Raw genomic sequence first — 144,179 nt, forward strand, 5'->3', positions numbered from 1 at the left:
GTGTGTGCATGGATTGGTCCGAGTGCATGCGGTTCCCCGGGAGTCAGTGAGTGGGTCATCTAATGGTAAGTAAACAAAAGAAATTTATTTTATTTTACTTTTGCAGGTTTTTCATTTTTTTTAATGTCAGCAATTTTTTTAATGTCCATTTAATGCACCTGTACTTATGTATGTCCCTATGGATATACATACATACATACAGGGACACTCATTGGTTGTATTGTATGTTTATTTTGAATGTTATTAAATTGTTTTTTAGGCTCATTATTGCCCCTGTATGTATGTATGTATGTCTAGATGGACATACATACAGGGATAATATAAGCTTGTTTTGCAAATGTTTGCTTGCCTTGTTTTGATGTATTTTAAATGTAATTTGCTGCTTTGTGTCCAAATGTGGGTGTAATGTAAATTTTATTTACTTCGATATAATTTTTTAGGGTGTTTGCAATAGTTTATTTAAGTGGCTTATTTTTGGAAGTTAAATTTTGTCTGATGGTGGTTTCTTTGAAATAGAATATTTGTCAGAATGGTTTGGTTTTAGGATTTGAATAGGGAATTGTGTAATTGATTTGGATTGGATTGTAATTGATTTGAGATTGGATTAATTGATGGTAATTTATTTCTGTTTACTTGCTTTGTTTTTATTTAATGATTGTTTGGAATAGTTTATTTGCTTTTGAGCAGTGCTTGGCATAGTGTACATGATGCACAGATTATTTGCCACATGTACACATTGTAAAATTCAATGTTTTGATTGCCATTTGTTATATATTGATTTGGATAGAATGCTGTGTTTTCTTTGGAGATGAGATTTATTTTCTTTTGCAAAGTGCAGCACTGCTAGAGCGTGCAGTCTTGAGAGCAGGCTGGGGGGAGGAGGGGGAGAGCGGGCTTGGCTCGTGGCGGGTGGTGGAGAGGGAGAGCAGACTCGGGGGAGGGAGAGCGGACTCGGGAGAGGGAGAGCGGACTCAGGGGTGGGAGAGCGGACTTGGGGGAGGGAGGAGGAGGAGAGCTGCCGACGCCCGCAGGCCACGTGTTGTGCAGGCCTGGTGTAGGATATACTCCGTTACCCACTCCAAAAGTTAAAACAGCGTTTTCTTTTTTAGAGTGGAGGAAGGAGAGAGAGCTTCTCTTTCCAGAGATAGAGATCAGGAATCCCCCTTTAGATTTGCAGCCCTTAAATTTGAAAAAAAGGAAAAACGACCTAGAGGGAAAAGAGGGGGTAGTAGAAGAAGAAGAAGAAATAATAATGGATTAGACCAACATTCTAATATGTTTAATATCAGTACACATAAGTTGACCAATGTTGAAAGGAAAGTCCTCGGTAAGGGCCTAACTTTTGCTCCTGTGTGTAGCCCGAATAGGTTTAATTTATATATTGATGTTCACAGATTTGCGAGGAAACTGGCACTCAGGAAATACTTTGTGAGAGATGCCGTGACAACGCAGATCTGTGCACCAATTGATGGGGCCACACCGGGTGCTACACCTGTTGCTACAAAGCCCACGTTTTAAAAAAAACCATCAACCTTTTATCCAAAGTTTGCACAGGGACACTTACTAAATACATTTGTTGAGATGGTCACAAAGGATCTAGAAGAGTCTAGTCGGACATTCAAAATCTGACATGACAATTTGAGAAAATTGGAAAAGGAAGCATTGGCCCTCCTAGAGGAGAATGAGAACATAGTTATTAAACCTGCTGATAAGGGAGGGGGTATTGTCATCATGGATCGGGTCTTCTATATTAAAGAGTCCCTACAAATCCTAGGTGACACTGATACCTACCTTCCTTTATCTTGTGATCCCTTGAGTCAGTTTAAGCAGGATATGTTGGCTCTTCTAAACAAAGGGCTCACCGAACTAGCCATTACTGCGGACGAATTTGACTTCTTGAGAATTGCATTTCCACGCACTCCACTTTTTTATTTTATCCCTAAAATTCATAAGCACCTCACCCACCCACCGGGTAGACCTATTATTTCAGGGATTAAATCACTCACATCTAATTTATCACAATTTATTGATTTTAACCTTCAACCTTTTGTGTGCACAACTAAATCCTTTTTACGTGACACTATACATGTTTTACAGATACTGCGAGAGGTGGAATGGCGACCAGGGTTTGTGTGGGTGACAGCTGATGTCACTTCTTTGTACACCGTCATCCGACACGACCAGGGTTGCCAGGCCATCTCTCGAGTTCTGGACACCAACACTGACATCACACCAGGTTTGAAATGTTTTCTGTTAGATAGTATATTACACATTCTCACTCATAATTACTTTTGTTTCAATTCACAATTTTATTTACAGACATGTGGGACTGCCATGGGTATGAAATGTGCGCCCAGTTACGCCAATCTCTTCATGAGCACATGGGAGGAAGATTATATTTGGAACAACTGCCCACTGGGTGCAAATTTGGTACTATGGCGTCGCTACATTGATGATGTGGTGTTTATTTGGTCTGGGGGTCTGCAATTGTTAGATGAGTTCATCAAATATTTAAATAATAATGACAGGAATTTAAAATTCGTGTGTCATTTTGATGAGCAGCAGATCGATTTTTTAGATCTGAATCTATACATTGTCGATAACAAAATTCAGACAAAGAGATTCTTTAAACCTGTCCAGGCCAATAACTATCTAATGGCGGATAGCCATCGCAATCCCCAGTGGATCAGGAATATTCCCAAGGGACAGTTCACTCGCCTGAAACGTAACTGCTCCGACTCCCGGACCTTTGTGAATCAGGCAGAAGAATTGAAACAGAAATGTATCCAAAGGAAATATCCGGTAGAGCAATTAAATCAAGTTATGGGCCAGGTGGATTCTATTGATAGGTCCACATTACTGGAGTATCGGAAAAAATCCAGATCCAAGGGGGATAACAATATATCATTTGTCACACAATATAATCAGATGGCACCATGTATTAGACATGTGTTTAAGAAGTATTGGCCTATTCTTTTGAGAGATAATACTCTGGCACAGGTACTGACCCCCACACCGAGTATATTTTTCACTAAGGCTAATAACCTCAAATATTTAGTAGCACCTAGTTGCCCACTGTCTAAAAAGAAGTCTCATTCGTCTCATGCAGTAAATGGCTTTTTCACATGCACAAGATGCACAGCTTGTAAATATGGTAAACCAGGTACTATGTTCAAGTCCAATGTCACTTTGAAAATGTATCATATAAAATCCTTTATTAATTGCCATACTGCTTATGTAATCTATTTGCTGACCTGTCCCTGTGGCTTAAAGTATGTGGGACACACAGGCAGGTCCTTCCAAAGAAGGATATACAAGCATGTGTATAATATTAAAAAGGGTCTAATAACCCACGGTGTGTCAAACCATTTTTTGAATTGCCACAACACAGACCCTACTGGAGTTCCCTTATTCGGCATCCATCTTGGAGAGTGTTCCGAAGTTTGAGGGAAAGAAATTACACATCAGGGAGCCCGTGAGCACCCCCACTGCTGCCGGCGTCTGCCCCACTTGGTCACACATGCTTGTTTATTCCAGTCCTGCTGTAAGTAGGGTTTTGGGTTTTAACCCCTTGATGACCCGCTGCAGCAGGCTCCGTTTGTTTTATTAAATAGTTATTTTTCTTTCAGCTTGATTGTTTTATGTTTGTCTTCTGTTAAGTGTTTCATGTTATTTATCCCATTTTAACATTACGTATTACACTACTATTTTTCTTTGTTTCTGTCCCTATGTCACGGACCCCTGGATTGGAGATCTTCCAGTGATTGGACCATCTGGATTATCTTCCCTTCCATCTGTTTGGACTCTATTAGAGACTTTGGACTCTTATTTGGGCGCTGGCCTGTATATGTTATTTACATTTTATACTTATTACCATATATGTTTTGTCTACCTCCATTTCCAATATGGACCAATAAAGGATTATTTTTTCATTCATTCTGTTGGTGACCCACTCCTTTGGCTGTGCGCCAGTTTCTCCCTTTCTTTTCGTTGATGTGTAGCTGTAATGCTATTTAAAGGAAGTCTGAAATATATCAACAGCTTGTCATCAGCCATCATACATTACAAAAGAGAAGCTACAAAATATATTTGTCATGACTTGTAAAATGTGTAAGTGGCAGGAACAACATAGGATTTCCTTCTGTTCAAGAAATCAGAGACTGCATGAGTTTTCACTGATGAAGCTAGCTATTTGCTTCAAGATGATTAAAGGTCAGGGCTACCGACTGGGGGGGGGGGGGGGTGGGGAGAGGCAGAACAACAGTCCCGGGCCCGCAAGCTATGGGGGCCTGACCAGCTGGCGCTGGAAGTTGGGCCCGGCCAGAGGTCGGCCCAATATCCACATTCGAGTGCCAGGCCCTAGCTCTCCCCCCTGCAACTGGTCTCTCTCTCCTGCTGCTGGGCCCGGCCTCCCGTTTAAGCCTCACCTGCATGTGCCAGAAGCTTGGCCCGCATAGAAGGTGGGCTCAACTTCCAGATCCGCGCAGCACTGGAGCGGAGCAGAAACGCTAGTCCTGGACCCTGGGGAAACTGTCTGTGGCCCTGTTAGAGGTTATTAATTGATGAGCTGTTACGGTCCTTAGTTGTTGTTTCTTGAATAGCTGTTCTTGCAAGATCCTCGTCATTTACATGTGGTCAATGCTGCAGTGGAAAGTATACGCCGTATACCTTCTGTTATTTTCGAACCATTAGGGTATACGCTTTGCTTTACATAGTATAGTATAACACATACATAAAGAAAATAAGATAGGTAGCGCTAACTAAAATGGAATATGGTGATACAATGTAGTAATCAATACATATATATATAATAAAAACAAACCCTTATATATGGATAAATAACCATATATAGGTGGCTGCCACTGATACAATACTGACCTCCAGGTCAGAAACAGATAGAATGAAAGGAAATATGTTATAATGAAAGGAAATATGTATCTAAGGCGCATAACACATGAATGAATAAAGTATAAAAGGATATCATCTGTCTGGTGAGTGGGCATTTCTATCATTGCAGCAGTTTGTCAGTCTGACCTTACATCAATTGTTCATGTGTTATTTTATTATTTATGTGTCCAATACATGTTTTTATTAAATGTTTATATATTTAATTATCACCTGTTGATTATCCCAGCTGTTTGTTTTTTGTGTTGTATGTTTTTGTTTGTCACTTTTTCAAACAGTATTATGCTATGCACTGTGTCTTTATTTTTTTAAGCACCCAGCACTTCACTTGTAGATACTTCGAGATCTGCATTACCTACAGGCTCGGCTGTTTATATCCTTTTATACTTTATTAATTCATGTGTTAGGCGCCTTAGATACATATTTCCTTTCATTATAACACATACATAGTATAACAGAGGGTATACCCTATGGTTCATAAATAACTTAACTTGGATACGTAGCTAAAGCCAGCAATGTGGGGGGATGTGAGGGGCTCACTCCATGGCCAAATCCTCCACCCCCATCCTGTTTCAATTTTCCCGGGACTCGGGCCAGAAGTTGGGCAGGTGTCGCACTTTAAACATCAACTTCCGCCCATGGCACGTGGGCATCTTGACTCTGCATGCAAACTTGCAGCAGCTACAGTTCCCGCCAACGCAACCAAGGTTAAAGCAGGCCGAGGCCCGCTGCTTACCCCCCACCTCCCCCCCCCCAGGTAAAATCCTGTGTGTTTGTGGCTTAAATGGAGTGTGTGTGAGGGAGGGGGGGTTAAGTGTGAAAGAGAGAGGTGAGGTAGTCACAGAGGAGGAGAGTGAGAAAGGAGGGGAAAGAGTGAGAGAGGAGGGGGGGGGAGAGTGAGAGGGAGGGGGTACAAAGTTGGGGAAGTAAGAGAGGGGGGGGGAGGAGTGTGAGAGAAAGGGAGAATGAGAGAAGGGGGAAGAGTGAGAGAGGGGTGTAAGAGAGGGAGGGGAGAGGTGGGGAGAGAGAGGAAGAGTAATAAAGGAGGGAGAGAGTGGGGGGAGAGAAATAAATGGTGGGAAGGAGACGATGAGAGAGGAGGAGCGTGAGAAGACGGATTGTAATAGAGGGGGTGAGAGCAAGGAGATGTGTGAGATGGGGTAGGGTGTCCTCGCAAGGCCGCTGACACGGGGACCCTGATAGAAACTCTAGATTTATTTGGTGTTTTTTTATTTGGGGGGGCTCTTTGAAAAATGTTGAACTTCCAGGTCGCATGGTACGGTATACCCTCTGTTCTTTAAAAACAAGCAGTGTGTAGAAAATGATACTAAATAGAAGCATTACCAATTTCAGTAGGTTGTGGCCCATGTGTACTAAGCAGTCTTCTGCCGTAAGACATCTCCTGACACTGGAAGAGACCTTACAGAATATTGACTTGAATAGGCTGCAGGGTTCCTTCCTACCCCGGAAGGTGTCTCATGACAGAAGACTACTTAGTAAATATGGCCCTTTATGTACATATGCAATCTTGAGTTTACTAAAGTAATAATAATGATGATCATTTTGAATTAAAGACCAGGTGATCCCATTCCCATCATGTAATCCTTATTGGCATAGGACGCATGTTTTTATTAAGAACATTTGGCTTCGATCCATGGCTCCGAAATATGGTATAATTACACCTTGATCAACCCTACATACTGTAGTGTTAAGAGATATTATAACTCAACTAACCAAAGGTCTTCCTTCAGCAAAATATATCATGTCAAGTGTGTAATAATCCAGGTTCTCTATTACACTCAGGCTATGGAATTTAATGATGAATTTGCCCTAAGCTCTAGTTTTTAACACCATTCTATCAGTATAGAAATGATACAGGGAAGTAGCCAGCAATCTGTTTCACAGTAGAAGTCTGTAAGAGATGTGTGCAGAAGTATATTTAATGGAGATCGATTAGGGTGAAATTAAATCCCGGCTTTATTGCGCCTGTTCCTTTAAAAAGGCAAAACATTAAAAAAACAAAATAAAGGCCTTCTCCGCTTTGGAGAATATCTAAACCTTTACTCCAGCCCTTTCTAACTGGGTAGGTAGCTAAGCTGATTACCACCCGAAATAAATATATATATATATATAACAAGAAAGTTTCTTATGTGTTTCTGTTGTTGTAGCTGTAGGGGGAGGCCTCTCTGCTCTCCTGGGTCAGCACACTTGTGTGCTATGGAAATGTCCGTGTACAGGTATAGAGGTCTTGCCCCTTGTCTTTCTGTCAGCATACTGTCCTTCTGTGTGCATTAAGACATCACCTTTTCCTCAGGTCAGCCCAGTTGTGGGCTAAGGAAAATCTCTGCAGTCCTCCTTCTCCTTATGTAAGCCCAAATGTGATCTAATGAATCTCTGTCCTGTGTCTCACATGAGGCTTTTTACAGAGCTCTCATTAGTCCAGGTGAAGACTAGTTAATTGAGTGGCTGCAATCAACTATCTCTCTGCTGGATTCTCAGAACTCTAAGGCTGCTTTATTTAAACTGGGATAAGTCCCTGTTACAAAGTCACACATTGTATTTATGTATCGAGGCAAACGTGGAGCAATTCTGGGTCAAAACAATTGCATCAAAAGTATGAAATAAAAAAAAACTAATAATTTAAATGGGATTTTTTCCTTGATGCTTGTTGTACAGAGTTGCTTGCCTCCTACTTTTACCTCTTTTGCCTCACAATGACAATTACATTTTTAAGTAGTACAAAACATAACAGGCTTTTGGGGTATACCAAATGTGAGAGCCAGTCCTGCCTACACCATGTGGGAGCCAGACCTGCCTACACCATGTGGGAGCCAGTCCTGCCTACACCATGTGGGAGCCAGACCTGCCTACACCATGTGGGAGCCAGTCCTGCCTACGCCATGTGGGAGCCAGACCTGCCTACACCATGTGGGAGCCAGTCCTGCCTACACTATGTGGTAGCCAGTCCTGCCTACACCATGTGGGAGCCAGACCTGCCTACACCATGTGGGAGCCAGTCCTGCCTACGCCATGTGGGAGCCAGACCTGCCTACGCCATGTGGGAGCCAGTCCTGCCTACACCATGTGGGAGCCAGTCCTGCCTACGCCATGTGGGAGCCAGTCCTGCCTACACCATGTGGGAGCCAGTCCTGCCTACACCATGTGGGAGCCAGTCCTGCCTACACCATGTGGGAGCCAGTCCTGCCCCCACCATGTGGGAGACAGTCCTGCCTACACCATGTGGGAGCTAGTCTTGTATACACCATGTGAGAGCTAGTCCTGTGTACACCATGTGGAAGCCAGTCCTGCCTACACCATGTGGGAGCCAGTCCTGTGTACACCATGTGGGAGCCAGTCCTATGTACACCATGTGGGAGCCAGTCCTGTGTACACCATGTGGGAGCCAGTCCTGTGTACACCATGTGGGAGCCAGTCCTGTGTACACCATGTGGGAGCCAGTCCTGTGTACACCATGTGGGAGCCAGTCCTGTGTACACCATGTGGGAGCCAGTCCTGTGTACACCATGTGGGAGCCAGTCCTGTGTACACCATGTGGGAGCCAGTCCTGTGTACACAATGTGGGAGCCAGTCCTGTGTACACCATGTGGGAGCCAGTCCTGTGTACACAATGTGGGAGCCAGTCCTGTGTACACCATGTGGGAGCCAGACCTGCCTACACCATGTGGGAGCCAGTCCTGTGTACACAATGTGGGAGCCAGTCCTGTGTATGCCATGTAGGAATATAGAGGGTGAGCCAGGGCACTGCGGATTTTCAAAAGTTAAATTTAATGTCAGAGCAACACAACGTTTCAACTATCCAAGTGGTCTTTTTCAAGTGACTGACATACCCTTATCCCAAAAGATTCCAATATATACAGTCCCAATCACAGGAGAAAAACGTCAGAAATCATCACCAGCTGTCCCACGTAGATTCTCCGCAGTCTGTTCCCTTGTTCCGCATTACACTGAATGCAAGGGCGCGCAGCACGTGGGTGTCATCATCATGCCGTGGGTGTCATCATCATGGCATTCATCCTCGATCCTGATTGGTCCGGTTACGATCCGGAAATCCCGCAATATTTCATCTTGCGTGACATCATTCTTGCCGGAGAGATGTGGTCCCTGCGATGTGTCCTGTTGTTTACCACTTTGTTGTTAATTCCATCCATCTTCGTGCAGGTGCCAGAGTCCTCTGTCCACCGCACGTCATCTGATCTTCATCCAAAGAGATTTACCGGGGAGTGGTAGTTTCACTGGGATTAACTACAAAGTGGTAAACAACAGGACGCATCACAGGGACCACATCTCTCCGGCAAGAATGACGTCACGCAAGATGAAAGATCACGAGATTCTCGCTCAATGACACACATTTGCGTAATTCTGTATGTGTTTCAAGAAGGTTCCAATGAGACATACACGCATGCGCATATACTAAAAACAGTATGAAAAGAAGAGCAAGCCTACAGTAGCAAGTTGACAGTATTGAATAATAAATAATGCATACCGTATAGAATAAAAGATATAGACTTTTATTTTTGGGGTTTCTTAGCAGAGACATACTGTACACACATGAGCGGAAAAGTATTTAACATTCGGAAGATGAAGCGACGTTGTATTTTTGTATTATTATTCCCTTTATTATCTTGTACAAATACAACACTTAATTTGTACAAAATACTTCTTTCCCATGTACACCATACAGTACGAACTCGTAACGTTAATCTTCAAATTACAATTACACACTTGCAGAACTGTACGGCAATAAAAGACAGGTTGAATTGCTACAGGGTTTTAGATTCTTAAGACAACAACTCGCGATCACCCACTTTTTCTGAACCCGATAAATACCAGAGACAACACGCGTCTTAAGGCGGTATGGTTGGAAGAAATCGCGCGCCATCACATGGGTATTCCGAGGTACTGTGAGGATTCGCCGTTCTGGTCCTTCCGTCCTTTTAACTCTTACTCACCCGTCTGATCCCCATGGCACTCGAGCGGCAACCTAACAGTGGGACCTACGCGATACAGTATGCTCGGCCAAACAAACTTCGACCCCGCTGAGGTCGGAAGAGTCCTGAGCACGCACGCCAACGCCCTGTCAAGTCTTGAAAATAAAAGGGGGGTATTTGAGCGCGCTGTCCCTCCAGTAGCTCTCCCTCGGCTATTCCAGTCTCCCCAGCAGCTCCTCGTCTCCCGTGATCAGCGGGGCATACTCAGCACATATACAGTGGCGTCACATTTTATTCTTACTTTTCCCGCACGGCAGGATGCGTGCGGGCCGCGTGGTGACGGCGGCATGTCCGCGCGCCACTGTGACGTCACTGTCACGTGGCGCGCCCGGCTTCCCCGGCTTCCCCGACACCCCTGAAGTTTGAAGTGAGGGAAGCGGGTGTGCGGGGAAGCAGAGGGGCACAGCAGGAGCAGCCAGGGGGTCGGGAAGGGGGACAAAAATGCGCACGGAGGGGAGGGGGTGCACGGAGAAGATGCGGCTGGCGCGCAGTCTAGACCCGGCGCCAGTCGGAGTAAATCCCCGGCCAATTAGTGGCAAAATAAGAATAAAATGTGTTGCAGCAGTAAACACAAAAATAGGAGCGCATGAAAAAGAGAACCAAGTTTCGATGAGATCCACACATATATATATTTATTTTTAAAGGTATTTCATCTCTTGCAAGTTTAAATATATTCATACAGTACATACATTTTTGTATATAGGAATTTAATGTGTTTTTTTATATACCGAAATTTTTTATATATCGAATTTTAATATTTCATTGGTAGATTATAATTAATATTATTATTAATATACATATAAGGTTTTTGTGGGTCCTGCGAGCTCAGCTCTGACCCCTGTGTTTATTGATGCAAGCTGCGATGGGTTGGATGTATTTGTATCCACCATCTCTTGCAATTATTATTATATTTATATATTCTCCATGGGTTCTATATTTTCGTCCTTTATGAATTGCACAAACATATTCTCTTTATGTTTCTAATGTTTGACAAATTCTCTTTATGTTTCTAGTGTTTATGTTTCTAGTGTTTGTCCAATTGTATGTAGTTTTTTCATTCGTTTTTAGTCTGTTCAATTGTCATGTTTAGTACACTGATTGGAAGGTTGTATCACCTGATTTAGGAGTGGTTGCGATTGGTTGATACATTAATCTATAGAGGTATTTAACCAACACCATGCAACCACATGACCATGCCCTGAAGAAGTGTCATCTGACACGAAACGCGTAGGTGGTGACGTCATACGCAGCGACGTTGCGTCCGTGACGACGGACTTCCGTGCTGCTGCCCCAGGACACCACGAGGACGCTACTAGGGGATTTTTTGAGATACAAGGTCTGTTTTATACCAACCAGGCAACTGAGTGCTCTCTACCCCTTTAACAACTAGGGTGTTCCCTCTTAGTACATTAGGTGTTAGTACCCTGCCCTCTGTGGGTGTCACGGGCGTTATTTGATCTATTAGATTGCTTTTGAATGTAGTGTCATAGACTTTCATTGCAATACAATTTATTGTGGTATTTTCTGTATTTTTTACTATAAAGAATTGTGCATTAATCTTGTTTCTCTGGTTCTCTTTTTCATGCGCTCCTATTTTTGTGTTTACAAGTCTTGAAAATAAATGGGAGTCTAATGACCAAAATTGAGAACCTTCCGGGAGGACTTTAGAACTTTATTCCTCCATCTACAAGGGCCACTCACGGATCCCGTGCAACCGGTCACTAGTACCCCTCTCATGCCTGCTTATCTGTCCAAACCCCGTATTCCCACGCCCAATCGGTATGGGGGAAATCCCCACGAGTGTCGGGGTTTCCTTAACCAATGCTTCATTCAGTTTGAGATGAATTCTTCCCGCTTTTCTTCTTCCCGTTCCAAGGTAGCCTACATAATCTCTCTCATTGATTATGCTCTTGCCTGGGCTTCTCCCATCTGGGAGTGAAGATCCGACCTCGCCCAAAGCATTGGAGCTTTTACCAAGGAGTTCCGCAGGTTGTTCGATACACCAGGTCAAAAGGTATCTGCAGCTTCTGCTCTATTCTTTGTTTCTCAGGGTAACCGTCCAGTTGCTCGTTATGCACTCAAGTTTAGGACTATTGCCGCAGAGACGGATTGGAACGGAGAATCTTTGTCTGCTGCATTCTGGCAGGGATTATTTGAGACTGTGAAAGATGAACTTGCGACTCATGATCGGCCTACCGACCTGGAGGATCTCATTGCGGTCTGCATCAAGGTGAATCATCGCCTCCTGGAGAGGACTGAGAGATGTCTTCATTGCACGGTTTCTCCCAGGATAAACCCCAATCAGGCGGATCAGTTTGAATCTCCTGTCCCAGATTCTTCTGAACCTATGCAATTGGGAGTCACTGCGCTCTCGCGCACAGAGAAGCAATGCCGCATAGATGCTGGACTTTGTCTGTATTGTGGGGGTCCTGGACATTTCGCTTTCTCTTGCCCCAACAAGGCGGTTGTTACGCTGGTGCTGCCCGCAGACCAGACCCGTCCCTTCTACTGAGGTGAGGAACGTATATGGGCACGCACCCGCAGCAAAAGGAGCGTGTCCGGAGTGTGGTGTTTTAGGCGTTGCCAGGCCATGTGATGTTAGCTAGCAATACTCGCCGGTACCGGTGAAGAAGTGCCATCGTGGTAGCCGTATAGCCAAGGTCAGGGATAGGAGAATTCCGGAAGGTCGTTGTCCAAGCAGGGGTCGAGAGCCAGAGTTAGACGTCCGCCAAGCCAAGTCGTAACCTGAGAGAATAAGAGAGAGAATGCCAGAGTAGTAATCCTAGTGGAAACTATGTCGAGCAATGAATGAATGGCAAGACAAGCAATATAAAGCATGGCTGACCAGAAGGAAGAGGAGGCCGGCCTGGAGGAGTGCATGGAGCTGTCCTGGATAGGCTGTCAAAAGGAGGATACAGGTGAGCAGTCTTTAAGCCTAATTGAACCTTGTGTGTGTGTTGGGGGCGGAGTCTCACTGCAGGAGCAGTGAATAAATTAAAAGGATCCTGCGCGCGCTCTGTAACAGAAACGGGCGCGCGCCCGTGAACAGCAGCAGCCGTCACAGCTCGAGCCGCTTGCGGCTCGGCAACCGTTCGCTGGGGATGAGGAGGGAGTCCCCCAATTACCGAGACCGGAGGGAGCCGACGTCGGGAGTGCCCCGCAGTAGCAGGCGGAATACGAGGCGAGGGGAGGCCACGCCGCGGCCGCCGCGACCCCCGGATCCTCACAGCGGGAAACGCAAAGTTCCCATGAGGCCTAGGGGAATGTCATTGGGACCGATCTCTTTCCCCTATAGATACTTCTAATCCCACAAAGATTCTTGTGCCTATCTCCTTGTCTGGTGAGGGATTCTCTGTCTCCACATTGGCCTTTCTTGATTTGGGTGCTGGGGGCAACTTTATTGATCAGAGTTTTGCGGAGCACCACAAGATTCCTTTAGTGTGCAAGAAGAACCCTATCGCCTTGGAGGCCATTGATGGTAGACCACTTCAGCCTGCATTCATCTCGTTGGTGACCCAGATTATTCAGCTAAGGTCTGTAAATAACCATGTGGAAGATATTTCTTTGAATGCCATTCACACTCCCTCTATTGCAATAATCTTGGGCCTACCCTGGTTACAAGTTCATAATCCTCAGATTGATTGGTTGAGCAAAGAACCTATTCAGTGGAGCTCATACTGCGTTCAAAATTGTCTGGAAGGCTCAAATAGCGTTTATCCAACTACCGTATCTGGAGAAAAAGAAATAGTACAATTGCCAGAGGAATACATCGACTTCAAGGATGTCTTCGACAAAGTCAAGTCCGAAATACTTCCTCCACATCGTTCCTACGATTGCTTCCAGGTACGATACCGCCTAGAGGAGCCTCATATTCTTTGTCTTTGCCGGGGTCTAAAGCCATGAAAGAATATATCGCAGAGAATCTTCTGAGGGGCTTCACCCGCAAATCCACATCTCCCGCTGGCGCCGGGTTTTTCTTCGTTTTTCTTCGTTAAGGACCCTGCGGCCTTGCATTGATTATCGTGGACTCAACAAAATTACTATTAAAAATTGCTATCCTCTTCTTCTCATATCCGAACTTTTTGATCGTCTTCAAGGAGCTAAAATCTTCTCCAAATTGGATCTACGAGGTGCGTATAACCTTATCGGAATCCGTCAAGGCGACGAATGGAAAACTGCATTCAATACCTGGGATGGACACTACGAGTACTTGGTCATGCTTTCGGTTTTTGTACTGCCCCAGCCGTGTTCCAAGATTTTGTCAATGAGATATTCAGAGATCTTTTCAATTCCTTTGTAATTGTGTACTTGGACAATATTCTAATTTTTTCTAAGTCTCTTGAGAAACATAAATAAGTCTACACTTACATATAATAAAACTTTAATGAATCCCGATCTAGGCGATATCCTTTTCAGTCAGGCACCACTTGAGATGTCCTGCTGAACGGGAAGCGTGCCCCCAATCCAGAATCTCAGGAATACATTTGGAGTCTACGTACAAAGTATCCTTTGGAACTTCGAGATCACTAGGAATGTGTTCTTGAGACTTGATGATCTTTTCCAGATTTTTTAAAGCAGTGACCGCGAGGATCTTTTGCTTGGGAAGGATGGACTCGGTAGTTTTCTCCGGTCTCTGTTCAGAAGAATACTGTCTGGAGAGGGCATCCGCCTTGACGTTCTTGGTGCCGGGAATGTAGCAAAATTAAATTAAACCTAGAGAAAAATAACGACCAGCGGGCTTGGCGGGAGCCCAAGCAGCGGGCACTCTCCATATACAAAAGATTTTTATGGTCCGTGAGAATCGTGAACGGCTCTTTAGACCCCTCCAGAAGATGCCTCCATTCCTGAAGGAATTTGACGGCCAAAAGTTCCCTATTGCTCACATCATAGTTCCTCTCAGCTGGAGAAAACTTCTTAAAGAAAAACCCACAAGTGTGGAGTTTCTCCTGGGAAGAAAATCTCTGGGATAGGACTGCGCCGGCCCCGCTGTCCGAGGCGTCTACCTCCAGGATAAAAGGAAAATTGGTGTCTGGGTGTCAGAGGATAGGAGCAGAGACAAACGCTTGTTTCAAAGTTATGAAAGCCGTGACTGCCTTGGGTGACCAGGCTGAAGGATCGGCTCCTTTTTGGGTTAGTGATGTGATTGGAGGGATGATGGTGGAAAAATTGCGAATAAATTTCCGGTAATAGTTGGAAAACCCTAGAAACCGCTGAATGGATTTGAGGGAATCGGGTTGTGGCCAGTCCACTACAGCTTTAAGTTTCTCTGGGTCCATGGTTTCCCTTGTTGGAAATAATATACCCAAGAAAAGAGGTGGAAAACTGGTGAAAAAGGCACTTCTCCATCTTGGCAAACAAGCGGATCTCTCGGAGGCGGGAGAGTACGAACTTCGTATGGGAGATATGATCCTGTAGATTCTTAGAAAAAATGAGAATGTCGTCCAGATAAACAATAACAAAAAGGTTAAGGACATCCCAAAAAATGTCATTGATAAAGTCCTGGAAGACCGCCGGAGCGTTGCATAGGCCGAAGGGCATCACGAGATATTCGTAGTGGCCGCTAGGGGTGTTGAAGGCGGTCTTCCATTCGTCCCCTTGCGGATGCGAATGAGATTATATGCCCCGCGGAGGTCTAGCTTGGTAAACAGGTTAGCACATTGAAGTCTGTCGAAGAGTTCAGAGATGAGTGGGAGTGTGTAACGGTTCTTCACCGTGATGCGGTTCAGTCCCCTGTAGTCAATACATGGTCTGAGAGTACCGTCCTTCTTCTTAACAAAGAAGAATCCAGCCCGCGCGGGCGAAGTGGAATGCCGTATGAAGCCCCGCTTCAAGTTCTCGCGAATATTTTCGTCCATGGCTTCCGTCTAGGGCAAAGAAAGGGGGTAGGATTTGGATTTGGGCAAAGTGTATCCAGGTACCAAGTCAATCGGACTATCATGCGATCTGTGAGGGGGTAGTAGCTTGGATTGAGTCTTGCTGAATACATCCAAAAAATCAGCGTACGGGGCAGGTAAGTCTCCCTTGGGATTGGATGTATTAGCCAGCAGTTGAGGCGACGGTACAGCTGGTGGGAATGACTCCTTTGACCTTGACCTCCAGACTATGGGATCTCGAGAAGTCCAATTGATATGCGGATTGTGCTGCAACCAAGGTAAGCCAAGGGTGACCGGTGTTCCAGGAGCATGGATAACATCCAAGGTCAGGATCTCCTTGTGGGAAGAAGAAGAAAGAGTGAGAGGGCAGGTCTCCAAGGAGATGTAAGCCGGGGTGAGTGGACGGTCATCGATCCCTACCAAGGCTATGGGAGATTTCTTCCTAATGAGTGGTATCTGGTTCTGTTCAGAGAAGGTCTGGTCAATGAAATTTCCTCCCGCGCCGGAATCGATAAATGCAGCTGTGGAAGTGCGGAAGGTAGGACCAGAGAGGAAGACAGGAATGGTCAACTTCTTGGGAAGTTCACTTTTGGGAAGGGGCAAGGCAAGTTGGCACCCAGGGAGAGCCCCTTCGTACTCACTGGGCTTGGTTGTTTCCCGGACACAGTGGGCATTCACGGACCAGATGCTCGGAAGATCTGCAGTCGTAACATAACCCAGCGGCTCGGCGAAATTGTCGTACCGGTGCCCGGGGATGTTGGACTCCGAGTTGCATCGGTTCTGGAGCCTCCAGAGCGGGCAGCGGGGAGACGGCAGGTCCTGTGGTTGAAGAGAATCTGGGACAAGGAGCACGGAAGGGCATAAATCGGGGGTGCTGGCGCTGAGCGCGGCGTACCTGAAGGTGCTGATCCACTCGATTGGCTTGGGAGATGAGTTCCTCCAGAAGTCCTGGCCTGGGTTGTGAGGCGAGTGCGTCCTTCACAGAATCCGTTAAGCCCCGCCAGAAGACGGAGACTAAAGCCTCCTGGTCCCATCGTGTCTCAGCTGCTATGGTCCTGAACTCCAAAGCATACTGGGCCACGGAACGACGTCCCTGAGAAAGCTCAAGCAAAGAGTTAGAGGCAGTTTCTTGGCATGCGGGGGTATCGAAGACCTATCGAAAGTCTCGTCTAAAGGCCGCGTAATCGCGGGTGATTTCGGGACATAGTTCCCAAATCGGGAAGGTAGTGTAGAAAGCCAGTGCATCAGAAAAAACAAGTCCTGTTTGGCATAATAAACTGAGGTTTAGGATAAACTCCTTCAATGTAAGCATATAGCATAATGAAGCCCTAATAGGGTTAGGGGACTAGTACCTAATGCCAACGGCACCATAAATAAATAGTACAGACCAACGTCCCATATATCAGAGAAAAAAGGGGTACAGTGACCCACAAAGTGAACTCACTCAGTTTCTCCTGGAGTATCCAATCTCAGAATCTTCATAGGCGTGCAATCTCCCAGGTGATGGCAGGAACAAGTAGAAAAATAAGGCAGTGCACTGCCCAAAGTAACAGAAGGAGGCTCACGGTTTTTAGCAACAAAAAATAGATTTATTACATAAAAAGTGGACAAAAGGGTCCCCCCTAGGCCGCAGCAGGGGTCCACCAACTAGTTTCAGGCAAAAATGCCCTTTATCAAGGTGTACAGAACAACCCAAAAATCCCCAAATTATAATACAGCACTGATAGTGCTATCATGTGTCGTGACGACCAATCAGAAAGCAGCACCTATTAGATGTGTCCCAATTGGCCATTGGGATCACATCAATACACTAAACTTTATTAGACCTCACATGTCTGCAAATACAAGGCAATTAGTATGGGCAAACAGGTAGTGCGCTCTGATTGGTGCACTGACTTCTGGAACAATTGTAACTTTATTAAACTGACATTTAAAAACGTCCATGACAACAAAAAAGGGCTTCTTAAACCTTAGTGCAAAGATAAAAAACAACAAAATATAGAGAACAGACATTTTACATAAGGACTAACATTAATAATAAACTTAAAAAAAAGAATATTAATAACAATTACAGCTTAAAATTAAAAACATAAACATATGTATAAAGTGCTATTAATCAAAATTGTGAGAGAGATAATAATACATTAACTCCCATGGGGAATTTTAACTATGTCCTATATGGCATGAGTATTAAAAATGGACAAAAATAGCACAGATGCACACAGAACATTTGCAAGACCAAGAGGGCACAAAATAGATTCATACATAATTGTTAATTGTTACTTAATCATTTATCCCCTCTTTCCTTTAAGATTACTAAGCACATAGACCAGAAATTAACCCTAAAATAAAAAAAGAGAAGGGGAGAATCCCCTAAGTATGGAATCAATAATGGTCATATGTGATTTAGGTTTATCTAAAGGGAAGGGGGAAAGGTCAACATTTGAATACTCCAAAGAACAATAAATAATTGAATGTGAAAAGATTAGGTATATGTTAATTTCACTAAGCAGGAACATGATGATTTCAAAAGACCAAGAGTCTATTACAGAATATTATTTACTTGAGGAAAATCAATCACCTCAGAAAATGTCTATAACAGAAGATAACATATTTTTATCAAGTTTTTAGGGATTTTCTAGGAAGGTTCCCTAGTAGACATTTGGCAGATATTTCAACACTTAATTAGCAAGATTTTTTAGAAAAAGCATTTAGTTAGCAAGATTTTTGGCAAATTTTATAACCAATCTCTCAAACATTTTTGGCAAATATTTGGCCAATTTTCTAACCATTTATTTAACAAATTCTGCAACAGATTTTACAGTGAATCTCTAGCAGGATTAATAACAGAATTTTTGGCAAAATTTTTAGGACAAATTTTTTTAGCAAAGATTTTTTGCAAGGTTTTTGCAAGATTTTTAACAAAAATTAGAGGAAATTTCCCAGGTCCCAATCTGTATTAAGTCCAAATGGAACCTGGGTTTTCAAAGTAAATATCCAAAAGGCCTCTCTCTGATCAAGCCTCTTGGTACAATTACCACCTCTCTCATGACACAAAACTGACTCAATCCCACAAATTTTGAGTAATCTACTATCTCCCTGTGGGCAGTGGGTACAGTGTAGTGGAACTGGATGATTGAGATCTTTTGTCTTAATGAGCCTCACATGCTCCATAATGCGTATTTTGAGGCTCCATGTAGTCCGGCCTCAAAGGGTTAAACTAAATGACCCCTTTTCAAGAGAATGTAGAAGTATTTTACTGTGTATTATTGTCATGTTGGATGTAGCATTGGGCTTCTCTGTCATCTGTTGTATACTGTACATACAGTATGCCACGCTCAATAGAACTCCTTTTTGACACATATATTTTTTGTGGGGGCTCAGAGGTTCCCAAAAAGAGCTTGCTGGGGTCTTGTGTTCTGTTAACCTATTCTCAGCTGTTTCAGCTGTTGTGGGTTGGTGGCTCCTCCTTCCCAGGTTTTAAGCCCGCCCCTCCCCACTTCCCAAGTTAGTGGGTCATTTCATTCTACTGGATATAGATCCAATATGGTCTTTCTCCCTCCTAATAGAGGTGAATGAGAATTTTAATCCTAATAGAGGTACAGGCATACCCCGCATTAACGTACGTAATGGGACCGGAGCATGTATGTAAAGTGAAAATGTACTTAAAATGAAGCACTCCCTTTTTCCCACTTTTGATGCACGTAATGTACTGCAATTGTCATATACGTGCATAACTGATGTAAATAATGCATGTGTAACAGGCTCTATAGTCTCCCCGCTTGTGCACAGCTTCGGTACAGGTAGGGAGCCGGTATTGCTGTTCAGGACGTGCTGACAGGCGCATGCGTGAGCTGCTGTTTGCCTATTGAGCGAAATGTACTTACTCGTGAGTGTACTTAAAGTGAGTGTCCTTAAAGCGGGGTATGCCTGTATATTAGTATTTTATCTGGTAGTGTTAGGACTTGCGAACAGGGTCTGCCTTGTCGTGGCTCGCAAGTTTGCAATGCTTTGGCCAAAGGGTTAAACTGAATGACTCTTATTCAAGAAAATATAGAAGTATTTTACTGTGTATTATTGTCATGTTGGCTGTAGCATTGGGCTTCTCTGTCGTCTGTTCTATGGTGAAGCTGCAACATTTAGGCGTGTAATATAGTGTGCGTGCGTACGCTACCGTGCGTGCGTCAAACAGAATTGGCTGTGTCCAGGCCTGACGTTCTATACTTCAGCAGCGCGCACAGCGGTGAGCGTTGAGCCGGCAGATCGGAGGAAAGACCTGAAAAGTATATTTTTGCGCTGCTGCCGTTGCACGTCACGCTCTATTATCCAATCACAGTGAAGCTGCAATTACTTTGTATTTTGCGCCCTTTCTGAACTGCTCCAAATAACAATACATTTACAGTTACATCTTTCGTGCCCGAATTTAATAGATGGAGATTTAAAACATTTGGATGATTTGGAAAACAGATTGAGAAAAACTAGCTGAATTGTGCATAGGTTCGCTTAAATGTTTCCATTAAAATTACAACGAATGAATTATTTAAAGTTTTAAAAACGATAATTCACTGCAAATGTTTTTTTTATTTTTTATTAAGCACTACACCCCCCGGGTAACCCCTCCTCCTCCCAGATATCCAGCAGTTAAAGTAAACCATAGTGAGTACGTGCCATTATGCTGTCGCGCACAGCACAGACCTGTACACACAAAAAGTGTGATTTACGTGCACGAGCATTAGCACACGCGCGCGCACGCGCGACAACTATAAAACAAACCTAAAGCTAGGTCCCTAGTGTCAGCTGCAGCGCGCACTATGGTGTGCGCTGCGGGAACAAGATCCGCCCCTCAATATGGCAGGGCCCAGTACCTGCCTGTGCGCACGTGTAGAGATCACGATGGGTGACCACATTTTTTAAAGACAAGTATTTTGTCTTTACTAGTGGCGACGGAGCGCTGGCCAAGTCACTGTGGCGGTTCAACCAATGAGGGCGAACCAGCTGGGTGATGTCATGGCTGCGCCCCGCCCCCAATTGCGATCTTGCCTTTCCCCTCACAGACCACAGATCGTGGCTTGACAAGGTGCACGAGTCGCCAGGCGCTCCGACCCCAGCGAACGTGGAGTGACTGGGGCCGTAGCCTATGGCCTTGGATATATAGGGGGGCGCGCAAGACGGAGTACATGGCGTTGCCCGCGCCTGTCACCCGTGCTATCTGTGAACTGAGATCGCTCACAATGCTGAGGCGTGGCCGTGATGTCACAAGGCTGGTTCGCCCTCATTGGCTGAACTGCTAACGTGACCCGGCCGTCGTGCGACAAAATCAATTTTTTTTGTCTGCTCAAAATTCTGCCGCGCGGTCACTCTTCATCGCGCTCGCGCTCACTATAGTCGGCCCTATTGAGCTGCTGCACTTTGTTCATGCCGCGTGCATGCACGTGCACGAAGTCGCTCGCACTATGGACGCAGTCTAAGGCTTTTCTGCACTCACTGGAGCTGAAACTCTCCCCTTTGACCCACTAGCCAGCTCCTTACCCCTGCAGAACATTGGTTCCGTTCCATGATCTTGTTTATATTGCTGGTTACAACAATATATATTTACATTTTTAACAATGGTATTTTGAATTTGATACCTTCCATTTTGATGACACCTGGTACTGTTATTTTAGACTTTGTTATGATTCATTCTTTGCTACTTTACCGGGGGGAAAAAAGTATTACATATCTACAGTGGTGGACATGTCTTAAAAGATAGGATTGGAGCTGTGGCTGACCTTATTACCTGCACTTAGATTAAGGAAATATATTTTGACCATATTTTACAATTTCTGTAATATATACGCTTGAAAGGCAAAAAATAGAGAGAGGCATTCTAAAACTAATACTAGTATTGCTGACCTGAAGAAGAGAGGAGAACTCTCGAAAGCTTGTCCTATGACATAAATTGTTAGTCCAATAAAAAAGGTATCACCTAATACTGAAGAACTCATTTATTCTGCACTATATATATATATATATATATATATATATATATATATATATATATATATATTTATTTTTCCAATTAGTTTTTACTTTTCAGCAAAAGTTTTTTGTAATGAATTTTGTCATGAAAAAAATAAAATATATATATTTGTCTAGAGAATTCTATTTTGCATTAATTCTATTTCTGACATTTGTGATCCTCCCAAAAGGTAGCTGCACACCTAAAGAACTATAAATTAGGAGATTATCCATGTATTTTATTTCAATGTTTATGTGTAAGTATAGTATGTGTGTGTATTATTGCAAAGTAAATATGCTCTTCTGATTGTAACATAAACTGTACATGGAAGGAAATTCATGAAAATACGTTTTCTTAATCTAATAACAATCAACTATATGTCTCTCTTTTACAAAATAGGCTGAAAACACAGAGACTAAACTTTGTATAACCTTTTAAAGGGATTTCTGATCTTATCTGAAGATTTATCTGTCTCATTATTGACTTTATGCTTCTCATACCTCTCTGAATAATTAGCGTTTTACTTTATAGAGACATTTATCATATAGGACCTTTTCTATTACAAAAATGAACTGTCACAATTATCTTGAAGGGAGTACAAACTACATAGGTAGTTAAATAGATACATTTACATAAGTAGATAAGTGACATTTTCTGTAGGCATTTGCACTACGTATTCAAGCAAAGAGAGACTTGCTTCATTCATATAACTATTCAATTTGAATACTTCCTTTCTAATATTATTAGTTCCTAATGATATAAATGTATTTTGTTTACTGTAGCCATCAAAGCACTAAATGTGTGTGTGTGTGTGTATAAATCTGCACTTCTAATTTAGTTGCTGGAACTTTTTAATATCAATTTAAAAAACAACAAAACCTTTTAAACCCTTAGTTGAAAAAACACAGTTTTGTTTTAATTTATGCTTCTAAATCCAAAACAATAAAACAAAAATCGGATATTGGCAATTTAAAAAAACATTTTCAGAATCATGGTAGATATTATATTTTACAGAAACTAACAAAAATGCATCTTTATCACTCTGAAATGAAATGTCGTTACGGCTAATAGTGATCAGTGATCTAATACTAAGAAGAGGTTTTGTTTTGCTAAAACACCGCAATTCATATTTGTATTTAAAAGCTATACTGTATATTATAATGGTTTTTATTCCTTCAGCACACTCTCACAAATGATCCTATTTAATGTATTATGCTACTATTTTTAGAAGTTATATGACTTAATTAATCAATATGCATTAATCCATCAGCACATACAGTAGCTCTGCGTGTATATTACGTATCCAAAGGGGAAACGAATGACTATATATATATATATATATATATATATATATATATATATATATATATATATATATATATTTCAAATGTTGATTCGCTATCTATATTATCATTTGCCTTTGGTAAAATTACAACGGGTTGCAATGTGTAGCAACCATTTCTGTATAAAAATAGACAGATAATCAGAGTAAAAGGCAATTATATTGTTAATCGCAATATTCTTATTTTAATTAATGGGGTTTGAAGAAAATAGAATTGCGTTTTTATATCATGCAGTTTTTCTAGAACATACAACATATTTATAAAATAGAATGAAATCCAAAAACAGTGCCTGAATTCTTGTAAAAATGACCAGCTTCTCTGTTTAGTTTTATGATCTCTGATCTTAATCTCTCCTTTTGTAGTTTCTCTGTATTTTAAGTTGCTTTGTACAATTAATAAAACATTGCTATATATATATAATATATATATATATGATACCATCAATAATAATATTAATATGATGAATCTATTTATATGCAGTTAGTTGTGTTTCGGTAGCTGTGGGTGGCTACGTTTTTCACCCCACATTAATTCAGAAGTTTCATATGCAATGATGTTTTATTTTCTGTAAAGGCAAAATATCGGTTAAAAAACCCCATGACACTTGTATAAAGATTAACAGTGTTCCTAGATACAGTGGAAACTATCCTTGTTACATTGTTACATCGTTAAGGCTACATTGAAAAAACAAAAAAAGTCAAAGACATCAATAAAACCTAAAGATTTAATAGTGGGGATTATTTGTTTCCCCAGTGATGTTCTGGGAGGTCTGTGAAAAGCATTCCTAAAGATTGCCTGCAAACCGGCTTTTCAGGTAGTTTCCCAGAAAACTCCTGTGCTAGAAGAGGTTTTATGAAGAATAAGATGGATCTGAGAGGGTTGTGACAGCAGGCAGTACAGATTCCTATTGAACATATTCACAGGGGCTCTCAATGTCCGAGACTGTTTATGTTACAACTTTACTTGTACAGAGGGACCTGACATTGCAAACTGTAGGATACAGGCAAAACAGGTGTCTTTCTTAACAGATAACTGGTTCAAGAATTCGTAGGAAAATCAATTTGCATTTAGTGCTAATCAATCTCCTTCTGCACACACACACAAATAAAAATATCACTAGAGAGAGAGAGAGGGAGAGAGATGTAATGTATAACTACAGGAAATACAGTAGTATTTACTGTACACCACGTGTTTTCTATGGACACACACACACACACACACACACACACACACACACACACACACACACACACACACACACACACACACACACACACACACACACACACACACACACACACACACACACACACACACACACACACACACACACACACACACACACACTAAACTAATAAGATCAGTGAAGTGAGAAATCCTGAAATTCTGGAGTCAACGCTGCATTACCCAGAAAGTCACATCAGATTAAACAGAACAAGCTCAAGAAAAGTTTGAACTTTAATTCCAGTTCATGTGTCTCGTCATTTCAAACATTTCATTCTGTGCTCACTCCTAGTTTTTTCTTATTTGATGGTTTCCACCCTCTGCCAGTATTTGTGTTTCTGGATTGAGATATGTTTTTATGATTGCCTCTAATTTCCGAAGGCCCTTTTAATTAGATAAGGCTAAAAGGTTTCCTATACTCGTTTCTTCCATTTGCTTGTTCCTGTCCAAAAGCTCTAACCCAAAGGATGGTGGGATCATGGTGACCCCTTTTGGTCACTGAGAGAAGGACATTCTTTTATTTACAGTATCTTTCTCAGAAATGTTAGACTTATGCTACACAGTATAAACACACTTTTTGCCCTTGTCAATATTATTATTATTATTATTATTATTATGTGCCCAAAGATGCACATAATAAACACTATCTGCAGCTACCAATTGGACCACAATGAACTAATAGTAGTGATAATTGTAAAAGGTTAAAATGAGGGGATTGACATCTTTCAAACAAGTATTTTTCAATATTTTATTGTGGCTTCTTCAAAATATGCTGCGTTACACTAATATGTGTGTACTGCCTATATATTATTGTAATGTATTTGCATTCAGCTCCCTGGCAAGGACAATGTTCATATTGCCCCAATATATAGTTAATCATATTTTACCTACAGTGAGAATAAGCATTTTTTTAATCACAAATTGGTTGTATTGTATTGTATGTATATAAATAAAGACATACAATACATACAATACTTCTTGAACACCACTCTGATACATTGACACGAGTGAGTAAAAATGGTGCAATTTGCATAATGTTTATTGAAGGGGGAAAATAGCCGTATTGTTCCAAGAAAGAGTAAGATACTTTGTGGGCTGTGATACCATTTATTGGACCAACAGATCAATTACAGTATACACCGTTGTCTTGAAGATAAGCCTTCAAGGCTGCAGAGGCCTTTTCATTATTAGATAATGAAGATAACTCTGCAGTCTCTGATGTTTATGCACAAGACAACCTTATAAAATTGATGTTACATGTTAGTCAACTAAAAGGTATCACAGCCCCTGAAGTAGCTTGTTATCTTCAGCTTAGACCTGGCTGCATTATATTTTGGTTACTGTATAGGGGAGGACTGACACAAAAAAGGCTAGACTTTGTCACAAGCTTTAACATACCTTTTAAGCTACTTCGAGCAGCGCGCCCCTGCTTACCTACTGTGCCAGTGTATGTCAATATTGTTATTTTATTGTTGTTGTCTTCACACCTCATTGTACTGTGCTGAAGAATATGTTGGCATGTTATAAATAAATGATACAGAAAAGTTTATAAGGTTGAAAAGAATAGGCCCTTTCAACCCGAAGACAAGATGATTGAGATATAGTTGTTCAAAATCTTTAATAGTGTATATAGAATAAATAAGGAGCTGGCTGGCATTCATACACTCGCACAATATAAGGACTGTGAAAATTATTGACTGCCCCCAACATTTTTGGGGGTTACTATATGTAGCGATTAGTCACTGTAAATAAAAGATAATGCATCATAATCATTTGAAATTTAGCTGAATTGTATATATACATACACATTGGGTTAGGTTAAAAAAGACATATTAGTTGAGTTCTACCATTGTTAAATTGTAATCAGATGAGATACACATCCTATCTTTATACTTCCACAAATATATAATGTATATAACTGCCTTTCCTTTATATGTAGTGCTAATTACGTTTGAAGTACTAAACTGTATAATCATGCAAGCAAAACAAAGGATAAATAAATACAGGTACCATACGCAAAGGGCATACTTTAAGTTATTTTAAAGGGGAATGTTTTCAACCCATCCCCATCACAGCCAGAGGTTCCAGTAATGCACTGAGCAGCGTCTTTGTGTCTACTTGGGTAGCAATGAGATTCATCATTACAATGTGAAAATCAGACGGCAGTTAATTCAGTTTTTGTTGCAAAAGCTTTTGATGATATATCTGTATAAAATTACAAGAGCCAGGTTAAGTTATAATGCAAATTTTTGTAAATCCCAAATGTGGACATTTTTAAGAGGCCTCAAAGATGTTGTTTTTAAAACAATACTTCTCTACAATTGAAATTGTACAGTTTATGGAGAAGTGAAACTCTAATGTAGAGCTACAAAGATCCTGACTCAAGTCACATGGGACACAGGATAATAAATTCCTTTTTAGTAGAAATCGGGATATATGTCCAGTTATTGAAATGTACCTCCGGATCAAGTTATGAGTATGTATGTCTTTATTTGTATAGCGCCATTAATTTACATAGCGCTTCACAGCAGTAATAGTTACAGTCATATAAATAATACGATATAAATAACACAAAGGGAAGAAGTGCTTCAGAACACTATGCTGAGCTAGACGCCCAAATGGAGCCCCGCAGCAAGGCTGGGACAGCAGGTGGGGTCATGTAAAGCACAGCCGCTCTAGATCCAGGTAAGAAACAAATTACGTAACCTCCACAGGCAGTGAGCCCAGATTCTGAAGGTCAATGCAGTACTCCCGGATCCCGGCTGATTGAAGCAACGAATGGATCAATCCCTGTGTGCATCCCGTGAGAGGAAATCCGGACCAAAACGAAAAGAGCAACGTGGAGCACAGCGGTAAGAAAAGGGAACTGGAGGCAGGATCAACAGTACAAAAAAATAAAAGTTTCATTAGCACATAGTGCCCGTACAAAAACTGAGGCTAAGTTTAGCCAGTTTTTGTACGGGCATTATGTGTTAGTGAAACTTTTATATTTTTTACTTTTGATCCTGCCTCCCGTTCTCTTTTCTCACCGCTGTGCTCCACGTTGCTCTTTTCATTTTGTTCTGCAATTGAAAACTGCTGGGAAATGTACAATGATGTACATGATTATATCTTTAATACAAACTTATTCCATGTCATGTTCTCAGAAAAATTCAAGAAATTGTATACTAATGTATATGACTTAAAAAGTATGCCCTACAAAAGCCATAGGATTATTTATTATTATTTATTTTACTATCGCGAGGAATCTTCCATTAAAGTCGACGAGAGTTACTTTGAAAAAAATGCCCTGATCGGCACTATCGCAGTTTAATGAATAAGCCCCATGGAGAATTCATTACTAAAGTTTCCCAGGCTGCAAAACTGGGGCAGAACCAGGAATCCACCAGATTTATCAATGGAAAATCTACAATGGCTTTTAACGAGATTAATTTTCTTTGATGAATGTGGTGCTACATTTTTTTGCATGGTATTCCCCTAGTTCTGCAGAAAATGGTGTCATTTTCATCTTGCGTCTTTTTGCGTCAATGTATCATGTTCTTTGTACTGTGCGTGTCTGCTTGCGAGTTAGAGAGTGACGGTAGGAAGAGTTAGGAAGGAGTTGCATGACTCATAGATTATAGTGAGATGTATCAAACTCTGCATCTCCCTGTGTCATTTCTTTATCTTGTATTTACATTGAAAAAATCTGCCAGGTGTGAGGGGAGGTAAACTTTTCTGCTGAGCAATTTGCATCAAATGTAGGAAACACTTTTTTTTTTTTTTAAATATTTGCCGCAAACAGAAAGGGGAGTAATGCATCAAAGCAAACGTCTATTCTCATTTTCTTTAAAGCAGCAGTCCAAGCGGCTAGGGCCGAACAGGTGATCTCACAGGAGAAACAGAGGCTCCTCTGCCCCCCTTACCCCTGCTCAATAACCTTATTGAGCACCCCCTTAACTCTGAAGTAGCTCTCAGCACCTCCCCTCTACCGCTCACCATCTTGGGGCCAAGGCTTATGTTTGTGCCCCGGTCCTGGCCCCATACAAGCTGGAAGAGGGCCTGTTGGCAAGAAAATTAGAATGCAGGTAATACCTGCAGGGAGTCATTATCAAAGTCTCCTAACTACAAAAACCAGGGGAAAACGGGTGCAACGACATTGCACCAGATCTATCAAGAGCAAAAAAATCCAAGTGGTTTCAATGAAAAAGTTTTTACTTAATACCTTTTTATGCAGTTTTTTGCCCTGGTTTTTCAGCCCGGGAGACCCCTATGTGATGAAATAAAATATATTGGAACGGAATATGAAGTCAAACAACCATTATAAGGTCAATGGCAATCAAGAAATGCAGATTTATTTCAATATACATGCAACCTGTTTATGCAATCATATCATTTAAAAGAAGACAGAGAGTTATTTTTGCTAACAAAAAAGCCTCTCCAGGAGAGAAAACGGTTATAAGATTTCAAGTTGATGTATTTGATGACAGCATGTATTATGTTTGCTTGAAATCTCCTTCTTAAGCATGAAGAATAGCATGTCATGGCAGCTAGTCAGGTAAACTAATGTTCTATCACCAAGTAACTGATACCTTTGTAAAGAAAGAGACTAATCCAATCCCTAATTCATGGCACTGACAGGATATTTATTCACCTCACTATCACACCCTTTCTTTCTTTTTTTCATTTACTTAACAATTTAGTTTTGTCTTTCTTGTTGATTTTTTTTTTTTTTTTACTTTTAAAAGTCAAATGCTTGTGGCTGGCATAAGGGTAGAACAGGTTATACAGGGCCAGCAACGTGTCTGCTGTGAGCAGTCGAAGAGGCGCCCCCAGTTGAGGCCCGTATGAAATAGGAGTCCATAACAGAGAAGAGTGATTTCTCTTTATTGGAATCTGGAAATGACACAGTCTGTGAACACGTGAGCCAATCCGCGTTCACCCACAGAGTGTCTTTAGAGGGGCAGATCAGATAAATGTGCATGCTGAACTGTAAACCATGTTTGCTAAACACTAGAGATGTGCAAATGTGCCCCATTTAGGGAATGTTTTTGCAATTTTTTCAAGTAAGTCTGACAGGAATTATTTCACTGAATGCACAAATCCTTCTCAAAATACTTTTCCTGTTAACACTTTCTGAAACATGCACACCACCTCGCTCCACTACCCTCCTAACTCCCATTCCCTCCAACGCATCCCAATTGTAAGAAAGGAGGCTGACAGAGGTGGTGTCCTATATATATATATATATATATATATATATATATATATACGAGGTGAACAGGAAAATCCAGGTAACAAAGAGACAGCACACCGCAGTATAATGAATAAATAAAGTGTATTAACAACACAGGGCAGCCCTTTATTTACACTTTATTTATTCATTATACTGCGGTGTGCTGTCTCTTTGTTACCTGGATTTTCCTGGTCACCTCGTGTATGCTTCTATATGGGACGAGCATCTGCCTTCACTGAGAAACTGTGAGTGCAAACTATTTTTTCATTGACTATATATATATATATATATATATATGTATATATATGTATATGTATATATATGAACAAAAAACAAACAAAAGTGCAAGCTCCATAGTATGTAACTTAGTAAAAAATAAGGTACATTTATTTAAAAAATCAGCAACCCATAAGAATGTGCACTTACAGGATTTCAAACAGAACTATTCGTGGGAGAGAAATCTCTATTGTGGTCATCTGCGATGCTAGGGGGAGTCCCAGGTTTGCAGAGTGGATGTAAACAGCCCAGGTTCACCATGAACTCCTATCCCAAATTGGCAGCAAGATACAAAGGCATCCAATGTCTGCACGTCCTTTGCTCCCTCTCATACAATGGTTGCTAGCACCTTGAGAAAGGTCCCGCACGTAGGAACGAAACGTTGGATATGATGTCTTGATAAATGCAAAGATTTTTGACTACCTTTTGGAGTGCTGCCTCTTGGTATTCGTCTCAAACACGGTATCGTATTGCCTATTTATTCTATATAGGATTTGCACCCATCATCTTGATTTTCCTGACGGAGTGCCTATTGGCTATATATACACACATACAGCCTAGGGCACTGAGGAACAGAATTAGGCGTTCTCCCTGTCTGATCCCCACAGGATTCACATTGAATGGGCAGAAGACTTGCTCAGGCTCCCTGGCCTGTCCTTTCAGGACAGCTTTATATAATGCAAGATCTATGGAATAAGGAATAAGACAGCTTTTATAACCAATCTTATTGAATCATCAGGCTAGATGAAAATTCAGCCCCTAATTTAGAAGCTGATGTCGCGGACAGGTATTTGGTGATCTAATGCTTAAGACGGGACTATAGGGGAGGAGGTGTGTCAGTCTCTTTTAAAATGACTTCAATCATTAGGGCCCTCCTAATTGTGTACATGGATGTGATCAGATCATTACTCTATTTGGTTCTCAGTTTTGGCCCCTTCAAATAGGTCTTCCCTATGGAGAAAGTAAGTATACAGTTGTGGAGATATGGTGCTCAGAAGTACAGGGACCTATATACTTGATGATAAAAGGAGAATGGAGTCTATACTGGGAAATAATCAATACAAGTACTAAACCTATAATGGGGCTCTATTCACCCTGAAGGTAGGGGTAGGTGCACGGAGACACCCCCCCTTGCCTCCTTGGGCTGGCCCCAGGTAAACGTACTCACAACTTAGTGCCTCCAGTAACTCTCTCCGTCAGCGTGCTGCTGTGTCCGGTCAGGGAAATCCAATGCAGTGTGTGTGCAGTGCACAGCCAAAAAGGGATAAGGAGCAGGTCTGGCAAAAAAATCTTTAATATGAGGCCATAAAATAGAGGGTTGCAAACCTTCTACGCGTTTTGTGCGCTACCGGCACTTTATCAAGTGATAAAGTGCCGGTAGTGCACGAAACGCGTAGAAGGTTTGCAACCCTCTATTTTATGGCCTCATATTAAAGATTTTTTTGCCAGACCTGCTCCTTATCCCTTTTTGGCTGTGCGCTGCACACACACTGCATTGGATTTCCCTATGGATAAGACAAGGTATCGCCCTTTAAAGGGATTGACTCCCCAGAGCCTGATGGCTAACCTAGATCTCTCTGACATAATGGGTGCTTGTGAGAGTGGGGGTTACTGTTCCTACCGTATACACACAGTACAATACTTTTACACATGTACCCCCTTCCTGTAGTGCTGCAGTTCTGAAACGAAAAGAAAAAAATGAAAATGAGTGCATTAAAGGCATTGAGTATTTCACAATATTGGACTATAACTACTGTCAAACTATATACAGTATGTATAACTACAGTATAACTATAACAAGTTATGGATTTGAGCACTGTGTTATAGTACCTGCCAGTATTGGAGGGAGTGGGGGGATTTCCTGCACTTTATCTTTATTGCACTAACTACTGTATATACTGTATAACTATAACTATACTACTGTAGGTTAGAAAGCACACACATGTCTAATACAAATCTACTGTACAGTGTACATCCTGTGCATTAAAGTACATTAAAGGCATTGAGTATTTCACAATATTTCACTTTATCTATATTGCACTAACTATATACTGTATAATATATATATATATACACAGTGGTTGACAAATCACCAAAAATTCTACTCGCCACATAGTACCAAACGTGTGCTGCTTGGGCCAATATTTACTCGCCCGGGGGTTAAATCCACTCGCCCGGGGCGAGCAAATGTATAGGTTTGTCGAACACTGTGTATATATATATATATATATATATATATATATAACAAAAAGATAAAGAACAATAGGCACTCCATCGGGTAAATCAATATGGTGGGTGCAAATCCTGTATGGTACAAATAGGCAATACGATACCGTGTGAGGATGAATATTGTATGGTATTGTATGTCTTTATTTATATAGCGCCATTAATGTACATAGCGCTTCACAGTAGTAATACATGTGGTAATCGAATAAATAACAGATCATGGGAATAAGTGCTTTAAACATAAAAGTAACATTAAGGAAGAGGAGTCCCTGCCCCGAGGAGCTTACAGTCGAATATCAGAGGCAGCCCTCCAAATGGTTGTCAAAAGAATATTGTATTAACAAGACATCATTTCCAAACGATATATACATATCAAGTGTATATATATAGTGTATATCAAGTGTATATATACATCTTTCAATGTAAAGTTTGAGAAAACACAGAATTTTTGATAACTTGATATGTATATAGGATATAATAGATTTGTTTAACTAAGATGTTCCATTTTGTGCTTACAGTTACATATTAGACTTTGCTGTTTTTCTTAGAAGTATAATAGGATCCAGCTTTATCATTGAAATGTAAAGTTTTGCCATCCTTTTTGACCAATATACTGTATTGAGCTTTTTTTTTAGCTTCATAATGCCCTTTTTATGTATTACACCTGCTGTGTTTGGCTATGAGTCCTATGATCATAGATATTGTAAACTTACCCATGATTATTTTATTATAATGCTTTTTTGATTTGTTTACTACATATATATATATTTTTTTCTCTCTGGTATTTCAGACATAAATAGCATTTTATATAAACCATGATTAGTTAATCACTTTTGTAGAGCATGTATTATGCTCACAATGATCAATATCTTATCTTAATGATTAAGTTTAATGGGATCCCTTTTGACTTGCATTGCTAATGCAGCAGGTGTAACTACAACTAATTGCAACTACCGTCAGCTGTATTTAATATAGCCCCACAGGAGGGGCTATATTAGAGTGCTCACCATACTCATTGAGAAAGGGCTTTTAGAGCCCGAAACGCGTGGAAGGTTTGTCCTGTCCTTTTATGTTTGTTTTTTTGTTTTTTATGTAGTTTAATAAACAATTTTAACTTTTCTACTTACCTGATGAGCTGATGGTGCTTCTTTTTTGGACTTTGCTGTCTTGTACAAATCCTTCTCCTGTTCACACTTTCGATCCATGCCTGTGCCTGGTCCACTCTTTTGATCTTGTTGGTGTCCCTTATCATAGGATACACGCTGTAATGACAAGGAATAATTTTACAGGTACAGTAAAACCACACTTTTACCTACTTTGTCACAGTAAGACACCTACTTTACACATCCATATTTCCATCCCAATTTGCGTATCATCTGCATGATGCTGGTCTCAGATGCTCTTATGTTGTGGGTTTTCTCCAGAGCAGTCTTGATGCTTGCTGAGCACCTCTCATCATTCTCTACACTTATTTGGTCCACCAGAAGCATTGTCGTGTAAAGGAAGTGTAAAGGAAAACAGAACAATGTGTTACAGTAGGCCCCAAATTTTCTATAAAATAAATTTAATACTGACTAACCTTAAAACTTGCCAAACAAATCAAGCATCCCAATACCCTGCACGGATGGTACTGTCCCACACTCCTACCACCCATTGGTGACAAAGCACTGCCATCTACAGCACTTATTCCCTCTTATAACCCTCTTATAACCTCTTAGATTATACAGTAAGCTCTTCGGGGCAGGGATTTCCTTTCCTATTATCTGATTTTGCTGCACTTATTGCTTATTTGCTGCACTTATTGTATTATTATAATTCCCTGTACTGTATTCTTTGTGAAGCGCTGAGTACACTTTTGGCAATATATAAATAAAGACATACAGTACAGTACAATTCAATATGCAATGCAGTCCTTCTGCTACAGCATGATTTTTGAGGGGGGAAGGTGCAACTTTGCCAGTCCGAGTGTGCAGGATAATACACTGCACAGTAGTTCAAAGACATCATTTGAATGGTTTTAAAATAAAGGTTCACTGCAGAACATGCTGTCAATAACCCCCCCCCCAAATGTTTTAGACTATGCCACCTCATACAGTACATGTACAGTATATAGTCTAAATAAAAAGTAAGTGATGTTAAGAATTAAAAAATTCATAAAATATTAAAAACATGCATACAAGATGTTATTAGAGTAATAGGACTATTTTTTCTCTCTAAAATAATTGCTAGGAAAAAAGTACTGTAAAACACACTAAAGCATTTTACCAGTAATAGTGTAATTACACTACATACTGTACAGTAAAGAAAACAAAAATTCTTACTCTGTAGTGACTGTGGGATTCCGCTTTACACTTTTTGCCTTCCACGGGCATGGTAACAGACTGCGCTTTTTGTTAAATCGAGGCCCGAAACAAGGAACCAGCATTGGATCTGTAAAATTCGTGTCCATTCTTGTACATATCCTGTATTTTCATGCTGAGATCCTTTGAAATCTTTTTCCCTGGGATCGCTGCTTTTAGAACAAAAATCAAGCACAGAGGATTGTATATTCAATGTGTATTCAATGTGCATTGAATCAACAACATGGATGGTGTATTTATACTTTCATTGAATAGGCTTCAGCCTCGCTCGACAGGTTTAGTACACAGTACGCTCATTATTAACACCTGCAGCTCGTGTCCATGCTCGCGAAAAAAATTCAAATATACAGTGTATAAAAGGTGACACAAATTGCATAGCCTCACAAGCTGATCTCTATCGGAATTTGCTATTGTACAGCTACTGCATTGTGCATTCTTCCATCTGCATCCATGGATCAACCCCGATTCTACAGATGCAGGAACTTGCTTGCTTATGCCGTGCCGACCACGAGAAAGCGAAAGGCGGAAGCTGTTTCAAAGCCAAAGCGAAAGGAGAATAAAGAAAACCTTTTGAAGACTCCAAAGGCTAAGAACCTTGGGCCATATTATGTGAAGAAAAAAATGGCTGCCATATACTTAAAGCAAAGGCTTTGCTCACCCAAAATTGAGCCGGCAACCACCCACAACGCTGCTCTGTTGGGAACTCCCAGCTCACCTGCTCCAGCACCCATCCCCGACGCTGCTCTGCTGGGAACCCCCTGCTCACCTACTCCGGCAGCACCCATCCCCGACGCTGCTCTGCTGGGAACACCCAGCTCACCTGCTCCAGCACCCATCCATGCAGATTTCAACAGCACTCCTGGCACTAGATCCAGCTGGTTCGCCCGCATGCTGAATGGTTTAAGTTTTGTCGAAATCCCTGTCAACTCAACGGTGCAAAAGATTGATCTTCTTTTGGAGACTATGTTGAATATGGATAGGCGTATGGATTAGATGGAGAGGAACATCGCAGGGATCTATTCTTTGCTTGCAGTCCCTGCCCCTGTATGTCCGACGCAGGAGCAGAAGGGTGGCCTGGGGGCGCCTTATTCTACCTTCACGGTTCCAACACCAAGCACACAACGGTACCCTCCACGCTCACCCCCTTTGCCTGCAGAATACATGCATGCCCTTCTGGTGGATGAGATGACAACCCTGGTAAGGCCACGACAAAAGATGACAACCCCGGTAAGGCCACAACAAGAGATGACAACCCTGATAAGCCTATGACAGGAGGAAAGCATCCTCCCAGACCACCTAACCTCGCCCACTGCCAGAAGCACACCCGCTCCAGCACCCAGGATTGTTACACTCCCAGACATCATCTTAAGAGAACTGCCCCAGAGCATCCGGGAGAAGTACAAGATCAGAAGTGCTGGTCTAGTCCAGAAATATGCCCTGTTCATCTTTAAACACCACATCAGTTTTGAGATGTACAGGGAGTGGACCCACAATGTAAATTATGAAGGGAATAAAACCAAAGGAATTTGCTCTGCCGGCAAATTTAAGGAACACAATTTTTGAAGATCGTGCCGCGTCATTTTATTGTTAGCACTCATGTTATGAGAACCGCGAGAGACACCATCAATAGCATTTTGAGGCATTCAAGGGCTGTTCCCTGGAAGCCAGCCAATTTCCGAACGACTTTTCTGTTTAATTGTTGTGTAGTGTATTGTAGTTCAAAATTTATAGAAAAATGTTTTTAACAAAAAAAAAACCAGTTGATTGTTTTAAATTGTTTCATTGTTTAATATTTTTAATGCCCCAATCCATAACTTGTTATAGTTAGTTATACAGTATAGTTACTGTATACCGGAATGTAGTAAGGTACTGTAGTACAGTAAGTTAAATACTGTATGATACAGGTAAGTATGGCACTCCAAAAAAAGAAATATATATATATATATACACACACACACACACACACACACACACACACACACACACACACACACACACACACACACACACACACACACACACACACACACACACACACACACACACACACACACACACACACACAGTGTTATAGTTATACAGTATATAGTTAGTGCAATATAGATAAAATGAAATATTGTGAAATACTCAATGCCTTTAATGCACTAATTTTTCTTTTCAGAGCTGCAGCACTACAGGAAGGAGGGGGAGACATGTGTAAAAGTATTGTACTGTGTGTTTACTGTAGTAACAGTCAGTAATTTACACTAACCCCACCTCTCTCAATGACAAAAGAACTACAGACTGCAATGCAGCCATGACGAAGAAGATAAAGACGAGTTTGTAAATTTGGAAGAAGAGGCAACCTACTGTATTTTTATATTATTCATTTTTCCATGATTATCCTGCACAAATAAAATTGTTCCTTCTTTAAATTCATGAGAATCATTTGAACTTTGTGTGTGTGGGGGGGGGGGGGAGGGGGGTAAGGGGGAGAGGTGTGTATGCAGGATTATTTCAAAGAAATCTTTTGAACAGGTCATCAGAATGTCTAGAACCCCACACCCCAAAATAAAAATTACAGTATGCCACCCACCTCATAAAGTACCGTATACATGACTGTAGTGCAGAATTAAAAAGCTAGTGATTGATTCTAAGAATAGCAAAAATTGTTATGCAAGCCCATGTCGAGAAACAAAATAAAAAAAGGGGTCTATTTCTTTTTTCAGACTTGAAATTCCCATTGAATTAGGAGTAATTCTCGCCCAATGACACACACATTCTCGTCATTCTGTATGCATTTCAAGAAGGTTCCAATGAGACACACATGCATGCGCCTAAATGTGATGACACGCATATGCGTTTCAGCAAGGTTCCAATGAGACACACACACGCATATGCGTTTCAAGAAGGTTCCAATGAGACATACACGCATGCGCCTAAATGTGATGACACACATATGCATTTCAACAAGGTTCCAATGACACACACACGCATGTGCCTAAATGTGATGACACGCATATGCGTTTTGAAAGTATTGAATAATAAATAATACATATAGTATAAAAGATAAACACTTATATTTTTGGGGTTTCTTAGCAGAGTTAATTACACATGCAAGCATACTGTGTAAGGTTTTCTATAAAGCTCACAATTATTCTATCCTAATCAATAAAAATTGCACTGTCACTCTAAATGTTTTGACTAATTGGATTTTAGACGCAAGCAACATTTTAAAAAAAGCGATATTAGAGGTCCATCGAAATCCCTCCTTTTGCCTTTTTCAGCTTGATGTCAATGTTTATTTTCTGGGAGAAAAAAAAATGATGCTATTATTTCCGGTATTGCGCATGCGTCAAGTCATGTCATTGGGAATTAAAGCAGCAGTTCAAGCAATATCCTACAGTACATGTGCGTCTGTACGATGAGAACAAACTTCTGATAGGCTTTGGCTCTTGAGCCCCGCCATCTCCCTAGCTGTCCACCAATTGTATCTATTGTAGTAACTGTTCAGTCAATCATATTGCAGGACGACATTTTCAATAATTGTGCAAGAATTGAATTAAATAACCCTGAGCAAAGTGATTGATTACAGGAGAACGGACCGATCTGCAGCTTACTGTAGCTAATCACTTATCTGTATGCATATTGTGTTGATGCACATACACTACTGTAATGTATTGGTGTTTTTTTTAAATAATATTTTTTTTTAAAAGGCATCTTGAACTCCAGCTTTAAACTGAATACTGTACTGTACATTGTATTTACCTTCATTATGAATTTTGCCAAGTGCCAAATTTATAGTTGACAGGTGATAGCTGGCCTGCTACACGTGTAGTTGACAGCTGATGAAGCTGGAAATCTTTTTGGTACATGCAAGCTTGCTGGTACCAGTACGTGAAATCAGGCTCAGGTTGTAAATTTTGCAGGTATTCCAGCGGGGACAGGTAGCAAGGATTGCCGTTCACCAGGTTTTCACTGACAGTTGGACCATTATTGTAAGATGGCACTGGTGCTGTTGCCGGCGCTGTTACATTGCTGGATAGGGATTGACAAATCTTATATGGATTAAACCCGACCTTTCTCCTTTTGAAGTTGCCATGATCAAACATACTGTAAACATCAGGGACCACACCCCAATACCCTCTTGTATCTCTGGCAGGTAGGGCAATGCGAAAAAAAGACTGATCGCTACTTAAAGTTTTTCTTATCGAACGCTTCTAACCACGAACGTCAGGAGAAAATTTGTAAAAATCGTAGTTCGAAATGAAATATTCATATATTTCGACTACAGTCGCCATGTTATCTGCTACAGCATTAATTGCAGAAAATATTAAAAATGAATAACTACAGTCAGGTTTTTTATACATGTACGGTGTACACATGGTACCCAGTCCAGTCAGCAATTGTGCAAGGATAATATAGGAATGTAGAAAAAAGCACACAGCTTTGAGTTTAAGTTTATATTATGAAGCGCCTATATTTGATAACGTCTTCAGCGTCTTCAAGGACCAAGGTCGAATCACAATGGACCACTGTGGTAGACTTGGTTTTTATCTGGTTTTAAACACTTGCAAATTGACACAGTAGCACAGACAGAACTGTACACATTACAATTCATTAATTTCTGCCACCTGGCAGATATGCGAAGAATTGCACCCAAAAATATCCGAAACTATTAAATTAAAACAAATCAACAGCGGTAAACCGTGGATAAACCTGGCGGTGTGAGAGCAGCATGAACGTGGGAATGCGGTGTGAATACTGCATTGAGTACAGCAGAACACACGAAAACGGTGCCATGCTGCCTTAAAATAACGGCAGCTGCATCTGTAAGTGATGTTTAAAAATTTCAGATCAACTTTGAAGGACCCAGTGAGAGTGGGATATTGCAGAACATTTCTCACACAGTCTAAAAAGCATTTATCAGTTGAAAAGACATGATGGAACATAGGGTCATGCTCTGAAGACAGATGGAGGTAGACTCACAGGAGGTGGGCCAGAATCCTTTTTCACTGAAGAGGATGCATGAATGGAACACGATCTGAGAAGATGTGATAGGAGAAATGCAGTAAAAGAAGTCATAAATAATTGGGACTGACAGAAGGAAACAATACTGAAATGTGAAACACACAGTTTCAGAAGGAAAATGGACAAACAGTCGGTCAAATAACCCTTATCTGTTGTCAGTTTAGTTTTAATATGATGTGACATTTCCCTCTTTAGAAATATTTTGATAAAAGCTAATGTTTCTTATCTAAGAATCCAAGATGTAAACTGTATAAACAACTTAAAAGTCAACAACATATGTGTATATTTATGATACTAAATCTACAAGGGATAGAAAGGATTACAAAAAGCATTTTAACTGTTCAGACAGACACTAATGTAGACATCAATTTGTAGAAGAAACTGCAATCAGGTTTGGAACCTAGAGATAAAGGAGTTAAATATCAAAGTCATCCTGGTATCCTGTGGGACCTTTTCTTTGATAAACTTGGTGCAATGTTTTTGCTTAAGTTTTGCCCCAGTTTTGCAGTTATGAGACTTTGCTACATAACCCATATACATACACTGAAACTTCAGCAACATTTGGATAGGAATACCAGAACATTCAAGCCTTATGCATTAGGTGCTGCCGACTGACAGACAGTCTCACTCATTTCAAGGATCATACACAATCTTATCATGCTCAAAATCCTTATCCACAGTATGATATACAGTATGTATATATGTATTTGTATCAATTGGGGCTTCTGGGAAAGTAACTGCAAATACAGTGGCGGCCGCCTTTATCCTAATGCGGCCGTATCGGCGCAACCCTGATTACCGCGGACAGATGCAGTATTTTTTCCCCCCGGAATATGCTACGGTATTGTAGCGCTCGTAATATTGAATGCATGAACGTGAATGCGGTATGAATGCGGCATGAACGCGGTGAAGTGCGGTGAAGTGCGTGGCATTCGGAAAATATCCCCCAAAAAATTCAGAGATGTTGGAGAATAAAAGGGGCAGCGGCTGTATACAGCAGTAAACAAACAAGCCCCAATGCGACAAATTATTTAGTTTATTATTATTTTTAATTATTATTATGTCGTGGAAGACCTTATCAACTGATCCCACAGTACACATTTTATATTGTGTATTTTATATTTAAAGCCTCCAAGGCATTGATTGAAGTCAAATTGAATAATGCTATATTTTAGTATACAACTCCAAGGCCATTGAACTTTCAGATATGGAATACTACGTCAAACATACTAGCACAACAACCTCTGGCGTTAAATCTCTAAATATTGTTTAAATTTGTCTTGAGACAATTGAAGGAATAATGTTCTTATCAAACAGTTACAATTGTGTAAACTGAAATCTGGTACATGAAGACAGCGTCTTATCAAATCCCACGTATTTTTTAGCTTCTCTTCTATTTTTTCGTTCAGCAAATGTATTAATTCTAAAATGTTTGATACGTTTGACCCCCGTTTGCTTCTAGGCTGGCTAGGTTTATATAAGAACAGACCTACTGTACCAGTGGAAATATTGCAAAAAAAAATTAAAGAAATCATTGTCCCGTCCAAATTCATTGAATAACCACTCTCACATCACGAGCACTGCACTACATATGGACAAATAGACCATGATACATTGATGGTAAATAATGTACATTCCAAATGCCTGTACTGAATTCATTTTAAAGTAGCAATCCAGGCAATATTCTACCTATGTGTTTTTAAATAAATTAGTCCTGTAGTATTAGATAATACTTACTAACGTTTTTATTTTACAATTCAACTCTTAATGCCATTTTTAATATTAATATACTGAGCATCTTTTGAGTTCTATAGCAGGTTTTAACACACTTCCCCAGCAGTGCAAGATACTTGCAACACTTTTCTGTTTGTGATAATTTGTTGCCAATATTCCCAGCAGTGTGAGCTGCAAACTTTAACAATAGATAATGTTACCGTAGTAATATAAGAATACATTGTAACTCTCAGTTACACAGACGGTAGGATTGATTTCAAACTGCAAGGCAGCCATTCAGTGAACCTTGGGAAGCAGGATCTTTGCTAATCGAACACTGGAGAATGAATCGATCGGCAGATTAGGTAATTCATTTTCAATAACGGTAATTAAATGCTGCATATATTAAAACAAAAAAAAATGATTTTTTTTATGCTGCTTGGATTTCCTCTTTAACATCAACCAATAGTGTAAACAAGTTTTAACCCCAGCTTTTCAGATGCTAAACTCTGGCTCCCAACACACACATTTACACATCTCCCGTGGGAATATATTTTGGTGAAAAAAAACAGAAATTGTACTTTTTTTTTAAAGGGCCTTGACATCTCATTTTTCTTCTTCTCTTGAAATGGCAGAGTTCAGTGAGGGGAAACAGCTAGGTAAACACTGGCAGAAAGAGTTATTTCCAAACCAGGCAGGTAGCTGACAAGCTGAGGAATGGATGCAGACTTTGGGAGTGTCATTTCCAAAATGGGCATTGAGGGAGGAGGGGAGTAGAATCAAGCACAGGCCAGAGCTAGATAAATATGTGCACCAGCTGGGGAAAGCAGCCAGAAGCAGCAGGGGAGAGTCTGCTATATCAATGGGAACTATGGGTACAAAATACCTAACACTAGTCTCCAGTGTTAAGTTACAATGACAGCTTGTCAGGGCACTCTCCCTTTTTTTTTTTACCATTTGGGACTACGCTGAGCACATTTGACTGGTATGCAAATGGTTAATATTAAAAGTTCGCCTGGCTTTCACCTAATGGTATACGCACTCATCGTGTGGAAAGTATATCCTCAGAGAAATGTTCCCATCGTATTAAAGACGTGATGCCGAGATTTGATAGGATCGAGGAGCCCTGGCTGGCATTCCACATCCTGGGAAATATAATCAGCCCGTAAAGGGAAGTGTTAGAAGTGGGATGATATTGGTGGGGGCAGAGTTTCGTTTTTTTACATTTACGTTAGAAGTGCCCCACATTTGTTTTATTTATAAACCTACACATCTATTTGTTTTTTCAAAGAACTTTTTGCTTTCAGAGCAAATATAATCTACTAAACAAGTTTAGAATGTCCTAAAACCATACGCAGTATCACTACTTTTGAATGCACTTCCAGTACTACTAAAACCATCCTTGTATCAATATGGCAATAATGTAAAAAAACAAAACAAAACCCTGTTTAAAACAGTGTTATTACACAGAAGATGCTTGAAAATAAGGAATACCACTTAATGAGGAAGTCCAAGCGGCACGTTAAAAAAAATAAAATATTTTTTTTGTTTTAATATATGCAGCATTTGATTGTGTTTATTGAAAACTAATTACCTAAGCTGCCGATTGGTTCGTTCTCCTGTGATCAATCAGCAAAGATCCAGGGTTCACTAAATGGCTGCCTTTCAGTTTCAATTCATCCTTCAGTCAGTTTAACTCAGCAGTTACCATGTGTTTTTATATGACTAAGGTAACATTATCTATTGTTACAGTTTGCAGCTCAAACTGCTGGGAATATTGGCAACAAATGATCACAAACAGGAAATTGTTACAAAGATCTTGCACTGCTGGGGTCATGGGCTAAAACCTGCTATAGAGATCAAAGGATGATGAGTATATTGACTAATAAAAAATGGCATTAAGAATTGAATATAAAAAAGTGTTATTTATCTGAATATGTGATCTATCACCACACCCTGGAATTCTGTATCCCACCCCCCTACCTTCTCAAGTTGTATTTTCTGTACCCCTTTGAACTTTTAAAAAACAAATAAAATGTGAGTTATTTAAAAAAAAATGTAGTAAGTAGTATCTAATACTACAGAACTGATTTATTAAAAAAAAAACATGTAGAATATTGCACGGGTTTGCTCCTTTTTTAAGCCCAGTAGTTATTAAATAAATAAATACACAACACAATGCCATACTGTAGTTACATTAATATAAAACTAAAGGAGCAGCTTAAATCTGCATTGTAATAGGAAATGGATCACTGGAGAAAAAATGTGATCAAATTCATTGTCTGCCCTCTTTGCCATGCAATATCTTTTATTGTAATGCTTTTTTGGGACCAAGTAAATAACAAGTTTAAAAACAAAACAAAACAATTATTGCCTTTATAAACATAGTTCTATTAAGAGAGCATTACAATGCTAAACGTTTCAAGTGTCACAACCCTTTTATGTCTTTCTGTTTTCATTTGGAGATTCATACCTTCCATGTTATTTGATTTAAAGATGTCATTCATTGTGCTCTTTGCTGTGGTTCTGGGACATGACGAAATAAAGAAGCGAAACAAAAAGCATTTTCATGCCTGTATACAATAATGATGGGCTCAGTTGCGGGTCTGAAATCCTAACTTCGCAAACTTGACATTTGTTCGGAAGTTTGAGTCTAACTTCACAATGAACATTCAGATCGGAGTGAAATTCGAGCCAAACCCAGAGTAAAGATCATTTTCAGATCTTTTTAAAATTATATACAGTATATATTTTATGTAATTTTATTTTTTTTGGTACACCTGCAAAATGTTGTGAAAAGTTGTTTCTATGAGTCCTTTTATTTTACAAAACCAAAATTAAAACAAGAATGTATTTTAGCACAAAAAAGCAGAGAATGTGACTCAAAGTTCCCAAAGCCGTCTCCTCACTGTAATAGCTATAGTAATGTAAAAGCAGTAACATGTAACTGAAAAGAGTATTACATGTTTTATGCCTTAAAGTCTGTGGCCAGGCTGCACTGGAATTCTGGCTACAGAGCTATAAGATAGCTGCTGCAGAAAACTCAAGGCCCGAGTACACCACCTTTCCGGGTTCTGATTCTGCATTCGAAATATATATATATATTTATATATGTGGCAAAAAAACCTCCACCATAACGCATATAGAAAATGGAAAAATTACTGTGTGCTCATTTGCATGTCAAGATTATACTTGCTGCATTGCACAGCTTTTCAGCGCAGCAAGCATAAGCTTATAGGGGTCCATGTCAAAATGGATTTTAAGCAAAAGGTGACATAGTGTGCTCATTTGCATGTCATTTCCCAGAATCCCTTGCTGAAGTGGAAGCACTGTATGCTGGGCGATAATGGTGAAAGGCGGGGTGGCAGACCTGTCTAAGACATGCAAATGAGCACACAGTAATATTCCATTTGCTATATATGCTTTACTGTGGAGGTTTTTTTGCCACTTTTTTACCCACCATAACTTAATTAATATAGTGTTTGTGTGTGTGTGTGTGTGTTCGTTTTTAGCTTGCAATACCTTTTAAAGGACAAACATTAGAGTTCTTCATAAATGAAACTATAGTATATGGAGCTTTCAAATCATCATAGATTGATTTGTCAACTGCATTTTATCCTACTTTGACCTATTTATCCTGCATTTGACTAATTTGGCTACTCAAACTATATACATGTGTGTGTGTGTATGTGTATGTATATGTATATATATATATATATATATATATATATATATATATATATATATATATACACAGTGGTCGACAAATCACCAAAAAATGTACTCGCCACCTAGTACCACACGTGTGCTGCTTGGGCCAATAGGAGCTCGCCACGATGTTAAATCCACTCGCCCGGGGCGTGCAAATGTATAGGTTTGTCGAACACTGTATATATATGTATATTATATATATATATATATATACACCTATATATAGGTCAGGTCAATTATTTTTTTTCTTTGTGTGAAAATCCAGCACTTTTCTGTGTCAGACAAATATTGATGTCAAACATTTTTTGGGGATGCTGATGGTTACGATTGGTGTTTTCTAAAAACGGCTTAATAACTGACCAAGAAGCGTTCGCAATTTACTCAGTTACGTAAGGGCGTCTAAAAATTCAGTAAGGATTCCTGACCTAAATTTCCGAAGCCAATAAACTTACTATGACTTTATAAAATGACTTTATAATGGTAGAGAAGGTGTTATATTTCTGAGGGATTTCACTTTATTACATTTTCAGCATATATTACTATAGGGGTGCAAATCTTCAATGAAAGAGAAATAAATAGTGTTTAGTGAATTACAGAATGTTATAATATTACTAGGAGGCTTTCATTCATTTTCCTGGTCCGAACTGCAAAACATGTAATAAAGTATGGATATTTCGCGGAGGAAATAAATACCAAATGCTAAAAGTACTTGTATCCTATTTTTTGCTTGATAACTCCTTTACAAACATAACTATTTGTATTAAATGTAATGATAATAATAAAACAAATACTATTGATACTATTATATTATACAATTATAATAATTAAATATTATGTAACCATAAAAAATTTCAGATAAGCAAGACAGCATATAAAGTAAATATACTCACCCGATCACCTATATATTAACCCCTGAACTGACGATCTTTTATGAGAAAGAGGTTAACGCTATCTCAGACCTGACAGATTTGTTTGATGCAAAGAGAAAAAAAGAGTGTGCCAGGTGTATTACAGAAATGTGATTAATCTCATTATAATATTGTGTCGGCTTTCTCCCATAACTCTCCCTGTAACCTCCCCAAACCGTTCACTGGCGCAAAAGGAGCACAGTTGGGGCAAATCATCTTAATATTAAAGACACAAAGGGAAGTAGAGCACAAATGATACCATTTTTAAAATTAGTAAGTAAAACTTCAGTTTGCACACTTGGCCCAGTACTTAGAGATTATAGGAGTTATTGATTAAACTGCGATAGTGCAGACAAGGGTACTATAACATCGAAAACTCCCATCGAAGTCAATGGGCTTTTAGGTGCCAGAGTAACCCCATCAGCACTATTACCATTTAATGAGTAACCCCCCCCCCCCAAGTGCATCAAGTATCAAGGTTATTGAATAAGTAAGTATCTAAGTATCAAGATCATTTCCCCCTATATTGCTTCATGTGTGTCTGATATCGAGTTTAAATATTAGTTACATGAGGAACATATAATGAGATGTAGCAAGGCAAATGTGGAGCAAAATTGTCTCAAATAGCTTTGTTTTCCTCTTGTGTCTCTTTGTGGCGACGTTTCAAGGTCTTTGCTCCCAGTTTTGCAATGTGTGCATCATCTTGCGATTTAGGGAGTGCCCACAAGAGGAGTTAATGAGAGGTTTAGATTAAAATGATATGTAGTAAATTCTGCGCCTCTGTGCATCATTTTTTTAATCTCATTTGTCCAAAAAAGGTGCGAAGGGTAAAGTAGCATAGACTTTTCTGGATAACAATTTGCGTCACGAGTAGGAAACGTTTTCTTACATTTCATGCAACACAAGCAGAAAATGAAGCACGAGTAAAAAAAAAACCTTCTCCTTGTACTGTGTTTTCATTGATACGTTACCGTTTTCGGTCTGGGTCGCATTGACTCCTCCACTTAATGATCTGCAGCAAATATAAACCAGTAACAAGATAATGTTACTGCCTCCAAACAGCATTCACATAGCTGCACAACTGAGCCTGGTGCTCGAGACATGAGGGTTCCAGGCAGATCCTCAGGGGTTCATAAAATGACTGCTGGGCACTGCAATTCCTTCTGATTTATTAAGCCGTAAGTGAAAGCCGGTGTTTTGGTTTTATATCGTTACCTTCATCACCTTGATGGGCGTCTTGAAAAAGCTTGTAATATACAGTCAGCTTATTAAATCATTAAAATAGATCGAGAAAGGTTGTGCACACTAAAAGCGGTAAGCATTAACACTATATACAGGCATACCCCGGTTTAAGGACACTCACTTTAAGTACACTCGCGAGTAAGGACATATCGCCCAATAGTCAAACGGCAGCTCGCGCATGCGCCTGTCAGCACGTCCTGAACAGCAATACCAGCTCCCTACCTGTACCGAAGCTGTGCGCAAGCGGGGACACTAGAGAGCCTGTTACAAATGTGTTATTTACATCACTTATGCATGTAAAAGTCGATTGCAGTACAGTACATGCATTGATAAGTGGGGAAAAAGGTAGTGCTTCACTTTAAGTACATTTTCACTTTACATACATGCTCCGGTACCATTGCGTACGCTAATGCGGGTTATGCCTGTACAGTATATTCTGAGTCTACCTCAAGAAAAGCAATACATCCGATTGCCAAAGAGAATCCATTTTTGTAGAGTCTTGTATGAGAATATAGTGAAAGTGCCCTTTGGTAAAACTTATTAATATATACTGCCAGCATTTTGTCCCGGAAGCTGAAGAAGATCACTTGCTCACTGAAACGGTGGCATTATATACTATTATATTTCTTTTATTGTATTCTCAATTTGGTGGAGCCCAAGGCTCTCAAAAATGTATGAATCAGTAAGAGTTGCACTGCAGGGCCTGGCAATCATTTTGTTTATTCTGCATTAAATAGAAGACATTTTTGACACATTTGCAGTGTCAAGCAAAAGAAACACACACAAAAATACTACATTGGAGTGTTGTATTTAGATGCACATTTAACTACATTTATAGAGTTGTATTAAAAAAGTCTTCTGGCTGCAGACTGATAAATAAATCTTCTACACCTTTCGGTCTAGTTTTCTACAGTTTTGCAGCTTGGAAATGTTAATAACATCAAAGATTCAAACGAGGTGCAAAACTAGTGCAAATAATAATGTGAAGTTCATCAGAAAGTAATGTATTCAACAAGAAAATGAAAAAAAGATCAATTACTCTTTATTCTATCCTTAATTCTATTAAGCATTTTTTTGAACTTAGTATATTTACAGATTATTTTTTTTTGATAAAAGAGATTTGTAACATTTGTATATACAGTAGATTTCCAAAAATAACACAGAAAAGAACACAGAAATAACACACAAATTGAGCTTAAAACAGTGTCCATTATTCGTACAGTGGAAGAAAGAGGATTCGATGGGGTAGATGCTCAGTAGGTTGCTAAATTTCTAACGTTACATTAATGTCAATTTAAAGTGTCCATATCTGTAACGCATATCCCCAAAGGTGCTTAGCGCTACGATGTTCAGCCAGTTTCCTTAAAAATGACGGAACGATATATTATAACGGACGTTAGGCTCAGTCATATGCAAATCATATGGTAACGAGCACTTTACCTAACTAAGGAGATCCTCTGACCTTCGTTACTGTTAACGTGATGCTAATAACGCAACGATATTTAGCCCCTGCTTAAAGCTGCCCTTACTTCCAAACCCTGAGTAACGTAGCGTTATTTCTACAAATATCCTACAAGGGGAAAGGGCATGTCTTAAGTGGTACCCGTATGAATGGACTGAGTGTAGGATTTAACCCTTACATTGCATGCGTTATACTAATGTACTGTATATGGTGGAACATCTAAATGACTGAAACACAGCAATAGATGCAAATGAAATTGCGATTTTTTCCCCCAAGGATTAACTATAATAAGATTTGTAATGATTAAAGGGAATGTAATATATGTTTATGTGGTCTACTATTATATGTAATATTGAGCGTGTTAAGTATGAGTGTGCCAGAATGAATCTGCATATGACAGGAGACAGAAGTTTCAAAAATAATATTTTATTACACACAGTTGCGGCACCGTGTGGAGAAAAATATATGTAAATGTAACATTATTAATAAACAACAAATATAACTATATACATAAACATCAACACTAACCATAAGAACAAATGTATTTTATTATAAAATGTTTTACCAGGAAGTAATACATTGAGAGTTACCTCTCGTTTTCATGTATGTCCTGGGCATAGAGTTATGAGGACAAATAATACATGGTTACATGTACAAATACATGTACAAATACATGCCACGCTTCTTTTTGGCTATGGCACTGCCTCCCGCACTTGGCCCACGGGTACGGGATATACCACGGTGAACTCTTGGTAATAAAGGTGGCGAGGGTGTGACCATCACCTCTCATGGTGGAGGAGGGGGAGTTTGTGCAATATGACCAGGGACTCCAGGTATTCTCCTGGGGTGCTTAGCACCAAAGTCCGGTCCAGCCCCTAAAACCTGAAACCTGTCCAGCCCCTGCTGCATTGCCCAGTTCAGCATATTAATGATGCTGTCATCTGGGCTAAACTGTTGGAGAAAGCAGTAGTGTTCTGTCTCATGGAGAGGGGAATTAAGCAGCCATGGTGCTGTGATGCCTTGGGCGGCTTGCTCCTGCCATCGGGCGGATTTCTCCCACCGTTGGTTGTATTTCTCCTGCCTTTCAGCCCTGGCATCAATACAGGCAAAACGCCTCCCACTGTATTACAGTCAGCAGCCTCTGGTGCTCCAGCAGCACTGCAGCATTAGGCCTTAATTATACCAAAAACAGCAGAACTGCAAAGTGATCCGGTGACATCATTGTAGCGACGTCGCCGTTCTACATGTGAACATGCCAAAGAGATTTGTAGCGCTTCTGCAGGGAGACATGGCCAGATTGGTTGGTTGATGATGCACTGTGATTGGCCAAGCAAATCACGTGATGCAGCCGTCGTGTGTGAATAACAAAATCTCAAATCTCGTGCGGAGACAAACGCTTTGCAGTACGTGGCGGCGCTTACATCGCGCTCGGTATGTGCACTCTTATTGGTTTGTTTTATTTTATTTTTCAGGTGTGCGCTGATGCGCGCGATTTTTGGTACAATCACGGCTTTAGAGACAGATGTTGGCTGTCTCATTGCTGCAGCACCAGGTGGGGTAGGCCGAGGTGCAGCAGCACTGGCAGCCAGTCGAGCAGCAGGTGGGTTAGCGACATCTTCGGCTGGGGGTCCAGCCACATCTTCAGCTGGGAGTCCAGCCACATCTTCAGCTGGGGGTCCAACCACATCTTCGGCTGGGGGTCCAACCACATCTTCGGCTGGGGGTCCAACCACATCTTCGGCTGGGGGTCCAACCACATCTTCGGCTGGGGGTCCAGCCACATCTTCAGCTGGGGGTCCAACCACATCTTCGGCTGGGGGTCCAGCCACATCTTCAGCTGGGGGGGGGGGGTGCAGCCGCATTTGTGTCAATGTATCCAGATCTCTGCTCCAAGTTTGCGACATTTGCGTCAGCTTGTGATATGGGGAGTGACAATTGGAGGGGTTAGGGAGGAGTTACATGACACACAGATTACAATGAGATGTGACAATCTCTGCCTCTCCGTACAACACTTTTATTTCTTGTACTTTATTTCTTGTATTTACGTCAAAAAAATCTGCCAGATTTGTGTCAAATGTTAGAAATACTTTAATATATTTGACGCAAACGCAAGCGGAAGATGGAGCAATGCATCAAAACAAACTTCTATGTGCGCTTTCTTTACGTAGCGTCTGTCCATGCAGCAGTAGGCTGGCCATATTTCCTTGAGACAAAAATGGGACATTGGGATGGCAAAAATGGGACGCCCTGCACCCCCCACCGCTCTCAGCTCCCCCCCGCTCTCAGCTCCCCCCACTCCCAGCTCCCCCCGCTCGCCCCGCTTCCAGCTCCCCCCACTCTCAGCTCCCCCCGTTGCCCCTGCTCTCAGCTCCCCCGCTCCCAGGTCCCCCCGCTCTCAGCTACCCCCGCTCTCAGCTCCCCCTGTTGCCCCTGCTCTCAGCTCCCCCTGCTCCCAGCTCCCCTCGCTCGCTCCACTCCCAGCTGGCCCCACTCTCAGCTCCCCCCGCTCTCAGCTCCCCCCGTTGCTCCTGCTCTCAGCTCCCCCCGCTCCCAGGTCCCCCCGCTCCCATCTACCCCCGCTCTCAGCTCCCCCTGTTGCCCCTGCTCTCAGCTCCCCTTGCTCTAAGCTCCCCCGCTCCCAGCTCCCCCTGCTCCCAGCTCCCCCCACTCTCAGCTCCCCCCACTCCCAGCCTCCCCCACTCTCAGCTCCCCCGCTCCCAGCTCCCCCCACTCGCCCAGCTCCCCCGCTCCCAGCTTTCCCCACTCCCCCCACTTCCCCCACGTCCCCCACACCCACATCATATACTGGTGGTGGGCAGTAGACGGGAGGAGCATCCATCCCCCCGATAATATACTCGGGGGGCGTCTGTCTCTGTCTGTCTGTCTTATCTATCTAATCTATCTATCATCTATCTATCTAATCTATCATATCTATCCTGTCTATCCTGTCTATCCTGTCTATCCTGTCTATCCTGTCTATCCTGTCTATCCTGTCTATCCTGTCTATCCTGTCTGTCTGTCTGTCTGTCTGTCTGCCTGTATTTCGTATTTACAAGTAGAATTAGTAAATATAATTTTAGTGTAATTTATTATTTAAGGTAGCCATATGATAGCCATACTGTTAAAATAATATATTTTCTTAACCTATATAATGAAACATCACAATCAATTATCCACTCCCCCCCCTTAAAATTAGACTTTTTTTTCTAAAGCTGCAGATGGGAAAACAAGGTTAGTACAGACACACACATATTTTGGGATGTGCGTCAATTTAATGTCAAATAATTAATTTGTGACACTTGGTATGTAGGCCTCAGTATGTTTTCATGTTGTAATAAATGTGAATGTAATAATGCCTTTTTTTCTAGTCTTTCTGAAGAGGTTGACACCTAATATAGAAATGTGTGTGAAACATATACAAAAGGTTTTCGAAATAACAAATACAATAACTCTGTTTGTCCAGAATAGCAAATTGTATTTATTGAGGCAGCTATATGAACATTGACAGTGACACTGTTCTTTTCTAAATGTATTTAATGCTCAGCTTTAACCATTATCTCTACTAAGAAATGTATCTGTACTTGTTGCTATTTTCCAACTTTTATTACCTTGGGGTATGAAAAATTTCCATTCTCATTATAATTTATTGACGTATTATTCTTACTGGTCCCTTTCTTTCTTTACCATCTCTGTATTTTCAGCACTATTTTTTTTTATCTCCCAAGATATATAGCATCTTGATTATATAATGCTTCTCATTTCTCTGTGGCACGTTGCTCGTACACGGTAAAAATGAAAAGTAAAAAAAAAAACCTAAACAATTGCTGGGACAATGTACATGTCTGGATACGTATGTGTTAAGGGTTTTTAAAAGTCTTCCATTTCTGTGTGACTAAACCTATTTGCAAAAATAACTTACGGTATAGGAGTTCCTGTTATGTTACCAGGCTACCGTGGGAAGGATTTGCATGTTAGAATAATTCTCTTAATCATTAATTTAGTACAAAAATGAAAAAGGCATAAGACATTTATATGTACTTAGCAAATTACTAATTAATAACATGTTATTCTTACTTTGAACCTTGAAAGCAAAACGTAATAAAAACAGACCACATCCTTCTAATATGTCTGGAGCTCATAGCCAGACGTATCCCAGAGCTTGTGCTACAAGAGATCACCCGGAAAACTATCTTGTACATCAACTTCACCAAACCAAAAAAAGTGGATGTGATGGGGTACAGATGTAGCAAGACTCAATATCTCCGGTGCCGCAGTCAAAGAAGCAAAAGTCCGTGGCAGTGTCTGGTGCGACCGTGCTGGGGGTGTCCATGCTTCCGACTGGGGCCCCGGCATCGTTATTCCTTTAGTGCGCGATCACAGTGGGTGGCAGTGGCACTGGAGACTGTACGGTTAGCTACTGTACATCTGTATATGTACTGTATGAAGGCAAAGCTGGGGCAAAACTTGGCACTAGAGGGGTTATTTACTCAAGACTCCTGGCTGCAAAACTGGGGTCAAGTCTGGGCAAATGAATTGCCCCTGATTTATCGAAGGAAAAACTCCCAATGGGATTCGTTTTCTTTGATGAATAAGGGTCTTTTTTGTGCACAGACTTTGCCCTACCTTTTGGTTTACAAACACCTAAAAGCACAATTTTCTATTTAAAGTCTAACTTTATTTTGAAAGAAAATTGGCTTTATTTAAGAAAATAACGTTCTTGCTTTTTTTTTTTAGAGCACTTGTTTTGTATAACCCATTAAAACAAAAGGTGCAATGAGCTTGTCCCTCTTATTTAAACAATAGTATTAGCACAGGCACAGTACCACAACTTTTTAAAAGCACTTTGATTGCTGAATCGCCATACGTAACTATTACAAGATGTTAGGATGGAATTAAATTGTGCACCAGAGAACTTAATAATAAAGTTTGTGTCAGCACAGAATGCGCAATATAAAGGCCATTTGTTATAACAAGTAAACCAATCATCATCTTCAGCCCTTGTCGACAGGGCCACCAACAGCGGGGGAGAAAGGGTACTTGCGTCCCGGGCCCCGGAAAAAAAAGTTAAAAAAAAACTTAAAAAAAATTTAAAAGTTAGAAATTAGAAAAAAAAGTTAAAAAAAAATGGCGGCAATTCCCCCGCGGTCCCGGCGTGCATGCGCAGGTCCCGCCCCCCCCGCTCCCAACGTGGGACGGAGGGGGAAGTACCAGCTCCTCCTGCGGTGGTCACTGTTACCCAGTTACTGTCACCCACCCTGTCACTGTCACCCACCCAGTCACTGTCACCCAGTCACTGTCACCCAGTCACTGTCACCCAGTCACTGTCTCCCACCCTCCCAGTCAGTGTCTCCCACCCACCCAGTCACTGTCACCCAGTCACAGTCATTCACCCACCCACCCACCGTCATTCACCCACCCACCATCATTCACCCACCCACCGTCATTCACCCACCCACCATCATTCACCCGCCCACTGTCATTCAACCCACCGACCGTCATTCACCCACCCACTGTCATTCAACTGTCATTCCCCCACCCACCCACCCACTGTCATTCACCCACCCACCCACCCACCCACTGTCATTCACCCACCCACCCACCGTCATTCACCCGCCCACCGTCATTCACCCACCCACCATCATTCACCCACCCACCGTCATTCACCCACCCACCGTCATTCACCCGCCCACTGTCATTCAACCCACCTGCCGTCATTCATCCACCCACCCACCCACTGTCATTCACCCACCCACCCACCCACTGTCATTCAACTGTCATTCACCCACCCACCCACCAACTGTCATTCAACCGTCATTCACCCACCACCCACCATCATTCACCCACCCACCCACCGTCATTCACCCAACTGTCATTCTACTGTCATTCACCCACCCAGGCAGACAGTCACATGTCTTTTGTTGAAAATATAAAAATAAACAGGTTGCATTGTAATGTTTTTTTCTGTATCAAAATAAGAAAACAGTTTAGTAAAAGTTGCGCGCTTAAAGATATTTTTTCGTGGTAGGTGCGCTATGGGTTCGGGGGGGACGCTATGGGTTCAGGGGGAAGGGGGGGCCCTGCTCCTTTCATTTGTCCCGGGCCCCATGATTTCTGTTGGCGGCCCTGCTTGTCGATGCACTGCTGGATGAGGCCTATCCAAGGATCTTCCAGGTATTGCGGTTGCAGTCTCTCTTCTCCATGTTGCACCAACACATTTTCTGATTTCATCCTCCTATCCTACTGTTGGTCTTTTAATCTCTCTTAGGGCTCATTTACACCAAGTGCTGCAGGGCGGCAGCGCTATTCGGTGACGTCATCCAGCGCTGTCGCCGATTGGCATCTTGATTATAATGGTGAGGGAGAGCAGAGGAGTCATGGAGGCGTGGCTGAGGCTTGGCTGTGAGCGGTTCGTCCTCATTGGCTAAACCGCTCACGTGGCTTAGCCGTCATGTCAAGAATTTTTTTGCAAATCTCTTCAGGAGACTGCCGCCCTGCAGCTCCACGTGGCACGCTGGTATGTAAAGCATCAGTAATTTTCAGCAGTTTTTTCTAGCCACGCGGCATCGCGCCACGCGGCATCGCCGGCGACTTCTGGTATAATCACGGTCTTAGTATCCAGTCGAGTACCATCTTTGTCCAATGACAGTTCTTCTTGCGATATTTCTGGCCCACTGCCATTTTAATTTCTTCACCCTTCAGACTCTTATTTGGTTTCAAAGCCATTCATTATTTTTTCTGTCTCTTCGGTTAATACCCAGCATATACTGTATCTCTCTATAATTCTTTGTGTTGTCTGAAGCTTCTGAATTTTCTGCTAAGTAAACCAATATATGTGTGTGTGTATATATATATGTCCGTATAAGTATGACTTGGAGATCGAAATTTACTGAGTCATTACTGACACAAGTGAACTCTCTTTCCATGAGCGCTAAAGGCCATGTCTGTACACACTGTGCTGTATGTATGCACACACAGCTGTCTCTTACACATACAAATACTCCTTGTTTTTCCATCCCTATACACCAATAGACACCACATAGTATCTACACACACTTTTAGTTATGCTACAATCTCTCACATTTCCACACCTACCCACACCATTAATATTAACTCCCACTCCACACACCCCTTTTGTAAAGCACTGTATACACTGTATACACTGTGGGCTCTCCATTCATTTATATTCACACAGATACACACACACACACTTACATCACTAACTTTCAGGAACCATTTAACACCTCTAGCCATAAATCACATCCACACCGGGGGAAGGACAAGCACAGATAACTTTCCAAGAGACACTGTTTTTAAGTATACCCTTTGCTTGCTTCATTCATTGTAACATCGCCGGAAGAAGAGATCAGTGTATCTCGAAAGCTCACACAAATAAAAGCATTTCGTTAGCCACAGAACGGTATCGTCTATTTATTTTTGATTATTGAAGCTCGGCTAACATCTCTCTCTCTCTCTCTCTCTCTCTCTCTCTCTCTCTCTCTCTCTCTCTCTCTCTCTCTCTCTCTCTCTCTCTCTCTCTCTCTCTCTCTCTCTCTCTCTCTCTCTCTATATATATATATATACACACAAAACAAAAGATTGCAACACCAATTATTAAATGTAGATGAAATAAAATAGAACAATCAATATTAGGGACAGATAAAGTCCCTGCTTTAATAATTATAGATTGTGCCAATTACAAACAAACATAAAACCAACATACGGGATGGGGAAATACTGTAGACACAGTACGAAAAAAAGGGGAGGGAAGGATGCAGCCAAAAAATAAAATAAAAACATTGAAAATAACAATAAAAACACTGGAACTTCCAAGCAGCATCATCCACCTTCCCCAATACTTCTAAAAGATAAAAAGGGACCGCGCGGGCTCCATAGTGTATTGGGTTTCAGGTTTTAATATCACAAGCTAAAATCAGGTCACTTACAACAATTCAGTAAAATATGCGCATTGGTTGTAAACATCAGTCCTCTGTTGCGCGTCTTCCGGTATGGGGCTCCCAATCTCGTGGCTGGGAACGTGTGTCTCCTCCTGCTTCACAGCCAGGTATCTCCAGTGTTGTGCGTCCACACACAGTGCCAGGAGCCTGCTGTATAGTGCCTTGTAACTATGGAGGGGAGCTGTGGAACTTGGAGCAGTGATATTGCTGTAGCCGGGGGACCTGTGTGTGGACGCACAACACTGGAGATACCTGGCTGTGAAGCTGGAGGAGACACACGTTCCCAGCCACGAGATTGGGAGCCCCGTACTGGAAGATGCGCAACAGAGGACTGATGCTTACAACCAATGCGCATATTTTACTGAATTGTTGTAAGTGACCTGATTTGAGCTTGTCATATTAAAACCTGAAACCCTTTACACTATGGAGCCCGCGCGGTCCCTTTTTATCTTATATATATATAACAATGAAAAATCATGCAAGTGATCCGGTATACCAGCACAACACAGCAACTGAAGAAAAAAGTGATTTAATGGTCCATAATGCAGACATAAAGCCCAAGGGGCTTTTCCCCCCTGCATTATGGACCATTAAACCCCCTTTTTCTTCAGTTGCTGTGTTGTGCTGGTACAGTATACCAGATCACTTTGGTGATTTTTCATTGTTTTATACCTCTCTCCCTTTACCATGCACCACGAACACCATTTTTTAGGCATATTACCCTGTGTATGCAGCCATTTTTTGTTTATATATATATATATATATATATATATATATATATATATATATATATATATATAGTATATATATAAAATAGAAGTCAGATACTCTCAGTTACTAATAAAAACTGAAAAAAGTATATTCCATTATATCAAGAAACTCTACAGTATATACTAAGTATGAAATCACTAGAATTCTACCTTGAATATGAAGTGACAGTAGATTTGTTACTTTTCTACCAGGTGTCTTTATTTATTGCTGAATTATTTATTGTATGTATGTGGAGAAAGATAGACAGGGATTCTTCAAGCCGCCATGTTTCACACCAAGATCTGGTGGTAACTGCCACTGACTTCAATGGCAGTCACTGCCAGATTGGGGTAGGATACCCTGCATCGCTGTTTGATGAGTACCGGCCATAGATAGATAATTACCACACAATTAGCATGTGTTTAAAACTGTAAGGTATATTGTAATACTGTTATGGGTACAGGTCCTTCTTCTATAAAGTGCGACACTACTGCATGGAAAATCCTATTGATTCTAACGTGGCTTTCTGTGTGACAGCACCCTATTAGCACCATCACACTTTATAGAATAAGTCACTAAAGTGCAATATTATTATTTAACAGCCCACAAAGACCTTTTACAGTGATGGCTAAGAAGGGTATTTATTAAAGTGTGTTAACTCTTACTGGTATCTGCTGTCTGGCTACATGTCCAATATCATGCAGTAAATGTAACCATGGATTAGAAAAGGGGTGCTCAATCCAGTCCTCAAAACCCTTAACAGGTAAGGCTTTATGAAGAGCACAGCTTCTGCACGGGTGGCTTAATCTGAGCCACTGATTGAGCCACCTGTGCTGGAGCTAGGATATCCTTAAAACCTGATCTGTTGGGGGGTCTTGAGGACTGCAGTTGAGCACCCCTGCTTTAGTATATCCACATGGGGGAGGAATTCACCAACGCTGCTTGGATCTCGTCAGCTATAATTGCACCGTGAAATTCCAAGTGTAGCTCCCATAATGCAATTTAAAAGTAAAAACGAAAGCGAGTGATGGCAAATGCAAACCGGAGAGATGAATTCATTTTATTATCAGAATTATTATTCTAAATTCTGCATAAGACACCTACAATCTGAACAATAGAGCAGAACAGACAGTTGACCGTTTCCCTTCGAGCTAAAGAGTGGTGCTAGTAATGACACCATCACGCACAGATTTGCACTGTTAATGACCATCCAAATGGTGAGATTTACTTGCTTGTTTCGGCGCATTCTGCACTTTTTACGAGCTCAGTTCACAGAAAACCCACTGAAAGGTTGCTCGACGCTTTCATGAATCAGTCCTTTTGCATGCCATTGAAGCCCTCATAAAATTAGTGCGCTTCATATGCTAGCAATTATTGGCCTGCTTTAGAAAAGCATTACACACTGTTTGCATTGGGCTTTTCAGAGGCACGTTACCCATAAAAAAATTGTGGAATGCGCCCAAGCCCAGTGCCACAGCTGGAAACTCATTAAAGCCTTGTGAGCAGGGGTTGACGTCAAAATTATGCATCTCGGCAAGGGAGAACTGGAAGCCGGGACTGTGCTGCTCATGGCTGGGTATCTTAGACTTACTTCACATTTACAGGGCACTAGGGCATAGCCCCTTATATATAGGTTTTATACCTATACAGTACATAATATTTACTACCTCAGTTTATAGAGGAAACTTTAGGCCACTCCTGTTTGTTACCTAATTCTTTTTCCAGATGCTCTCTTGTATTCTAGTCTTGATTTGGCAGAACAAGAAGCATTTAGAATACTCTTTTATTTTGCCCTTATTTCAATAAGTAGCACAGGACGTGCTGTAGGCAATTAGATGTGGCTTTTGCATGCAGATCAAACTCATACATGCTGCCTGTTGACTTGCTAAGGAACACAGGCCTAGATTCACTAACGGTCATTATATTGGCGATAATAATTGGCTTTTGTTTTTTTTACAGGCTGATATTTTCGTTGAGTTGACGACCCGTTGACTAAGAGGGATATTTGCACGATACGCGCGCATTACTAACCTCGTTTGCATGCGCGTCTTTTGCGATAAGGGAGGAGGCTGGCAAACTTTTTCAACCATGGGATAATGTAACGGTTATCATTTCATCAATGTTGTTATTATTTCGCTATTATTTTTATTATTGTTGTTTATTTGGAAAGTGCCAACATATTCAGTGGCGCGGTACAATGGGGGAATAGAATGACATCAATGTCATGAACAGAATGACATACCGAATTAGGCCGAACAAGCACAAACAGATACAGAAGGTAATGAGGGCCATCCTCGGGAGAGCTTACAACAAAGTGATTTAACAAATCAAAATGAATTACTTCTAGCTCCAAGTTCCACCTGGGGATCTAAACTTTATAAAGTCCCGTATACTGTTACTATGGATAGTATATGTAGTACTGTGGTCTGGATATATTCAGCAGTTCTATGAGCAGGTGTAGTTAAATTAACCAGTGTCTTCACATGTGATAAACTAGATAGAAGTTAGGACTTACATAGTAAATAACGGGGTACTAATGGACAACTGGTAGGGGTATATGAACAACGGAGGATACTTGAATTACCTCTGAAGCCCCTTCACCACATTGAAGTCCTTCCTCTGTCTCCGTTTTGTCCCGGTTTTGTAGAGATGCAACATCTCGCAGACAGTGCTGGATCTGTATACTAAACTCCCAGTATGTTGGAGCCTCCACGCTGTTGTTCTGCGGTCTCATATAGCGCTGCTCAGGATCTAACCGCCGTCTCATCAAGGATGGAATGGCATGTATAGTCAACACCGGAACCTGCATCCACTGTTAAAGCGCCACTCCAATCGAAGGATTTGCACAATGTAAAAACTGTAGATTGATTGGACCGCTGTTCAGGCAAGAAGGGCACCAAACAACTCACCGGGTAATAGAAAAATAAAAAAAGTCTATTGGGTTACATGTTTAAAAAACAAAAAACATACTAGGGACAGAACAGGGACATAATTCTCCTCCCATGCTACACAGCGCTTTCTCAAGGAGACTGCATGAGTAGGTACAAAGGTAAGTAATATAGCCCTCCTACGAAAGTGATAACATCTGACGGTAATGAGACATAATAGACGTATGGTGGTAATCGTCTCCATTTAAGAGCCCCCTCATTAATGAGTGTATAAGTATATATGTGTAGCCCCGGTAAGAAATGGGGGCTATATATCTTTCTCTTACTGGTGTAAGTCCTGCTAAGGGCAGGCCGCCAGTAGTTATCATGGGTTCCCCGCTTCAAGCCTTGGCCTGATTGGTGGAGGTAAGCCCCCTGACTGTGTGGAAGGCAGAGACACAGGGGGGGGGGCTGCTGACATCATGAGGGGTGGGGCTGACTAAATTTAGTCCTGCCTGTTCCTGTAAGTGACAAGCAGTTCTGTCCTGGGAGCAGAGAGTGCTGGAGTGACTGACCTGAGAGGTCATGATTAGAGTGACACCTGTGCTTGGAGGAGAAGCAAAAGACCAGCCTGTTTAGAGCTGATAACACTATAGGCAGTGGACCAATGCCCCTCACCCTGCTCAGGGGGTGAGGGGGGAATCTTGCCTCACCCAGAGGGTATACCCTTGGGGTGGGTGTCGGGTGTATTGAAGCCCCATACAGCCCATCCTGCAGGGGTACAGCCTATAGGAGAAGGGGAGGAGGACAAGACCTTGTACATGCTGCTGTGAACTGCTGCTGTGTATGAACTGCTGCTGTGTGCTGTTACAAGGACAATAAAGAGACATTGCTGCTTTTATCAAAGACTGTGTGTGAGACTGAAATCTCTCGCCCTGAGACCATGCCTTCTCTGGGAGGATTTGACCCTACCCCTTAGGGCTCACCGTTACTGCTAAGAAGATGAAGGCATATACCCCAGAAGCCTGTCCCTGTTATCCCCAATACCATCGCGGGAGACTCAGGTCCTCCTGTTCCTCACAGGTACGCACCACCCACATACATGTAACCAGCCCTCACTACACCCTAGAGGTCCAGTCTGCGACCGGGGGGGGGGGGAGGGGGGGCGGGGACATGGGTTACATATGTTATCCAGAATATATCTATGGTTAATATTAAACCACGAAAGTAAAACATAATGAACTATGTTGATGTGATTTGCTGTAATAAGAGATCATACTACAGTTAAGTATCATAATACTGGTTGTACAAAAAAGAAGCTGGTGTTGCTCATAAGACAATCAAATCAAAGAAAATGATTGAGAGACATCCAGCTGAGTAGATAAACCATATGTACCTCATTATAAGTGACCTCCCATATTATAAATATATAGATATATACATTATCTATTTGACCTGTGGTTGATGAGAATGGTTCTGTTATCGGAGGTCACTTACAATGAGGTACATACAATTTACACTGTTAAATTGCCCCCCAAACCCACCCTCTTTTGAAATTCTAGTTGGCAAAATCTGCCTCCCCTTTTCTAAGCCCATCTTGCTCGCTGGCATCTACCGCCCCAATAAAGCCCCTCTACAATCCCTGACTGATATCACCCAATTTCTTGGCTCCATTTCCTCTCTGAATGAGAAGAGTGAGCTGCTAGTTCTTGGGGATTTCAACTTCAATTGGCTTGACCATAAAAACCACAAAATCCAGATACAACTCAAGTCACTTAACCTATCACAACTCATTTCCCAACCCACACGGACAAACCTGCAATCGCATAACCATTCCTTGCTAGACTGGATTCTCTCCTCAAACCCCAGCAGAATCCAATCCTCTGGCATCCTTCCTGATATTTTCAGTGACCATGCAATAGTGTACTGTGTAAGGAAAATTAAACCGCCCCATTCAAGCCCTAAAGTTCTCTTCACTAGAACATTTAAAAACTTTAACCCACAACAGTTTCTGGATGACCTTACCAACTGCCCATGGCAGAGAATCGATTTAATGCCCGACCCTGATTCTGCGCTCGAATATTTCCAATCAGAGTTCTTAAAACTCTGCAATACCCATGCTCCACTACGCAAAATAAGGGTACGGAGGGCCCACCTTCCATGGGTTACAACTGACCTTATTGCACTCTACCAGCTCAGGGATACCTTGTGGAAAAGCTACAAAGTAACTGGCACTACCAAAGATCTCAATTACTACAGATGCATGCGGAATATGTGCACAAGGCAAACAAGGCACGCAAAAGCACAATATTACTCTGACAATCTCCACCAAAATACATCAAATCCAGCTAACTTCTGGAAGGTTATCAACAATATATTCCAGCCTCCTAACCATCAACAACCAAGTAATATCATTAAGAGGGATATTACTCTGACAAACCCCACTGACATTGCAAATGCATTCAATGATTACTTTGTGGGGTGTGCCACTAACTTATTAGCGAAACGCAGCACAAACCCCAAACCTGAATCTCATCCTGGGAGTACACACATAGCCTCACCCCCTCCCAACACTGCCCACAATTTTCAATTTGGCCCAGTATCTGAAGAGGAAATGACACTAGCGCTCCTCAAACTAAAACTAAGCAGCCAATGCGGACCTGACTTACTACAATCTAGGTTCCTACGACTTGGTGCCCCAGCCATTGCCAAACCAATTGCTTCCATAGTCAACTCTATCCTGTCTGCAGGCCATATCCCTAAGACCTGGAAAACTGCCAGAGTTGTCCCAATCTTCAAAAGTGGGGACAAAAACACTGTCTCAAATTACAGGCCAATCTCCCTTCTCCCAATACTATCCAGTCATGGAAAAATGTGTCCACTCCCAATTTAGCGATTTCTATAACAAGACAAATTTCCCTAGCCAATTCCAATCTGGCTTTCGCCCCAAACACTCCACCATAACTACCCTGCTAAAAGTTTGCAATGAAATCCAGTGTGGAATGGGGACAACTCACTGGTGCAGTATTCCTAGATTTTGCAAAGGCTTTTGATACTGTTGATCATGCTATTCTGCTTAACAAACTCCAGAGCTCTGGAATAGGGAAGCATGCTTTAAACTGGTTTCAGTCCTACCTATCAGGAAGATCCCAACATATGTCCATCTCAGGCTCTAACTCCAACCCCCTGGATATCACCTGTGGTGTCCCGCAAGGCTCTGTTTTGGGGCCCCTACTCTTCTCAGTGTTCATTAATGATCTTACCACAGCTTGTAAGGAAGCCTCAATACACATGTATGCAGACGACACAATCCTATATGCACACAGCCATAGCCTCTCTGACTTTCAACACATACTTCAGTCTGACTTTTTGAGACTCGAAAACTGGATTTCCCAAAACAAACTGTTTTTAAACACTGACAAGACTGTAACAATGGTATTTGGGACCAAGACTAAATTTTTAAAGCTTCCAGCGACTGAGCTCCCAATTAGAACCAACGCTAACACCACCCTAACCCCTGTCACTAGTTTTAAATACCTGGGATTATGGTTTGACTCCCACTTAACATTGATACCCTGACAACCAAGACCTATGCCAAAATAGGGGTACTTTACAGGAACAAATCCTCCCTAAGTCTCCTGGTCAGAAAGCGTATCGCACAGCAGATGCTAATGCCAATTATTGACTATGGAGACATAGTATATGGCTCGGCACCTCAAACCCACCTTAGCAAACTTGACACCCTCTACAATTGAATCTGTTGTTTTGTTCTCCATTGCAACTACAACACACATCACTGCGAAATGCTCAAAGAACTAGATTGATCATCACTTGAGTCTAGGCGCAAAGTTCACCTTTCCTGTCTTGCCTTTAAATTCTTCATGGGCAAGCTACCCAGCTACCTGAACAAGCTCCTCACCCCTACCACTTGCAGCACTTATCACCTGAGATCAGATTCCAAAAGACTGTTCATGGTCCCAAGGCTCAACAAAGTATTCCTCCTCCTACCGTGCACCCCAAAACTGGAACAACCTACCAGAGACTCTAACATTCACCACCAGTTTAAGTTCTTTCAAATCTAAGTCTCACATTTTAATCTGGTCTGTAACTGTTTCATACGCCCATAATATATATATTTTCTTTAACTGTGCGTGCAATGTCTTGTATATAATGTATACCCTGTTCATTTATGTAACTGTATTTGTAACCATGTATTATTTGTCTTACTCTGTGCCCAGGACATACTTGAAAACGAGAGGTAACTCTCAATGTATTACTTCCTGGTAAAATATTTTATAAATAAATATGGTTTATCTACTCAGCTGGATGTCTCTCAATCATTATCTTTGATTTGATTGTCTTATGAGCAACACCACCTTATTTTTTTAGATACTTTGTGAACAACCAGTATTATGATACTTAACTGTAGTATGACCTCTTATTACAGCAAATCACATCAACATAGTTCATTATGTTTTACTTTCGTGGTTTAATATTAACCATAGATATATTCTGGATAACATATATACTTATACACTCGTTAATGAGGGGACTCTTAAATGGGGACGATTACCACCATACGTCTATTATGTCTCATTACCGTCAGATGTTATCACTTTCGTAGGGGGGCTATATTACTTACCTTTGTACCTACTCCTGCAGACTCCTTGAGAAAGTACTGTGTAGCGTGAAACGCGTGGGAGGAGAATTTTGTCCCTGTTCTGTCCCTAGTATGTTTTGGTTTTTTAAACATGTAACCCAATAAACTTTTTTTGTTTTTATATTACCTGGTGAGTTGTTTGGTGCCCTTCTTGTCTGGACAGCAGTCCAACCAATCTACAGTTTTTACATTAAACAAAGTGATTTAACCTGTTTAATGCCAGGGGGATAGAAATACATTGCAAATAAAAAGCTTTGCAGGCCCCTGTGACTCCAAAGGGGTTACCATAAAACACAACCGCCCCCAAAAATTAATATAATTAAAAAACATTTTACATCAATTTTATATTATGTCCTTTAGTAGCCCAACTGGCCAATATGATAAAATCTCACATACCTCTGTGGAGAAAAGCCTATTTTCTTTGCTATTCCATTTGGGCTATAGCTTTAGTGAATAAGCTGTTAAAAAAATGGACAAAATTTGAAGAAATTACCAACAAAAAAAAAACCTTCCAATTATCATCAGGATTAGATTGTAAGCTCTCCGGGGCAGGGATTTCCTTTCCTATGGTCTGACTTTGTTGTGCTTATTGTTTTATAATTCCCTGTAGTGTATTGTCTTTGTAAAGCGCTGAGTACACTGTGGGCACTATAAAATCAAGCGATACAATTACAGCCCACTGTTTTCCCACTGGGGGTTATTTAATAAAGATTTCCGGCTGCAAAACTGGGGCAAAAACAAGTGCACACATTTATTACGGGAAAAAATCCAATTTCAGTGGCATGACTTTTCTTTAATAAATATGGAGGTAACAGGGGTTATTACACTCGCTGGTGCCTTATGGTGGGAAATTCTGTGATGTTATGCGGTATCACTGTCATTGAATGCTATGGAAATTCTGAGATATTCTTTGTTATATCACGATATTCTGTGTTATGAGCGAGTGTAGTAGCACTTGTATGATGCTTTTTTTTTTTACACTGAGTTTTGTAGCCTGGAGACTAGTGTAAAAAAAAAAGACATGCTCTAGAGTCTTTATTCTGTCTTAAACTCCATTAAGATTCATACCTCTATTAAACTTCCTGTTTTAACTATGTGATAAACACTCTTGCAAATCCTCTTGCATTCTAAAAGCGTTTGATATGTGAAATATTTATTAACATTTGCCCATTACATTGTACATTTTATGTTCTTGCCCAGGGTCGACTATGACCACATTGATGATGGAAGGAGATGGAACGTACTCTTCCTTTCCTGACATGGAGCCTGGTCAAGACCACTCCACTAGCGATCACTTGGTCCTGGTACCAAAATGTAACATCCCCCCCAAAATCATGTAAAATATTTGGTGAATCTAAAATATATTAACTATGATTCATTTATAAAGAGCTTTTTTTTTTTTTAAAGAAACCTAGAAAAGGTTGACTGAAGAGAACCACTTGGATCCATCTAGTCGGCCCATTTTTCTGTCTGCTGTGAATCCCCAGACCCAATTACATCCTTGGGTTTCTTACTGTCCATCCAAAGCATTTTTTAACTATGCGAGATACAATAGATATCTTCGAAAAAAAAGGTTGGACATCTTTTTTAGAAAAGAAAGGTATACAGTGATCTACCAAATAAGTAAACATGGGAAGGATGTTGATCCAGGGAGTAATTTGATTGCCATTATTTGGAGTCAGGAATTAATTTATTTTCCCCCTTATGAGACATCATTGGATAATGTTTCACTGGCGTTTTTTGTTTGCCTTTCTCTGGATAAATATATTGTAAATATAAATATAGGATAAAGTATCTGTTTGTAACAGGGGACTTATCCCTGTTCACAAATGTGCCTCTAATCCAGCAGTGTGGTGGTTAACTGTTGGTAGGCAATTAACTAACACCACCTGGCTGATTACAGGGGTTAGAAAAAGCCTGCCTCTGAGACAGAAAGAAAGACTCCTTAGTCCACAACTCGGCTGAACAAGGAGACAGACGTCTTGAGTCTGCCAAAAGAGACTGCAAGCTGACAATAAGACACAGGGGATAATACTTCTATACCTGGATCCTGACATTGCCTTATCACAGACGGGTGTGGACACCAGGAGAACAAAGAAGCCTTCCCCTACAGCAACCCAGCTAACAGATAAGACTTTTCTTTTAAGACTATTATCTATGTCTATCTAAGTATATGAATGTCTCTATGATTTGGGCTGGTGAATCGCTGGGCTAACCATGCAGTTAGAGAGCAGGATGAAAAGTGTATATATACTCCAGAGTGGAGCGGATTTTGTTTGCTGATTTACATGTTTGCTGTGTTTAAAGCAACAGGCGCAATAAAGCCTTATTTTAATTTCACCTTAAAACAGTCTCCATTGCGTACCTCTGAACACGTCTCTTACACTGTTGTATAAATTTTGATGAACGTATGTTTTTTTTTCAATCTCATCTACAATATAACCATGTAACTATGTAAAAGCAGGAGCAATGAAATGTGCTACATCTGTAATATAACACTGGGGAAAAGTGCATGAAATTAAATCAAACATTGGGAGAAAGGAGCACTTTGCCCCACAGAGCTTACACTCGGAGTGGTATGTAGTAGTGAGATTTACAGAGACAGTAGGGGTACATGTACAGATGGAGTCAGATTTACTTTCCCTGGAGTCGTTGCAAAAAACCCCACAACAAAGCGGCTCTGAGACAGTAAAAGCCGCAGTTGCCTGAGGGGAGTTCGTTCTTCAGAATGGGACACCCCAATTGGGAGCTTTTACCCTGTCGGGAGATGCCTCAGTCAGGATTCTTTGGCTTTAACATTTTGTCTGGCTGCATCTTAAAGTGCGTTCATCAGTAAAGAATGTGTTGGAGAGGTGAAAATGCACATAGGTTCTGAAGTTGCGAGAGTCACTAAAAATTATTTTGGTGTAAAATTGATCCACAGAAGAACAACAAATGAATGCATGTGGTGTGGCAATGTGTGGTTGGGGTTAGAGGCGGAGTTTGATGGTGGAACAAATAATATGTATAATATTGCAAACAAATATTTAGGGTAGACAGCCCACTCAAGCATTTACAGACTAACTGTTTCAGGGTTCTTAGTCCATGTAAAGAAAATTCACCAGAAGACTTTCATCATGAGAAATAATTGCCTTTACTAACCAGAACTCAGGCAAACATCCCACCCGAAAAACAACATTTCAGGCCCACATGACCTTTCGTCAGGTAGGTGTTCCTGATGAAAGGCCACGTGGGCCTGATACGTCTTTTGGGGGGGATCTTTGCCGGATTTCTGGATAGTAAAGCCAATTCTTTATCAGGATGGAAGTCTTCTGGTGAATTTTCTTTACATACACTAAGAAACCTGAAACTGAGTCTGCAAATCCTTGAGTGTGCTGTCTCCCCTAAATATTTGTTTTAATGATTATTTGGAAGCACAGTTACGCTCCCTGGGAGACATGCACCTTATTGCAAATATGCATATAGTGTACATTTTCTGCTCTCTATTATGTGTAGTGCACATTTCCCACCCCTGAGAGATGTGTGGCTATGGTGTGTGTATATGGTGCAATACCTGGGGTGCACAGGAGATCTGAGTCTCCGCTACTCGGAACCTGGGGTATACCTGAGTTGATGTTCGCTCGGGCGCACCTCCACCTGTACAGGATTCTATGATGTAGAATAACTCTGCTACAGGACCCGCATACAATAAAACACACACTTATGAAAGATAACAGTTTTACTGAACATAAATAACCTAGGAGATATATATATATATATATATATATATATATATAAATATACCACCAACCAGGCCACACACGGCCGTACCTTCCAATGCTCTGCTCCCCCACCCAAGGTGTGTGTGACAGGGCTACCCCACAATAGTGTTTGAGTTGCTGCACTGATACATTGGGTACCTGCCGGGTGATGCCACACCCGGGCACACTGATGCCACGATGCTGGGATTCATGGATCCGATGCTGATACTGCGAAGCCTCTGCCTCTACGTTGGGTGGGTCCCTCGTGGATTGTACCACCATAAACAATGTCTTTAATAATGTAGGGCGATCTGTGTCCTGGACCACAGGCCACAGCCACAGTGCGGCGTCTCCCTGTGTCCCTAACACTAATCTTGCTAAGCAGGGCAGGGTCCCTATCACAGACAAAAAACTATGTGGGGGTCAGGGCCTAGCTGGGGCATAATAGGGGGTATCTGGCCTAGTGCAGATGCCACTGACACCTGCGCATACAACTTACTCCTTCCTTGTGCCAGCTCCAACTGCCACTCTCCTAACTGTCAGCTCAAACTTCCAGCACACCCACAGTTCCAATCTCCCCTCAGGAGATTCTAGCAGCCCTATTGGCTGTACTGTGTCATGTGCTGTGCAGCCCCTGGGGTTGCTGGAACCTGTGCATGCGCGAACATTTTCTGCGCATGCGAGCGCATAAACAAAATGGCGCCCCCTTACCGGTTACCCGCCTGCAGCGGAGGTGAGGAGAGCTAAAGTGAGGACTGGGCTACATATGATATCCGGATTAATTTCTGATTACTAATACAGAGGGCCGCAGACAGCTTTCCCAGGGCCCAGGACTACAGTTTCCACTGGGCCCACCAGCCCCCCTACACCCCACCGACCCTCAGTGTCGACGGCCTTGTGAGACTTCCCTCTCTATCTCTCAATCACCTCTCCCTCCCCCCCCCACACCCTCACCTCTCTCTCTCCCCACACCCTCACCTCTCTCTCTCCCGACACCCTCACCTCTCTCTCTCCCCAGACCCTCATCTCTCTCTCCCCACCACTTCCTCAACTCTCTCTCCCCCACACTTCTCTCTCCCTCCCACACCCTCACCTCTCTCCCCCCCACACTCTCACCTCTCTCTCCCCCCCACACTCTCACCTCTCTCTCCCCCCCTACACCCCCGCCTCTCTGTCCCCCTACACCCCCACCTCTTTGTCCCCCTACACCCCCACCTTCTGTCCCCCCCTACAACCCCACCTCTCTCTCCTCGCCACACCCTCCCAACTCTCTCCCACCCCACACCCCCACCCCTCTCTTCCCTACACCTCCACCTCTCTCCCCCCTACACCCCAACCTCTCTGTCCCCCTACATCCCCACCTTCTGTCCCCCCTACAACCCCACCTCTCTCCCACCCCACATGCCTTCCACACACCCCACCCCTATCTCCCCCTCATGCCCCCACCTTTCTCGCTTTCACCCATCTCTCTCTCCCCCCCAACCCTCTCTACACCCCACACACCCACCTCTCTCCCACCCTACACCCCTCTCCCCCCCCACACATAATACTCTCCACACGCACATAGTACCCCTTCCCCACACACACAATACTCCCCCCCCACACACAATACCCCCCCACACATTCACCTCTCTCCCCCCCAACACCCCCACCTCTCTCTCCCCTACCACCCCCACCTCTCTCTCCCCTACACACATAATAACCGCCTCTCTCCCACCCACCCCCACAAAATACCCCCATCTCCCCCCCACACAATACCTGTCCCTCGCCACACACACACACACGCACGCACGCACGCACGCATGCACGCACGCACGCACGCACGCACACACACACACAATACCCCCTCCCCCTACACACACACACACAAAAAAAACACATATTATACACACACACACAATACCCCCATCCCTCCCACCCATACAAGAAAAACATTAAAGAAGTATGAGGGATTCAGAGATGTCTGTTGGCTAAATATTGTGTTATTTTGTATGTGAAGTCTGTGATTATTTACCAGTCAGACTTAATTGATGTCTGTCTTTATATCAGAAACCAGCGAGACTCGCGTAAAATCAGTGACAGGTCTGGGGATTGCTGCTGTAAGTGCCATTCTAATAAACAAACTTCCCTGACACATGTTTCTTGAGCTTTGTGTGGTGATGCACCAATATACTGCACCGACACACTTTATTCGAGCAAATACCCGGTATGTACCTGGCAGATACCTGGAATGCGCCGCTCCTCACCTCTGACAAGCCCCGTTGCATTTGCCTTCCCAGCCTGGGTTCATGCCTGGCTGATGGGCGGCTGATCTGTTAAATGATAATGATTAGGATTTAATAGGCTGCAATGCTTCGCGTGTCTACCAGATGGCATAAATTCATGAATTGTAATGCAGTATATATATATATACTGTGCAGTATTGCAGCCAGCGGGAATAAAATGCTTCAATCCCTGCTTGGAAAATAACTCAATGCACTCGGGCAGAAAACAGTCACAAACCTCAATACACCCGGGTATACCCGAATTCGTGGGACTAGCCAAGCTCGAATAAAGTGTGTCGCCAGTGTACCACACAATCTAGGTCTCTTACTCTTTTACTCTGTCTTTCTCTTCCCCACCTGCTCCCTCTCTTACACCCACTCTCCTCACTCTTCCCCCCTGTCCGCTATCACTCAATGACTTACCTCTCATTCAATCCTGCTCCCTGCTAAAAAAAATGCTAAAACTAGGTGTAATTGAGGAATCCCAAAGTGGGTGGAACTGCCCTATAGTTTTAGTCCCAAAGCCAGACAACAAGGTTTTGCAATGACTACAGTAAACTAAACGCTCTGTCAAAATTTGATACTTATCCTATGCCCAGGGTTGATGAACTGGTAGAGAGACTGGGCAAAGCCCGATATCTCACGACCCTAGACCTAACAAAAGGGTACTGGCAGGTTCCCCTCACAGAAAGGGCAAAAGAAAAGACAGCCTTCTCAACCCCAGACGGCCTTTTTCAATATAGGGTGCTGCCTTTTGGCTTACATGGAGCTCCTGCCACATTCCAAAGAATGATGGATAAAATTTTAAAGCCACATGCTCGGTATGCTGCCGCCTACCTGGATGATGTGGTAATCCATAGTGAAGATTGGCAATCCCACCTTCCAAAGGTCCAAGCTGTGCTTGACGCAGTTCGGTCTGCTGGACTAACTGCTAACCCCGCTAAATTCACTATTGGTCTGGAGGAGGCCAAGTATCTGGGATATTCTATTGGCAGAGGTTTACTCAAACCCCAAACACTCAAAGTAGAGGCGATACAAAATTGGCCAAGGCCAGTTAGAAAAAAACAAGTAAGGACCTTTTTGGGATTAATTGGATACTATAGAAGGTTTATTCCCAATTTTGAAACTAAGGCAACCCCACTAACCGACCTCACAAAAGCAAGAGGGCCGCTAATGGTAAAGTGGTCCCCCGAAACCGAACAGGCCTTTAGAAGTCTGAAAGAAGCTCTCTGTGCCCAACCAGTGTTGGTCACACCTGACTTCTCTAAAGAGTTTTTAGTCCAAACCGACGCATCTGAGGTAGGGCTGGGGGCTGTACTCTCCCAGGAGTCTCAAGGTGAGGAGCGCCCCATCCTTTATTTAAGTAGGAAACTAAATCCCCAGGAGAAAAATTACTCCATAGTCGAGTAGGAGTGTCTCGCAATAAAGTGGGCTGTAGAGACGCTCAAATACTATCTGTTGGGGAGAAAATTCCACTTGGTCACAGATCATGCACCCCTCACCTGGATGTGTCAAAACAGAGAGAAGAATGCTAGAGTGACCAGGTGGTTCCTAAGCCTACAACCCTTTAAATTTTCTGTGGAACACAGGTCAGGGCACAAACATGGCAATGCTGACGGGTTGTCAAGGATGCACTCCCTAATATCCATGGTCGCTCATCCCTCGAGGTCTGAGCTGGGGGGGAGGATATGTGACAGAAACCAGGGGATGGTAATAAATTCCATATATAGGGCTCCCAGAATACTGGACAGCTTCTATCCTGTTTAGGCTAGAAAGTGCAGCCTCAGAATGCATGCACTCCATCCCACAGTTTGACAGTTGCTGGAACTGAGGGATGAGGGATCCAGACCAGAGTTTTTCTGCTGCCTGATTTCTGTCACCTGTCCTGCTAGTTAGAAAACAGGTATTTAAGGCTGATTTCCTGGTTCCTCTTCCCTCTCCCCAAGTGACTGGAGGAAGGAGTGCTGCTGGAAGCAGAGAGGGGAAAAGCCTCTCCCCAAACAGGTTAACTCATTCTGTTCCTTTTCTCAAATTGTAAAGATTCTTATTTTTGTTTGTTGGAAGCGGGCAAGCCGCTCCAACCCCATTCAGGGTGAACCTCGGTTAAGTTATTGCTCAGATGAGCAGGGTTTTGTTTTGCTTGTGTTTTGCTTTTGTATTCAGTGTGGCAGTCTCAGTGCCTGGGACTGAATAAACCAGGCAGTAGCCTGTTTAAAGGAACAGCACGTTACGCCTCGTCATTTAACCTACCCTAAAAGACCGTGTTCTAGCAGTCCCGGACAGACGGCGGAGCCCCGGAGTAAGCCGTTTGTCACAGGACGGATTGCACCTCAATGAAGAGGGATATTCTGTGCTAGGGTGGAGAATGCTGAAAAGGTTGGAGGAGATTTTAAACTAGGATGGAAGGGGGCTGGGAATGAAACAAATAATGAACTAAATGGAATCGAGGAGGATACAAGGGGGTATGGAGGTAGAATGGGGGCAAGTGCGAGTTTGACAAGCAGCGAGACACACATAGTAAATACAGATAATACTAGAAAACTTCTAAAGACTAAACCAAGTGGACGCAGAAAGGAAAGAGCAGATAAGATAATAGTACAGGCTGAAAAAAAACTTAAATGCATGCTTGCTAATGCAAGAAGCCTGACAGATAAAATGGGGGAGCTTGAATTAATAGCTGCAAGGGAGCAGTATGACATCATAGGCATTACTGGAACATGGTGGGATGAAACTCATGACTGGACTGGTAATTTAGAGGCTGCAAACTTTTTCAACCATGGGATAATGTAACGGTTATCATTTCATCAATTTTGTTATTATTTCTATTATTTTTATTATTATTGTTTATTTGGAAAGTGCCAACATATTCAGTGGCGCGGTACAATGGGGGAATAGAATGACATCAATGTCATGAACAGAATGACATACCGAATAAGACCAAACAAGCACAAACAGATACAGAAGGTAATGCGGGCCATGCTCGGGAGAGCTTACAACAAAGTGATTTAACAAATCAAAATGAATCACTTCTAGCTCCAAGTTCCACCGGGGGATCTAAACTTTATAAAGTTCCGTATACTGTTATTATGGATAGTATATGTAGTACTGTGGTCTGGATATATTCAGCAGGTCTCTGAGCAGGTGTAGTTAAATTAACCAGTGTCTTCACATGTGATAAACTAGATAGAAGTTAGGACTTACGGAGTAAATAACGGGGTACTAATGGACAACTGGTAGGGGTATATGCACAACGGAGGATACTTGAATTACAGATAAAATGGGGGAGCTTGAATTAATAGCTACAAGGGAGCAGTATGATATCATAGGCATTACTGAAACATGGTGTGATGAAACTCATGACTGGACAGTTAATTTAGAGGGTTATTCTCTTTTTCGGAAGGATAGAGCAAATAGGAGGGGAGGTGGAGTATGTTTATATGTTAAACCGGATCTAAAACCTATTATAAGGGATGATTTCAATGAAGGGAATGATGAAAATGTAGAGACCTTGTGGATAGAAATTAGCAGTGGAGGTAAAAGTATAAAGAAAATGTTTGTAAGAATATGCTATAAACCACCAAATATCTTTGAGATTGAGGAAGCTAAAATACTTTTGCAAATGGAGCAGGCATCAAAACTAGTCTTGTTTGCATAATGGGGGATTTTAATTATCCAGACATAGATTGGGGCAATGAGATTAGCGTTATAACAAAAGGAAACAGGTTTTTGGGGGTGCTTAACGACAATTATATGACCCAAATTATTGAGGAACCAACCAGGAGAGGGGCAGTTCTGGATTTGGTCATATCAAACAATGTAGAAGTAATAACAAATATTCAAGTCCTGGAACATTTGGGTAACAGTGATCATAACATGGTCTCGTTTGAAATAAATTATCAAAAAACAGATTACTTGGGTTCAACAAAGACTTTAAACTTTAGAAAGGCAGATTTTAATAAACTGAGGTCTAATCTAGTAGTTATACAATGGGATAATATTTTTGCAGGGAAAAATGTAGAAGATAAATGGGCAGTCTTTAAAACATTGTTAGAAAAGCACACTTATCAGTGTATACCCTTGGGTAATAAGTATAAAAGAAATAAGTCAAAACCAATGTGGCTAAATAAACAGGTAGGGGAGGAAATGGACAAGAAGAGGAAGGCGTTTAGATTCTTTAAGTCAGAAGGGACAGAGACATCGTATCAGAATTATAAGGAATATAACAAAAATTGCAAAAGGGCAATCAAATTTGCAAAAATGGATAATGAAAAAAGGATTGCAATAGAAAGCAAGGTCAACCCTAAAAAGTTCTTTAAGTACCTTAATAACAAAAAAAAGAGAAAAGAAAATATTGGACCCTTTCAGTGTGAGATGGGTAGGCAGATTATTGGAGATAAGGAAAAAGCTGAGGTATTAAACAAATTCTTTGCCTCTATGTTTACCAGGGAAGAATCAAGTTCAATAGTAGTGCCGCAGGAGGAAGCCACAACCTCCATATTAATGAACAATTGGTTAACTGAGGAAGAAGTTCATAAGCGACTTGAAAAAATTAAAGTAAATAAGGCACCTGGCCCCCGATGGCATACATCCAAGAGTTCTCAAGGAGTTAAGCTCAGTAATAGCCAAACCATTATATTTAATATTCAAGGACTCCATTTCCACAGGCTCAGTATCACAAGATTGGCGTAAAGCAGATGTGGTGCCTATATTTAAAAAGGGAGCTAGATCACAACTGGGGAATTACAAACCTGTAAGCCTGACTTCAATAGTGGGGAAACTTCTTAAAGGTTTAATACGGGATAATATTCAGGAATACCTAATGGAAAATAAAATTATTAGTAATAGTCAGCATGGATTTATGAAGGATAGATCATGCCAAACTAACCTTATTTGTTTCTTTGAGGAGGTAAGTAGGAATTTAGACCAGGATAATGCAGTTGATGTGGTCTACTTAGATTTTGCAAAGGCTTTTGATACGGTTTCACACAAGAGGTTGGTGTACAAAATAAAGAAAATTGGACTCAGTAATAATGTATGCACCTGGATTGAAAACTGGTTAAAGGACAGACAACAGAGGGTTGTCATAAATGGAACTTTTTCAGGTTGGGCTAAAGTCGTGAGTGGAGTACCTCAGGGATTGGTACTGGGACCCCTGCTTTTTAACCTGTTTATTAATTACCTTGAGGTTGGTATCGAGAGCAAAGTCCCAATCTTTGCTGATGATACTAAATTGTGTAAGGTAGTAGAATCAGAGCAGGATGTAATTTCTCTTCAGAAGGACTTGGAGAGACTGGAAACGTGGACAGGTAAATGGCAGATGAGGTTTAATACAGATAAATATAAGGTTATGCATTTGGAATGCAAGAATAAAAAGGCGAATTACACATTAAATGGGGATAATTTGGGGGAATCCTTGATGGAGAAGGATTTAGGAATGCTTGTAGACAGCAGGCTTAGCAATAGTGCCCAAAGTTATGCAGTAGCTGCAAAGGCAAACAAGATCTCATCTTGCATCAAACGGGCAATGGATGGAAGAGAAGTAAACATAATTATGCCCCTTACAAAGCAATAGTAAGACCACTATAGAGAGAGTGCAGAGAAGAGCCACCAAATTAATAAAGGGTTTTGCTTTCTATTGCAATCCTTTTTTCATTATCCATTTTTGCTAATTTGATTGCCCTTTTGCAATTTTTGTTACATTCCTTATAATTCTGATATGATGTCTCCGCCCCTTCTGACTTAAAGAATCTAAACGCCTTCCTCTTCTTGTCCATTTTCTCCCCTACCTGTTTATTTTGCCCTATTGGTTACACAACAACACAGTGTCTTGGGGTAATTGGAACAGAATTAAAAGCTAAAAAGAGCAATTGCATGAATAAAACATAGTAATCCTACGCGTTTCGTAGCTGAGACGCTACTTCATCAGGGAATAATTAGAAATCCTACGCGTATCACCCTGAGACACTGTGTTGTTGTGTAACGTGTCAGTTACCCTTTACCCTGTGCCATACCGCGGAGGAGCGGCTGCCTTCAGTGGAGGCGCCGCTGACCATTACCTTACACTAAAAGTGTTCTCTTTAGGGCGCATTATCTTTCGATACTATGCTTTTACCCCCTATGGACTGATATCTCTCATCATATGCGGACCATAGACTTATCATCATTTTACGCAACATATGGTGTGATCGCCGCACCTAAGAGAGGTGCATCTGCTCTCTATCCGGAGACTGAATTATCATCTGTGGCGGGGAGGTTTCCAGAATGAGACGTATACCCTGAGATGGACTAATCGTGCAAGTTTCCACCATCCTCGAGGAGTTGAGACGACATCCAAATACTACCTAGGACAACTTACCAGAGGGATCCATTCGTGCCCGCAGTTCCGGTTTTGCCGTTTGGTAACCTTTGTGTTGTATACACATGTTGCGCTTGCCCTATAAATTTTATGTACACAGATTACGTACCCTTATTATTATTTAATTATTTTTGATATACTTCACTATTTGCGTTTTTGCGCTGTTGTTTTTTGTCTTTGATTCTTTAATGTAATATATTGCCCTGCAGTTCCGATGTGTCCCCAGTGTGTATCCGGAGTGCCCATGTTTGGGATAGTGTGTCCATGATTGGGCTTATGACTTTGGCCTTTCTGGGCTAACGGCAATACCTTTTCACACTTGAGAACCTGGCCGTGTATGAAATCTTTTGTGTTGCCCCAGACTGCCTGGCACCTTTCTAATTAGGGACAGGTATAACTGTCACTTACTCCCAACCCTTGAGGGTGCCAGTCCGGCTCCACAGTTCCAGGAGTCCGTCCCTGCGTCCTGTGTGACCAGGTTACCTGTGTGTTTCCGTATCCTAGGGCGAGCCTGTGTAAGTCTTTTTCAAGACTGTGCTTACTCACGTGGAAGATACTTTTTGTTCCGGTGCTAAGAATACCCAGGAGGCAAGTTGGCTATGACAGCACTTTCCACGTAGCCATATTAAGTGTTCCCTGTTGTCCCCTTGTGACGGTAATGTATTGTTGTGCTTTTATGTACTATGTGCTTTTACTGTTAGCTCCGGCTAAATAAGCTCTGTGTTCTCTCTGGCGATTCAAAGTTCCTCGGTTGTTCAGTCAACCCTGATAGTTATTTTTTTTAGGGTTTACATCAATAAAGGTTATAGAGGAGGGGGGGTTGGGGGTATGTGTGGGTGTACAGAAATGAAAAAGAAGAAAGGGAACAGGGGGAAAAAGACAAATAGTTGCACCAATTCACGAAATGTTGTTACAGACCACTTAAATATGATTAGATTATAAGATATACTCTCTACAGTTTCAGTTCTAATAATATTACTGTGAAGCTGGGGTAACATGTTTTGGGGGGTTATCCCAAAGTGTGTCCTTCCGTTGTTATAGAAAGACCATGGTTCCCAGATTCTGTAGAACCACGGTGGGCAACCATGTCGCCGATCGCCACAAGTGGCAAATTGGCCATGAAAGTGTGGCTAATTTGAGTTTGCCAGCTCCCACAGTAAAATAATATTTTTCCTGACGGCGTGTGCTGGTTTCCACTTTCTGAATGAGTCAACGAAGTGAACAAGCCGCAGCTGATAGTGCTGAGGTGAGTAAAGCAGCAGCAGGTGATAGTGCTGAGGTGAGTGAAGCAGCAGCAGGTGATAGTGCTGAGGTGAGTGACGCAGCAGCAGGTGATAGTGCTGTGGTGAGTGACGCAGCAGGTGATAGTGCTGAGGTGAGTGAAGCAGCAGCAGGTGATAGTGCTGAGGTGAGTGACGAAGCAGGTGGTAGTGCTGAGGTGAGTGACGCAGCCTATTTTGATCTGGTTCAATACTGATTGGCCGGCGAAGCCGGCCAATTCAGTTAAACAGCAATTCTACTTGTTTCCAAGTAGAACAAAGAAAAACCAGTCAAACAAATATATAAGGGAATCAGCAAGTGCACTGTAAAAAATGCACTTAAAAAAGAAGGGTTAACTCAGAAGAACCCATGATGGGGGATACCGAGCAGAGCACCCCGCCTAACGCCCACTGGGAGGCAAACTCCGAAACCGTCCCAGCGGACTCGGCGTACGTGAACTCTGCCCGAATACGGGAGTGCACCAGCGCCCGGAACACTGCCACGATGTTCGTTGGGACCCCCTTCTCCAAACGCTGCTTCCTGGTCTTGTAAATGGCTACCTTAGCCACTGCCAGGAGCAGGTTAACTAGGAGATCCCTAGGCTTATTGTCTCGGGACACTGGGCACCCAAAAATAAAATGATGAGGGGAAAAACCCAGCCAGAACTGCAGAAGAAGGCTCCTCAAGGTGGATAAGTGGGGCTGAAACTGGCGCAGCTCAGATAAATGTGGAATACGGACTCCCGCTCGCCACAGAAGGGACAGGCAGCGGGGGAGTCCGTGAAGTGTGCCAAATACTCTCCTGTGCTCAGTGCACCGTGGAGGACCCTCCAACTCAAATCCCCGGCGGGACGGGGAACCAAAGCTGAATAGAGCTCTCTCCACCGGGGTCTCTCGCCCTCGTTCCCAAAAATACCCGCCTCCAGATGGTATCTGGGCGGGTGACAAGGGCGAGGTAGTGCACTATATGGAGCACCAGAGAATACAGGACTTTCCTCGGCATGCCGCGAAAACATGCCGGGGACATATCCCCCAACCTGCTGAGGTTTGGGGAGATAGGAGCCCGAGGGGGTTGCCTTGGTTTGGGTTCTACGCAAAGATCCGGAGAGCTGAAGTTGATAGGTTGACAAGGCTCTCCGGTCTGCAAAACCCCCTCGATGAAGGTGTGTGAGTCGGGGTGGATGGCATATTTAATCTCCTGGATCAAACGACGAGGGACGCGGGCAGTAAGCAGACCCATACGGGGCGCGAGCTCCTCTGCTCCTACCCAGTCCTGCCGCTCATAGTCCAGGAGATCCCCGACTCTGGTCACCTGCGCCAGGATTAGCCGGCGGCAAATAGAGGGTGAATCCAACATCCGAGCCCCCACTGCCGGATTATACAGCAGGGGCTCAGCGAGGAAATCAACCCCCGCCGCCTTTTCCTTCCTGGTCGCGGAGACCAGTTTCCAGGCCTTCAGTAAGTCCCGGTAGTATGCCGGCAGCACCGAGAGGTTTCTACCTAAACCCTCGGGCCTGATGAAAAAAAGTTGCCGGTCATACCTCATATCGCGCAGCTGGCGAAAGAAAAAGGTCGCCAGCTGGCACCACTGCGGAGACGGATCTGCGAATAGGTATCTCTGCAGGTACTGGAGGTGGAAAGTGTGTAACTGGGAGCGGACACACACCACTCCCTGTCCACCCTCCTCCAAAGGGAGACACGCAACTCCCGCAGAGACCCAATGCTTCCCCATCCAGAGGAAATCCATCAACCTCCTCTGGATCTTGTTGATAAATTCGGGGGTTGGACCCATGGCTATCAGCCGGTGCCAAAGCTGACTGGCCACCAGCTGGTTGATCACCAGGGTCCTTCCCCTAAGGGAAAGCATTCTCGACAGATACACCCATGACCCCAGACGAGCAATGACCCGTTCTTCAAGATCACTGAAGTTTTCTGGGGCCGGGTCCTCCGCAGCAGACAGGTAGACTCCCAGATACTTGAGAGTATCGCTCTCCCACGAGACATTCCGAAACGTGGGGGGCAAAGAGTCCACCTGTAAGGGACCCACCAATATGCCGGAGCACTTGGACCAGTTGATCCGAGCAGAAGAGGCCGCGGTGTAGACCTCTTGGCACGCTTGTGCCCGCTCTAGATCATCTAGGTCCTGGGCCACGAGGAACAAGTCATCGGCATAGGCCGACAGGACTACTCGCATGTCGGGCTCCCGCAGCACCAGCCCGGTGAGCCTCCTCCTCAGTAGGCAGAGGAAGGGCTCAATGGCCAGCGCGTACAGTTGCCCAGACAGGGGGCACCCTTGACGTACTCCCCGACCAAACACAAAAGGTGCCGTCAGGGACCAGTTGATCTTCACCAGACACTCTGCAGAGGCGTACAGCATCTGGAGAAAGCCCACAAATTGTGGGCCGAAGCCAAACGCCCGCAGGGTCTCCATAAGGTAACGGTGATCCACTCTGTCAAATGCCTTCTCCTGATCTAGGGACAGGAAGGCGAGTGACAGACCAGTCCTCTGTGCGTAGTGCATCAGGTCCCGGACCAGAAAAATGTTGTCATGAATGCTCCGGCCTGGGACAGTATAGGACTGGTCGGGGTGAATCACCTCTGCCAGCACGGACTTGAGCCTCAGCGAAAGCGCTTTGGCTACGATCTTATAGTCCGTGCTGAGCAGTGAGACCGGTCGCCAATTAGAGATCTGACGGAGTTCCCCCTTCTTCGGCAGCAAAGACAGTATTGCCCGCCGACACGAAAGTGGCATCTCACCGATCTCAAGGGCTTCAGCTAGGACCTCGGTGAAATCAGGTCCCAGCATCTCCCAGAAAAACCGGAAGAACTCCACAGTCAGCCCGTCTAGCCCTGGCGCTTTTCCGTGGGACATGAGACTGAGGGCTTCAGAGAGCTCGGCCAGAGTCAAAGGTAACTCAAGCGGCTCCCTTCCATCCTCACTGACCGTGGGAAGCCCCTCCCATAAGACCCTGCATTTATCTGGCTGGATGGACTCCGGAGAGAAAAGATCTACATAGAATCTCCGGGTTCTGTCCCGGATGCTCTCCGGGTCAGTCAGAGGGGTACCGTCCTCTGCCAACAGGCATGTGATATGTCTACGGTTTCCCCTCTTTTTCTCCAGCGCGTAGAAGAGGCGCGACCCGCGATCCATCTCTCGAAGGAAGTTGATGCGGGATCGCACATACGCCCCCCGAGCTCTCCGATCTTCCAAGTCCCGGAGAGTGTACTTCCTCTCCACGTACATACTCTGCAGGTATTGGTCTCCTGCCACAGACAGCCGCTTCTCGAGATCGAGCACCTCCTCCCTGAGGGCCTCGATCTCAGCATCACGCCGCCTGCTGGCACCCTTTGTGTACTCCTGACACACGAGGCGCAGATGAACCTTGCCCACGTCCCACCACTGCTCTAACGTGGCAAAGTCTGACCTGCAACCTCTCCAGGCCATCCAAAAGTCTCGGACCGTTGTCGCAAACCCCTTGTCCTCCAACAACGTATTGTTGAAGTGCCAATATGCGGCCGAGGGTGCTGCAGGTAGCAGCGTCACCGTCACGGATGCACAATTGTGGTCCGAAAACGGCGCCAGCCTAATGGCACTGGACTGGGCTCGTGACAGGCTGTGGCTGGAAATATACAGCCTGTCGATCCGGGACCAGGACATCCGTTCACCCCTAAACACCCTAACATGGGTGAACTCAGTGGATGCCTCAGGATGTTGTTCTCGCCAGACGTCTACCAAGGAGTAGCGGGTGATGACCTCCCGCAAGGCCGACGCAGAACATGGGTGTGGCTCCGGACCATTCCGGTCTTTCCGAGCCTCGAGGGTACAGTTAAAATCACCCCCGAGCACCACGTATTCGTCTGCGTCGACTGTCTCCAGGTATTCAGATATTCTGACGAAGAACTGCCTTCTCAGGGGTCCGTTGGCAGGAGCATACACATTCAGGAAATTAAACGTGTAGTCCTCGTGTCGGACCCTGATATGCAACAGGCGACCTGGAACAACAGCTTTGGCAAGCAGCAGCTCAGGTTGAAAGGATTCGGAGAACAGGGTCACCACCCCACAAGATGTCGAAGTGAGGTGGCTGAAAAAGACCTTGCCTCGCCACTCCAGATGCCAGCTGGCTTCAGCCTCTGGAGTGGTAGGGGTTTCCTGCAGGAAACTCACAGAATACTTTCCCTTTTGTAAAAAGGAGAGTACCTGGAACCTGCGAAACCCGTCCTTACATCCATTTACGTTTAGCGTACCGATGCTCAAAGCCATTGGTAATCAAGAGTCTTGCTTCCCATAGGCGCTCAGGGTACTATACCCCGAGAAGCCTTTACGTGCTCTCGCAACACTTTGTTAAACTTTAGGATCCGAACATGTTCGATAGTCCCGGACAGTTTGGCCTTGTGGTTAGCCTTGATATATACTCTGAGAGAGTGGAGAATGACCGAAGCATCCTTCCACCTCTCAAGGGCCAACTGCACCTTCGTATGTCCGTGTCTACAGAGGGTATCATCCAGGAAACTATCTAGCTCCCGGGCAGGGATAACGGGGATCGAGGAGTCCACCGACTCCATGGTGCCAGAGGACTCCCCTCTGAGCCCCAACTCCCCAGGCTCCTCTTGGCTGGAGAATTCAAGACCCCCGTCCTTCTCTGCGGGGCCTCTCTCAGCCCTAGATTGGATCCCCTCCTCGGTGTTTCCACGAGGGGGTCCACTGTGCTCTCCACCTCCATCCCCGAGTCAGGATGTTCAGGGGCAGCTGGTGGCAACATGGCAGAGGCAGTGGTCTCCCGAGAGTCCTCGGGGGCCACAGAAGCACACAATGCCCTACTAGTTTCCTCAAGCGCCATACTGATGAATGGCATGCCACGGGTGTTCGCATCACCTGCGGGAGGGCACTCACCAACCGCGGGAGGGCCCTCACCATCCGCGGCAGGGCCCCCACCATCCGTGGGAGGGCTCTCACCACCCGCGGGAGGGCACTCACCATCCGCGGGAGGGCCCTCACCATCCACGGGAGGGCCCTCACCATCCGAGGGAGGGCCCTCACCATCCACGGGAGGGCCCTCACCATCCGCGGGAGGGCACTCACCAACCATGGGACGGCACTCATTAGCAAGGACCTCAAAGGAAGGGTCTATCCCAGCATTCACTCCCAATAAAGTGCCCGCCCAAAACTCCACACTAAGAGGGTTCAGGTCAGACAACTCCCAGATGTAATCGGATGTGCTCACCAAAACACCCTCCAAACCCCCACCCACGGGGGTCAGTCCTAGCCCATCTCCTTCCTCTGGTGACGCAAACCTGGGCTTTTTATCCCTATGTGCATCATCCGAAGGCGGTACAACCGGAAGGGTTCCCGGTCGACCCCCGGGTCCCTGAAGACAGGTATCTTTTTTGTGTCCGGTGGGGTAAATTCACCGAAACACAAGTCTCCGGGGGATTCTCTCCAACCCAGAGGGGCGTTGGGAGGCTCCCCAACATCTATTTCTAGGGGTAAGGCCTCATGCTGTTGAGCACTTTGGCCTTCCACCCCAGAGATGTCGGGTACCTCCTCTTGCATTCCCTCCAGATCTTCGAGGGGGGGGGGGCTGTACATTTATGAGATCCGGCTCACACTGGTAAATCCCAACCGGTGGGCCGGAGGGAGCCACCTCGTGCGGAACTGATGTTGCGTTCTCTTTTGGAGACATCCGCGGGTGAACGTAATCCGGTTCACCCACCTTGACCTCCTCAAACGCCCTCTTGTTTTTATTTTTAAATTTGCTCTTCCTGGGGATTGATTCCCCAGGAGAGGGTGCCGCTGCCTCTCCAGCAGGAGCTTCCTCCTGCTCCCCTGCACCCTGTACGGTGCTTACAATGGGGGTAAGGTGTTCTTGGGGGGGGACAGCGACAACAGAGGGTGGCTGTTCCAGGGTGGCTTTTACATTCTCTCTCTGATCTTTAGGGAGAGGTGCAGATGTCACCGCCCGAGATGGGGCAGCGACATCTTCTGCGGTCCCAGGGGGGACCTGGGCCTTCGAGAGCTTTACCTTCTCCCTCTGTTCTTTTGGGAGAGGTGCAGACGTCACCGCCCGAGATGGGGCAGCGACATCTCCTACGGTCCCAGGGGGGACCTGGGCTCTCGAGGGCCCCGCTGTGGTATGCACAGCGGTACCGGGTGTCTTGGCAGAGGGAGGGGCGGGTGCAGGAGCTGAGGTGGGATTCCTGTTCCCTTTGGGGCAACTCCTACGAGTGTGCCCCAGCTCCTTGCACAGATAACACCTAACCCCCTCCGTGCCATAGAAAAAAATATATTGAATGCCCTCGTAGGGCACCCTAAAGGAACCCTCCACAGATTCTGTGCTCCCCGGCAGCAGCAGTTGTACCTGCCGCCTAAATGAGAGCACATGCCTCAGCGCCCTATCCCTGCAGCCCAAAGGCAATTTTGTTATAGGAGACTTAATGTCTCCCAGGGTTTGCAGGTGCGGCCGCAAGAGGCTGTCTGGGATGAAGGGGGGCACATTTGAAAGGATGACCTTTGTGCCTAACCCCTCCATGGGTTCTATAGGGATGTAGATCCCCCCTACATTGATGCCTTTCTGCACCAGGGTGTGGGTGGCAGCCAGCGTACAGAGGAAGAAAATGCCCCTCCCATACATTTTGCTGGCCGCCACCACAGCAGAGGGACCCACAACGTCTGCCACAGCCCTTACATAGATCTCCATGTTCAGGCCAGGTGACATTGGGCATCTCACCCCAAGCTTCCTGCTCACTCCGTTGATAGGGCCATTGAGAATCATTTATCAGCAGTACTGGTAGAGGAGCAGACCTTTAAAGCAGTCTCTGGAGTCGCAGTGTATAGGAGTTGGTATCGGCAGTGATACCTGGTGTGTCGTCCCGCCCGTTGTGACGCACTTCCGGGCGCCAACGGAGGACGTCACGTGTAGCAGAAGGAAGCGTAGCCATCATCGGCAGCTATCCAAGGAAGTTCCTGCAGGCATCTACACGTGGCACGCGTCCACCAACACCATCCGTCGGACACTTATACTACCCTTACCTGCGCCTATCCTAGGGACCTGCTGTAAGTAGGATTCCGGTTTTTACACACCGGATCCTAGACCTGCTCGTCACCAGTCACCTGCATTTTATCGTGTTTATTAAATCATCTTTATTAATAGTCAGCCTATTGTTTAGTGTTGTGTGTGTCTGTTTGTCTATGTCTATGTGTTTTTTGTCATAACCATACTGTGTTACACTATGATCTTGTCCTCTTGTCTCCCCTGCATGTCTTAACATTTCTGCTGCTGAGGAACCTGCTGTCCACTGGACCAGATCAACATCCATTGGATATTCCAAATCATCCATTGAACTTTTATATCTCCCATTTGGACTTTAAGGCGCCGGTCTGTATTGTTTTCTTTGTTTTAAATGATCGATTGAGCAACCTAATTTCTCAATTTTTACTTTGTGTGGCGAGTTTCACTTTTCATTTCGACACCTGTGGCTACATTGAAAAATATGTTGCCCACCTGTGCTGTAGAATCTCAGGTGGGTGTCTTTGAACTTACTCTTTAGTGTCTCCATTAACCTAATGTCCCAAAATGTAATTCTCCACCTGTTCCAAGGAGGGGGCTTCTGTCTGCCACCAATCTTTAGCAATTACACATTCTGTTGTATGTCTGACATCCATGTATCTATGTTTCTTTCTAGGTTTTCGATGGGTTTAAAAAGGAGATATACCCGTGGATCGAGTGCGATGTCTCTGCCTGTGGCGTTACTAATGAATTTTTTTTATCTTATTCCATATGTGTTGAACTTTGGGGCAGAACCACCAGATATGTAGGAGTAAATACTACTTTTACATTGATCCTACCATGAATAAATAATGGGGTTATTATTGTTATTATTGCTGTTATCCATTCCAATAAAGACACATTTCCTCATTTACTCCAATGATGCTGCCGAGGTTTAAGGAAAGAGTATTTAGTAGCACATATTAGGTTTCTGCATGCATACTTATGTCTAGTTTAGCAGTCATTAAGAAATGTACAGTAAGATGTCATCACTTTTCTGACTGGACACCCAGTGATACAATAGCAATAGGCATATAAACATATGTCATAAAATGACATTATTTGGGATATATTCACATTGTGCCTATTTATCAAACTCCCAGATATTATGTCAATAAACTAATGTAATAAATTAACTAATGAAATGTTGCAAATCTTCTATATTGTGCTCGATAAATAGACTCAATGGATGTAATGTTACTGCAGAATGACTATGTGGCCTGTATGTATCATGGTAATAGTGGTGCAATGCAATTGTGGGGGGTAGGAAGCGGCACCCTGGGGTCTATGTAATAACAGGATCTGTAAAAAAAAATCTGTTTCAAAACGTTAGTGCTGAAAAGTGGTATGGCCTTAATAAAATGTGCGTGGTATAAATAAAGACGCACATACATGTAGGCCCGTATGTGACTTCCTACATATGACACGTCACTTGTTGTCAGAAATGATGTCTGACACATTGAGTCACGTTGCATACCTGATTTATACAATTTCCATTAAAACCAAATGATGTGTATATTTTATTTATCACTAGTATTCTTAAATATCAAATATTAATTGACTATATTTAAAAATAGCCATACTGTGAAAATAATACATTTTGTTAACGAATATAATGAAACATCCGTGATGCGTCTAAAAATGTATCAAAGATACATAGCCCAGAATTAGAAGTGCTTTAAATTGCTAACAAAAACAATATTAAGGATTTACACCAGGTTCCACTTGGTGGACAATTTGGACACAGGTTAAACCACTTTATTAGCGCACTCGGATACAGTTTATTTTTTAGTACATACTACTTAAACGTATCTATATGCCAGGCGCATCCCATTTGTTTGCGCCAATATACCGACTCAAGCCATTGTGATTTCCAAGCCTCAATGTAACGCCAACAATTCTATTTCCAACGCTTAGTACATATGTAGGCCCCGTATCAAATAAATAAACCCCATTCAAATCGGACTTTTTTCTACGATGCATCTGGATAAAATGTTTTTTCCCCAGAACTGCACACCTGCAAATTCATCCACATGTACAGTATATCAGTCTCGCTGCACTGTACTTACCTGTCTCAATGTAAGCCGCCCCTGTAACTTGCAGCTCACACACCCAGCATATTTGATGCAGAGTTGTTTGCAATGCATTGAAAGCAGGTCCCTCCCTATTTTATTTCCTGAGCATTGTGTGACTCCACAAGAGGGAGCTTTAGGCCAAATATTACTCACTAATCTGTGCCATTGCTTTACGTATTGGGTTATCTTGCAAGAAACATGTATATACAGGTAGGAGAACTTTGTAAGAGAAAAGTTATAGATAATTATATAGGAGTCTAGGGGGCCTACTTGTCTCTAAGCCTGGGGTTCTCAACTCCAGTACTCAAGAACCCCCAACAGGTCAGGTTTTATGGATATCCCTGCTTTAGCACAGGTGGCTCAGCCTGAGACTGAGCCACTGATTAAGCCACCTGTGCTGAAGCAGGGATATTCTTAACACCTGACCTTTATGTTTGTTGATATATTAAGTTGAGTTTCCTTGCCCCTGTTTGCAGCCTGACTACCATGGGGGTTATTTACTAAAGAGGAAAACCTCCAAGGGGTATATGTATTTTGGCAAAAGTAGTGCAAATCTGAGGCAGCCGTTTGCACCAGATATATCACAGAAAGATTTTCTTCTTTGATACAGATGATGCGGATTTGTTTCGCCCCATAACTGCACCACTTGATACAAATGCCTCCTTGCTTTCAATGGGATTTGTTTTCCTTGATAAATGTGGGGTGGTTTTTTTGCTCCGGTTTTGAAGCTGGAAGACTTTAGTAAACAGAACCTTTTCATTCATACAGGGAGATTTATCAAGGCAAACTTGGAGCAAAATTGATTTAAGTTGTACTATTTTCATCTTGGTCTCTGTGACAATTAAGGTTACGGGACATTTTGTATCAAAGTATTCCGGCTGCACAATGGTGGCAAAAACAATGCACTATATTTGCCAAAGAAGAAAATCCCATTGGTTTAAATAGAGTTTTTTGTAACATTTTTGCCTCAGTTACATGTCGCTGGAAGACGTAGGGGGTTATTTAGCAATCTTCCAGCTGCAAACCTGCGACAACAATTGGGGGTTTCCCTTTGATACATTTGTTTTAATTTTTTAGCACTGGTTTGAACTTCAATTTGTAAAATCAGGGATAAAAGTGGAGTAAACGTTGCACCTGATTTATCAAAGCAAAACCCCTAATAAAAGGCGTATAGATTTTTTAACTTCGATAAATCCAGTGCAATTTCATTGACCCAATTTTGAAGCTGGAGACTTTTATACATAGCTCCCTCTTCAATACGGACTTTCTTAAGGACTTGATATTATTTATTTATTTATAAAATATTTTACCAGGAAGTAATACATTGAGAGTTACCTCTCGTTTTCAAGTATGTCCTGGGCACAGAGTAAAACAAATAATACATGGTTACAAATACAGTTACATAAATGAACAGGGTATACATTATATACAAGACATTGCGTGCACAGTTAAAGAAAATATATGTTATGGGCGTATGTAACAGTTACAGACCAGATTAAAATGTGAGACAGCCTTAGATTTGAAAGCACTTAAACTGGTTCTTATATATGGTGTATTTATTTTACCCCAGAATGGCTTCACTTTTTCCTTGATACATAAACCATTTAGCAACTGGCAGTGATAAATAACCCCAATAGAAACCCATGATGCCACCACATATAATAACCTTCTTAAATTTGCCATATATGCTAATGTAATAAATAGCCAATGCATTGCCACACTGCACCGTAAACATAGTCTGAGCCCGATGAACAAACACCTTTTTGTTTATTAATTGTAGATTGCCCTGTGAAACATTCTTGCAGTTGTTTGTATGAGCAAACAGGGCTATTTATCAGTCTCTCTGAACTACAAACCTATTGGTACACAAGTGCTGCCCCAATTTTGCTTCCTTAACAGAGAGAGGTTTTCTTTTTGATGTACTTTCGGGACAATTACCAAAAGTCTCCTGGCTGGAAGAGCAAGGTAGAGAATAGCATTAGATGTACCAGAAATATTCAATTAAAAGCAATATTATTTTGTACCTTTGTAAATCTAAGGAGCCTTGTGTACTAAGATGTAATATTAAAACAATTTGTGCATCGAAATGTCAGTGCTAAAAAGTAATACAAACCTTCAAAAAAAGTGCGTCCCATGTGTGACTTCATACTCATATGTAGTTGTTTGAAATGATGTTGCCGCTTCCCTCATGTTGAATACCTGATCGATACAATTTAAATGAGAACAGGATTATGTGCATTTTCTTTTTATTTATAGCGAGTATCAGTAACGATCAATTATTATTTTTACTAGCAATAATGGGAAAATATTTTTTGAAGCTGTCTAATCAAACATCTGTGCAGCAGGAAATACATGTTTGGGTTGACACATCACAACGTAATTCGGGTTAACACTACTAAGGGTCTTATAAGGGTTTACACCAAGTTGAACTTTTCGGACCATTTTGATGCACTCAATTGTTTTTGTTAGAGCACAAATAATTTTATTTTTAGTGCATACAATTTGCATCTGCATGACTGGCGCACTCCATTCTGTGCACCAAAACACACGAAGAAAATAATATTTGGTGCAGGCGGAGAAATTTCAGCCTAGTTAATAGGCGTAGACAAGCTCAATTGAAGTTTGATATGCACCAATTTTGCACCACAGAAGCTTAGTATACAGCCCGGCAGTTTCCCCGCGGAAAAACTAGGAACAATAATTGCACCAGATTTTTTGGAGGAAAAACTCCTGTTGCTCTCAATGGGATTTCTTTTCTTTGATCTGGTGCTGTGATATTACGCTGACAGAGTTACATCCCGGAGATTTTACTAAATAGAACGTGCTGTGTTTTGCAACTTGGCAACCAGGAAATTATATTAAATTAACCCCTTTGGGTGTTCCTTATTAAAATATTCACTTTTCCCCTTATGCAAAATGGGTGCAGTAAATGTTTCTTTTATTTATTTTTTATCTGATTTTGTACAAGTATTGCAGGGAGAACAGGATAAATAACCCTCCCCCCCAAAGATCTGGCATGAAATAATAGGAAATCTAACTGTTAATACATTATTTATTGTGATCCATCTTCCGTTTTGATCCCTTTTAATGTTACGCTCTCTTATAGGGACATCAAAGAAGCTTTTTCTAAAACTACTTTTTCTACGTTAATAGAGTCACAATAGAGCCTGATAATAAATAACACACAAGGAATGGCTGCACACACAACGTAATCTACCCCCAAAAAAGGCGTTTGTGGTGCACGGTAAAGGGAGAGAGATCTCAGTCAGAAATAAATCACCAAAGTAATCCAATATACCAGCACAGCACAGCAACTGAAAAAAGGGGGAATTTATTGGTCCATAATGCAGACAAAAAGTCCCATGTTTTGAAGGGAAAGTTCCCCCTGGGGACCGAAACATTGGGCTTTTTGTCTGCATTATGGACCAATAAATTACCCTTTTTTCAGTTGCTGTGCTGTGCTGGTATATTGGATTACTTTGGTGATTTATTTCTGACTATATATATATATATATATATATATATATATATATATATATATATATATATTATACACACACAACTAATACTATACTATTGTGTGTGTGTATATATATATATATATATGTATGTGGATGTGTATATACACAAACATATTGTTGTATATTTGTATATATAATCCCTAGTTCTGTGAATAACAGATATAGGAATGTTAAAAGGATGTATATATGTATTTAATTAAAAGACCCCAGGGGAATTTTATTTAAGTAACATTTATAAAGTTTATAAGACATTGCGATGAAATAAAATGTCACCTTGTTCTTCATTTTATATTTTTTAATTCTTCATGAATAACATGGGTAAATTCACACTATAATCAAAAACCGAAAGGCAGTTCTTCAGGCAAAATTAAAAAAAACAGGGTGAGCAGCTCTAACTACTATACTGAATCAATTTGAGTTTCCTAACGCAGAATATATATATATATAGTTATTCAGTAATAGGTGATACCTTTTTTATTTGGACCAACAATTTATGTTTACAGGACAAGCTTTCGAGAGTTCTCCTCTCTTCCTCAGGTCCGCAATACGGATGAACAAAGCCATAGAAACCTTTGTTAATCAGTATTGCCGACCTGAGGAAGAGAGGAAAACTCTCAAAAGCTTGTCCTGTGTCCTATGACATAAATTGTTAGTCCAAATAAAAAAGGTATCAGAATAAATGACTTCTTCAGTATTAGGTGATACCTTTATTATTTGTACTAACAATTTGTCATAGGACAAACGTTCGAGAGTTCTACTCTCTTCCTCAGGTCTTATACATACATACAGTGTGTATATATATATATATATATATATATATATATATATATATATATATATATATATATATATGTATATATATATAATGTAAAAGTTATACATCCGAAAAGTGTGGTATTTAACAATTAAAACTGCAATGTTAAATAAGTTCTTTGGAAATGTGATACTCATTTCAAAAAGAATTTCCGAAGAACATTTATGTGTGTGTGTGTGTGTATGTATGTATGTATGTATATGTATATATATATATATATATATGTGTATTTATATGTGTGTGTATATATATATATATACAGTGTTCGACAAACCTATACATTTGCTCGCCCCGGGCGAGTGGATTTAACCCCCGGGCGAGTAAATATTGGCCCAAGCAGCACACGTTTGGTACTAGGTGGCGAGTAGATTTTTTTGTGTGGCGAGTAGATTTTTTGGTGATTTGTCAACCACTGTATATATATATATATATATATATATATATATATATATATATATAGAAACCCTGTCTTCCCATAAGAAAAGGCACAAAAGCAGCAACACTCAGATAAAGCAAAAAGACATGTATTAGCAGTTACAAAACAGCACACTATAAATATATGGGTTTATAGTGTGCTGTTTTGTAACTGCTAATACATGTCTTTTTGCTTTATCTGAGTGTTGCTGCTTTTGTGCCTTTTCTTATGGGAAGACAGGGTTTCTATATTGATTTCTATGGAGCATGCACCTTGACTTTACATTTGTTGCTTGGAGTGCTGGCTGCTGCTTTTTGTTATATATATATATATATATATAAATTTTTCAGCAGAGGAAAGGTGGGGGAACGCAGTTCCTGTACCTTTTTTCATAGACCACTTGGTACATTTTATAAAACTATTGTGATAATCTAAAAAAATTATTTTGATATGTTTTGTAAAACAATTAGAATGTAATAGTTATTATTTACAAAGGTAATAACATAGATTAAAAATGATTTAGAAATCTGAATAAATGTACATATAATTGCACATGTCCAATAATAATCCCCCCCCCCCCCCCCCCCTGGTCCCATCCTCACATCAGAGGTCCCTCACCTTTTTTTGTCTAGAAAAAAGCAATATATATATATATGTATATATATGTATGTGTGTATATAATACGTGGTTTGTACGTATAAAGTGCTTTTGTAAGTTAAAAGGTGTTGGAACCCTAAAAAAAGACAAATTAATTTGTATCTTAACTACAATAAGTAATTCAGCTTTAAATAAATAAAAGTGAGGGAGATAAGCATTTATCTGGTCCCAGTTTCCTATTCTGGCCCCATTCCTAATAATTTCATAATTACAACATGGATTTTCTTGTTTATCCCTAAAAGAAAAGGTTCTGGATCTCAGTTCCCCCACAAAAGTGTCCCGGAGGAGACATATACCAGGGTGTTTAACATAAGCCAAGACAAAACAACTTGACAGCATTAAAATGCTATTATGAATATACATTAAATTGAATATTGGTCTTTGCCAGCATCACCGTTAAAATGAAGTTTATTTTTTTAATAAGTAGAAAAGGGTTTCAGGAGATGTTATTCTAGCAAGTTCAGCTGATTTATCTGGTGGGTTTAGAGGGCTGAACTAAAATCTCCATAAGAGCAAGAGCAAATATTTAATGCTGGAGAGCCCTTGAGTGTCTAAGAGGACCATTTACTGGGCTCTTCTTATATCTGTAGGCACAGGATGTCAAATAGATTCAAGGACTTGCAAAGGTCACCAAAAATAGTTATTTCCACTTTTGCTTTCTAGATGTTTTTTTTTTTTTTTTACACATTACTGGACTGTAACACAATTTGTAATTGATCAATTATGTATAATGTAAGAAAGTTTTGTTTCATCCAGTGGTAACAGAGTAATGTCCTAGGAGGTACAGAATACCACACATTTTTATTTTCACACCTAGAGGACTACTACTTTTTTTATCTTCACACCTTGTGTACTCTTTCTTATTAGTCTCACAGCTAGAGAACATTCACTTTCATTTGAAAGAAAACTGGATTCATTTAGGAAAACAGCTCTTTATTTAATTTTAACGCTATAGTTCTTGCTTAAATTTCTCGAAAATACAACCCAAATAGTTTTGACCTAATGTCTATTTATTTATTTATAAAATGTTTTACCAGGAAATAATAGGGTTACCATAAGTCCATAATCAAAAAAAGGACAAGAAAAGTGGACTGCGCTCAAGCATACGCAGTCGGCGCTCATCGCTCACGCATTTGCAGTCGGCGCTCGTTACTCACGCATTTGCAGTCGGTGCTCATCGCTCACGCATTTGCAGTCGGCGCTCATTGCTCACGCATGTGCAGTCGGCGCTCATTGCTCACGCATGTGCAATCGGCGCTCATTGCTCACGCATGTGCAATCGGCGCTCGTTGCTCACGCACGTGCAGTCGGCGCTCATTGCTCACACATGTGCAGTCGGAGCTCATTGCTCACGCATGCGCAGTCGGCGATCATTGCTCATGCATGCGCAGTCGGCGTTCATTGCTCACGCATGCGCAGTCGGCACTCATTGCTCACGCATGTGCAATCGGCGCTCATTGCACACGCATGCGCAGTCGGCGCTCATCAGCGGACATTTTTAGTTATTTAAAAAATTCCCCTCGGACGCGACCTTCAATCAAAAAGCCGGACATATCCGGGAAAATACGGACATGTGGTAATCCTAGGAAATAATACATTGGGGGTCATGCACTAAGCAGGGATAAGTTGTTTTTCTGGGTGCTATGCACAAAGCAGTGATAAGTGCTTTTAAGTGAGATAACTGCCTTTATAGCGTGATACTGCCTGTTGTGAGATTCACAAAGCAGTGATAACACTGCAGTATCGTGCTATAATGGCATTTTATCTCACTTAAAAGCACTTATCACTGCTTAGTGCATGACCCCCATTGAGAGTTACCTCTCGTTTTCAAGTATGTCCTGGGCACAGAGTTATAGGGACAATATATGGTTATATTAAATTTACAGAGGTTGTACATTCAATGTACAGATATTTCATGGACTGTTAGAGATAATATGATTATGGGCGTATGTTTTGATAGTCTCTGGTAGGTTGTTGCAGCTGTGGGGTGCACAGTAAGAGAAGGAGGAGCTGCCGGATACTTTGCTGAGCCTTGCGACCGTGAACTGTCTTTTGCAGTCAGATCTCAGATGATAAATGCTGCATGTAGTAGGGGTGAGGAGCTTGTTCAGGTAGGCGAGTAGCTTACCCAGAAGGTATTTGAAGGCAAGACAGGAAAAATGTACTTTATGTCTGGGCTCAAGTGATGGCCAATCTAGTTCTTTGAGCATTTTGCAGTGGTGTGTGTTGTAATTACATTGTAACATAAAGTGGCATATTGAGTTGTAGAGGGTGCTGTACCATATACTTCATTATGCCCCCATAGTCTATATTTGGCATTAGCATCTGCTGTGCGATGCGCTTTCTGACCACAGTGCTTAGGCAGAGTTTGTTCCTATAAAGTATACCTACAGTAGTTTGTTTAATCAATGTACACGTAGATTTTTGGGGAATCGGCCACGATGCCACTACTTCTTTAAGTCACTTCGGCCATTGGTTTCATCCGCTTTCCTTAAACACACATTATACATAAACGTGTATATATCATGCTTCACACACAGGCCTTTTTTCAATGTGTGTAATTGTATTGCGTGTACATAGAGAAATAAATAGATATTGATATGATAAACTTCCAGTGTCCATTATAAAAATCATATGACAATCAGGAATATACAGTACTGTGGTCCAGAGATGTACAAAATGTTCACCAAAGTTTGTGAACCAGGCAAAATTTGCACGAAAAATGTTGTGAACATTGTCTAGATTTTGCAGGGGGGAGGGGGGGGGGGAAATTTGCAAACATTAAAAGTCAGTGGGCAAGTTGCGTGACCCTACATTCAGGTGACATGATCCTTTACATACTGCCATTTTCACGCAGTTCCTGCGAAAAGTCCCAACATTGTCAACAATTGTGAGCACTGTGACCTTTTGCTAAAACACATCATTTAAGTGAAATGCTACCGACACATATATACATTTTCTATGTGTGATTTCAGTGTGTGTGTGAGTTGTGTATGTGTTTCTTTACATACCATGAAATAACTTACACGCCATAAAACTATTCCCTAGGACCCTTACAGTGACAATCACTCTTACTGTATATGATAAATGTCTAACTTCCAGCGAAGTAATGATACGAGAGTGAGGAATGTACTGTAGACTTGTGGATGCGATGTTGCATCTGTTCTGCGCTTCTATTCTTGCGCCTCTGTTTCTGTGGAAGTATGAAGACGGTCAGCGCAAAACTCATGGACCTCACGATGTTGATGGATCAGGATAAAGTTGAATAAAAATGGAATAAAAAATGGAATAAAGCACAGTATTAATGCATATCAGCACATGTGCAAAGGATGGGAGGGGGGGAGGGGGTGTGTGGGTGGAGGATAAGGTGGGAGGGATGAGAGTGGAATTCCACTAAATACAATCAATGAAACATAGACATATAGTTTCAATGACTCACACGGGCAGAGGAACCTGACGAAGCTTACTGCGAAACGCGTTGTTCCCTGCCGGAGCTCATTGAGAGAGGGACCCAGCCACCGCAGGACATCCGGTTAGATCTTCCCTTCCTGTTCCACTGCCGGACGCGCCAGTGAGAACACCAACGGAGGAGGAGATCTTGCAGGATCAAGCCGCGCGGCTGATGCTGGGCAACAAGAGTTGCTTTTAAGTGTGAGTGTGCTTTCTGTTTATTCATTTTGTCCACCTTGTTTTATAACGTTTATGTTTTTATAACGGCCATGCTTGTTTATGTCCATATTTCACCTGTTACCAATAAAGACTTGTTATATTGCTAACCCTGGTTTTGCACACATTTTTGGTCTTTGGGCAACGGGGAGAGGAGCCACTCACACACCACACCTATTGGGAGATTGTTTGCTGTGACGATCCCACATCACCTATACAGGCTGACATCACCCTCTGAGGGCAAGAACTCACATTAGGCCGTGTGAGTTTTATGTTTACTGTGACTCCATCATAGGAGTCTGCACTTACCAAACTACAGTCTGCGTTGAGGGCGAAGTCTCACACAAGCCCGTGTGAGTCATTGAAACTATATGTCTATGTTTCATTGATTGTATTTAGTGGAATTCCACTCTCATCCCTCCCACCTTATCCTCAACCCACACCCCCCCTCCCCGCCCCCCCCTCCCAGCCTCCGCACATGTGGATGATATGCATTAATACTGTGCTTTATTCCATTTTTTATTCCATTTTTATTCAACTTTATCCTGATCCATCAACATCGTGAGGTCCATGAGTTTTGCGCTGACCGTCTTCATACTTCCATTTGCCACGTTAAGAAGGACACGGGGTTCCCTTCTTCAAGGTCAAGCAGCAGCCAAAAAAATCATCAAAAGGGCCAGTATATATTTTTATACTCTTTTACACCGCAACATAATTTTCACATTTTTTAATATTTTAATACAGTAAAGGCATTGTAACATTTTTCAGCCAAACATCCCAGGGAGCGCCCCAGTCCAAACATTCACTGAGCCTCTGTTTCTGTGCGTTATAATAAATAAAAGTACCGCATGTGGTGCATTTCCATGTCTCAGACAGGTCTGCAACCCTGTCTTTCCTCATTACCGCTTAGACAGGGGTGCGCAAACTGGGGGGCGCGGCATTTTCTGGGGGGAGCGTGGCGCGTACAGAGGCCCCGCACTCTTCCCCTCAGCGAGGCCTCTGTAAGGCCCATACCTTGTCTCCGGTGGTTCTGGCGAGACATCGCCATGGCAACACCGCAGGGTCGCATGACGTTGTGATGTCAGAAAATGCTGGAGAAAAGGTAAGGGAGGCGGGGGGGGGGCACGAGCAGGGGGGGAGAGCAGGCAGGGGGGCTCAAGGAAAAAAGTTTGTGCACCCCTGGCTAAGTACACAGTGCTTCCACTTTAGCCAGGGATTCTGGTTAATGTTATTCAAATGAGAACAGTGTGTCACTCTTTACTTCTTATGTCTGTATGTACGTACAGTATCTCTTTATTTATATAGCGCCATCCAGGTACACAGCGCGTCACAGCAGTAATACACGTGACATAATAATAATATAACACAATGGGAATAAGCGCTTCAGATATGAGAGTAACAATAGGAAAGGGAGTCCCTGCCCCAAAGAGCTCACAATCTAAGTTCTTATCCATTTTAACATGGAACCCTATAAGCATATGCCTGCCGTCTTACACAGCTTCTCAGCACAGACTGGGTTAAAGAAGTGCATAGCCTGTAAAACATGCTCACAGACAGCTGTTTCGACCTTGTGCACTATAGTAATTGCACTGGATTTGCTTGACTCAGTATTTCTGAGAGGGACACCTGGTTGCATAGGAGATAACATTACTAAGTTCCCAGTACATCTGGCTTCTGAACACAGAACCAGCAATCATGCACATATAGTGTGAGGAAGGCACAGAATTCAGTTTGCAATAGGAAAAGGAAAAAAAAAAAGAACACTCTTATTCCCCATGAATGAGCTGTGCCAACGAGAGAAGGAGCCCGGGGAAGCAGGGGAGGAAGGGATAAAAGTCATTTCAATTTAATCTCATTTAAAAAGACATAACTAATAAATTTGTATGGACTGTGCTGCGGAGATGCGGGCTGGAGTCGATAGTGGTTTAAATCCTATTGAAACCATTGAAAAGCCCCAACAACAAAGGCCCTGGTCTGATTATCCCCTAGAGCTAAGGCACATTCTAAGGAGGTGTCAATCACTTATTATTCCAGGATTGAACAAATGCAAAATCTTGACTGGAACAAATGCTTCCAACAGGCCTAGGACTCAGGGTTACATTTTCCTTTTGTTTCCAACCTAGCAGTTGGCATGTATTTGTCCTCCCCTCAGTACGACCACCCAGGAAGCCTTGTATGGAGGCTGCCTCGGAGTGAGGGATGGCTGGTAACCCAGTCTTATCAAGCACTACTTTATACTGTAGGTATTGCCAATAAGCCTGGTACATGGGAGACTTTCTGGGGATGAAGAAATATGCAGGGTTCTAGCCAAACACTGTCCTTTCACGGCCAACCCATCTACGTGGTCTCTGCTATAGGAAAGCATTCCAGCTTACCATGAGGCGTCTGCAAATATGCCTGCGTTACATTTGGTCGGGAGTTCATCTTAAAATGTTGACATGGCGCAGAAATTCACGTAATGCAACGTTTTGAACGGATTACCGCAACATTTTGCCAGAATTGTACAAGAAATGGCAGTAAATGGCAACACATAGAGCCATGTGACCTGGCCCATCGACTTTAATGCGCGGAAAGCTTGGGTGTTTTTGCGGAAACTATCCTGATTTTTTTGGTCGGTGAATTTGCTGAGTTTGCCAACTTTAGGGAAGAGGTATCACATTTCTATTTAGCAGCTAGACCAGTGTGGCCAACTCCAGTCCTCAAGGGCCACCAACAGGTCAGGTGTGCCGGAAATCCCTGCTTCCGCCCAGGTGGCTCAATCAGTGGTTGAGCCACCTGGGCTGAAGCAGGGATATCCTGAAAACCTGACCTGTTGGTAGCCCTTGAGGACTGGCGTTGACCACCCCTGACCTGTTTGCTTTCTCTATGAAGCACTTACTGATCCACATAAACACCCAACACATAATTCCCAGGAAAAAGAATGTTATCTTATGTTCAAATAGAGTACACCACAGTTATATAGTGTGGCTAATTAGGGATAACACCCCCCCCCCCTATTTCTTTCTTGTTTATTTCTTAACAAGCTCTCATTGCAGGTGTGAGGCTGGTGTGAAAAAAACAGCACCAGAATTGTTCAGGAAAAAGTCATCCCATTTAATAGCACGTTTCACTTTGTTAAATCTGGCTACTTTAGCAGCCAGAAGGCTTCAATAAATAGCTTAGCATCTTTTTGGGAGTGCATTCCCAACTCCCGGGTGTATATTGGTTATTCATCCAAGTTTCCTGGCTAATAACAGCACCGGCGAAAATGACATACATTTAAATAAAAATATAAAGTAAACAGCATCAGATTTATTTATTTGTCAACTATTAAAAAAAATGGTGTTTTCGAAGCAATTCATTTTCTGTTTTCTGTGTGAGGAACAGTTTCTTTCCACTACGTTTGCTCCAGTTTAGTAACCAGGAGACTTTATTCAGTACACCTCAAAACCTTCAGGGATTATGTATGAATGTTTTTGTGGCTGCAAAACAGGGGCAAAAATTAGATTTATCAAAGAAAATGAGTCCCATGAAAACGAATGTTTTTTTTTTCTTTCTCATAGCATCATCAGGGTTTTTTTTTTTTTTTTACGGCAAAATGTCTGCCTTATTTTGTTTTTTCTCCCTCTGCTTCTTTATGTCTTGATTTGCAATATATATATTTTTGTGTGTGTTTTTTTTTACAAACCATGTTATTTTCCTTGGAAGTGATGAAATATATTTCATTTTTTTACATTTTTATCTCTTGAATTTTTCCTTTGTTAAATATGGTACGATTCTTTTGATCTTGTTTTTTCATCCCCCCCACCCCAATGATTTAATAGTTCAATAGTTTAAGGATAAATAGATAAACGATGCAAAGCCAAAACATGTTGAAAACTAATTTAAAAAAGGGCTACTATTTAACAATGTTTATTTATCAATGTTTCCCTGTTGCAAAAAACGGGACCAGATTGATCAAATAATAACTTATGTAAGGAGTATCAAAGGTTCCCAGCTGCAGAATTGCAAAAACAGAACAAAGCAATAGGATTTAAAAATAATAATTGGGTGCTGGTTTTTTTGCACCGACTATATATCGGGGCCTATTCAGAGAGCAGCGCTATTTCGAAATTCGGCATTTTTTGGAGAAAATCGCGCAGAAAGCAGCAGAAAATGGCGAGTTCCGAAAAACGCGCCAATTTTTCTTTTCTATTTGTAAAACTCGCCTCGCGGCTGGCGAGAATCTCAATCTCGCCAGTTTTAAAAATATCCGTATGCAGAGAGACGCGAACGGCATCTAGCGGCTGTTCGCGCCAATAAAATGGCGCGATTGTCTCCTTTTTGCCTCGCCAGAAAAAACTGGCAAGAAGCTGCCGCTCGCGGCAATTGCAAAGGGAAAAAAAAGGCGCAAATTTGTTTTTACACGTTTCTGAAGCGCGCATCTCGCCAATTTAAACTCGCCACACGCATCCATGTTAAACATAGCAGAATTCGCACTTTTCTGCATATGGAGAATAAAACTCTCCAAAAAAGCTACTTTTTAATAAATTCGCCAATTTTAAAATTCGCTGCTCTCTGCATAGGCCCCATCGTCTCCAGTTTTGAATTTGCATTTTTCAGCTAGATGACACCTAATGCCTTTTTGTCACCAGTATTATCCCAGACTTAATGCAGGGATTGTTTGATAAGTGGACCCCTATAGAATCTACTTATCACAGTTTCCCAGCTTCAGTACATAACTGTCTTTGTTAAACTGAGGATGTTTCTGGCTCTGGTTTGGCTATATCCGAGAGATGCACAGTCTACAGGTGTCAATTTTAGGACAAAGGGACATTTCTGTCTCTTGATCCATAGTCCCAAGGTTCGATACAAGTGTGTGTAAAAAATTATATTGGTAGTAACAGTAAATGGGGGTATTTAGTCTCTCGGCTGCAAAACGGGGGCAAAATCAGTGCAAAAATCAGCCCGAGATTGATTAAAGTAAAGGAATCCCATTGAAAGAACTTTGAGTTTTTCGTTTGATACATCTGGTGCAATTCTTTTGCACTGGTTTTGCCCCTGGAAACTGTGGTGCAGTAAAACTAGGGCAAAACTCATGCAAAAACAGCACCACAGGGTGAAGGGGCGTATGTATCACGGCAAAAGGGGTGCAATTCTGGGGCAAAAAGCTGCAACATGTGTATATAATAAGAAAAAAAATCACATTAAAACCAATAGGATATAATCTATGATAGATACAAATGATTTTTCCCTAGAATTACCCATTTTTTGCCTTACTAGATATGACCCTATGTATCAAGGCAATAGTGGAGCAATTATGGGGCAAAAAAACAGCACAAGATGTTTCAAAGAAAAAAACCCCATTGATTTCAACTGGACTTTTTTCTTTGATACATACTGTGCTGTTATCTGGCCCCACAATTGTACCACTTTTGCCTTGATACATATGCCCCATTTACAAAAGGAAAGGTATCTTGTTGAAATCAATGGGATTTTTTCCTTTAGTGAATCACGTGCAATTCTTTTGCACTGTTTTAACTCCAATTTTGAGGCTGGGTGAATTTAGTATGTAGGCCTCCCTCCTGGGGCATATGTATTAAGGCAAAAGTGGAGCATTTGCGGGCCAAAAAACCCTGCACTGTATGCAAATAAAAAAATTGTATTAAAATCAGTAGGATTTATTTCTTTGCTATATCTGGTACCATTTAATTTCCCCGGATTTGCACTACTTTTGCCTTGATACTTACTGTATACCCCTCTGTGTTTCCAGCACGTTGCTAAATCATTGCTCCTAACATATTTTCTGCCATGATAAACAGTAATTATGCAATTGATGTCTATAAGCCTGGGGTGTGCAACTTTAGTCCTGAAGGGCCACCAACAGATCAGGTTTTCAGGATATCCCTGCTTCAGCACAGGTTGCTCAGTCTTCGCCACTGATTGAGCCACCTGTGCCGAAGAAGGGATATCCAGAAAACCTGACCTGTTGGTGGCCCTTGAGGACTGGAGTTGCCCACCCCTGCTTTAACCACATTGCTATATACTTAGTAACAGAAAAAATGGAGCGACGTTTCGGACCTCACGGGGCTTGAGAAAGGATCGTGACGTCCGAAACGTCGCTCCATTTTTTCTGTTATTACCCCTAATGCTTTGTTCTATTAAACTTTTTTGCAACTAAAATTTGGTGTGTGCTGCGGATCTTCTTTGGATTTCTGTCATGTGTATATATATATATATGTTTCAGGGCTCAATGAGAAGTAGTTGTTTGCATGGCCATGCTCAGCACACATTGGGGGTTATCTGTCAAAGTTTATCAACTGCAAAACTAGTCAAAAAATGAGGCAAACAATACCAGATTTTTAATAGAAAACCTATTTGAAAGCAATAATAAAAAAAATAGTCATTTGCAAAAGTCTGGTGCTGTTCTTGCACTACTCGTCCATCTTGGAGACTGGCACATAACCTGCATTGATGTCAAATATAAGGGATCATGTATCAACTGGTGCAAGAAAATGCTACAGGATTGAGCAAAGGAAAGGAAAACCCAATTGCTTTAAATTAAAATGTGTGCTGTGATAAATCAGATGCCCATGACTGAAGGAGTGGCTCAGTGAGTAACTGCACTGACTAATAACTATTACACCGAGTTTGAAGCATAGTAAAGAAGGGAAAAAAAGAAAAAATATGATCGATATCAGCGCTGCTCCTTGGGATGACAGACTCACCAGGTAGGTAATAAAATCAATTTATTAAATCTACATAAAACAGATACTAGAACATAACAAAAAAGACCTTCTCTTGGAGGAGGTCTTTTTTGTTATGTTCTAGTATCTGTTTTATGTAGATTTAATAAATTGATTTTATTACCTACCTGGTGAGTCTGTCATCCCAAGGAGCAGCGCTGATATCGATCATATTTTTTCTTTGTTACTTCTGGATCGTGGTCACGCAGGAAGTGTGTCATTGCCCTTTCAGGTATCACAAGACCAGGAGACACAGAGGGGACGGACTCTCATGAGCTGAGTGAGCTCCATCCGTGGGCTGCTGCAAATTCGGCTGCTGGCCCCACATGGGAAGCGGGTCTGCAAGTGCACTTACCCCGCATCTTCAAAAGGTCTTCTTCCTGCTCCGTACTTATATCTTATTTGGCTACTAGCTGTGGGGGTCATCCTCGAGTGGACAGACGGTTCCTTTGGATATTTGAAGCATAGTAGCCTGGTTCAAATCCCAGTGTCAGCTCCTTGTGAACTTAGAAACCGTAGAATATGTGAAATAAAGATGAAAATATATAGTGCAACACTGTCTGATAGTGATAACACCTCATGGGTGTCAGCTCACACTTTCCCGTAGTAAAATCAGAATGTGTGACTCTCCGGGCAACCCCCTAGATGTTGATGTTGAGGAGTGCTTGATGGTAGTGTCAATAGTGACGATGGTGTTAGTCCTCCAGGGTTCAGACGGACATGTAGCCCTCAATTCATACACATGGTACGAAATCCGCCCTCGTGGATACCGGCGACCTGGGGTGGATATCAGATGAAGGAATCCGCTATCAGCCTCTGCTGCGCACACACCAGCCGATGGATCCCTCACTTCCGCATTCCCCCTCACAGCGTCGCGTTCTTTGAGGAGACGTCTCAGAGAAATGACATCACTTGCCGGTTCCGACTGGGCTTGCTAGGAGAGCCACTCTACGCGTTTCACAAAAGGGTGTTTGCTTCGTCAGGAGAACTTTTTTTTCATCTTCACTTGAGAAAGACCACTTTTGTTGGTTGAAACGTTGTGCTTAAAATAAATTCTATATTCTATGAAAATCCATAGTGACCTGAACCTTCAATTTTTGTTACACCCAGCCAGACACTGATTAACCGGTGGGCTGCAGCGTTAAGGCAGTCGGCCTTCATGACCAGTGTGCCCCGGACCCCCCGCTGGGTAGGTAAAGGGTTAAAAAAAAGCTGTGTGTGCTGTGCACGCGCATAGTAAGTGAAACTTCTTTGTGTGTTGTCAGCAATGCAAACAGCACTACATATATATATATATATATATATATGGAGAAGAGTGACCTAAGCGCAAGTGGAAAAAGGGAGAGAGAAAACACAAAAAGGGATCATAGGGCAGTATATCTATAATTATATAAATATAAGAATGGTAAGATATGCGCTTACACTGATCAAATAAGTATGAGCATTTAATCCTCTCTGGGACTCACGAACATAGCTTTTAAGGACTTGTTTGAATATTGCTTGGTCTTCCAGAGATCTTCTTTGCAGGAAATCAGCTGCTGCTCATCCAGGAGATCTTCTTCCCAGGCACTCACGTCTCACTATGGATGAATCTCACAGAAGGGGGGGGGGAGGGGGGTGGGGAGGAAATAATGGAAGGGAGCAAAATATGTGTAAAACCTTTTAATCTAAAGAAGATTGTTTAAAATATAGGTGATCAACTCACATTTGGTGAGAAAATAACAAGCAGTTGAGAGTATTTTAGCGAGTTTCTCACACTCGTTCAGAATCGCCGGTTTACCAGTCCTCTCCGCAGTCTCTTCCGTACCACGTGATCGGCCGTGGCGTGTGACGCTGCGTGTGACCCGGCCCGGCTCTCGCGATGTTATCAGTCTGTTAGTACAGGATTTCAGTTCCGGAACTCCTCCTGAATGTCTCACAGGGGCTTCTCGGCGTGTCTCTCACACTGCTGCTAATACAAGCTGGCCCTACGCGTTTCTCCCAGCGGGCTTCGTCAGGGGATGACGAAGCCCGCTGGGAGAAACGCGTAGGGCCAGCTTGTATTAGCAGCAGTGTGAGAGACACGCCGAGAAGCCCCTGTGAGACATTCAGGAGGAGTTCCAGAACTGAAATCCTGTACTAACAGACTGATAACATCGCGAGAGCCGGGCCGGGTCACACGCAGCGTCACACGCCACGGCCGATCACGTGATACGGAAGAGACTGCGGAGAGGACTGGTAAACCGGCGATTCTGAACGAGTGTGAGAAACTCGCTAAAATACTCTCAACTGCTTGTTATTTTCTCACCAAATGTGAGTTGATCACCTATATTTTAAACAATCTTCTTTAGATTAAAAGGTTTTACACATATTTTGCTCCCTTCCATTATTTCCTCATCCCCCCCCCCCCTTCTGTGAGATTCATCCATAGTGAGACGTGAGTGCCTGGGAAGAAGATCTCCTGGATGAGCAGCAGCTGATTTCCTGCAAAGAAGATCTCTGGAAGACCAAGCAATATTCAAACAAGTCCTTAAAAGCTACGTTCGTGAGTCCCAGAGAGGATTAAATGCTCATACTTATTTGATCAGTGTAAGCGCATATCTTACCATTCTTATATTTATATAATTATAGATATACTGCCCTATGATCCCTTTTTGTGTTTTCTCTCTCCCTTTTTCCACTTGCGCTTAGGTCACTCTTCTCCAGATCTCCAAGGCGGCGATTGTGGAGCCGCAGACCTAAACTAGCTGCAGTGTATAGGGTTAGAGGTGAACCAGGGTATGTACCCCCTTCATATTATTGGCTCTACATAGTGGTGTGAATATCATCTTCCACAGGAACAAACTGTATAGATTTGCGCTGTGTGTCTCTTTTGTATATATATATATATATATATATAATCAAAAAATAAATAGATGATACCGTTCTGTGGCTAACGAAATGCTTTTATTTGTGCGAGCTTTCGAGATACACTGATCTCTTCTTCCGGCGATGTTACAATAATGAAGCAAGCAAAAGGTATACTTAAAAACAGTGTCTCTTGGAATGTTATCTGTGCTTGTCCCTCCCCCAGTGTGGATGTGTTTTATGGCTAGAGGTGTCAAAAGGTATCTGAAAGCAAGTGATGTAAGAGTGTGTGTGTGAATATAAATGAATAGAGAGCCCACAGTATATACAGTGCTTTACAAAAGGTGTGTGTGGAGTGGGAGTGGATATAAATGGTGTGGGTAGGTGTGGAAATGTGAGAGATTGTTGAAGCTCAGCTAACACAGCACTGATACCTCTACATATACACATATACATATATATATATGTAGAAGAAACACACAGCGCAAATCTAGACAGTTTGTTCCTGTGGGGGAAAATATACACACCACTATATAAGGCCAATGTTAAGAATGGGGTACATACCCTGGTTCACCTCTAACCCTACACACTGCAGCTAGTTTAGGTCTGCGGCTCCACAATCGCCGCCTTGGAGATCTGTAGAAGAGTGACCTAAGCGCAATTGGGACAAGGAAGAGAGAAAACACAAAAAGGGGGGGATCATAGGGCAGTATATCTATATATGCATAAATATATTAGGATGGTAAGATATATGCTTACACTGATCGGATAAGTAAGAGCCTGTAGTCCTCTCAGGGACTCACGAACGTAGCAGTAAGCTGCTTGTCTGCAAACTGCTGGATCTTCCGAAATTTTTCTTTACAGGTAATCTGCTGCAGATACTCCAGGTGCTCCTCGTCTCAGGCACTCAAGTCACACTATGGGAGAATCTCACAAGAGGGGGGGGGGGGGGGAGAAGGAGGGGTGGGGTAGGGGGGGAGGAAATAATGGAAGGGAGCAAGATAGTGTAAAACCTTTTTAATCTAAAAGGACTATTTAAAATAAGGTAATCAACTCACATTCTGTGAGACAATAACAGGCAGTAGAGAGTGTTTAGCGAGTCTCTCACACGCGTGTAGATTAGCCGGTTCCCAGTCCTCTCTGCAGTCTCTGCCACTTCCGTACCACGTGATCAAGCGTGGCGTGTGACGCTGCGTGTGACGCGGCCCGGCTCTCGCGATATTACAATCTGTCTATGCAGGGAATCAAATGCCGGAACTCCTCGTTCATTCAAACAGGCTCCTCGGCGTCTCTCCTTCACTGCTGCTAATCCAAGCTGGCCCTACGCGTTTCTCCCTGCTGCTAAAAACAGTGTCTCTTGGAATGTTATCTGTGCTTGTCCCTCCCCCAGTGTGGATGTGTTTTATGGCTAGAGGTGTCAAAAGGTTCCTGAAAGCAAGTGATGTAAGAGTGTGTGTGTGAATATAAATGAATGGAGAGCCCACAGTATATACAGTGCTTTACAAAAGGTGTGTGTGGAGTGGGAGTGGATATAAATGGTGTGGGTAGGTGTGGAAATGTGAGAGATTGTTGAAGCTCAGCTAACACGGCACTGATACCTCTACATATACACATATACATATATATATATATATATATATATATATATATATATATATATATATATATATATATACATGTAGAGGCATCAGCACCGTGCTAGCTGAGCCCCAACAATCAAAAAATAAATAGATGATACCGTTCTGTGGCTAACGAAATGCTTTTATTTGTGCGAGCTTTCGAGATACACTGATCTCTTCTTCCGGCGATGTTACAATGAATGAAGCAAGGATAACTTAAAAACAGTGTCTCTTGGAATGTTATCTGTGCTTCTCCTTCCCCTGGTGTGGATGTGTTTTATGGCTAGAGGTGTCAAAGGGTAACTGAAAGCAAGTGAAGAAAGTGTGTGTATGTGTATCAGTGTGAATAAAAATGAATGGAGAGCCCACAGTATAAACAGTGCTCTACACAAGGTGTGTGTGGAGTGAGAGGGATATAAATGGTGTGGGTGGGTGTGGAAATGTGAGAGTTTGTAGCACAATTAAAAGTGTGTGTGGATACTATGTGGTCCCTATTGGTGTATATGGATGGAAAAATAAGGAGTATTAGTATGTGTGAGAGACAGCTGTGTGTGCATACATATAGCACAGTATGTACAGACATGGCCTTTAGCGCTCATGGGAAGAGAGTTCGCTAGTGTCAGTAATGACTCATAAAATTTCGATCTCTGTTTAGGCCACTGCTAAGTGTCCCGAACAGTTGCATAAATTTGTATTCATGCAACCGTCTCTCTTTCGGGGTTTTAAGATTACCTTTGAGTATGGCAACCCTCAGATCGTTCATCTTATGGCCAGAGTCAGAGAAATGTTCGCCAACAGGACTGTCTCTTGTTCCGCGTGTGATGCTGTGGCGATGCAGGTTCATTCTCTTGTTTAGCCCCTGTCCTGTCTCACCTATGTAGTAGCAGCCCCCTGGGCATTTCATGCACATGATGAGGTACACGACATTGCTGGAGGAACAGGTGAACCCTCCTCTGATTTTGTATTCCCGATTCTTGTGTGGTATTTGTATTGTGTCCGCTGTGTAGAGCATTGCGCAGGTTTTGCATCTTGGGTCCTGGCATGGTTTTGTCCCGCATTCAGTTGTACTGCTGAATACTTTACTCCTCACCATAATATTCTTGAGATTATGGGGTTGTCTGTATGATAATAAGGGTGCTTCAGGGAAGACCTGTTGCAGTCTTGTATCTTCCTGGAGGATGGGTTGTAGTTTCCTGGCGATCTTGCGTAGGTCTCCTAGGTGTGGGTTATATGTGACCACCAAAGGAACCCTGTCGCTTGTCTCCTTCTGTTTGTATTCAAGGAGATCACTTCTTGGTATTCTGGTGGCTTTGTGAATTTGTTGGTCTACAATTCTGTGGTTATATCCACGGTTTATAAAGTCTGATCTCAAGGCTTTAATCCGCTGGTCTCTGTCTGCTGTGTCGGAGCATATCCGGTTGTATCGTATGGCTTGACTGTAGATGGTTGCATGTTTGGTGTGTGTCGGGTGGAAGCTGTTGTCCCTCAAATAGCTGGCTCTGTCTGTAGATGTAAGAGTGTGTGTGTGAATATAAACCTAGAAGAATACTTCAGAAGGCTGCGTCTTAAGGAGTTCTTCCATGACAGACACAACCAAGATTATGCCAACACTGCAGAAGGAGAGCCGCTGCACATGAGCAGGGAGAAGCAAAAATCAAACTGGATCCCACAAACTGGGCGCAACCCCACATTGGACCGGTACATTGAAAGCTTCAGACACAGCGCCAAAACCACCATCCTGGACAAAGTAAGGAAACAAACATATAATCTGACACTGATGGAGAGGAGAGCCATAGAATCGCTAAAGGCCAACCACAACATAACAATCAAACCTGCGGACAAGGGAGGAGCAGTGGTCATAATGAACACCACAGACTACCTGCGGGAAGCACACAGGCAACTCTCTGATTCAAAGTACTACACCCAACTGCAGGAGGATCCAACTAAAAAATACATGCGAGAACTCAACAGGATCATTAAAACACTCCCGATCCACACAAGAGAACAAATTCTGGACCTGATACCAGCTAACCCAAAACCTGGCACATTCTACATGCTCCCTAAAATTCACAAAGAGGGTAACCCTGGGCGCCCTATTATCTCTGGATCTGGCACACTTACCGAGAATATTTCTGGCTGGGTGGAGGGCATTCTAAAACTACTTGTCAGGAACACACCCAGCTATATCCAGGATACCACCGACCTGCTAAACAAACTGAATGCCATTGGCCCCCTCCCTACAGGAACACTACTAGCAACTATGGATGTAGAGTCACTTTATACAAACATCCCCCACGAGGATGGATTTCAGCCTGCAGATACTTTCTGGGATCGCAGGAGCCACTCACAGAGACAGTGACTAAATGCATTGAATTTATTCTGACCCATAACTACTTCACATTTGGAAATGACACATACCTCCAGACAACCGGGACCGCTATGGGTACTCGGATGGCGCCACAGTATGCCAATCTGTTCTGCGCAAAACTGGAAAGTGACTTTCTGTCCACCTGTCACTTGAAACCCCTTACATACCTTCGCTACATCGATGACATCCTCCTGATTTGGACCTCTGGCGAACAGGACCTCCTACAGTTCTATGACAACTTCAATACTTTCCACCCGACCATCAACCTCAAACTCACCCATTCCCCGGATGAAGTACATTTTCTAGACACCACCATTACTATAAAGAACAACCAACTACAGACTTCTGTATACCGCAAACCTACAGACAGAGCCAGCTATTTGAGGGACAACAGCTTCCACCCGACACACACCAAACATGCAACCATCTACAGTCAAGCCATACGATACAACCGGATATGCTCCGACACAGCAGACAGAGACCAGCGGATTAAAGCCTTGAGATCAGACTTTATAAACCGTGGATATAACCACAGAATTGTAGACCAGCAAATTCACAAAGCCACCAGAATACCAAGAAGTGATCTCCTTGAATACAAACAGAAGGAGACAAGCGACAGGGTTCCTTTGGTGGTCACATATAACCCACACCTAGGAGACCTACGCAAGATCGCCAGGAAACTACAACCCATCCTCCAGGAAGATACAAGACTGCAACAGGTCTTCCCTGAAGCACCCTTATTATTATACAGACAACCCCATAATCTCAAGAATATTATGGTGAGGAGTAAAGTATTCAGCAGTACAACTGAATGCGGGACAAAACCATGCCAGAACCCAAGATGCAAAACCTGCGCAATGCTCTACACAGCGGACACAATACAAATACCACACAAGAATCGGGAATACAAAATCAGAGGAGGGTTCACCTGTTCCTCCAGCAATGTTGTGTACCTCATCATGTGCATGAAATGCCCAGGGGGCTGCTACTACATAGGTGAGACAGGACAGGGGCTAAACAAGAGAATGAACCTGCATCGCCACAGCATCACACGCGGAACAAGAGACAGTCCTGTTGGCGAACATTTCTCTGACTCTGGCCATAAGATGAACGATCTGAGGGTTGCCATACTCAAAGGTAATCTTAAAACCCCGAAAGAGAGACGGTTGCATGAATACAAATTTATGCAACTGTTCGGGACACTTAGCAGTGGCCTAAACAGAGATCGAAATTTTATGAGTCATTACTGACACTAGCGAACTCTCTTCCCATGAGCGCTAAAGGCCATGTCTGTACATACTGTGCTATATGTATGCACACACAGCTGTCTCTCACACATACTAATACTCCTTATTTTTCCATCCATATACATCAATAGGGACCACATAGTATCCACACACACTTTTAGTTGTGCTACAAACTCTCACATTTCCACACCCACCCACACCATTTATATCCCTCTCACTCCACACACACCTTGTGTAGAGCACTGTTTATACTGTGGGCTCTCCATTCATTTTTATTCACACTGATACACATACACACTCTTTCTTCACTTGCTTTCAGTTACCCTTTGACACCTCTAGCCATAAAACACATCCACACCAGGGGAAGGAGAAGCACAGATAACATTCCAAGAGACACTGTTTTTAAGTTATCCTTGCTTCATTCATTGTAACATCGCCGGAAGAAGAGATCAGTGATCTCGAAAGCTCGCACAAATAAAAGCATTTCATTAGCCACAGAACGGTATCATCTATTTATTTTTTGATTGTTGGGGCTCGGCTAGCACGGTGCTGATGCCTCTACATGTATATATATATATATATATATATATATATATATATATATATATATATATATGTATATGTGTATATGTAGAGGTATCAGTGCCGTGTTAGCTGAGCTTCAACAATCTCTCACATTTCCACACCTACCCATACCATTTATATCCACTCCCACTCCACACACACCTTTTGTAAAGCACTGTATATACTGTGGGCTCTCCATTCATTTATATTCACACACACACTCTTACATCACTTGCTTTCAGGAACCTTTTGACACCTCTAGCCATAAAACACATCCACACTGGGGGAGGGACAAGCACAGATAACATTCCAAGAGACACTGTTTTTAAGTATACCTTTTGCTTGCTTCATTATTGTAACATCGCCGGAAGAAGAGATCAGTGTATCTCGAAAGCTCGCACAAATAAAAGCATTTCGTTAGCCACAGAACGGTATCATCTATTTATTTTTTGATTATTGAATCTCGGCTAACACGGTACTGATACCTCTACATGTATATATATATATATATATATATATATATATATATATATGTGATATAACTATATATAAAACTTACCTATAGGAAGGTCTAAATGTAAATAAGGGACAGGGAGCAAGAGCTGTGTGGGCGCTGTGGCCGCGTCACAACAGATGATGTAAACAAACAGTTACAATACAGGGCTGGTTTTAGAATTTTGACACCCATGGGCACCTACTTTTTGCCTTCCTGGCCTCCTCCTCTTGCAATGTCCCGATGTCACTTGGCAATGAGTTTCCAGGACAACATCATGTGATGGCACGTTGTTATGGCAACGCACTGCCGCATGGTGTTGCTGTGTCATTTGATGCTGCAGATGGAGGTAAGAGACCTCTATAGAGGCCCCACGCTCTCCCCCCAGCAATCAGTTTAATTCTTGTGGGGAAGAGAGTTGGGTCTCTGTAACCGCAGCACCGGCTCCCCCAAATTTGCCGCCCCCCTGAAATTTGCTGCCGTAGTCCCAGTAGGCCTATGCCTAAATACAGGCATGGTTACCAACCTATACCATATAGCAGGGCTTCGATGAGCGGAAGGCAAACGTGTAACAGACGAGTAGTTTGTCACCTATGGAACCTACAGAGGGCCATCTTGGAGGTCCCCAGGCGTGTGCCTATTGGATAATCTGGCACTGAGTGGGGAGCACAAGCTGCGGTTAAGCTGTGAGCTCTAGAGATTTTGTACCTGCTGCCTGGCAGAATTTCTGTTATGTTATTTTGTTATAATAAAGCTGTGACCTTGTTTATACCACAGGTTGACTTATTTGTATGGGGGGGGGGATAGATTCTAGGACATGACTGGTCATGATTCTGTAACACGGCAGCGCTGTTTAGCACGCAACGCAAAAGTATCCTATTTGAATGTCAATGTGCATGTGTATTTTATTGTTTTCCGCGTAGGTGCGCTATTTACCTAAACACGTATTTGCACAACTGATTTTAACACATTTATGCACTCATTAACATGACAGTGTGTTTAAACTTTCCCCATACTGTATACTTCCGAGATGGGGAACCACCATTGTTTTTGCTGTGTGGATATGCGTTAAACTCAGAGAAAATTACGCCTGTTACTATTTGAGGTAACCTCGCGTTATTTGGCCTGATTTAGCAGTTCTCAGTGCATCTAAGTCTCCTCGCTGCGAAACCGAGGTCAAAAAATTATTAAAAAATTAGAGAATAGCAGAGCACTGCCTAAGCATAAATGAAAAGATCCAGAGGAGGCTCACATATGAAAAAATATTACCTTTATTGGATCATAAGAGACCCCCAACACAATAAAATACGCACCAACGCGTTTCGGGCCAGTTATCCTTTATCAACACTAAGCACCAGTTTCCTCTCCCTTATTCATGGGACATTAATAGCATTATCCATACTTGAAAAGGAGGATATTGTGGATTTCGTTCATGATATATGTGGACAGTTACTTTTTGAAGCGCCGGATCTATCAATCCCAAATAAAAAAATCCCGAAGGGATGTTCTTATTTGAAAAATCGGGGGGTGTTTTTGCACCACTGATGCACTGGTTTTGCAACCACAAACTTTGATAAAAGACCCCCTACTGTATGTAGCAATGCAGGTGTGGTGCAATTCAGGGGACCTATGTATTAAAATCATATTTTAAAAAAAATGTGAGTTCAAATTGTAATGCTGAAAAGTATTATAAACCTTCAGAAAATGTTTGCTGAATATGACTCCTACATATGATGCATAATTTGTTGCTTGAAATTAGTTCTGACGCATTATGTCATGTTGAATACCTGATTGATACACTTGAAACTAAAACAATTACTGTATGTATATATTTTTTTAAGAATTAGTGTATAATTGATTAGTGTAATACTATTTATAATAGCCATACTATGAAAAAAAATACATTCTGTTAGCCTATATAATCAAATATCTGTGTTACGTGAAATATATTTTTGGTTGATACATACTGTATGTATGCGCTAACAGTAGAAACTGACCTTTAGGACCGATGCCAGGTTCACCTTGACATCCACACTTTCTACTTTTTTTGGCATGTAATATTTTGAAATAGAAAACAAAAATAGTTCAATATAGAGAAATATAGAAGCCACACAGCAAATATCAATGAACGATAGACAAACATGGAATCCAGACAGAGTTGCAACATACCCTTGGGGTGGTGATCGGCATAACGTTTTTGTATTCTATTTCAATATATTATTATAATTCATATTCATGGTGTGCCGTGTCTTTTTTATTGTTTTGACCAGGTGGCTTGGGGTTTTTACACTTTAGACGTTTGCACTTATTTAATATGTATTATTGTTCAATTGATTGGATGTTCCTTATCTCCTTTTTTCTTACATTTGTTGGGGCACAGGATTGATTTTGTATTGCATACTATTACCATCCATACGTCGACTGCAGTCCATTTTTAATGCGGCTGGCGCAGAGGCAGACATTTCAGTTTAGTACATAAGCGCACACAAGGGCAATTTCAAGAGATTTCCATCTGCCTATTTTGCAAAAAAAAAATGATGTTTCTGATGCTTAATACATAAGTCCTATATGTTCAAAGAAAAAATATCTTTATAACAAAAAGAAAGAAACCCGCTCAGCCTCCGTCCTGAAGATGTGGTGGGTGCACTAGGGAAATGAGATATGAATACAGAGATAACTGAGCTGAACCCCCAAGAGGGGGGGGGGGGGAAGTAGTCTCAGAGGAAAGGCCCCTATTACATGCACTCGCCTACCACATTAGTAATCAAATCAATGTCACAATGAGCTACAAAAATACAGAAGTTAGATTAAAAGTGAATGGGTCCCTAACGAATGAAAGTAAAGTGAATCAATTCAAACAACAAATTTAATAGGTCCTTAGACCGATAAAATAAATGGGGACACTTGACACAATAAACATATAAATCCACCTGGTGATACAAAGATACACCAAATAGAGTTGGATATAGTGTGTAAAAAATCCTTTTCCCTAACGGGTCAGGTACATGCAGCGGTAATACTGCTTATAGGAGAGGCTCAAATGGCCAGACCAGGAAAAGGACAACAAAGCCACAAATAACCTGTCATACAATAATAACCACCACTACCTACCGGCCTGAACAAAACAGATACTGATGTCCTAGTAATCCCTGATGTCTAGGGCCCGTGAGAAGAACATTCAATAAGATGATCGTAGAGTAGAATTAAGCTAATTGGAGTGGTGTCTATGGGCTATACTGATCTGCTAAAGCACCCTAAGATACCTGATGTAGTCTGTGCCTAATATTAAAAGAGAGTAAGGAAGAAACCCCTCTCTTGTGCTTGCCTATCAATAGGAGGGGATCAGGTATTGCCAACACATAGAACTGACAGACTAAGGAAATATGTACAACTGATGCACCCTATTATAATAAGGAGTGATAGCAATGGGCTGCAACAAACAGCGAATGAGTCCTATGGTATCAGGTGAGGCATATGCCTAATAGTAATAAGCAATATGTAGTGAATCAGACTCTCTGTGCAATTCGCTAATACCCATTGACAACACATAAGGGAACATATAAAACAATAAAATCAATGCGGCTCTGATGAGGAAATGGATGTTCACAATAAAAAATCCCAAATTGTTACACTAGTAGTATTGGTGCAACGGCCTAAACCACAGTGCGTGCAGGCACATTTGTAATTACAATGGCAGTACTACTTAGCTGAGGCTGGAATATTTCAATCCATTTAAATTTAATTAAATCCATAGAAACATGTCTTTGATTATTCTTGAATTTTTTGGGGACCCCGAGTTATAGAAGATTAGATAAGTTTGCAAAAAATGCAAATGTCCATCAAGTTCAACCTTTGTTAAATTCTAATTTGGTGAGATATTTATTCTATATGTAGCAGGGTCCCCCCTGGTCCACCTTACTTGCGGTCTGTTGCAGGGACCCCCGCGGCATGTCAGAAAGCTGCGGGGGCGATCGCGTCGCCTGGGGCTCCCGGCGGCATTGGCTGCAGGGCGCCGCCATGTTTAATGCGTTCACGCATGCGCAGTACAGCCCCAGGTCTTACGGTGGCCATATTGGGGTTGGCCCAAGTGTTCGCGCATGTGCAGAAGCATGCGCAGGAGATCGCGCGACGTGACGGCCATTACACAGTCGCCCATGCGCAGAGAAGAGTAGCGGCGGCCATTACAGAGTTGCGCATGCGCAGTAAAGGTAGCGCACGCGGCCTCAATAGTATAGGGCTCTACCAGGGACTACATTACCGAGACACCTCTGGGGACTGCCCTTTCACCTATATCACCTGCTGCATTACAGCCAAATAGGGCTTACAGATTCTCCTGCTGCAAGGGAGATACATTGTTGCGTGCTGGAGTCAGGAAGTCAGTCGGAGCTGGGACAAGGGAGGGGGAGGTTTTATGTGCAGGGAGCAAGTGGCTCCTGCAGTAGGCCAGGTTACCCCCTAGGACCAAGCTAGGCCCTGACTCATCCTAGCTTGTGGCTGCTTTAGGGAAGGCCCCTTCAGTTAGGGACTTTGCCCCTTTAGCAGTTCAGGGACACAGCTGCAGCACCATGCGGCCCTGACAAGTGAGTTGTGGGACCAGACCTATCTCACTACAGATTAGAGAAGGGAAAGGGGAGGGATCCTCAGGCGCGTCGTTCTGCTTGTGGCTCCAGGACATATATGAACGTAGGAAATAAAAGAGAGATGGGGGACCACAATGAGGAGTAATTCAAAACATATGGGTACCCTAGATCTCTTGATAGGGGTAGATAATTAATAGGAGAGGAGACACACTCACATTAGGTGTCTGGTCTTAGTCGGATGATTGATCCTCTGGGGGGGAGGGAGGGAGGGAGGGGAGAGGGAGGGCCCCCTGATGATTCCTCAAAAAATAGGGAAGAGAAGGGAAAAAAATAGTGTACAGATTAGAGACTATCTGTATGGTGAGATCATCCAGAGGGGGACCACCCTATTTGGAAAAAGACGCCATCGCTGATGCTTCTGTGCTGGACGCAGACAGATCCTCTTCCTGTTGTTCTGCTGTACCTGGTGCTGGGGCAGGTATCAGTCACCAAGTGCACCAACTTTACACTTCATCTAGTACGGCGCTGATCACGCCTAAGGGGTGGGGTTGTGGGACTCTTGGGTACCTGGTAAGGGGTTATGGCTCTAGGAGGTCAATGTTACAGGGTGACACTAATTTACTGTTGATGATATGTTATGGTTCTGTTCTGCATATACAGTAAACTGTTTATATATATTTTGTTGTATGTGGTTACTGTGTATGAGTTCCTGTGTCAGGGGTTATTCTATACTCTAGGATCCTGCACAGGTGGAGCCGCTGTGTATGTAAGTACGTTCCAGGATACACCCCAGGCTCTCACTGGCGGAGGTTCAGCCCTCCTGTGAGCCTGACAGGTATTGCACCACACCTGGTAACACCTGTAGATTTCCCCACAGGGTCCCTATCTGCGACTGGTGGTGGGGGGGGGGGGGGTTGGGGGGAGGGTGGTAAATGCAAAAGTGGAGAAATTCTAGGGGATGGGGGATGGGAAAACCTGGACCAGATGTATTAAAGAAAATCCTATCATATCTATTTTTACCCTGCACCTACAGTACAAACAAAGCACTTTGCTTCCATTTTGTCTTGTCTGTCCCAGTTTGCACCTTGGGGAGAGTCAGTAGGAGGAGTTGAGGGGTTACATGGTGCACAGATTATAATGAGATGTATCATATTCTGTGTCTCTGTCCCAGCATGCACCTTGGGGAGAGTCAGTAGGAGGAGTTGAGGGGTTACATGGTGCACAGATTATAATGAGATGTATCACATTTGGCGTCTCTGCCCCAGCTTGCACCTTGTGGAGAGTCAGTAGAAGGTGTTGAGGAGGAGTTACATGGTGCACAGATTATAATTAGATGTATCACATTCTGCATCTCTGTGCATCATTCTTTTTCCCATTTATTTTCCACAAAAATGATCCATCTGTTAAGGAACGTAAGTTTAAAATTTGTCATGAAATGTAAGAAACTGTTCCTACATATAACACAGCCCTGCTCTAAACAATAGAGCAGTGTGTCAAAACACCTTTCTCTGTGTTGATAGATAGATCCCTATGACTTTGAAATAGATATGGTGCTGTTATCTTGAATAGGTCTCCTTTGTATTGATACATACAGTATGCCCCCATTGTAACAGTGAAGGGGTTATCCAGGCTCACTAATAAAGGTTCAGCCCACTTGGTTACCCCTGATCCGTGTGTTAAGGTCCTAGAGTGTCAGCTCTTGGACCCAGATGTCCTAAATGCATTACTGTGACTGTGTGCAAATCATGCGACTTTAAAGATTTATACGTGTTTTGCCTTTCCTGGAATGCTGGGACCGGGAAATTTCTAGGCTGCAAGTTTCAGGGTGGGTTTGCCAGAGAAAGTCTTTACAGAATGTGTCTATGTATTGGGGTTCCAGAGTTAAGAGATACCCCAGGATTTGGATCCGGCAATCGAGTGAGATTCTTGGACGCAGTCAAGCACATTGCTCCGGGCAAACTCTGACTCTGAAAGCACTATTACGACTCACCGCCAGGATTCCTGCTGCAGCATCTTCCAGACAAGGTAAATGGGCATGAAGGGGTTAATGTATACCTGCAATCATACACGGAGTCCCTAGAATAAAGAGAGGTCCCTAGTATAAGGAGAGGTACCCAGATACATGCCCAGGTACCCTGGAGCTCGTATAGGGTTCAGGGTGTACTCCAGCCATGTGATAATGCTGAGAGTGATTTCTTTTGTGTAAAAGTTTTAAAAGTAATTTCTAAAGTGTGCCAAGAATGAGGCTAGTGAGTGTAGGCAATATATACACTCACTCCATCCCTGACACCAGAACAGGACCTATATATTTTAGCACACATAAGACAGGACACAGTATATTTTATTAAAGAGTTATATTTAATAGGTATATGTACTGATAACCTGTGAATGAACTGTGGGATTTCCAAGTCATGGATTCCAAGAGACCAGATGATTACCAAGCTTGGGGTCTATGGGTCTGTGCGGAGTCCAGACATGAAAGCCTCAGGGGTGCCAAGGTGTTCGAACAGGGGGGTTCTGCAGTTCTGCTTGAGTACCCACATCCTGGGCTAACACAGGGCTATCCAGCAACCATTTGCCAGAACCCAGACTCTGTGGAGCCTGTACAGCGGGTGGGCCCAGCATGCAAAAAGGCAGAGGTGCCAGGTTGGCGCATGCCCCTTGACAGACTGAGAAAAGGTGTCCACCCGGCTTTACAATAGCGGCAAATCGGTGATTGACAGGCAGGAGAATTCCCACAATCTGATAGGCTGTAGAGATTTGTGAATGGGACACTGAAACCAACAGCGGCAAATTCAAAGATGCTCTGTACTGCAAGACGGCTTAAAGGATTTTCCACTCAGAAAAGTTTCTAAGTCCTGCTTTTGAGAACGTAGTGGTTGCGGCTGGCATTGCATGCTGAAATCAGTTCCAGAACTTTTGTGAGAACCTACCGGTCATTGGAAAGGGCTCCTACAGAGGTAATTTTTGCGAATTTCATTCTAAGGATAGATTTATTTGTTAGCCCCGTTCCCAGTACGTGTGTTAACCCTGTAAATTGTGTTACATTGTGTGTATGTCTTTTCCTGAAATAAATTACAATATATTTTACCTCCTTGCTTTGCTTAAGAATTGCACAACTTTATACATAGTTCCTGTCACGTACGGCACCCTGCGAGCACTGCCCTGCCTACTGAACAAGGGTTAATACTGACGCTCGCAAGCGCTCCCACTTTTCACCTCCGCAAAGCTCCCTCAAATGAGTTATATCTCTCTTAAATCCGTCCCAAGATACCACCGTCACAAACAGCACACAAGTCAGCACGTGATTTAGATATGCAACCAGGGTTAATACACACGGCTACTCTAGCCAAATTACCTTTCACCTGTGCACCCCTACTCAATTGCAAATCATATCTATCCACTGCCACCACCTGAGGTAGTTATCCAAACAAAAGATGTCAAATTAATATTTGCTAGGGTCAAAGTCCCTGTTTATTATAGAAAAAACTATGCATTTTAACACACAAAAATCAGTTGTAGCAAAATGTGTCAGAAAACATAAATACTCTCCCCAGAGTGTGCAACAGTTCATTCAGAGCCCAAAGCATTACTTATTAAATATGTTAATATATATATAAAAATACAGTGCTTAGGTTACAGAAAAAAGATTACAAGAAACATACAGTCACAATTAAATGCAGAACAGCTTCTTAAAATAAAAGGGTACAACATTAAAGAAAACCTATACTGTACATTACCAAATGCCATAGATTTTCCCCAGAGAGGCCACTGGTTCAGAATATGAGATCACACGAATTTGGTCCCAAACACCCCTCTGTTAAGATCTCATCTTCATAATCTTTGCTCAGACTTTAAGGACAATTTTCCTCATGGAACCAGCATAAACCCACATCCGTGGTAACTCGGCTGTTAGATTGTCATAAAACAGTCAGAGTGAGAAAAAAACTCTTATACCAAACCACTTTAAGCTTTGAAATACCCTGAGCCAGGGTCCTGTTTACGTTAGTGTCAGGAGAACGATAACTTACTTACATCTCTAGATTCTAACAGTCCTACAAGCAGGCCTGGCCGAGGGGCAAGCAGGCCTGGCGAGGGGCAGAAGCTGTTAAGGCAAACAAGATCTTAACTTGCATTAAACAGGGAATGGATGGAAGGGAAGTAAACATAATTAGGCCCCTCTATAAAGCATTAGTAAGACCACACCTTAAATAGGGAGTACAGTTTGGGTACCACTCCAAAAAAAAAAGACAACAAGGAAAAGTGCAGAGGTGAGCCACCAAAGGAGAGGCTAGCTAAATTATATTTGTTTACATTACAAAAGAGCCATCTAAGAGTGTATATGATAACTATATACAAATATATCCGGGACCAATACAAGAAGCTTTCAAAATAACTATCCATCCCAAGGGCAATACAAAGGACACACGGTCATCCCTTGAGGCTGGAGGAAGGAGATTTCACCAGCAACACAAGAAAGGGTTCTTTACAGTAAGAGCAGTTCAAATGTGGAATTCATTACCCGTTGAGACTGTGATGGCAGCTACAATAGATATCTTCAAAAAAAAGTTGGACATCTTTTTAGAAAGGAATACAGGGATATACCAAATAAGTAAACAGGGGAAGAACGTTGATCCAGGGAGTTATCTGATAGCAAATATTTGGAGTCAGGAATGAATTTATGTTTCCCCTTATGAAATATCATTAAATGATATTTCACTGGGGTGTTTTGTTTGCCTTCCTCTGGATCAAAATACTGTAAGTACAAATATAGGATAAGTAGTTGCCATCTAAATTTTGCATAGGTTGAACTTGATGGGCGTATGTCTTTTTTCAATCTCATCTACTATGTAACTATGTAACTATGTAACTATGTAACTATGTAACTATGTTCTACGAAAATGAGGTTCAACGGGTGTTCCTTTTATTTGGTGGAAATTCTTTCATTTTGTTCTTACAAATTTGCATATTGCTTCAAATGTGCTTTGCGAAATGTAACAAAGTTTACCAGGATTTCATGTCAATTGCATTATATAACGGGTCATGTTACCAAGAAATTGACTTTTAATGTTTGGTGAATTTTATTTTATAGGTACATTTTTAAATGTTTGTCAAACTTCTCACAAGAAAAGGCACATTTCGGATTGACTGTCTACACTTTCAAATAGCTCACTTGGATTCTTTAATAACTATATATAACCCATGGACCACAATATCTTGTAAAATTATTTTTATACTAATTTGTTTTAATTCATTAGATAAAACAGCTAACAATTTAAAACTATACTTAATCTCATTTTTACATTTTGACTGTCTTACCAACGACTTTTAGATAATTAGAATTATTATTAGTTTATAGGTTTATTAATATGCATTGATAAAATATTTATATTTAAATCTAATTTATTAATGTTTCTATTTATTGTATTTATTTATATCTGATTTGTAGTTTAAAATTTTTATTACATTTAAAATATCAAGGGCTCCATTTATCAAAGGTAAAATTTAGGTGCAAAGCGTTACGTTTTTAGCAACTTGTGCTTAAAAAGAACCTGTGCCAGGCTACATCTATTATTAATCTTAATTGTGCCATTTTTAGGTCCGTCTGCGATGAGATAAGGGATTTATGGAGCGCGTGGGAGGAGTTAGGGTGGCGTTACATTTGCATTTCGGCGCCAGTCTGTGTGTTAAGGAATGTGCAGCTTGCATTACTTTTCTTTATGGTTTTCTGCGTTGATTTTCCCTGTCACCTAAAAGGTGGCAAACGGTGTATTTTAGAGCAGAATAATAGTGTAGAATGCATCAAATTCTACAACAGTGGAAATACACTAAATGTGTCACGTTTCAGACAAAAAAAACCCACCTAATTTTCTTATGCAAATGCGTCATTGTAGACCACTTTTTTGATATATAGACCCCCAAGCTTTTATGGGATACATACTGCTTTAAAGATGCTTTATCACCTAGCAACAGAGTTGCATTAAAGTAAAATCAACAGCCATTCACTAACGTCCATCCTATTTTAAGAAAAGCGTACTATCTTTGTAAAAAAAATGACTGAACTCCCATGAGTTTCAATGTTATTGTTTTATCTTAATTGATTTTCATTTATAAATCTGATGCCATTTAATGCCCAGTGTTGCATCCTTCTGACTGTACACTTTGATAAAAAGTCCACTTTTCTAACAAGTTTCTTACCTTTTCCATGTTTTTACCCAGAAGCCTTTGCTGCAGCGGAAGCATGGTAGGTGGACATCCAAAATCTATTCCAAACTGGTTGTAATTTATAGAAATAAATCCTGCCTAAGCCTATTGGCCAGAAAGAGCTTTGCACAGCAGATGCTAATGCCAATTATTGACTGTGGGGGATATAGTGTATGGTGCTCCCCAAATTCACCCAGGAAACTTAACATTCTTTACCACTCACTATGGCATTTGTGTCTTATTATGTAACTTCAGCATCCACCATTGTGATATGTTAATTGAACAAGGTTGCATATCCCTTGAGTGCAGATGCAACGTACATCTTCCCTGTCTTATCCTCAAATACATTCCGGACAAGTTTACCCAAATACCTGCACAGGCTTTTCACCACCACAGTACACAGCACTTCTCTCCTTAGTGCTGCCTTCAGCAACCTGCTTTTGGTTAGAGATGGTCGAAATTTTAGACAGAATTCAAATCTGCAGCAGATTGGCCAGTTCCTTTCAGCCACAACTTCTGCTAATCAGTCACAAAAAGGCAGATTTATTTTTTCCAATAGTGCAAATAGTTCAAATTCACAATTCAAATCCCTGAAATAGGGCTTGGAGAGGGAGGAAGTAGTGTCTCCAGTTGAAAATATATTCCCTCAAACCTCCCTCCAAATAACTTAGGCTAAGGCCCCGCTCCCTCAGTCAGCGCACCCGCACTGCATGCAGGCAACGCGCTGGGAGGCACAGGCCGATCTGCGGTCTGTAGGGAGCGGGAGCCGGAGCGGGGGGGGGGGGGGCGTGGTTTGAGCAGGGGTGTGTGGTTTGAGCAGGGGGTCGTGGTTTGAACGGAGGGTCCGTCCGTCCGTTCGTACCCCCTCCCCTCCTCCGGTGTGCAGGAGCCCGGAGGCCAGGCTCCCTCCTCCTGAATTAAACTGAGCCGGCAAAAAATAAAAAAAACAGGCCGCCTCCCTACGAGCTCCTTCCCTGCTCACCTCCTCATTGGCTCACACGCGCACCACGTGACGCGTCAACCCTCCAGAACACCTTCTTCTGGTAGCACTGGCCGGCTGACGCATCACAGCACGTAATGAGACACGGAGGGAGGAGGCAGCGGGGACCAACAGAGTGCAGGTAAGGGGCTGGTGGCGCACGTGCACGCGGCCGCACGTGCCACCGGACGCAGCGGGACCAAGGCCTTAGGGAGAGAAACTTGGGATCACAAAGGAGCACACCTGAGGTACCCTGTGAGATATTGCAACGTATATTTAATTGAGTCCCATCCCACACTTCTAAAAGGGAGTTCCATTACAACAATATTGAGTAGGCACAAGCCTAAGGCACCTTGTGACTCAAATGGTGTACTGGTGTCAGGCCCAACAGCACTAGAACCCACCACCTCTGCTACTCTGGGCATCATCTCTAGTGGTGAACTAAACCAGCTGCTGGGTAGCTTCACCGTAGAGCATTTCACGGTAGCATCATACTTGTGAGCTTTTCGCTGCTCAATCCAGCTATTAGCATATCTCACAGGTATCTCATGTGTGCTCCACAAGGAACATTGAACGTCAGCCAGGAAGTGGATGTGGTCTGCTTTAAAAGGAAGCCAGGGGTAGGGAGCTCCAGATATGAACACTCAGTGAGAAGTAGAGCTCAAAACGAGTATGCTATGAATGACAGTGATGCTACATGACGGATATGCACAAAGGTAGCTACAGTGTAACTGAATTTTAATTTCCCTTAAGAAAAGTTGCATGATGTAATAGTTAACCCTATAACAGACAAACAACATGACAAATAAAGTGGTTGTAAAAATATTATTTGTACTATTAAGTTCTTGAGTCATTCAATAGTCACACTGCAGCCAGGGACAAACATGTACACTGTGCCATCTGCAAGATACAGAAGGAATTGAAGTTCCAATAAATAAAACTCTACAAACTGCAGGAAGTAATTCGGTTGGCTTCCTGCAGCCTATCCACGTCGCACACAGTGTTATTGGGTTGACAAGTCTGAGGCACCTTTTTTTCCTGAAAAAATCCTTTTAGAAATAAAATAAATAAAATATAAAATGCCAAATTATTGAAAATTCTAGAAAAAAACCCCGAAAATAAATAAATTGCCAAATGTGAACAATTTTGCTGTAAATTCTTTTAAAATCCTCTAGAATTTTTAAATTCATTCGAAAATTCATTTTTATTTTTTATCAAAGCTGTTTTGTTAATGGAAAAAATACATACACATTTACAATGTCACTTTATTTTAATATAGCTGTCATCTTAATGTTTCTAAAATATTGATAATGTACCAACCTTTCAACAAATTAGGCAAATAGAGCTTTGCATCCTTGTCTAACATTTAGGATTTGAAACCAGACACCTTACCACTAATTTAATAAAAGAATTTCAGCTGCTGTGTGCAAACTATGTACAAATCAGAATGGTTAATTGAAGAGATTTTTCAATCTTTCTCGAATAAATGAAGTTGAAATGAAGAAACGTGTTAAAACAGGTATTATCATTACAATTCATGGCTAGAATTAGCTAGAGATGCACGTAAATCACGGTTACGAAATTGATTTTTTTTTTATATTAGACAATCAAAATGGTCATATTTTTTAAATGAGGATATAGAAAATAGCATTCATTGTTTTGTATTCCTCAAAATAAATTCATGATAAAATGCGATGGACTCATATGTAACTTTTCGATATTCAGAAGTTAATATCACCTTCACAAGTCACAACCTACAAAAGTCATCACCAACGTGTCGTCGCCTACACAAGTCATCACCTACAGAAGTCATCACCTACACAAGTCATCACCGACATGTCATCACCTACAGTACAGAAGTCATCACCTACAGAAGGGATATGTGATCAGAAATGGTTGCACAAGTTTAAAGTGTGAATGTACACTCATTACATGGTTAACGTTCTTTATATATTCAAGTATATATCATTTATATATAAAGTCATATGTGTCCAATTTCTTACAGACTGATATAAGCATCCAAAGGTATAACATATTTTAGGGCAAATAAAAATATGATTTGATACACTGAGATTTCTTTCAAACAAGTTTGCTTTTGTCTGTCTTAAAGAAACGTGTTAATCGATTTGGTTTATTTGTTTCCATACCCTACAGGGTACGCCTCATTAGATATAGTGAATGTATTGAAGCAAACACAGAATTAAATACATTTGATGCAGTTTAATTGCTCCAATTTTTTCAATCAATGCAAAAAACCTATGAGACCTTTTAAATCTGGGGCAACGTTTTTGTCCCAGTTTTGCAGCCCGTACTGTATATATCGCATCGTTATGTCCTTTACCTCCTCCTATGGCTGCTCCCAAAGCTGTCCCGAAATGTAAAGCAAACTATTCACTACATTGACACAAACCGACGCACGATAAAAATGAGGCCATTTATTTTAGCTCTAAATATCACCCCCCTTATTGGTTTTCCTTGGCTACTCTAGGTGCAGCTTTTTTGCTACATATCCCCAAATGTATTCATGTGAAGGAGGTATATTTCTGGACAGGAAAAAACGGCACCAGATTTATCTTTAAAAGCAATAGTATGTTTTTTCTTTGATATAGCTGGAGCCATTTTTTATGCTTTGGAATATTGGGGTCTTAATTTTCATTTGACAATTGTATGCAGGGAAGGTATTTAAAAATTATGTTTAAAAAAAAAAACCTGAGAACGGAGAAATACTAGCATTTGATAATAAAATATAATAATTATACAATATATTATATATGTCTAATTATCATGCAAGAAGTACTTTACTGGATTTGTAATTATTTCCTGAATAATTTCGTATATTTCACAAACAAGTGTAGATTTAAAAGAATCCATTCAATGTAAATACACTAGAATATTTGATATCATATTCCTATTACTTAATAGAAATAGAGATTATTCAATAGAGATTAGCAAAAATGTAGATAGACATCCCAAAAAATATGTTCCTGATCAGGAGTATGTTACATTATTTAATATACTTCAAATCTGCCACAATTTTGATATTTTTCCCCCATGTAATTGGAGTTGTTATGAGTTTTGTTTTATTGTACATGTTTATTGTGCAGAGAAATAGCATGGAGGAAAATGTTTTTTTTTTTTTTTTTGTATAAAACAGAGAACAGGTCTGAAAGAGAAAGTTAGGGATGGGGCTATTATCAGGATAATCTCTGCATTTTTATTCCCTCTCAGACAGCTTTTATTATTCAAAGTGAAAGTAAATATCTTCCTTATCAGCAGAAGCATGACTCTTTTCAACAGGTCTGAGGGGGAGATAGTGTGAATGCTGAATTGCTTGTACTATCTCACGCAGGGCAGGTGGATGCAAATGAAATCTGGGTGGAATACATCCTGAATAATGCAAAACTGTAGATTGCCATTGAAAAAAATATCCCAACAAACAAATGAATAGATCCCTGACTTCCCCATAAAACCGAATCAATCATTTTAGTTATTTAATTTGTGGTTATAACTCACTTTGAAGCATCCCTTGGTTACATGGAGAGGGGGGTGGAGGGGGAGGGAGGGTGGGAGGGGTTGTTCAATGGTGCTGTATGAAGAGGGGGGTCGGGTTAGTTTAGGAGGGGAATGTTGGTCACTGCATGCCACCCAAGATGTTATTCACTGCTAACAATTCCTATTATCTGTCCCTGCTTTGGGCTAATCAGACAGAATATGTAAAGATGAATCTTGTTTCCTGTTGTCATTGGGAGGTAAGGGTTATCTCTGGGGAGGAGTGAGGGTAAGTGGAGGGGGGCGGGGGGGGGGTCTCCTATTCCCATTAGGGTCTTTAGCACTTGACTTATTCAGGTACTTAGCATCCTGTAGACAGGGACGACCTGAAAGCAGCTAGTTTGTGTTTGTTTGTAAATGGGGTGGGATGTTTATATAAACAGCACCTCCCTGTAAGTGACACTCATATTTAGGCTCAACTGTGGGAAGAAGCAGCACTGGGGGGACCCAGCTCTATGCCCCCATCTGTCACCTTGAGTGGTTGCTACATTTTCAGCTATTTCATAAATATCTCTTAAAAAGACAATTCCTAGTACAGATATGTCTTCTTCTGGCAGACTGAGCTTCACTGTTAGGAGAATTCTGGATCTGCCAGAGTATGATAGCACTAGTGTACAGACAGATTCATCGATACATTACAAGAGACGTTCTCCTTATCAAGACTGGCTGGAGAATGAGAGGAATCACTATTTATGTAAGTATGAGTTCAAGTATGTTTATTTAGAAATTAAGCACACAAAGTCATTTTAATCGATGTCATTGGAACATAGTCAATTCAGCCTCATATTGCAGTTAAAATATATCATCAGTGTTTCCTTGAGGTAGCCTACATTTGGGTGTTTGTTCATTAATGCAGTTGTTAGAATAATCATGTTGTACAAGGCGAGGGATGAGTACAATCCGTGATTATATGGTTATCCTCAATCTGAGAATGTATTAATCAGAGTATATTTTCTAGACAAACAGGATCAAAATGATAGTTATGGTGTAATGGTGTATCCATCTAAACCAAATGTAAAATCTAGGCTGCTTCTTTATAATAAACAATATATTTTTATTTGTTTAGCCTCAGATGAGAGTGGTCCTGAGACATTAGCAGACAACATCCAGAGAGCAGAGGAAGCCTCTCACAGTCCAGAATCCGAGGAGAAGAAGAAGAAGAAGAAGAGACGAGTCCTCTTCTCAAAGGCTCAAACCTTGGAGCTGGAGAGGAGGTTTCGCCAGCAGCGTTATTTGTCTGCTCCAGAGAGAGATCAGCTAGCTCACATTCTCCACCTGACACCGACTCAGGTCAAGATCTGGTTCCAGAACCACCGTTACAAGATGAAGAGGGCTAAACCCGAGCTGAGTACCACCCCACCTCTGCTGAAACGTGTCATGGTACCAGTGCTGGTCAAGGATGGGAAGCCTTGTCAGACCTGTTCTCCTTCTAGTCCAGCGCTATGTAGAGAAAAGCTCCAGGGCTTCCCCACATTGCAGCCCGCGGGGGCATTCAGTTTTTTCCAAGGTTACCATCACCAGCACATAGCAGCACATCCATCAAGCATCTCCTGGAGATGGTGACCTCTACACCTGAGAGACACTGAACAACGCAAAGTAATTCCCAATGGTACAATTATGGGATCCTCCAGTCTCAACATTGAAGGAGAACAGCAACCCCAGCTGGATGTGTCTGTGATTGGACAGCGACCTGGAACACATTTGGCACACAAGACACGAACATTGTGGGACGTGATAAACGTAACATGTATGTTTAAAATTGGTTCCATACACTGCCCATCTCTTAGCCAAACTGTTGTCATATTACTGTTCTCATATATATCAGACTGTGACTAGCAAACATGTAAGACTTGGCCTCCATCAAATGAAATACCATTGCCCTGAATGGAAGTTACGTTTTAAGACTGGAAATCACAGGTGTAAATAATTATAGATATTTGTATATATTTGTATATTTGTATTTATATATAAGGATTTTGTATCATATGATGCTTTTCATTTATCCTAAAGTTTTATTGATTTCCTCCCTAATGAATAATAAATGGGATTTTTTTTTATTCTCTGTGAATTTTGAGTGGAAATTCTATTTCCATAGACAGCATGAAGAAATTTGCAATACTGAAAAGTTCATGTTGATCCAATAGAACGCAATAGGTAATTCCATAATTACGCATGTGTGCAGGTTAGTATTGGTACTGCACTGCATTGTGCAAACCTTTTTCAAACTGCACCCAGTCAATGGATTCATCTTCATTATGGTTACAAACTGAGGGAGTTATGTATCGAGGCAAAAGTGGTGCAATTCTAGAGCTAACAAACAGGATCTTTATGTATGAAAGGAAAGACATCGGATTGCGTTCACATGATGCAAATGTGATAAATAGACCCAATAGAGCCTGAGATGTTGCCATTTTGGGGTATATACGATTCTGGGGTAATAAGTACGATTTGTTTGATACACCTGGTGCATTTTTAACGCCCCAGAATTGCTACAAGTAAACCCCTGTGTTTCAATGTGTAACCTGTGTGATGGTGAAAGTGGAATCTGCCCAAATGTATTTTTTTCTTTTCTTTTTCTTTAATTCATCTAAATGAATTATGCATTGGGCTGAATATTTACTGAACAATACTTGGCAGCCTGGACTGTGCATCAGTATTCAATACAAAGCATACTGCCAAAACAAGTGTATGCCTTTCATTGTAATTACATTTACTTGTGTATTCCATATTTTAAGTTGAATGTATTTTATTCCATACTATATCACTATAACACATATAATGTCTCTTTAGTGTGTTACAACCTTGAGATATTTTTCAAGGTCAGCAGTTATTGTAGGGTAATGTAGTTATTACATTACCTTACATTGCGGTACAGGAACATAATTTAGACTTGATTTTCAGATGACAGACAGGATTAAGGCAGTTACATGGAAAGCCACTAGTCTCACTAGATACACGTGCTGGGTTTCTACTTATTTTCTTAATCTATTACAATAGAATAGTTGAATTAGTTGTATTCCCTGGATTTATTTAGGAAGCATTACATAAGCACAATATTATATAATAAAATTAGCAAGTTTCATTTCCGTGACTTCAAAAAAAACCTACTACAGTATACAACTATTTGGAACACACACACACACACACACACACACACACACACACACACACACACACACACACACACACACACACACACACACACACACACACACACACACACACACACCCACACACCCACACACCCACACACCCACACACACGAGCTGTTATTCATAAAATAAATCCATAAGTCTTTATAAAGATAAGAGGAGCTATGTCAATTAAAGACTAATGGTACGCTAAGGTTGCAAATGCACTGCATACCCCCTACTACCACAACACTTTGACAACTGGTATAGTGTGCGTATGTGTTTCAGTTGCTGACAGTCTTTTTAATAAAACAAATAATTCATACAGTTCTATTAATAATGGTTATTTTTGCTTAGGGTGTGTTTGATGGAGAGCAGTTGTTAATGACTTCCTTCCACAACTATCAATGATCAAATTAAACATAAGTAAATATAGACATACATATATTAGAACGGAATGAAAGTTATCCTATGCCCTTTAATGTACTTTATTTTATTTTTAAGTTATAGTTTCATATCGTGATTAAATCTTAAAGAAATGATGCTTATGTGGTATAGTACTAAATTACTTTTCTGTCATTAAGTCTACAACATAAACATTTTACGGCCTTATTCTATGTCATTTTTGGATAAGAATCCCAATAGAATTCAATAGGGATTTTTGGCAGAAAATGTAAAAAACTGTTGTTTCAGCGAATACAGGGGGGGCTATGCAATAAGCTCCACGTTTTTGCGCCCGATTGAAAAATTTTTGGTCGGCCGTAAAAAAGTGAAGCCAAAGGCGCGATTCATTAAGAAGTTCAGCGCGTCCCGCCCCTCCCTGCTATCACTCTTAAACTTGTAAAGCGCGATAAGTGATAGAGAAAAAGCAGCCTGTAAGAGCTGCATGGAGACGCTGCGTCTCAATGCAGCTCTTACAGGCGATCGTATTGTATAACCCAATAACGGGGCCTGTATCTCATGAAGTAGGGGGTCCTGAGGCTGAAACCAATGCGGTTCAGCTCAGGAGACCCCCAGCTCATCTGCACTAGTGTCAAAACACACATATCTATAAACAATAATTCATTACCGTAGCGACTATCCGCTATGGCAATGAAGCTGCATTAATGTCATTTTATTAATACTGAGCAGGGGGTCTCCTGAGCTGAACCGCATTGATTTCAGCCTCGGGTATCCCCTACTTCCAGAGTTAAAGGCCCAGATATGGGGTACCGGTATCTCCTCCATTATTTACATGTCGCACGTCACGCGACGTGGACGCTTTAAAAATGGCGGCGACACTGGCATCCGATGCCCCATACCGGGGCCTGTAACTCAGGAAGCAGGGTGTCCCTGGGCCAGAAATCAATGCGGTTCAGCTCAGGAGACCACCTGCTCCCGCACACTATTAAAAAAAATACATTAAACCAGCGGCATTACCTTTAGCGGCTACCCGCTAAGGCAATGAAGGGGTTAAGGCACAATAGCATGTTTATTGGGGACAATTGCCCCCTATAAATATTGCAATATACAACAAACCCACCCCCTGTGCCCCCAACAACCCCTATACCTCCCTAACATACATCAAATATCTTAAAAAAAAATTTGGCACAGGAATTATATTATAGACCGGCGGTGGTCCCCGCGGGTGTCCGGGGGTCCCCGCTTGCCTGCAGTATCAATCCTGTGCCCCCCAAAAATAAATTAAAAATACATAAATACTTTAAAATAAATACCTCCCCCTCCTCCCCGTCCCCTAATACATACAGTACAATAATGGGCAAAATTAATATCCACATATAGATAATAGTGCATTTGCCCATTTAAAATACAATAAACAGCATAAATAAAGTAAATATATCCTGCACTCACCCTTGCCAGGCTGCCACGATGAAGGCCGTCCTCATCCTCATACCGCCCATTGCAAACAATACAGAAGAATAAAAAGCGATAATCTAATGTCACCCAACCCCTTAATGACCTTAGCGGTTAGTAACCGCTAGAGTAATTAAGGGTTAACCCAACCTCGCCCACTACCCACCCGGGAGGTCTAACAACCCTCACCCACTACCCACCCGGGAGGCGTAACCACCCATCCTTAGCGCTAATACCCCCTTCAACCACCCCTGCTACCCACAATAAAAATAATACACATACCAGCCCCACTATCCACCTCCTAGGCCCCAAAATAAACATTACAATATTTAATAAACAATACTTATGTACTGTGCCCCCTCATAAAAACATGATTTATTTTTTTACATGCAGGATTAATACCCCAGGCCGATGGGGTCCCCGGTGGGCCTGACGGGTGTCTGCAGGCCCCACAGTGCACCCCAGGGTGTGCCCATGGGTGTCTGGGGCCTCTGGGTGGTCCCCACTATGCTCTGTGGGATTCCAGGTGGTCCCCGCAGTCACCGTGGGCCCCAATGGGGTCCACGGGTGGTCCCGCGTGTGTCTGGGGGTCCCCGGGTCATCCCCACAGGTGTCTGGGGAAACTCTGGTGGTTCCCAGAAGGATCTGGTGGCCCTCGGGTGGTTCCCACGGGGGTCTGGGGCCCTTGGGTGGTCCATGCGGGTCCCTGCCCCCACCCCTTAATCACCTTAGTGGTTAATAACTGCAAAAGTAATTAAGGGGTTAACCCACCCTGCCTCGATACCCACCCGGGAGGCCTAACCACTCTCCCCAGGCAACTACCCACACCCTTCACCCATTAATTTGTACAGTGGGTACATCATGCCCCTATATAATATATATAACATGGGCTTGATTAACCAATATAGAAAGAAATGGGTAAGTATTACAAAAACAGGCCCAAATAAAAACATCACATAGCTACATCAAACACAGCACATATATAAAAAAAACATAGCACATTGCCAATTAAATATATAACAAATGCCAATCAAACAATTGAATGGCACAGTGGGTACATGATGCAAATAATCTGTGCATTATTTAACATTTTTGCTCCCCACTCCCTATCCCTGGGTTTTGTCCTTTTGCTACCTTTTTTTCTTGTGTGTTTTATATTGGTGTGTTCGTGTCACATTGCTCCATGTATATAACTTGTGCATATATTAAATACTTTTTGATTTGGCATTTTTCCGCTTTTGAGATTTGTTCCATTAGTCAGTGAGTGCTGGAACTATTATTATTATTATTTAGTAATTATTGAGGAGGAAATTGGGTCCTTCTTCTGTTCCTCATTTGCACCTTGCATTTAGCATAAAATTATCTGTTACTTAGAGTGCTGTTTATCACTATTTTTCCTTTTTCATTTAACACTATGCCACTCAATGCTCAACCTAAAAGAAACAATTACAAACAAGATCCAATGCCATCCAAACAATAAGAAAATAAAAACAAATCAAGAAGTAAACAGAAATACCACAAAAATACATCTAACTAAATAAAAATTACATTGCACAAACATTTCTAAACAAACAAGCAATATACATTCAAAATACATAAAAACAAGCATCTGCAAAAACAACCATTGATTGTCCCTGTATCTATCTATATCCATAGAGATATACATAAATACAGGGGCAATAAATGTGGATCAAAACTAATTCAATCACATAAAAAAAAATCAAAATCCTGTAAAAGTAAAATAACACATTTAATTTATTTCTTACCTTTAGATGACTTCACCCTCTGAATCCTGGGGACACCGCATGCTCTCAAACCAATCCACGAACAGGAACCAGGTAAACAAAATCCCAAGTCTTTATCTTATTTCTTTTTCTTCTTCTGTAAATTTGTAATCCTATTCGTCAGTTTCTGGGGTCTTCTGGGGTCTTCTGGCGTCTTCGGTGTCTTCTTCATTTGTATCTTCTTCCGGCACGCCCTGGTCCTCTTCTTGCTGGAGGAGGTCCTTCCTCATCGGCTTCTTGGTGTAAAATTAGGTGACATAGGCTTTTATAGGCTCTGATCGGCTCTGATTGGGCAGTGAAAACAATGTGATTTTCTATTTTTTGGGGGGTGACGTCATTTAAAGGGAATGATGCCAGCCAATCAGAATGGCTGTGCTTCATTTCCATTTAAGATGACGTCATCAAAATCAAGATGTCTGCCGTCACATGGTATTTGAGCCAATCCAATCGTGGGAACTATATCCCCAATCTGATTGGCTGTAGTAGACCATGTGACAGAGGTTTTGGGAGAAAGGATGTGACATCATCCAAAGGGAGTCACATGGTCTACTACAGCCAATCAGATTGGGGATATAGTTCCCACAATCTGATTGGCTCAAGTACCATGTGACGGCAGCCATCTTGCTTTTGATTACGTAATGTTAAAGGGAAAGGAAGCACAGCCATTCTGGTTGGCTGGCTTGATTTCCTTTACATGACGTCACAAAAAAAAAGTTAGATGTATTTTTTAGTGGTGTTTTAAATAGTTTATTTAAGGGGGGGGGGGGGTGCTTGCTTTTTAATAGTGGCTTCTTTTTGGTTAGTTGGATTTTGTCTGATGGTGGTTACTTTGAACTTTCATTTATTTCCTAATGGTTTGGTTTTGGTGCTTTAATTGTGAATTTTGTAATTTATTTTGCAATGGATTAATTGATTGTTGGTAATTTATTTCTGTTTACTTCTTGGTTTGTTTTTATTTTCTTATTATTTGGATGGCATTGGATCTTGTTTGTAATTGTTTCTTTTATTTTGAGCATTGAATGGCATAGTGTTAAATGATGCACATATTATTTGCATCATGTTCCCACTGTGCCATTCAATTGGTTGATTGGCATTTGTTATATATTTAATTGGCTATTTGTTGTATTTGATTTTGAGATGTGCTGTGTTTGATTTTGCTATGTGCTGTGTTTTATTTTGCTATGTGCTGTGTTTTATTTTGCTACGTGCTGTGTTTTATTTTGATATGTGTTGTGTTTGATGTAGCTTTTTGATTTTTTTTATATTTGGGCCTGTTTTTGTAATACTTACCCATTTCTTTGTATATTGGTAATCATTGTATTGTATTGTATGTCTTTATTTATATAGCGCCATTAATGTACATAGCGCTTCACAGTAGTAATACATGTGGTAATCGAATAAATAACAGATAATATAAATAACAGATCATGGGAATAAGTGCTTTAGACAAACATAACATTAAGGAAGAGGAGTCCCTGCCCCGAGGAGCTTACAATCTAATTGGTAGGTAGGGAGAATGTACAGAGACAGTAGGAGGGAGTTCTGGTAAGTGCGTCTGCAGGGGGCCAAGCTTTATGTATCATGTGTTCAGAATGTTCACAGTGCTATTCGTATGCTTCTTTAAGCAAGTGTGTCTTAAGGTGGGTCTTAGAGGTGGATAGAGAGGGTGCTAGTCGGGTACTGAGGGGAAGGGCATTCCAGAGGTGTGGGGCAGTCAGTGAAACGTGTGTGTGTGTGTGTGTGTGTGTATATATATATATATATATATAAATATATATATATATATATATATATATATATATATAAATATATATATATATATATATATATATATATATACATATATATATATATATATATATATATATATATATATATTATATATTATATATGGGCATGATGTACCCATTGTAATAATGAATTGGTGAAGGGTGGGTGTAGTTGCCTTGGGAGGGTGGTTAGGCCTCCAGGGTGGGTATCTGGGCAAGGTGGGTTAACCCCTTAATTACTTTCGCGGTTATTAACCACTAAGGTGATTAAGGGGTTAGGGAACATTAGAATGTATTTGCTATGTATTTTTCTGGCAACGGAGGACACCTGCTGTATCCTGACATCCATCATATTGCTGTGGTAAGTAGAACTGTATTTATTTACTTTATTTATGCTGGTTTATGTGATTAATAATGGGCAAATAATCTATTATCCATATCTAGGTAATAGTTATTTTGCACATTACTGTACTGTATGTGTTTGGTGGTGAGGGGGGGTTTTGATTTATTTAAATGTAGGACATGTTTTATTTTTTTTACATACAGGGTTGGTACCGCAGGGCTGCGGGGACCAATGGAGACCACCTGAGGACCCCAGGACACCCACGGGTACCACCCGAGGACTCCTGGACACCCACGGGTACCAGTGGAAAAAAAGGTGATAGTGCGCAGCTAATAACTAGTGAACAACAAATATCAAGTGAACAGTGCACCGTGATTAAACAAACAATATTGTGGACCTTAGATGTGGGTCTTGCACTAATCGTGGGTCTGCAGCCTTTCTTGGGGGTGGCTCGACACCCCAGACACTAGACAAAAAACAAAAGAACAAGGCGCACAACGCACATAGTGTATTAAAGTATAAAATGTGACTTTATGGTTAAAAAATAAATAGTTCTGCGTACATCAAGTAGGGAATAAACAAGCAGTTGGTATATAGGTTTACCACACCAGGAGATAACACTGTGCGACACCCTCAGATGGATCTCAGCATGCACTGGGTCAGCAGTCGTCTCATCAGTCTCTTCCAGCGTCCTCTGTTAGGGGATGGTAGGTGGATGAGTCCCTTGTAGAGAGAGCCCCACAGCATACAGCTCACAGGTAAGTAAAGACGCCGTAGGATTCAGCATCCATGGAACACTGCAGCATTTGCCGCCACTCCTCGTTGGGCGCTCAGCGATGACGTCACTGGTCGCACCTCCGCTTCCGCAATGCTTCTCATGGAACGCACAGCGTGCGTGTCAATCCAGAGTTGTAAGGCAGCAGGGAGAGATATTTCGCCAGGCAAATGACTAATAAACAGTGTCCAAACAGTGTCCAGAATCACAAAGGATGGGGGGAGAAGAGCATAGACACCTCTTATCCAACGCGTTTCGTAACACTAGGTTACTTCTTCAGGGTATTCCTAGTGTTACGAAACGCGTTGGATAAGAGGTGTCTATGCTCTTCTCCCCCCATCCTTTGTGATTCTGGACACTGTTTGGACACTGTTTATTAGTCATTTGCCTGGCGAAATATCTCTCCCTGCTGCCTTACAACTCTGGATTGACACGCACGCTGTGCGTTCCATGAGAAGCATTGCGGAAGCGGAGGTGCGACCAGTGACGTCATCGCTGAGCGCCCAACGAGGAGTGGCGGCAAATGCTGCAGTGTTCCATGGATGCTGAATCCTACGGCGTCTTTACTTACCTGTGAGCTGTATGCTGTGGGGCTCTCTCTACAAGGGACTCATCCACCTACCATCCCCTAACAGAGGACGCTGGAAGAGACTGATGAGACGACTGCTGACCCAGTGCATGCTGAGATCCATCTGAGGGTGTCGCACAGTGTTATCTCCTGGTGTGGTAAACCTATATACCAACTGCTTGTTTATTCCCTATTGATGTACGCAGAACTATTTATTTTTTAACCATAAAGTCACATTTTATACTTTAATACACTATGTGCGTGTTGCGCCTTGTTCTTTTGTTTTTTACCCACGGGTACCACCTGCGGACCCACGGGGGACACCTGCAGGGAAGAAGCGGGGGCCCCACAGCTGTGGGGGCCCTGCTGACCCACAGGGACCACTCAAGGGCCCTAGACCCCCGTGGGAACCACCCGAGGGCCCCCAGGTCCCCTGTGGAAACCACCCGAGGGCACCCAGACACCTGTGGGGATTACCCGGGGACCCCAGACACTCGCGTGACCACCCGTGTACCTCATTGGGGCCCGTGGTGACCTGCAGGGACCACCTGGAGGCCCACGGAGCCTAGCGGGACCACCAGGAGGACCCCAGACACCTGTGGGTACCCCCCGCGGTGCACTATGGGGCCTGCGGACACCTGTCGGGCCCACCAGGGACCCCCGTCGGCCTGGGGTATTAATCCTGTATGTAAAATAATAAATCATGTTTTTATGGGGTGGCATAGGTGGGTTATGCATTGTTTATTAAATATTATAATGTTTATTGTGGGACCTAGGAAGTGGGAAGTGGGGCTGTTATGTGTATTGTTTTTATTGTGGGTAGCGGGGGTGGGTGAAGGGGGTATTAGCCTCAAGGATTGTTAGGCCTCCTGGGTGGGTAGTGGGGGAGGGTGTTTAGGTCTCCCGGGTGGGTAGTGGGGTAGGGTGGGTTAACCCCTTAATTACTATAGCGGTTACTAACCGCTAAGGTGATTAAGGGGTTAAGGAACATTAGATTGTCGCTTTTCATTCTTCTGTATTGTTTGCAGCACTGGAGGGCAGGGACAGGTTGAGGATGAGGACGGCCTTCATTGTTGCAGCCTGGCAAGGGTGAGTGCAAGATTTATTTATTTTATTTATGCTGTTTATTGTATTTTAAATGGGCAAATGCACTATTATCCATATGTGGATAATATTAATTTTACCCATTATTGTACTGTATGTGTTAGGGGACGGGGAGGGGGGTGTATTTATTTAAAAGTATTGTTTATTTTTTTGGGACACACCATTGGTACTGCAGGCAAGCGGGGATCACCTGTAGGCCCCTGCGGGGATCACCTGTAAGCCCCTGTGGGGATCACCTGTAGGCCCCTGCGGGGATCACCTGTAGGCCCCTGAAGGGATCACCTGTAAGCCCCTGCGGGGATCACCTGTAGGCCCCTGCGGGGATCACCTGTAGGCCCCTGCGGGGATCACCTGTAGGCCCCTGTGGGGATCAGCCGGGGACACCCGCCGGCCTGTTGTATGGACAGTATGCCTGAAAAAAGGTAAACAAAGATTTTTTTCTAAGTCCAGCTCCTTTTGCGCCTGCCTTATCTGGCGCATTTTTCCGGTGTGCTTTTAAAGCACCATTTACTTAGCGCTGTTTAATTAAGAGATGGGGGAGTGTACCTGAGACAGGTACAAAAGGTCCCTTATATTGGCGCACAGCAGACCCTTATAATATACTATGGTCAGGGGTGAATGAATATGTACAAAGCACAGGAAAAATAAAAAAAGTTTATTAAATATTTTACAATGTTGTGTGGTGTAATTCACTTGGATAAAAATAGACTGGATAAGTCTATACTACTACTGGGTATCCCTAGTCGGTGCCAGTGTGGGATAGTGATCTCATGTCAAATGGCTCAAAATAGGAAGTTTTTGAGACGGAGTGTTAAAGATCAATGCATACAAATGTTTACTGATATTCAGCCAAATCTTGATTGTATGGTACTGTAGCTGCCTGCACTGATGTAATGTGCTGATATGCAAAGGCTAAAATCCACAGATAAACAGCACCAAAGTGACTACCTATGTCTGGGCTGAGCATATAGTTCTCAGCCGTGCTGTCTCGTGTGGTGAGAGAATCCTACTGCGCGTGTGTCACGTGGATGTTGTCGGAAAAATCGTGAGGGCAGATGAGATTCATGCGTATGTGAGGCTAGGTAGGTGAATTATAATTGCTATACCCTGCTTTGAGTATAGGTATCTCTAGAGTTCATAAGAGATGTGTAGCTGTATGGTCAATGCTGTATATCTCCAGAACTGAAAGACAGATAGCCTAGCACTGTTGTGCTTATGGGTAAGAGACTCTCTTACTGCGCATGTGTCGCAATGTTCCGGTGCAGCTAAGGTAATGCCTTGCGCTGATAGGGCACGTTAGAAGAATTTGGCATTGAAAAACGGGACAGGTTTTTTCTTATAGTAATTGTAGAGTCACCCTGTATATCAGATGGAAGGTCCAGCTGGTGTAAGTATCATGATTCTATTAGGTCAAATCACCATACAGAGATGAGGTCTTATACAGGTATACGTGCATCCTGTCTCTGCTGCAGTTCTGATATGGATCGAAGTGTCACCATGCACCCTGTTTGTGTGCTAATATTGATCTCTGAGACCCTTTGTAACCGAGGGAATCATTGCCAGCTCGCATATGTTATATATAGTTTGTGTGTGAGCACAGGGAGCACTGTCAAAGTTGTATCAGTGCAGGACACCTCTTTAAGTGGGTGTATCAAGGAGTGCACGATCTAAATATCAAGTAAAGATGCCATGAGAAGCACTAAAGGTTTAAGCAGTACTGTTAGGTAATACATAAGTAGTAGTGTGTCGGCAAAGACCCGACATGCAGCATGTTTCGTCGCTGCTTGCGACTTCTTCCGGGAGGTGTCCTGCACTGATACAACTTTGACAGTGCTCCCTGTGCTCACACACAAACTATATATAACATATGCGAGCTGGCAATGATTCCCTCAGTTACAAAGGGTCTCAGAGATCAATATTAGCACACAAACAGGGTGCATGGTGACACTTCGATCCATATCAGAACTGTAGCAGAGACAGGATGCACGTATACCTGTATAAGACCTCATCTCTGTATGGTGATTTGACCTAATAGAATCATGATACTTACACCAGCTGGACCTTCCATCTGATATACAGGGTGACTCTACAATTACTATAAGAAAAAACCTGTCCCGTTTTTCAATGCCAAATTCTTCTAACGTGCCCTATCAGCGCAAGGCATTACCTTAGCTGCACCGGAACATTGCGACACATGCGCAGTAAGAGAGTCTCTTACCCATAAGCACAACAGTGCTAGGCTATCTGTCTTTCAGTTCTGGAGATATACAGCATTGACCATACAGCTACACATCTCTTATGAACTCTAGAGATACCTATACTCAAAGCAGGGTATAGCAATTATAATTCACCTACCTAGCCTCACATACGCATGAATCTCATCTGCCCTCACGATTTTTCCGACAACATCCACGTGACACACGCGCAGTAGGATTCTCTCACCACACGAGACAGCACGGCTGAGAACTATATGCTCAGCCCAGACATAGGTAGTCACTTTGGTGCTGTTTATCTGTGGATTTTAGCCTTTGCATATCAGCACATTACATCAGTGCAGGCAGCTACCATACAATCAAGATTTGGCTGAATATCAGTAAACATTTGTATGCATTGATCTTTAACACTCCGTCTCAAAAACTTCCTATTTTGAGCCATTTGACATGAGATCACTATCCCACACTGGCACCGACTAGGGATACCCAGTAGTAGTATAGACTTATCCAGTCTATTTTTATCCAAGTGAATTACACCACACAACATTGTAAAATATTTAATAAACTTTTTTTATTTTTCTTGTGCTTTGTACATATTCATTCACCCCTGACCATAGTATATTATAAGGGTCTGCTGTGCGCCAATATAAGGGACCTTTTGTACCTGTCTCAGGTACACTCCCCCATCTCTATCACTACACTCCCTTGGCAGCACGCTACTCCATCTAGGGGTTTGAGCGAGGTCTCTCTCCATAGTACTCCGCTGTTTAATTAATACAGCAAACTGGCAAAAAACGGCGCATTTGCCTTTTTTTGCCTGATGGTGCGGGTTTTGCGCGCAGGACAGAAAAAATGCATTCTAAGGCCGATAACGCGCTGTTAACACTGCTTAGTGAATCGCACAGCAGCCTGTATCGGCCTTAAAAGCCACTTTGCGCTCTTAAAACGACTTATCATTGCTTAGTGCATAGCCCCCACAGAACGACTCACTTGGGCACCTATTCAATATGCCTTGTGCTGAAGAGATCAACTGCTCCAATCAAATGAATTGGCCTAAGACCTTCTCTAGATTGGGCTCCGATGCCTCTTATCAGAGTTTAGTGAATCTTCCCCTCAGTGGCTGGTCTGACATGAACAAGCAGAATGAAGTTTCCATTTCAGCAACAATTCTCATTTTAAAAATGTAGCCCCACATTTGAAAGAGTGTTTTTCAGAATTTTTACAACCACTTGTCTTCAAAATAGAAAGCTATTGGGGCATTTGACAATGCAGCACGTGTCTGGGATGATAGAAAAGAAAAGGAAAGGTAGATACGCCAAATGATTGATTCGTGAAACCCTTGAGGTTAAAATCAATAAATACACAATTAATTATAACGTGACATGAACCATTCCGGAGCATAAGGGGTCTTATTATGAGTATAAACACTAATTAAGTAAGTAAAAAAAACAAAACCCAAATTAATTGCTGCTTCCAATGCAAGGGACCCCAGTCCTTGGTTGTGAGCTCAAAAGAAAGAAAAAAAACATATAGGAAGCGCAGTAAAAACGGGTTAATGGCAAATTGACATCTTTATGTGAATATAAAACCCAAAATGAATAATATACAACAATTGTTATATTAAAAACAATATTGAGAATAGTGTCCATATAATTGGAATCCCTGATGAAGCCATTTTGACGGTGAAACGCATAGGAGGAGGAGCCAGGGGTCTGTGCTCCTATTTGTCCCATTGACTGGTCTCATCTGGCACTGCTGTGTGCCCTGGAGGAAGCGGCGGTGACGTTGTTGTTGGCGTGTCTGGTGAGTAGGATTTCAATTTTTACCAAGGCGGAGCAAGTTTCATCTTCCAAGTGCAATAGCACATGAAAGTTTTTACATTGCATATATCATGGTAGATTTAATTGTTTTATAATTTGTTCATAACCAATTGTTTTATATTAAATTGATCTCTTTACACTATTGACCCTGGGTAATACACTATTGTAGTGTTTTTTGCACTTTTGTCTTCCTTTTCTGAGGTAATAGTCCACGAGAAGTGCTTTTATCCTATCCCTATTCATACCTCAGCGCCACAGGAGGTTTTCCTTCCACAACTCTACATCTGGTTGGGAGATACCAGATTAACCTTTTGGGCAGCTCCAGGACTACCTTTTTGGACTTTGTAGCACAGGTTTTTTATCATTGTTTTATCATTGTATTATTGTTTGCACGAGCGCTATACTGCACTTATATTTTCACCAAATTCACTGCAGAGGTGAAGAAGCTGAATCATTTTATAAGAATAACAGAAGCAATGAAGGATGATTGGAGAAGATGGGAACACATTTTCAGTCTCGTAGCGCCTGTACTGTGTCCTATGGAAACAATAGAGAATGGTAAATTCCAGCTAGTTGTGAATGCTGCAGCATCTGTGGGATTTGGGGCATACGTTCAAGGGGGAGATGGTGTGCGAAGATATAATCAAAAGATTGGAGGGAAGTTGGGTTGTTGGGCAATTTGGCACTATTCAAACTGTTTTCTCTGGTGTCGGCTGGGGAAATGTAGGACGAGGAACATTCAAACAGAGTCATTATCTGTAAATCGTTAAATATGGCACTGGTATGGACAGTGAATAACTTATCAGCAAATTCAGGGGTGGTTACATTACTAAGGTAAGGTGGTTAGTTTTATAGTGTCTGGGATATATCATTAATACGGTAGGTGGTGCATTGTCACATTTTAAGCTCCCTATGTTCAGAAAGTTAGTTACAAGCATGTAGTTGGCAGGCCAGTCATGTTTAAGGCATCTGTGGAGGCTGGCACTGGAAGATTGATGGAGTTGGTTAAACATTCAGCTGCACCAGATACGTGGAGAACATATTATCAAGCGTGGGGGAAAAGATGTCAGTCTTGCAAAGTTTCAAGAAAATGTAGAAAGCTGTAGCTACAAAGGAGAGATATGCTACATTTTCACAGAAGTTCTGCGAACCAGGCCAAATCTTCCCTT

At 42.1% G+C, this 144,179-nt stretch overlaps 1 protein-coding gene across 1 annotated transcript; it reads left to right on the top strand.

The window, feature by feature from the left end:
* Positions 1 to 128,189: 128,189 nt before the first annotated feature.
* Positions 128,190 to 129,212, top strand: NKX2-8 (NK2 homeobox 8). Its single transcript, XM_075613081.1, has 2 exons — positions 128,190 to 128,343; positions 128,716 to 129,212. The coding sequence occupies exons 1-2, from the start codon at positions 128,190 to 128,192 to the stop codon at positions 129,210 to 129,212; spliced, it is 651 nt and encodes a 216-aa protein (XP_075469196.1).
* The last annotated feature ends 14,967 nt before the right edge of the window (positions 129,213 to 144,179 follow it).

Source organism: Ascaphus truei, chromosome 9, assembly GCF_040206685.1.
Source record: "Ascaphus truei isolate aAscTru1 chromosome 9, aAscTru1.hap1, whole genome shotgun sequence".
Classification (NCBI taxonomy): Eukaryota; Metazoa; Chordata; class Amphibia; order Anura; family Ascaphidae; genus Ascaphus; species Ascaphus truei.

Bases quoted from the DNA above. Each gene is read 5' to 3' on its own strand.
- NKX2-8 (XM_075613081.1), top strand. From the start codon at position 128,190: ATGTCTTCTTCTGGCAGACTGAGCTTCACTGTTAGGAGAATTCTGGAT. The intron at 128,344-128,715 runs GTAAGTATGAGT...TTATTTGTTTAG, and splicing joins TGAGAGGAATCACTATTTAT to CCTCAGATGAGAGTGGTCCT.